General features: G+C 70.0%; 7 protein-coding genes across 9 annotated transcripts in view; 4 read left to right on the forward strand and 3 right to left on the reverse strand.

The window, feature by feature from the left end:
• GATA5 (GATA binding protein 5) overlaps nt 1-7197 on the forward strand; it is a gene marked incomplete at both ends in the record, with an annotated part of 7383 nt that extends 186 nt beyond the window's left edge. Inside the window, 6 exons of the mRNA XM_084248221.1 lie at nt 1-301; nt 1498-1673; nt 5687-5812; nt 6357-6444; nt 6647-6774; nt 7042-7197. The exon at nt 1-301 is cut by the window's left edge and continues 186 nt beyond it. Of these exons, the coding sequence (XP_084104347.1) occupies nt 1-301; nt 1498-1673; nt 5687-5812; nt 6357-6444; nt 6647-6774; nt 7042-7197 (975 nt within the window). The remainder of the gene's footprint in view (nt 302-1497; nt 1674-5686; nt 5813-6356; nt 6445-6646; nt 6775-7041) is intronic.
• Nucleotides 7198-30547: 23350 nt separating this feature from the next.
• On the forward strand, nt 30548-36399 carry RBBP8NL (RBBP8 N-terminal like; the record flags this gene model as incomplete). Its single annotated transcript, XM_084246590.1, has 13 exons — nt 30548-30608; nt 31128-31170; nt 31557-31652; nt 31853-31965; nt 32184-32256; nt 32470-32600; nt 32711-32793; nt 32891-33057; nt 33400-34054; nt 34275-34335; nt 34641-34693; nt 34778-34895; nt 36269-36399. 13 exons carry the CDS (start codon nt 30548-30550, stop codon nt 36397-36399), a joined length of 1785 nt encoding a protein of 594 aa, XP_084102716.1.
• A 1656-nt stretch (nt 36400-38055) lies between these two features.
• CABLES2 (Cdk5 and Abl enzyme substrate 2) lies at nt 38056-44535 on the forward strand (the record flags this gene model as incomplete). Of its 2 annotated transcripts, XM_084246902.1 has the most annotated exons (10): nt 38056-38462; nt 41725-41796; nt 41864-41956; nt 42172-42249; nt 42645-42753; nt 42916-43081; nt 43486-43586; nt 43747-43853; nt 44121-44325; nt 44395-44535. In XM_084246902.1, 10 exons carry the CDS (start codon nt 38056-38058, stop codon nt 44533-44535), a joined length of 1479 nt encoding a protein of 492 aa, XP_084103028.1. The 2 variants fall into 2 exon arrangements, with proteins under 2 accessions (XP_084103028.1, XP_084103029.1); XM_084246903.1 differs by lacking the exon at nt 41725-41796.
• Nucleotides 44536-45905: 1370 nt separating this feature from the next.
• On the reverse strand, nt 45906-46767 carry RPS21 (ribosomal protein S21; the record flags this gene model as incomplete). Of its 2 annotated transcripts, XM_084247115.1 has the most annotated exons (5): nt 46680-46767; nt 46430-46490; nt 46181-46316; nt 46046-46101; nt 45906-45965 (listed from the first exon to the last, which is right to left on the reverse strand). In XM_084247115.1, exons 2-5 carry the CDS (start codon nt 46477-46479, stop codon nt 45956-45958), a joined length of 252 nt encoding a protein of 83 aa, XP_084103241.1. In that variant the 5' UTR covers nt 46480-46490; nt 46680-46767. The 2 variants fall into 2 exon arrangements, with proteins under 2 accessions (XP_084103241.1, XP_084103242.1); XM_084247116.1 differs by lacking the exon at nt 45906-45965 and having other exon boundaries at nt 46042-46101.
• An 11516-nt stretch (nt 46768-58283) lies between these two features.
• LAMA5 (laminin subunit alpha 5) lies at nt 58284-93546 on the forward strand (the record flags this gene model as incomplete). Its single annotated transcript, XM_084247117.1, has 80 exons — nt 58284-58550; nt 61555-61707; nt 67668-67785; nt 68200-68318; nt 68407-68577; nt 68650-68747; nt 70467-70582; nt 70862-70980; nt 71060-71150; nt 71337-71471; nt 71575-71637; nt 73855-73995; nt 74067-74204; nt 74284-74418; nt 74489-74623; nt 74699-74836; nt 74997-75049; nt 75189-75294; nt 75376-75428; nt 75507-75612; nt 75886-75985; nt 76138-76294; nt 76403-76541; nt 76645-76787; nt 76860-76966; nt 77057-77210; nt 77531-77691; nt 77771-77879; nt 78383-78480; nt 78549-78750; nt 78903-79029; nt 79104-79243; nt 79768-79883; nt 79958-80169; nt 80425-80629; nt 80753-80897; nt 80988-81128; nt 81199-81360; nt 81461-81562; nt 81646-81729; nt 82235-82465; nt 82747-82860; nt 83020-83147; nt 83310-83390; nt 83473-83687; nt 83985-84085; nt 84186-84366; nt 84449-84598; nt 84852-85003; nt 85073-85183; nt 85317-85428; nt 85525-85695; nt 85845-86041; nt 86121-86237; nt 86353-86507; nt 86708-86849; nt 86927-87029; nt 87440-87550; nt 88168-88347; nt 88434-88582; nt 88657-88827; nt 88913-89049; nt 89125-89278; nt 89499-89632; nt 89706-89868; nt 90122-90244; nt 90326-90477; nt 90550-90682; nt 90779-90922; nt 90993-91123; nt 91197-91376; nt 91453-91588; nt 91672-91802; nt 91891-92083; nt 92152-92310; nt 92401-92560; nt 92642-92775; nt 92850-92943; nt 93050-93169; nt 93297-93546. The coding sequence occupies 80 exons, from the start codon at nt 58284-58286 to the stop codon at nt 93449-93451; spliced, it is 11064 nt and encodes a 3687-aa protein (XP_084103243.1). The 3' UTR covers nt 93452-93546.
• A 150-nt stretch (nt 93547-93696) lies between these two features.
• On the reverse strand, nt 93697-97974 carry ADRM1 (ADRM1 26S proteasome ubiquitin receptor). The gene is made up of 10 exons (XM_084247307.1): nt 97919-97974; nt 97179-97392; nt 96644-96760; nt 95514-95637; nt 95227-95313; nt 94825-94906; nt 94412-94644; nt 94127-94284; nt 93942-94044; nt 93697-93851 (listed from the first exon to the last, which is right to left on the reverse strand). Exons 2-10 carry the CDS (start codon nt 97389-97391, stop codon nt 93748-93750), a joined length of 1221 nt encoding a protein of 406 aa, XP_084103433.1. The 5' UTR covers nt 97392; nt 97919-97974; the 3' UTR covers nt 93697-93747.
• A 6271-nt stretch (nt 97975-104245) lies between these two features.
• OSBPL2 (oxysterol binding protein like 2) lies at nt 104246-113136 on the reverse strand (the record flags this gene model as incomplete). The annotated part of the gene is made up of 11 exons (XM_084246785.1): nt 113071-113136; nt 111833-111967; nt 111191-111288; nt 109205-109387; nt 108630-108737; nt 108362-108451; nt 107636-107759; nt 106828-106956; nt 106044-106167; nt 105619-105709; nt 104246-104348 (listed from the first exon to the last, which is right to left on the reverse strand). The coding sequence occupies exons 1-11, from the start codon at nt 113125-113127 to the stop codon at nt 104246-104248; spliced, it is 1242 nt and encodes a 413-aa protein (XP_084102911.1). The 5' UTR covers nt 113128-113136.
• Nucleotides 113137-131806: the final 18670 nt, after the last annotated feature.

Below are 131806 nucleotides of genomic sequence, written 5' to 3' on the forward strand. Positions count from 1 at the left end.
TTCGGCCCCGGCAGCCCGCAGCCCCCCGCCGCCCCGCCGGGCGCCCCCGCCTTCCCCGGCGCGCGCGGGGCCCCGGGCGCGGGGCGGGACGCCGGCGCCTACCCGGGCGCGCTGCTCGCCCCGGACCCGTTCCCCGCCGCGCTCGGGCGGCCCGCGGGCGCCCCGTACCCCGCCGCCCGCCCCGCCTACGTGAGCGCCGAGGCGGCCCCGTCCTGGGCCGCGGGCGCCTTCGAGGGCAGCGTCCTGCACGGCCTCCAGGGCGCCGGCCCCGCCGGCCCGCCCCGCCGCGGAGCCTCGCTGGGTGAGTGCGGGGCGCTGGGTGGGTGCGGGGCGCTGGGTGGGTGCGGGGCGCTGGGTGGGTGCGGGGCGCTGGGTGGGTGCGGGGCGCAGGGGCCCAGACCCCCGTGGGGATACCCCGCAGGGCTGTCTGGGCCAGAGCCGCCCGCAGCCCCTCCGGCCGGTTCTTTGTTTCCCGCCTAGTAAGCAGGGGGGGCGGTTCCTCGCACAACCCCACCCGGACCCGCAGCTCGAGCGGGCGTGTCAGCTTGATGAAAAGTTTTGGAAATTACTTTTATAAAGTTCAAGACGCAGCGCGCTGCCGCTGAGGGGGAGGGTCACCTGCTCCGAGGCCTGGTTTCAACTCCCCTGGGGTCTGAGCTTGGCTAATGGGACTCCAGGCCCCGGAGGGACTGCTCCCCGCTTCCTGAGTAGTTGGGGCCTCGGGGACCCCTTTCTCACCCCGCCGCACCCAGCAGAAAGCCAAGGCCCTGCTTTTGTGTTTGCCGCCCGGGCCCCTGCCCCCAAGCCGGCCCTCCCTGAGGAGGAGGCCCCGCGGCGGCTCAGGAGCGCGTGGTCTGGGCCCTGCAGCCCCTGGACGCAGGAAGCGGGTCCTGGCCGGTCCACCGGGGGCAGCTCCACCAGGCCGGAGCGATGACCGAGTCCAGCCCCACCCCCACTGGCGCCTCTGCTGCCTGCGGGTTGCTGCTGGTGCCTGGCCAGACCCGAGGGGGTCGGGGGGCCCCTGCACCCCAGATGCGCCACCCGAGTGGGCAGCACAGGCCCAGCCGCGAAGGCTGGCCGGGAGGATGGTGGTGGCGACACAGTAGGAGGGACCCCAGGTCCCCAAAGGTGCTGGCCCGAGGTCAGCCTGCCACCCCACCCCCACCCCCTGCTTGGCAGAGGACGGGGCCGGCAGGGTGGGGTGGGTGGACAGCGCTGGACCGTGTCCCCTGGCTCGCTCGCTCCCCTGGCCAGTGTAGGCGCCCTCCCCGCTGGGCCAGAAGAGTGAGCGAGAGCCGGGCCCAGCAGAGGGGTGGGTCCCACTGCCTGCCACGGGGTCCCCTGTGAGGGCTGCCTAGGCGTCTCCCCCACCAGCCCGGCCTACTGTGTAGAAACTGAAAATAAAGACGAGATGAGCTCCCATAAGCGGCTTGCAGAGCAGGGGTGTGGTGGGGGGCCGGGGGGGGCGGCCCGGCCCACGCGCTGCCTCGCCCGCAGTGTCCGGCTTTCTGGAGGAGCTCCCCGGCGAAGGCCGCGAGTGCGTCAACTGCGGGGCCCTGTCCACACCGCTGTGGCGCCGGGACGGCACCGGCCACTACCTGTGCAACGCCTGCGGCCTCTACCACAAGATGAACGGGGTCAACCGGCCCCTGGTGCGGCCACAGAAGCGCCTGGTGAGTGGGCGGGCGGGGGACAGGCGCCCAGGACTGGCCGGTGGGGACAGCTCCCGCCTGCTCTGGTCCCGGGCAGGAAGGGACAAGGACAGGCCGCGCAGTGCCCAGCTTGGAGTCCGCTGCGTCTGCGGGGGCAGGAGGCCGGGACCTGGCTGGCGGGGGCGCCGGGACTGGCCTGGCCCGGCGGCGGGGGCCAGGGCATGGCGGAGGCCCTGTGCGGGGCTGGCACGGCCGCGTTTTCCCTTTGGGTTCCTCTCGCGCGGGGCCGGGCCGGAGCCCGCTCTGCAGAGGGCAGAGTCCCTGGCGGCGCCCTGGCTCTTTGTTCCGCGCGGGGCTCCGGCAGACGCTCGCGTCTCGTTGATTCGTGAATGAGGCTGGACGTGCCGGGCCAGGGCCGGGCAGGGCTGCCTCTCTGGGCTGCGGGGCCCTGCCTGAGCCCGCCTGACCACAGCGGGGCCGGCGGTGGCTCTGAGCAGGACGCGGGGCGGGAGCAGCCTGGGCTACAGCTGACGGGGGCGCCGAGCCACGGCCGGCAGCTCCTGGGCCGGCCCTGGGAGGCCCCAGCCGGGCCGCGGGAGTCAGGCTGCTTCCCTTGCTTTGATCTGACCTGGAGTTGGGGCTCAGCCAGGCCCCTGGCCTCTGCGCTCCAGCCAGGCCCCGCCTGTCAGAGGAAGGGACCCTCAGAGTCCACATCTCCCTTCAGCCGCGCCTCTGCCGGGACGCACCCCCTCCTGGGAGGCTGTACCTGCCTGGCGCCTGGTGTCACCCTCGCTGATGGGGACACAGGCCACGAGGGGAGGGGTCCCGGGGCCGCCTCCCAGCCCTCCCACTTCGGGTAGTAGCTGGGCCTCCTGGCGCGCCCCTCAGGCAGGCCGGTCTGGCAGGCCCCAAACTGGTGGACGAAGAGCAACTGGTGCCCTCCTCGCCCTGCCCCACCCCCGCAGGGCTCACCCCGGCAGGGGCACCACTGTGAGCGCCTCCCCTCAGCGCTGGCAGCGGGTCAGACTGCAGCACCCCCGCTCTGAGCGCAGACCCCAGGCTCAGAACCCTGAGCCCCCACTCACGCTGGGACCCGCCCGGCCGCCATGGGCCCGCTCGTCTCCCCAGGCCCAGGCTGGCGTCAGGGTGGCCGGGGCTCCCAGCAGGCTGTCAGGCTCAGCCGCTGTGGACGGCTGCCCCTGCCCTCGAGGCCCCCCACCCCCGCACCCCTCGCCTCGCTGTGGAACTAAATCCCAAGATTCTCAGAAACTCCTGAGACCAGAGTGGGGTCCACCTGGCTCCAGGCCTGGGGGGCTCGGGGAAGGACCCCCAGCTGGCCCCCTGGCCTCATACTCTTGAATGTGTGGCCAGAACCAGCACCCCACAAGGGCCGGGGCCCTGGAGGAGATCGTGCAGCCCTGTTAGGGGACGGCAGCCCCAGCAGCTGTACCCCACCATGTCAGGCTCAGGTGCTGCCCCTCCACCCTGGCCTCCTGCCAGTGTAGACAGCAAGCCGGGTACTTGAAGGGCTCCCCGGGTCCCCACGTGCCGGCTCGTCTGCCCGCCCCATACCTGGCACAGCCCGCCCTGACCTGGGGCCGCAGGACGGGGGTGGACGAGCCCATGTCCACGGCACCTTCCAGAGCTGGGTGGACCAGCCGACGTCGGCTGCGCTGGCTGCCGAGCGCTGACCCCCAGCCTCTCCTCCCCACCCCGGCCCTGCCTACTCGGGGCAGGCAGCAGCCGGGAGGGTGCCCCACTGTGCCCCCCAATTTCTTAATTTTTATTTAATTTCCGATCTGTTGTTTCCTTTCTGGCTGAAGCAGCATCGCGGAGCCCTGCTTCAGGCGCGTGCTGTGCCCTCCCCACGAGGTCTGTGCTCACTGGGCTCCGGCCTGCTGGTGCTGTCCTGCCCGAGGGCTGGCGGCCTGGGTGCTGGGGTGAGGGCCGCGGGCGGCCTGAGCAGAGGATCCCGGGCATGGGGTGGGGTGTGAGCTCCAGGGGCGCCTGCAGCAGGCACCTGGCTCTCCCAGGGGCTTCAGGAAGGGGTGGGCTGCAGGGCTGCGAGGCCCCCGGGCCCCGATGGGGGCAGGGCTGGACAGAACTGCGGGGGGGGGGCACCCAGAAGGCAATTGGAAGGGAGGGGGCAGGGGAGCCTCGAGTCAAGTCCAGTAAAAGCAGCTGCCTCTGGAAAAGGGCGGGGGGGTGGGCACAGTCACCTCGGGAGGCTTCAGGGGGCCTAGCTGACTTGGGGACCAGGGGTTGCCCCGGCTGCTGCCGCCACCTCCCCCCACCGTGCTGGGTGCCACCGGCTCACTCCTGCTGTGAACGCCCCCCGGGCTGCTCCAGGGAGACCCCTGGACATCTCTGAGGGGCTGGCGGGAGGCTGTGAGCCTGAGCGCACACTCCCTGCACCCCCCCCCCGGCCTGTCCCCCCTTGTCTTTGGCCCTTCTGTCCTGGAGCCCGGGCAGAGTCCTGGGGCCCAGCCTAAGGCTGGGCAATTTTTTTTAATTTATCTTTGCGTAGAAGAGCTGGGGTGCAGACCAGAGGTGCAGGGGTGAGAGACTCCCCAGGGACAGAGTGGGGAGCAGAACAGGAGGACTGACTGAAATCCACCGCTGAGGGGGCAGCGGGGAGACAGCAGGGGGTAGGAGACATTCTCTGGAGCCTGCGGCCCAGGGAGGGGTCGGTGGGCCCGCTGGGAAGGTTGGGGAGAGCTGGGGAGAGCAGGGAGCACCCAGACAGCCCCCATGCTCTCGGGCCATTCACGGGGGCGGGGCTGTGCCCGGCCAGCTGCCCACTGCCCAGGGGGGCGGCAAGGCTGGCCATCAGGGTGACTGTCGCCGGGAGGGATGGAGCCTGCTGGCAGGTGGGGCGCCGAGGCCACCGCTGTCTGCTCACCCCCACTCCAGGACCGTCTGTGGTGGCTGGCGTGGCTGCCTTCCCGTGCCCTCAGCCGGGCGTCGGCTGCGAAGGGCACACTCGTCTGGGGACGACTTTGAATGTGGGGTCCTGGTGAGCTCCTGGGGTGCCCGCGGCACACACTGACCCGGAGTGTCCCGGTGCCGGGGGCCAGCTAGGACCCGTGTCCCTGTGGCCGAGTGAGGGGCCAGGGACTCGGCCCAGGTGGGGCTGTGCAAAAGCAGGACAGGGCAGGCGGCCAGGGGCGCTGGAGAGCGAGCGCTGAGGCATGGAGGGACAGGCCTGGGGGCGGGCGGCCCAGGAGGGTGCTGGCAGCAGGTGGCCATGGGACTCGGGCCGCACAGAGCACCTGGGGCACCCAGGCTGTGGCGGGCAGAACCCACGCCTGAGCTGGTGGGGACCCCGGGCACTCCCCGACCGGCCAGTCATGCAGCCTCCCAGGCCTGCCAGGTCCGGACTCCGGAGCCTCTGACGTGCCGTCCCCGGGCTCCTGGACTTAGAGCTGCCCGGGGCCTCACAGGCCCGCAAGCGGAGCACGGTTTGGGGCCGCTGGTCAGATGTGGGCATGCCCGGCTGGGGGCCAGCCCTGCTGGGAGGCCCGGGGAGGAGGTAGGCTTCTGGAGGGTTCTAGATGTGTCCAGTTACTCTGATGTGGGGCGCAGTGAACAGCAAAGGGGAGATGCGGGCAGTGGGCTGTGGAGAGTGGCCGAGCTGAGCACCTGCCTGAGCCCCACTCTGGGGCCAACAGACCTCTGAGTCCTCAGCCCCTTGGCACCTGGGGTGGGGCCGGGGAAGGCCCAGTGTGGCAGCTCCACAGAGGCCACAGGAAAACAGCTGCCTCCCTGCTGGGCTCTTCACCTGGGGTGCAGCCACTGTCACCCCCTTTTACTGATGGGGAAGCTGAGGCCCCGAGGCCTGGCCCAGGGCCCAGAGGCTGCGAGAGGAAGCGTCCAGAGTCCCCAGAGCCGACCTCCCGCCACGGGCCCCAACCCCACTGGGCCAGCCCCGGTGCTGCCCCGGCTGTGTCCAGTCCCGACTGGCCCCTTCTCGGCCGCGGCTGTGCAGAGCCCAGCGAGGCCCAGCCCGGGCTCACCCCGGCCTCCGTCCACAGTCCTCCTCCCGCCGCGCCGGCCTCTGCTGCACCAACTGCCACACGACCAACACCACGCTCTGGCGGCGCAGCGCGGACGGCGAGCCGGTGTGCAACGCCTGCGGCCTCTACATGAAGCTGCACGGGGTGAGCTGGGGCGGGGCGGGCCGGGCCAGGCCGGGCCTGGTGGGGGGACAAAGCCTGGGTGGGGCGATGGGGAGGGGTGGGGCTCGGGGCAGGGCGGGGCTCGTGGGGCAGAGGCTGGCGGGGTGCACTGATGGGGGTCAGGGCTGGCCAGGGCAGGGTCGGGCTGGCTGTCCTCTTAGATGCCACGTGGCCAACCACGATGCCACATGGGCTGGGGCGGGAGAGCAAGGCTGCCCCGGGCACGCGTGCTCCCCACATGGCCCCCATGAGTGCCCTGCGCTGTCACTGCTGGACGCACAGTCCTGCTGGGCGCGCAGTCCAGTGGGACACACGGTCCTGCGGGACGCATGGGGTCCCGCACAGCTGCGCCCCCTCGGCCCCTGTCCTGGCGGAGGCCTCGGGCTCCTGGCACTGAGTGGGCTGCGCCTCCCGCGCCTCCTGGAGGGAGAAACAAGCCAGGTGGCAGCTCACCAGGAGTGCAGGTGGCCACGCAGGAGACCCCGGGAGCCGGGCGGGGCCACCCACGCACCCCTGCCCGCCGCAGGTCCCGCGGCCGCTGACCATGAAGAAGGAGAGCATCCAGACGAGGAAGCGGAAGCCAAAGAGCGTGAGCAGCACCAAGGGCCCCTCAGGTGCGTGGGGGCCCAGCCCCCGCCCTGGGCCCCCCTGTGGGGCCCAGGGTCCCCCGTGGAGTCAGCGCAGTGTCTCAGATCCCACCACCAGAGAGCGCCATGCTGGGCCGGCGTGTGGTGGTGGCTCTGCTTGGGGGAGAGCGGGTGGCAGGTGCTGGCCCAGGGAGGGAGCCGCACGGCCCCTAACGCGCATCCCCTCCAGGGCCCATGGGTGGCACCGCGGCCTCCACGCCAGCCCCTGGCCCCGACCCCGAGAGCTCGGGGACCACGTTGAAGCCTGAGCCCAGCATGGCCTCACCTTCCTGCTCAGGGTCCAGTGTCGCCTCCCAGGTAAGGAGGCAGGGCACGCAGGGCTGGGGGCACTCAGCCAGGCGCCCCTCGGAGCTGCCTCTGCCCAGCGCTGCGCACGCGTGGGTAGGGAGAGCGGGACTGTGGCCGATGCCGGGAGAGTCCTGGTGACCACGTCCATCCTCATGAGGGGACCCCATCCCATCCGAAAGGTCCCCCCAGGGCAGTCTTCCTCCCCTGCAGGCTCCCCATCCTGAGGGAGGCCCCCCAGGGAGGCCAGCATCCTCATGCTTCTCTGTCCCCCCGCAGGCCTCTGGGCAGCTGGACGACCCCCTGGCCCCCGGCCACTTGGAGTTCAAATTTGAGCCTGAGGACTTTGCCTTCCCCTCCACGGTCCTGGGCCCCCAGGCTGGCCTCGGAAGGGCCCTGCGCCAGGAAGCCTGGTGTGCGCTGGCCTTGGCTTAGGCCCCTGGCACCCACAGGACCCACTTCACTGCCCGCTTTGCTCCAGCACAGAGACCTCCAGGCACCCCCGCCAGAGACACTGGAGCCCGCAGGACCTCGAGGCACCAGGTGTCGCTCAGCACGGCGGCAGGCGGGTCCAGGGTGGGCGGCAGGCCCAAGGGAGGGCTCCACCCCCGAGTGGCCAGGGCCCCCAGTGCTGTGCCAGGCCCCAACGCGCCTGGCCGCTGCTGCCCGGGTGGCCCGCTCCAGTCCTGCCCCTGCTCAGTGCCCAGTCTGCGGCGCCCTCAGGCCGTGCCCCGGTGGGCTGTGCTGTGGCCGCGGCCTGGGCTGAGAGGAGCAGGTGCGTGCTCCCCCCACCTGCAGCCGGAGCGCTGCCCAACCTGTGTATTTATTTGGACTGTTTCCCCAGGGGCAGTACAGGACCTGGGCCTGACGGGATCTGTGTGTCATGAACATTTCTGACCCACAGAGCAAGGCCTCCGGGCCCGCTTCTGCCCCACATGGAGGCTCACGGAGAGGCGGCCGCATGTCCTGGCTTGCCCGGGACAGTCCTGGTTTAGTTGTTGTCCCGGCAGGATCACTAACGACACCCCCTTTCACTCGCAAAAGCCAACCCTTCACAGTTGGTTCTGTCAGCTGGCGGGAGGCAACAGGGAGTGGAGGGGAGTGGGGCACATCCTGCAAAGAAAGAGCCACTCTCACCTCTGTCAATTGCCACCTTTCGCCACAATCCTGGCACTGAGTGGGCTGCGCCTCCTGCGCCTCCTGGAGGGAAACAAGCCAGGTGGCAGCTCACCGGCGGGGCTGGCCCGGGAGTGCAGGTGGCCGCTCAGGAGACCCCAGGAGCCGGGCGGGGCCACCCATGCACCCCTGCCCGCCCCAGGTCCCGCGGCCGCTGATTTTTCCAGAAAAAACAGAAATTGGATTTATTTTTTCATGTGACGTTTCCCAATTGAAAGTTCCTTTCTCGTGGCTCCCTATTTGATTAAAAAATCTTTTCAACATTGTGAGCCAAATAAAAAAGCTGGGACCAAGCACCCTGTCTGAAGCTTCCCTTGGGCATCTGAGAGCAGCCGTGCCTGGAGGAAGTCGCTCCTCGGCTCCCCCGGCTCACTTCCCACAGGGCGTTGTCTCTTTTTCTTTTATAAAGGTTTGTTTTATTTATGCACACGAGAACTGGGGTGCAGGCCAGATGTGTGGGGTGGGAGGACTCCCCAGAGACAGAGTGGGGAGCAGAACAGGCAGATCCACTGAGACACACTGCTGAGGGGGCAGCGGGCGAGTCAGCAGAGGTCTGCTGCGCCCTGAGGGTTGTTCCCTGGCTGGGGATCAAACTCGCGCTGCAGCGGCTGCGGACAGCTTCATAGGTTGTGTCTTAACCCCTTGCGCCACCAGGGAGGCCTCCTTTTTTCTTTTTTCTTTTTTTTTAAAAGATTTATCTATTGATTGATTGATTGATTGATACATACATGCACACAAGCACTGGGCACAGTCAGAAGCGCGGGAGGGTGAGAGAATTCACCAGAGCCAGAGCCAGAGTGGGGAGCAGAGCAGGCAGAAGGACCGAAGGACACTGCTGAGGGGAGCAGCGGGCGGCAGGAGAGGTCTGCGCGCCATGCGGGACCCTCCTCCGGTGGCCGGGGAGCAGCCGGGGATCGAACCGGCGCTGCAGAGGCTGCGGGCAGCTTCGCCACCCAGCGCTCAACCGCGGCGCCACCCGGGAGGCCCTCCTTTTTTCTTTTAAAACAAATGGCATGGAAATAAGACAGGCTTACAGAAAATCTGCACGACCAAGGCCTTGAGTGTTCTGTCCTCTCCCGGTGTCCTGGGGTTCCCTGGACCCGGGCTGCCCGCCAGGTGACCGCTGGTGCAGAGGACGGCCCTTGGGGCGAGGTTCTCCTGAAACACGTCCCTGGAGGCGAGGCTACTGCCGAGCTGCCCGGGGCCCTCAGGCGTCAGCAGGACTGGAGGAGGCTCCTGGACACTCTGACCGCACGGGGGAGCTGGGACTGGGGTGATGTCTGGGCCTGTGTCCCCAGGCAGTCTTAGGCCTCTGGTTGGGGGCAGGGGGCACAAGGCCCTAGCCGGCCCCCGGGGTGGGGCACTGCCTCTCACCAGCTGGGTCCACAGGAGTCACCAGCTCCATGCCACGGTCCCCACCTGGGAAGGGGGCTCCCAAGTGCCCACGGCGTAGACGCCCAGATCTTCATGACCCCAAGGGCCAGTTGAATGCGGAGCCCCAGGGCCTGCGGGCAGTCAGCGACCGGGCTAGGCGGGGAACCCGTGGGCTCGCCAGCGCCGGGCCCTGCGCAAACACGCTGGGCTGCACGTGGCTGGGCCAGACAGCGGAGGACACCCTGTGGGTCCAGGCTGGCCAGTGCGACGTAGCCAGCACTTTGAGCACGTGGACGGGCAGGGGAGACGGGCCCAGAGCAGCGCCCGTGGGTGGCCACCCTCCAAGCCCATAGGTGGGGTAAAAGCTCGCCTAGCTGGGGAGGGCAGTGCCCCCTTCCTCCTTGTCCAGTCTCAGACCCGGGAGGCCCCGAGTTGAGAGGCAGTGACCACCAGGCCTTTCCGAGCCTGACCCACCTAGGACAAGGGTGGCTCCACCTGCCAGGGGCCTCTCGAAGGCCACCCAGTCCCTTCTCAGAGGAGACCGGCCAGCCAGAAGGTGGTGGCGGGCTGGGGTGGCCGGGGCAGCGCAGTCTACCTCGGAGCCCCGCCCCCACCCGCTGTCCCCACCTGGAGTGGCGGGCCCCTCAGGCCTCGGGGGCAGCCCGGGCCTGCACGTCCCCAGGACATGGAGGCGCCAACCACAGGGGCTTCCTGGAGGCGTCCAGGGGTGGACAGGGCAGACAGCGTCCCCGAGATGGAGAGGAAGCGGTACGGACGCCCGTCCCTAGAGGGGCCACCCAGAAGCGGGAATCAGCAGAGAGGGAGGGCAGACTTCCGCCCTCGCTTTGTCGTCGGGACGGCCAGGATGCGGGAGCGGCGGCCGGCTCGGCAGGGGCCGGGCGCTAAATTTAAGCCTTTCTCCCTGATGGCCTCTGCGGCGCCGGAAGCTGTCAGGACCCAAGCCTTAATATAGCCGCCGGCACCCCCTTCCTGCCCCTCCTCCTCCGGCCAGCCCACCCCCCACTCCGCCCAACTGGTCACGAGCAACCCCTGAGCCCACGGCCGCCGGACAGGCGGCGGGACGGGCTCAAGCTCCGAGCCCGAGTGGATGCCGGGGCTGAGAGGGCGAGGCGCAGCCCTGGCCCTGGGTGGTCCCCTCCCTGCTGCAAGTGTCCCCCCGGAAGGGAGAGGGCCCTGGCCAGGACGTGGAAAACCTGAGCGCCCAGGCCCACGGGTGGGACCCGCACAGTCAGAGACCCTCTCCCCCGGCCAGGCCGCGCGGTGGCTAGGGGTGAGCTCAGACCCAGGGGCCCAGCCGTCCTGTTTCTCCGGTCAGGGGCAATTGTTGCTGCCCAGGCCAGGTGCGCGTTTACCCCCTAGGCCCCTTGGGGGCATCACCTGGCGCTGCCCTGCCCAGGTTACCCCCAGAGCTGCCGCCGCGTCCAGCACAAGAACTGGCTGGGCTCGGGCCTCCCCTTGAGCTGCATAGAGGACAGAGCCACCGTGGGGGCCGGGGTACGGGCCGGGGCCGGGGTGCGGTCTGGGGTCTCACTGAAAAGCAAAGTGCTAGTGAAGAGGGAAGTTGCTCTCTGGGGGACCCACAGGGCACCAGCTTTTATTTGACCAAATAAGGGCCCCTCTGGAGAGGAGCGGGGGCCCCTCACCCCCGCCACCAGCACCCCGGCTGCCAGGCAGGGAGCCGTTGTGACAGCCCCTGCGTCTCCTCTGCCACACGCCGGACACTTGGTGACGGCTCAGGGGCTGCGGGTCCCAAGGTGTGGGTTGCCCTGGCCTGGAGGGGGTGCAGGGGCAAGGCATGGGGGTCCGATGGAGGAAGGGGCCAGTGGTAGCCCCTGCCAGCCTCTCCCAGTGGGGTGGACCCTCCCTCAGCTCCCTACTTCTGGAGGGGCATCCTTTTCAGGGCTCTCGACTCTGGGGTCCACCTCTGCCCCTCCCAGAGTGGAGGTAGGTGAGATCCAGGTGCTCCCCGTGGGGCCAGCCCAGCATGCCCCAGGGAGGCTCTCTCACATGGTACCCTCGCCCCCCATGCCCCTCAACAGTGCCCACCTGCCTGCCAGGTGGGACCCCCGGAGTAGGCTCCGGGCTCCGCTTTCACTTGGCCTGACCAGGCGTGTAGTCGGTGCTCTCAGAGGAGGGTCCTGGCCCCCATGGGCACCTCCACTGACCCATGAGAGAGGCCAGAGGGGTGCCCCTGGGTGCGATGTCACAGGCAGACCCCGGAGTGCCCTGTCCTTTGCCCCACGTGCACCTCGGCTCCAAAGAGGAGGAGACTGGTTCGGCCGCAACCCGGGGGTGCAGGGGCCAGGCGCCTCTTGGGCAGCCCCAGGCCCGCGCGGCCGCCAAGCTGTCGGCACGGGTGGCTCCAGCCGCCTTATTTATTATCTGATAAGGGGCTCTCAGCCCCAAGCAGGACAGCATCTGGCCGCGGGAGGCGGGGGACGGGAGGCCGGGCCTCCAGGCTGGGCTCCAGGGCAGACACGGAGGAATCTGGACGCTTCCTTCCCCCCAACCGCCTTCCTCTCTGCTGCGGAGCTGGAGGCCAGCACCAGGAGCACCCACGGCCTCCCGCCGGCGACCTGCACCCCCTTTCTGCCAGACTCTGCTCCCCCACCCCTGGGAGCCCCAGGCCTCCTCCCCACCCCACTGCTGCTGGAGCACACCCTCCCTCGCCCCCCTGCCGCTGCTTGGCCAGAGCACGGACTTTCCATGATGCAAATCGGGGCCTGCTCCCGGCTTCTAAACACTCCGCGCCCATGGCCACAGCGCCCCCACGCTGCCCAGGGCTCCCCTCTCCTGGTGCCTGTGTCCACGCTCAGGGACGGGCCTGGCCAGCATCCAGGCCCATCAGGCTCTGGGCCTCCGTGCGCTCTCTTCCCTGGCACGCCTCTCCCTGGCCGGGCGCACAGGCAAGGCCCTGGGCAGCTCGAGGTCAAAGCCCGCAGCATCCACCCGGTGGGGCCACCACAGGGCTGTCCAGGCACAGTGGAGCAGCCCAGGTGCCCCAGGGCCCGCAGCCCTGCTCTGCCACAGTGCCCAGACCTCCCTGATCCCACTGCCTACCCAGAAGGCGGATGTGAAGCTGCCCGGGTCATGGGGCCCCCACGCCGCGTCACTGCCCCGCACACCATGGGCCCCAGGGAGGAGGCGGCATGGGGGCTGGAGCTCCCGGACAGACAGGGACCCGCGGGGCGCTGGGAGCCACAGCACCTCCTTGCAGGGGGCCTGGGCCGGGCCCTTGGCGGTGGGGAGTCAGCATGGATGGGGCCCTGCTGGGCGTCCTCTGGGCTGCCTGACCCCTGAAGCCCGTCCGTCCAGGTCACTCCGGGGGCCCCAGTTCCGGGGACAGGAGCGGAGGGGGCACCCCTGGGCAAGCTGGGCTCTCTGGGGCTGGTGTGAGGGCATTCTCGGGTCCTGGTGAGGTGGGTCCCCAGGAGTGCCTCCTGGGGAGGGTGTGCGGGGTGATCCATGGAGCCCGGGAGAGGAGGCAGCCTGTGAGCTCCCAGCTGCAAGCCCAGGGGGCCAGAGCCTCAGGGCCGCTCAGGGCTCGTCCAGGCCCGCGGCATGGACACTGGGCCCCTCGCGCGAGGCGACTGTGTGTACAGGGAGGCCACGGCAGGGCCCCGGTCAAGGGCCGTCTGCCCAGGGGCCTGCCCAGCAGCCGGCCTCCGGAGAAGCCAGGGCCAGTTCACGCACTGCCCCCAGCCCTGTCCTGCCAGGCAGGGGGCAGGCTGGGGGGAGCGGCCCTGGGGAGCAGGATGGGGCAGGCGCATGGGCCTCACTGGAAGGTCGAGGACGCTGGCGGGGCTGGGGCTGCTGGATTCAGCTCCCAGGAATTTGGAAATGACGTGGGCAGGGACGGGGCGGGCAGGGACGGGGCCACGGCCCGGAGCTGCACCTCTGGCCCACGCCGGGCTCCTGGTCCTCTCGTGCGTAGGCCAGGCCGAGCCGTTCAGCAGGAACTCTTCGGGGTCTCGCCCCTCTCGAGGAGGCCCTGGTGTCTCTGTGGTCTCGTCTGTGGAGAAGCTCCGAGCGTGGCTGGGGGCGGCCCTGGTCCTGGCCTCGGACGGGTGCGCGGCCAGGGCAGCTCCAGCACCGCAGGCCTAGGAGGCACCTGGAGGCGCACGGCCTCCGCCCCTTGCCAGGTTACCGTGGGGCCCGCGTCCCCTTGCCCAGGGCTTGTCTGGAACAGGCGTCCTCCCGCCCTCGATGCCCCCTGGGCAAGGCCTGGCCTCCCTGTCCACGACCGAGGCGAGGTAGCCGGGCACGTGGCCTTGGCCAGGGCAGCTTCTCCAGGGTTGCTGAGGGTCAGTGCCACCCTCCGAGCCGGCGGGTGAGGACTGGACACCAGTGGGGCCCAACCGGGCCCCTCACGCTGGTGGGTAGGGGAGCTCGTGTGTGTGCTATGGGCGAGGGCCCCCACACCATTGGGGCTGCCAGCGGAGAGCCCTCCAACCTCCAACCTCCCCCAGAGATGCCCTCATCTCTGACCTGTGACCCCAGCGAGAGCTCAGAGGTCACCCAAGGGCACTGGTTAGCTTGAGGCCAGCAAAACGTGCCCTCCAGCCCCCAGGGCCCAAGTGCTGCCTGGCCCCAGGGCTTGGAGGGTGTGGGAGGGCCAGGAGTGGGGTACACTCCTCAGCTCGAGCCTGGCGTCCACTGGCCCGGCCCCGGGGGCGGCCGAGGGGCTGTGAGTCAGACCTGCAGCATGACAGTGCCCACGAGTGCCCACACAGGGGAGGGTAGGTCTGACTGGGAGGAGCTGCTGCAGGGTCCCCGCTGACGGCTGCCTCCTTCCAGAAGGGTCCAGGTAAGGAGCAGCGGCCCCTCACAAGCCTCTCTGAGCCCCTCAGAGCAGCCCGGGGCCTGCGTCCAGGGCCTGTGTCCGTGCCTGCCACCCGGCGGTCCGGGCAGTGCCATGGGTTTTCTGAAGTTTTTAAACCAAACACAGAAAATCCTTAGTTCCCAGCAGCTCCTTCCCTGGGACGCCCAGGGCGGCCGGGAGGCCCCACCTGCCCCACCTGCCCGCTCTCCGGGCACTCAGGCCCGCCAGCCCCCAGCCTCCTGCTGTTTTCCCTGGGTCTGGAAAGCGGGGCCAGCGCGGTGGTCAGTTCCCTCGGTTTCCTGCCGCCGCACGCCGAGCGCCTGCAGGAGCTCACAGCCACTTCCAGATAAACCTCCCTTGTTTATTTTATGAATGAGAGGGGAAATCATATACTCAAGTGAGCACATCCCTGCGCTCGGGGCCAAGAGACACTTAGGGGCCGCCGGGATCGCGGTCCTTGCAGAGCTCTGCGCCCCGCACAGGGCCGCGGGGGCCGCCCACTCTCCTGCACCCCCAAACGCTCGCCAGGCGGAGGTCCGGGGATGCTCGCGTGGGGTTGGGGCCGCCGGCGGGGGTGGGGTGCTGGGTGCCCGAGACTGCTGGCTGTGAGGCCGCCTTCCCCTCCTCCTCTCTGCGTCCTTGAAGGTTTCACAGGGACCCTCAGCATTTCTGCCCCCAGAGCAAACGCAGGCCCAGCTCACACCTGCTGCCCAGCCCTGTCACCCACCAGAGACTGCCAGGGGCACCCCAACGCCTGGCAGCAGCCCCTCCCAGCCCCTCTCTGCGAGCCCTACAAGGGAGGTGCAGGCCTCGGGGTCCGGCAGTGTGCCTACTAGCCATCCCGGCCACCTGCCGGCCCCACGCCCTGGCTGCCCGCCATGTACCCACTCTGCACTGCCCGCCAGCCCCTGGCCGCCGTTCCGGGCCCTCCAAGGTGCGCCCGCCACACGGGCCCAGGGAGCCGCTGGGGGTGCTGATGGGCAGGTGGGGCTGCGACCTCCTGGGGACCTGCGCCCAGTGCTTCGGAGAGGGGGCTGGGCCCAGGACCCTCCCTCTGCCTGGAGGAGCTGGTGGGGTCGGACAATGGGCTCTAAAAATACCCAGGAGGCAGGGTTTCCCAGGAGCGCCTGCAAGCTCGGTCCCGGAAGTTATAAATACTAAGTGATGTTAATTCAGAGTCGTTAGTCATCTGGGGACAGCCACGTCCTCTGTGGGGACAAGGGATGTTTTTCCAGATTCATAATTTATTGCTCTTTACAGTTAAATCCAGCGACAGGCAAAAAAAGGAACAATGAGAAAAGCAGGGGCTCTCCTGGGGGGGCTTGGACCCCGCTGTCGCAGCCCCGCTGTCCCAGGTCTGCCCAGGGCCTCCGTGCCCTCCTCCTTGCGCTGGAGCGGCCGCCAGGTTCCCCCTGACTCTGTGACTCGGAGGAGCCCCGACTTGGCCCCAGGCTCCCCACCTCTCCCAGGGGCCGTTGCCACAGGGGCCACCCCAGGGCCCGGCTCCAGGACACGTGGGCAGCTTGAGAGAGACCGTCCAGGGGAGGCCACGTCCTGCCCCGCAGCGAATGCTGTGTGGCCTCTGGCAGGTCACAGGCCTCTCGGAGCTGTTTCCTCTTTGAAAAGCAGCGGCCTAGCAGGTTAACTCCCGCAGGCACAGCCTGGTGACTGCCCAGGAGGGGCTGGGCTGTGCTGGGCTTCGCCGTGGGGAGAGGCTCCGGGATTTCCGAGCCCCAGGAAATACCCGGGGCCTGGAATCTTGGCCGTCTGTGCCTCTGCTCCACCTGGAAACGCCGGGGTCTCTCGCTCCTCCTGGCCCCTGCCTCTGACTGTCCCAGAATCGCGGGGTCACAGCACAAGAAGGCCACCGTCCCCGTGAGACCCCAGAGCCTCCTCTGCAGCATAGGGAGGCTGGGGCCCTGTCGCTTCCCTCGGTGAGGCTGGGAGGCCTTTGGGGAGCCTGGGGTGAGCCATGGCCCCTTCCACCTGGGGGAGAATACCTGGGCTGACCCCCCAAGCTGGACACGCCCACTCCAATCCCACCAGCAGATCCCCAGCCCGTACCCACCTGCCTGCAGTCAGCACAGGGCGGCACTGGCCAGCGGGGTCCCGTGGGCTTCGCACACCCACTCCTGGCCCCAGTGCTCTGTGCCCAGGTGGTGCGGGCAGAGCTTCAGCGCCCTGCGAGGGCCCCTGTCCCGGCCCAGGCCTGGTGGGCTCCCTGTTGCTCTGGGCTGGAAGGAGACCGGCAAGGAGCTGCTGACGGCAGTGTCCAGCTCCTGTAGGCTCCCCCGGGAGGGGGATGGGCCGCTGTCCCGGGATGGAGACCTCCGGACTCTGGGGTCAGGCCCCGGGGCACCCTGGGACGAGAGGGGGTGTCAGTGGGCAGCTGCTCTTCCTGGGAACCCCAAGGCTCCTGCAGCCTCTGTGTCCACCCTGCACGCTGGCGCCTGCGCAATCAAGCCCCTCAGTCCCAGGGGGGCAGGGAGCCGCGTAGTGGTCTCAGGGACTCAGAGCCTCCTGCCAGCTTGGGTTGCCCCAGCTGTCCAGCCGGGAGTGGGGCTGCTGGTCCAGCCACGTGGGCCCAGCCCCCCAAATCAGGGGACTGCTGCTGCCCAGCGCCCAGCGGGTCTGCCCCCAGGCAGTGGCCGCTCCCTCTGGTGTCATCTGCACGGGCTGAGTCCCCACGCGTGGCCTTTGGCCCCGAGACCAGGCTGCGGTGAGCACAGGGCGGGACGGTCCAGAGCAGCGGGTGTCAGGGGGGCGGCCGCGTCCCAGCACCCTGGGTGGGGCAGCCAGGTCAATGGCCCAGAGCACCTGCCACATTCCGGGTGCGTGGGGATCCCAGGGCAAAGGTCCCAGAAGAGGAAAAACAGCCATAACCCAAGGCGCCGCCCCCAGAGGGGGGTTCAGGCTTCAGCCGGCGCCCAGGGGTGGGGGGAGCAGGCGCTCCAGGACGAAGGTCTCCGGGGCCACCCGGGGCCAGGGGCTGAGCCTTTGTGGCCCCTGTGGGTTTCTGGAGAGCTGAGCGCTTTGGCGCGGCCCTACTGCAAACTTGACGCAGGCGGCCAGGCTCGGGCGCAGAGACGCTGCAGCCAAACGGGTGGAGGGGCACGCGGGGCCTGCTGGGAAGAGGACTCGCCGCCACAAATCATTATGACGAGGACACAGGTGGACATTCACTGGGGACACTGGACAGCACTGGGCACTCACAAGGCCTGCGGACGTGAGGACGCATGAGGGCCTGAGGCGGGGTGCAGTGCAGCGACCGGAGGACGGCGCAGCGCCGGCAGAGGGATAAAGCAGAGATGGGAACCGCGAAGGCCTCAAGCCCGGCCTATCTGGAGTGACTCAGACGCGCGCTCACCCGGCCTTTGTCCAGCTGCTGGCCAGGCCTGCTCACAGCCGCCACCCACCATCTGCGGGTCTAGCCCCGGTGGCCCCCGAGGGATGGGAGCAGAGCACGGGGGCCACATCCCAGCCCTGCAAGCCAGCAGAGCTGCCAGGCAGGCTGCTTGAATTCAAGGGGGGCCGCAGAGACCCCCCCGAAGGTGCTCAGGAAGGTGTAGAGAGCCAGGGGTGGGAGTGAGACCCACCAGGACTGGGGCACTGGTCAGTGCCGGGAAAGAGCTCCAAGCCCTGGCCCCTTCACCCCCACCTCCCTGGTGGGCCAGAGTGTGTGTGCTGGGATGGGGGTGGAGGGTGGGCCTTGGCCAGCTGGCTGGGGCCCTGTAGACTGCTCCAAGCTCCACCAGTGGGACTCCCCTGTCCAGAGAATGGCCCTGATCCGCTGGGCCGGCACCTACCTCGCCATGGGGGCCTGGGGGACAGGGCCCCACCAGGGGCAGCCCCACCTGTGATGGACTGGAGGGACCCAGCACAGGCACCTGGGACACACCCTCTCTGGGGGACCCTCCCAGGGCGCTCTGCACAGAAGGCACCTCACCAGCTCTGCCTCCTGGGGACCCAGAACAGATTGCCAGGATGCTGGGACAAAGCCAGGGGACAGGTGTCCCAGCCCAGAGCCGCCCGCCCAGCCTCGCCAGCTGCGGCCCCAGCAGACTCAGGCCCCCATGGAGGGACGGGCATGGGTCCCAGGAGAGGGCGTGTCCCTGGGCCGAAGCGGGGGCTGAACCCAGCCGGGCCCTGGGCCGACAGCCTCACCGGCGAGGGGTCCACGAGCCTCCCAGAGAAGCAGAGTGGCGCCGTGCGGCGCCGTGGCCGTGCTCGGGCCTCGGTGTTTCTGAGTGACCCCCCGCGCCTCCCTCAGCCCTGACTCCTGGGTTCTAAGCCCCCGGCTGCAGCTGGCCTGTGGGGACCTGGGTGGGCCCGAAGCCCCCTGGGCATGGGACCCCTCCAGCTCGCAGTCCCGCAGCGCCTGCCGGTGACACCAGGGGACACGGAGGCGGAGGGCCCAGGCGGAGGGCTGCTGGCGAGGGGACGCATCGGCCCGGCCGCAGCGCCCAGCACAGCCAGAGCCGCAGGCGGGGCAGCCTTGGCCTCCGGGACGGTTCTCTGGCGCCAGCCGGGCAGTCGCGGGCTCTGAGGCCGGGCAGCTGGCCGGGCGCCCAGCAGCTCACTGGTGCGCCTCTGCGGCCATGGCAGGAGCTCCCGATGGCCTCACGGGGCGGGCGTGGTCCTGAGGGGACCCCATGCCTGCCACTGAGCTCGCGGTCCCCGCCCGCCCTCTGCCGCTGCGCTCAGGAGGCCCGCGGCGGGGCTTTGATCCCCACGGAGAGCTGGGCCCCCGCAGCGGGTCGGTCCTGACACTGACAATTGTTTATCTGTTCTAAAATAGCTGGGAGCCGTGTCAGACATGCGGCATGTTAGAAAAATGTTTATGAAGTGTTATCAGCGTTTATGTAACTGCGCGGACCGCGCGGACCACACAGGCCCGGCCCAGGCTCCACCCCCGGTGCCCACGGCCCCCGCCCGGGGGCGGCCCCACGGCTCACCTGCCCCGGCCTCCCCTCCTGAGGACCTCCACCCACCTCACCTTATGACAAAGGCCGAGGCCTCCCGGGGAGCCTGGGGTCAGTGTCAGGCTGTCACTACTGTGGCCTGTGTCCATCCCGGCCAGGCAGTGACCCACATGGCGCAGCAGACCCCTCCTGTCTCCCCACGGCCCCCGCAGTGTGTCTCAGAGGATCCGCCTGCTCTCATCCCCACTCCGTCTCTGGCGAGTCCTCTCACCCCCACACCTCTGGCCTGCACCCCAGTTCTTCTACACAGGAAAAAAAGCCTCTAAATCAAAGGCCAAAGGGGGACCCGCCTCCGCAGGGAGCTTTGCTGAAGCTCGGGGGGGCCTCTCTCGCCGGCCCCTTGCAGTGGGCGCTGGCCCAGCTGTCTCCCAGCTGCCAGCGGTCATCCCACGATGGGCCTTTCTCGGGAACTGGCCCTGGGTCTCTGTTCTACAGCAGAGCTGAGGCCGTGGGGTGTGAGCTCAGACCAGGGGGTGGGGAGCCAGCTGGGGGGACCGAAAGGCCCCCCAATTAACTCAGCTTCCCCACTGCTTACCAGTCAGGCGTCAGCTCGCCTGCACCCACTGGTCCCCGGTGCCCGCCCGTGTGCCTCCCCCTGACCAGGAGCCTGCGGTGGCCAAAGAACTTCCCTCGGGGCGGAGCCGGGGAAAGCACGTCCCCGAGCGTCCCAGCCGTGCCCGGTGCCAGGACTTACTGGAGCGCCCCCGCCTCCAACGCGGGCTGGGAACCCCCCTGGACCTGCGGCCGTCAGGCAGCCCCAGTGCCCCATGCTGCAGCCTCGCTTTCCAAACCCTCCCCAGGGAGGCGGCTCCTGTTGGCCCCAAGGTGCAGAGACGCCCCCTCCGCCCAGCCCCCAGGACGCGGTCGCAGACGCTTCCTCTCCCTCCCGAGTTCTCATCATTTAACTTTTTTTTTTAAAGATAGATTTATTTATTTATTTGTTTATTTATTTATACAAGCACTGGGCACAGTCAGAAGCGCGGGAGGGTGAGAGGATTCACCAGAGCCAGAGCGGGGAGCAGAGCAGGCAGAAGGACCGAAGGACACTGCTGAGGGGAGCAGCGGGCAGCAGGAGAGGTCTGTGTCATGTGGGACCCTCGCCAGCGGCTGGGGATAGAACTGGTGCTGCAGAGGCTGCGGGCAACTTCGCAGCCGAGTGCTCAACCGCTGCGCCACCAGGGGAGGCCCTCATTTAACATTTTTTAGGTCATAAAATTCTGACTTGTTAAATTTCCCTCTTGCTTCTCATAAACACCGCGCTGGCATTTCTAAAGCCAGAGCACATTGTCCTATCGTTATGGCATGTGCGGGACCTGGTGCCTGGTGGGGGCTCCCCACCAGCCTCCCCTGGGGCCCTTGCCAGCCCCACCTGACACAGGAGCCGGCAGGCCGTGGTGTCCTCTGGGGTCAGCAAGCAGCCAGCCCGGGGGTCCTCGTCATGGACACCCCCTCCCACCTGTAGTCTCCACACCAGTCCCCAAGGGCCCTGCCACCGGCCGGCAGCAAGTGCCAGCCTCCTGCGGTCAGGCCAGCGGGTGGTGGGGCTGGCGGACTCCCGGCGGCCTCCTGGCATCCATGTGGCCAGGGGCCAGTGGCTCCGCCGCAGCCCCTCCTAAGCCCCGTCCTGCCGGGCCTGCAGGTAGCTGGGCCAAGGCCCTCCAAGTGGCAACATGAGAGCAGCCTCTGGAGTGCACATGGAGCCCTGGGCCCCCGGGGCCCCAGGGCCCCACCTGCCCCCTCTGGACCCCACCTCCAGGGCACAGACCTGCCCGCAGCCCCGCCAGAGAAGGGAGCCGAGGCCACAGAGTGGGAGCCCCCGGGGTATCTGCCATGTCTGCCCCAGTTCCCGCTGCTCCCCCAGAACCCATCTGTGGGCCCCCGAGGCCAGAGTCAGGCCAGGACGCGGCTGCAGGAAATCCCAGGCCCAGGCTCTTCCGCACCGGCCTCCTGCTCCCTGAGTTAGCTGTCTGCGCAAGGTCGGCGCACCCCCAGTTTGGAGGAGAACGTTCTAGGGCGCCACCCCGCCGAGCCCCAGGGCGCCCCCACCCAGAGGTGGCTCTCCCTGCTGTCCCCGGAGTCTTGGCTTTCACCTGGAATCGCTAAATATCTGACGATTTCCGGTTAAGACAAAACAACTGAGCAGCCTGTTGGAGACGAAGGGTTGACTCTCCCCGCCTGTCGCCCCCACCCTGCGCTCCGGACCACTCCGTGTTCGCGTCTCGTGGCTGAAAACACGACTGAGGCAAAGACGGACGACCCGCCAGGGGAGACAGACGCCCTGACCCTCCCGCACGCCCAGGCCCCGCGCGCCTGGACGCCCGCCACGGAGCCCCGTGCTGGGCCGGAGGACACGCCTCGCACCCCACAGAGGCTGGAAACCACCCGCGCCCAGGCAACCGCGGGCTGAGCCGCAAATCACAGAGCGGCGTGAACACCACGCGTCCCGGAGATGGCGGGTCAGAGGAGAAACCGCGAGAGGACTTTGAAGATATTTTGAACTAAATGATAATGACGCAACTTAGCAAAAGAAAGCAGTCTCGGCGGCCGGCGGGAGCGCCACACCGGAAGGGCAGAAGCACCTCGGGCGCGGCGCGAGGGCCGCTCTGGAAACGGACGGAGCCGGTGCGATCCCACGTCAGCGTGAGACACGAAGCTGCCGTCCGCACGAGGGGACCGACCCTGGAAACCAGGAATCGACAGGGAAAATCGATGGAACCAAAAATCGGCTCGCAGGAAGGGCCGGCGAGATCGCCAGGCCTCCGGGCAGCGGGGAGAGGGCACAGGCCACCGGTGTCGGGAATGAAAGAGCAGGTGTTGCCGCAGCCCCGGGCGTGAAACCGCAGGGGCCGTGAACAGCCGCCTCAGCCCACGGCCTGCAGGTGCTCAGTGCCTGAGAGACGCCGCCTGCCACCCCGCTGGGCACGCTCTGCACTGGCCAGTCCGCCGCGAGGTGACCGGTGACTTTCTGAAGCAGGGAGCACGGCTTGGAAGGCTCACGGGGACCCCGCCGGGCAGCACGAGTGACTCGCGTCCATTCTCTCCAGCCCCCTGGGAGGGAGGAGCGGAGGGAACGGGAGCACCCCCACTTGTCGGCACGGCCGCGAGGCCCGACCCCCAGAACTTGCGGCAGGAAAACCGCAGGCCCGTGTCTCTTAGGGCATGGACACAGAAGTCCTCATCACAACATGAACAAGTCATGTCCAGAAGGTGCTGGACTCCTGCGCCGCGGTGAAGCAGGACTTGGTTCCAGTTGCTCAGAAACAGAGCCCCATGGTGTGAGTCCCGGCCACCCCTTTCCCTGCGGACACCCATGTCCTTCCCTGGGGGATTTCCTTACGTCACTTCAAGGGGGGATGGTGCCTGCGGGGTGACTCCATGGGTCCTCCCATCCATGCACCCCTCTAGGAGCTGTTTGTGGGGCACACCCCATCCCAGGTGGCAGGTCTGGGGGAAACCTGGACCCCAGAGCCTGTGAGGGGAGGCGCTGCGGGGGAGGGTGCCCAGAGCCAGCAGTGAGTGGGCAGAGCTGGCTGCTGAGGCTCCCACTGCGGCATGGAGGCCCGGCCAGCGTGACCAGACACCTCGGCTCTGAGAGGAGGCGCGGGGGGCAGGGGCAGTGATCGGCTTCACGACCAACGGATGGTGAAAACTGCCTGAGCCACCAGCAGCATCCAGGCTCCCCTCTGCTGACCCCCAGACACCAGGCGGGGCCTGGAGAGGACCAGTCCACCCCCACCTGTCTGTCCAACCACCTGCCCACCTGCAGGTGCATTTCTCTCTCTCCGCATCCGCCCGCCCTTCCCTCCTGCCCACACCGGCCGGCCGTCTGCCTGTACCCTCTACCACCTGGCTGCCCCAGCTGAGGCAGCCGCCCATGCGGGGCTGGGGCCTTGGGACATCCCACCAGCGAGTGGGCCGGGTGCAGATGACTCCAGCCTCGCTCCCAGAAGCGCTGGGCCGGCAGCTCCAGAGGCGGGAGGCCCTCAGTTGCGGCCGGGGGCTGGGGGCAACAGCTTGTGCTTATGGGGTTTCCTACAGGGGCCATGAAGACGCAGGGAAAGTAGCAGAGATGCCACGCAGACCCGGAGCCGTGCCGGACGCCGCTGGCCTGCAGCCAGAGATGGTTCAGAAGCCCAGTTGGTGCTGCTCAGAGAAAAGCCTGGCGGAGCCGATGCCCAAGCAGAGGTCTCTGGGGGGGCGCAAGGGGACCATAAACGGGGACTTTGGCCTGCGTGGGATGCCGGATACTGCGCAAGGCGGGCCATCCTCGAGTTATCAAAACGCCATTTTAGAAAGCAGGTGCCAGCTGGGGCCACGCGGAGGGGTTGGGGCGCAGGCCCTCCTGCCTGCCAGGTCGGGCCACACTCGCTACACCCCTGGCCCGCCTGCCAGGCCGCGCAGCCCTCTGCCATCAGGAAGCCCCCAGCCTGCATGCAGGGAGGGCAGGGCAGGGGCCCATTCACCACCAAGGCAGCCTCACCCCCGCGCCCCGCCTCTGCAGGGCCGCATTAATAGGTGACCCATTTATCTGCGGGCCTGGGCTGCAGGGCCGCCCAGTCCTCCACCCTTGCCCCCCCAAAACTATCAATCCAGTAACACAAACAGCATTCCGCAAGCCAGGGGCCTTTGAAGCCTTATCTCCACCCCTCCCAGCTCAGCGCTAAAAGCCCAGGCGAGGGCCTCAGCTGGGGGGGGGGGGTTTGCCCTGGCAGCAGGCGCAGGGGCTGGGCCCCGCCCGGGATGCCGTCCCCACCTCACGGGTGTGGGGGGGCTGCCTGGCTGAGGACTGCGGCAGGGGGGTTTCCGCTGCCCGGCTCAGCCTTCGGAGACCAGGCTGCCCACTGCCTCTGCTCTACGGCTGCTGGACCGCAGCTCTGTGCTGGACGCGCCCCCGCGAGCCGCCAGCCTGGGCCTCCAGCAGCGCGGGGTGGTGGTGGGTGGATCAAGGAGTTGGACGGAGGCATCGATGAGTGGACGAACGTGTGCAAGGCGGAGGACCCCCACGTCCTGCAGAGCAGGGGCCTTTGCGTGTGTCTGTGGGGAGCGCACTGAAGGGGCACTGCCCTGCCAGAGCCAGCGCGAGTGCTCACCCCAGGGCCAGTGCACCCGGGTCAGGGCTGCATGGGTGCCGGGGAGTGTCCCTTGGACAGCCGCACCGACAGGGCGAACAAATGAGTGGACAGCTAGCTGGGTGGACAGCCGAGCTCTGACGGGCACCCCGCCCTCCCTGTCCTCCCCTGTCCCCTGCCCTCCCACCCTCTCCCACAGCTCTGAGGCCTTTGCAGAGCCCCCTGACACTGCTGGCTGGCCAGGGGAGGGCCAGTGGCCAAGGGCACCACCCGCACAGGGACCTGCCTCCAGCCCCGGCAGCCTCAGCTCTCTAATCGCCCCCCATCCAGGCACACAGGGAGGGGCACCCCCAGACATCTGGGGGGCCCTGGCTCAGCTGTGCCATCCCACATGCCTGCAGCTGGATTGGACTTTCAGGTTAGCTGAGCTGATCGGTCCTCCTGGGCATGTCCTTGGCGGGTGATGGGGGAAACTGAGGCCCGAACCAGGTCCCCCAGAGAGCAGGGGTAGCTGAACTCATGGCCAGGGCTCCCCACACCCATCCAGCCACCAGGGGAGATGCCCGCTGAGCACACAGGGCACAGGCGGCTGCTTCTCCACCTCACAGTGGGGCTATGCGCTTGGGGGCGGCCTGTGGTCCCCAGACCTCGGGCACAGCCTTGAGCGCACAGAGCGTCCGTCATGGCGTCTGGAGTGGAGGGGCAATCCTTGGTGAACCCCGGGTCCCCTCTGCACCGCCCCGGGGAGGCTGGCCTGGATGCTGAATGGCCGCGCCCGCAAGAGGTGCGGGTGCCAGAGGGAGGCCTAAGCCCGGGGCTGGTGGCGCTGGATGGCCGGGAGCCCCACACTGCCCACAGGCAGTGAGCCTGACCCCCGGCCCCAGCCGGACCCCCAGAGCCTACCTTCAGGTCTGACCGGCATCTGGAGTGAGGTGGGTGACCCTCAGCCTGAGGGGCCCCCCAGCAGGGCACACACTGCCAGCCACCCCTCCCGCCTGTCAGGGGGCCCAGCCACATGCAGGAGTGCCCCGCATATGTGCACACGGTGCTGTGGCTGGTGGGTGGGTCCACGCGTGGACACAGCGTGTCAGGCCTGCCTCCCCTGCATCCCTCCCTCCTGTGCACCCCACACACCCACAGACACACACCCAGCGGAGCACAGCCCCTCCCCAAGGGCCAGCCAGTGGGTGCGAGTGGGGCCAGGAGTGCCTCTGGGGATCCCCTTGGGCAGCTGACTTGGAGCCCCAGCCTCCTGCTCCATGTTGGAGCCCCTGGGGTTTACTCGGTGCCCTTGGGGGGCCGAGTCTCAGACCCTCCATGCTCCTGCACAGAATGAAGACCAGCTGGGGGAAGCAGGAGGAGCAGGGGCCAGGGATGCAGGGCCGGGGTGCAGGACTGGGTGATGGACCGGGGGGGGGGGGGGGGGGGGCGCGGGCAGGGTGCAGGGTCTGGGGGCGGCAGCTGGAGGCGCCCTCCCCAGGTGGCTCTCCTCTCCTGCGACCAACACAGCAAACTCGGTCGCTCGTCGCTCGTCGGCGCCTGGGTCCAGCACAGCCCACAGTGCCCTACCTGGCCCCCCACCGGCCTGTAGCTCTGGTCCAGGCCCAGCAGGCTACTCCGGCACAGCCCAGACCCCTGCTGCGGGCTCAGCAGGGCCAGGCCAGTGCTCTTTGCCCCAAATTTACACAAGAGGAGCCCTGGGCGGAGGGCCCTGCACCTGCCCTGCATGGCGCCCTGCGTGCTGGCGAGCAGGAGGGGCCCCCCGGGGCGTCCTGCCCCTGCCTGGGTCCCACTCCCTCCCCTCCCCGCGCCCCCACTCCTGGCGCCAGGCCCCCAGCTCTGTGTCTGAGGCCCCCTGTGTCTGAGGCCTGGGTTTTCCTTGTTAACTGGCCGGGCTGGCCACAGGCGCAGGCCGCTGATAATTATGGAGAAACAATCCGTCGTCTATGTGGGCTCAGACCCGACCCGTTCTGCCACTTCTGCAGGCTGGCAGAACCGGGTGGGCGGCCCTGGGCCGTCTCTGCCTCCTCTCTGCGCCTGGCCAGGAGGCCGGGAAACCTGTCAGGCCGGTCCGACCAAGATCCCAGCTTGCTGCCCGTGCAAGTCGCACACTCCTGCTTCCAGCGAGCGCGCGGCTCCCGGAGGCCGAGGTCGACGTGGGCGCCGAGGGCCATGTGAGTGCGGGGCCCGGGCTGCTGCCCCGGGAGGGCGCGGGCACTGCACAGGGCTTGGCACCAAGCGGGGTCCAACGCCTGGCTGCGGGGGGAGGGCAGCAGGGCTGGCGTGGGGGGCACAGCCCCTCTCTGGGGCATGGGACGGGGCCAAGGAAGAGGGGCTCAGTGGGCGTCCTGGTGCAGAGGCTAGAGAGGAGAGGCCAGGTGGAAGCTGGTGCGGCACACCAGGAAGCCATCATCGGGTGAGGGTCTGGGGCAGGGGGAGTGGGCAGCCACCCTGGGGCGCTCGTCCTGGACCTGCTCCCCTGCCTGGATCCTCAGGGGCAGGGGCTGCCCTGTGGTCAGGGGACCGCACAGTGCAGCCACCCCAGCTCAGCCCCGGGCTCGGGGGACACCCCGTGCCCTCGGCTAGTGTCCGGGGGCAATGACAACGGCTCCTGGTGGCCCGTGGGCTCGGCCTCCCCCACCGGGCCTCAGGCCTCTGGGAGGCTGGCCCAGGCCAGCCCCTCGGCTGGAGTCGGGTTGCAGGGCCCCCGCTGTTACCTGAGCGCCAGTCACCCCAGCGCGGGAGGGAGCCTGCCTGTTACCTGTGCACGTGTGCACATGCAGGGGCGGGCATGTATGTGCAGGGCGCACATGTGCATGTGTGTGTGCACCCGCGTCTGCTTGTGCACGTGTGTCCTGCTGCGTGCTGGCGTGTGCATGTCCATGTACCCTCTCGGGGCCCTGGGGCATGTGGGGGCAGGGCCACGCGGCTGTGTGTGGGGTGCACACATGTGTCTCAGGTGCACACCCATGTCTTGGGTGCTGTCAGGAAGCCGTGCCCTGTTGGGGGTGGACTCCATGCATATCCACCCGTGCCGCGGCCGCGTGTCCAGCAGATGTTAGAACCGGCCAGCAGCAGCCCTCCCTGAATCCAGCTCAGCCAGACTGAACCAGGAGGCAGCCGAGGCCGGCGTGGCCCCTCTGTGCTGGGGACACGGGCGCCCTGACTGGCAGCTACTCCAACCTCAGCTTCCTCGTTTCTCACCGGGCGACCCTCGCCCCCCATAGTCAGCAAGAGGCTGCTGGGCCATGGGCTGCTGGCCACAGCCAGGCCCATGATGACTCCCAGGCTGGCCCCAACCCTGCCGGCCCCCCACAGGCCAGGAGCCCCCATAGCCCAGGGCGGACTCTGCCGGGTGGCCTTGTCATGCCCCCTCCACATGTCCTGTGACGGGGATGCTGAGGCCGGCCAGGACTCGGCCACGGCTGCCTGGGAGAGGCTTAGCCCAGTGCCGCAGAGGCCCCCGGGCAGGTGGAGACCCTCAGCTTCGAGGTCCGAGTTGGAGCCTAGAAAGGGCCCGTTCGCCTACGCTCATCCCGCCTGCGGCGCCTGCGTGCACGCAGAAGCATCCAGGGCTCTGGTGGTCAGCCTGGCCGCACGGCCGGCAGGAGGCAGGCCCTGGGACAGGAGACCTGGCTGTCTGTGGCGCCCTTGGCGGCTGCCCCATACGGGGCACGGGTGCAGCGAAGGCGCCTGAAACACGGCCACTCGGTGGTAGGTGGACAGCTGGACAGACATCAGAGAGGTCGTGGGTCGGGCTGAGGGTCGGCTGGAGCAAGCGTGGCCCCACCGGGGAAGGGCAGCGCCAGGTGGCAGCTATGGCCCAAGACCGGCGCCACTGCAACTTCGATGCCTGCAGCGGCCTGGGGGCAGGGGGAGTGGGCAGCCACCCTGGGGCACTCGTCCCGTACCTGCTCCCCCGTCTGGATCCTCGGGGGCAGGGGCTGCCCTGAGTTCAGGGTACCGGATGGTGCCGCTCAGCCCTAGGCACCGGGGACAACCTGTGCCTGCCAATGGGCCACCCCGGACATGGCCGCCGAGGCAGGGCGGGCTCAGTGGCCACGGCGCGAGCAGGCGTGTGCCGCCCCGTTGGGACCCAGGTCTGCCCTGGACGCAGGCACATCCTCCTGCAGAGGGGCCCTGCGGCCTTGTCCAGAGGAGCGCGTGGCCCACCGGGGCCCATGAGGGGGGCGCGAGGGGTGTAGGCCAAGGGCGTCATTGCGTGCTGCGGCCAACAGCGCCCCGCCAGCCCCACGCTGAAGGAGGCTGACCTGGACGGCCTCACCAGAGGTGTCATTCAGACACAGGTCACCTGGACACACGTCACCTGACAGGTGTTACTTGAATGGAGCCTCAAAGGACATCATGTGGGGGGTGGCATTACCCCAGATGGAGGGACGGGGCTCCGGGAGGCCGGCGGCTGGCCCAAGGCCTCTCAGGGGTGCAGGCGGGTCTCGGGTCAGGTCCAGGGCCATGACATCTCCAGCCTCTGCCCAGCCTGACCGCTCCCCACGGAGAGCGCGGGGTGGGGCCCTCAGTGTGACCTCCGCCCGGCAGAGGCCTCCCCTGCATCCCTTGGCCAGGCCACCCCAGGCGTCCAGGGCCCACAGAGCAGCGCGTAGCTCTTGGCCCCCAGCCACCTCGCCCCAGCCCGTGCCCAGCTCCCCTGGCGCTCCTGGCAAACACAGAGCAGGTCCCCTGGGGAGCATTTACAACCCGGTGCATTCCCCGCCCACCCCTCCTCCCCACCCTCCTGGTCTCCAGGGGTGCAGGCTGCGGAGCCTCCAGGGACGCTGCCTCTGGCCACCTGGCCTCAACCAAACCCATCTTGTCATGTGCCGTCCCACCCCCCGCCCGGGCCAGCTGCCGGGCACCCCTCTGAGAAATGAGGAGCCCCGCAGGGGGCTCCCATGCAGCCTCCAGGCAGGGCATGGGGCGTGTCCTCCTGTCTGTCGGGCCCAAAGAGGCTGGGCACAGAGGACCCCGGGTGCAGGGGCTGGAGGGACAGGCCGGCAGAGGGCACCCCGGTCTGCAGCCCACACTCCATCGTGCCTCAGGGATTGGTCCAGACCGCACCTGCCTGCTTGGGCCAGAGCCAGCGCAGGCCCAGGGCCCGCCGGGCAGCCGTGGTGACCGCTGGAAGGGCGGTGGCCCAGGAATCTGCCGTCAGGCGGGTCTGGGTGGAATTTCAGGCTTGGGCTGGCTCCTCCGGGCCCCGCTGGCCGGGCCTGAGCCCACCCTGGCCCCAGCTCCTAGTCTGACCAGATAAGGGGGTCAGAGCCGGCACGGTGGCTGGGAGTGCCCGGCCACACGGGCACCCGCTGGTCGCGCAACCACCCCTAGCAGCGGCCACCCAGGGTCACGCCCAGCTCCCCGGGCCCCACCTGGGGGGTTGGCGTTTACTTTGTCTCTTCGCCCACGTGGACCCCACCAAGGGGAGGCCACCCCGAAGAGCCCCTCTCCCCAGAACCGCCACCAAGTGGGCATGCACCCGACCAGCGCCCCAGGCGGCCTGGAGTCCAGGCAGGTCTGCAAAACGAGTTTAGGGCTCCCCACACCACGCCCCAGCTGGCCCCGCGTGCGCCTCGCCAGCACCCGAGGCAGCTGCGCCCTGAGTGCCGCCCTGCAGGAGAGACCTGTCCCCGGCTACCTCCCTCCCGTGGGCGGGGACCCGCGCAGGCTCGGCTCCAGTGCAGGAGCCGCCGGGGCATCTTCAGGCCCCGCCACTGACCTGAGGCTGTGCCCTGGCCTCAGCCCTGGCAGGCTCCCGCCTCAGCTATGCAGGGGGCCGGGGCCCAGGAAGGCGGCCCTGGGGGCGCAGCGGGGGGAGACCGAGGGCTGTGAAGGGCAGGCTGCAGGGGAGGGCGCGCTGCAGGAACTAGGGGTCCTGGGGGGTGGCCGGGAGCAGGGGCACTTGGGGCCGGGCAGTGCCCAGCGGTGCCCGGTGTGCCTGGCGCTGCCTCCCAGCTGGGAGCAGCGAGACCCAGTGGGATGAGGGCCAGCTGCAGGGCAGCTGGGTGTTTCCACCTGGCTCCTGGGGAGACAGCCCCGGCACCCCAAAATCCCCCAGGGGGCTTTGGGCTACAGGCTGCTGGGGCCTGGACCATCTGCCCTCGGACTGCCCGGGAACAGGGGTGTGGGAGCAGCTCCTGTCACCGCCCAGGAGCTGGGGCGGGCGGGACCCCGGGTGGCGTCCCCAGGACCGCCCGGCCCTAGGCCGCAGAGGGTGGAGCTCTGAGCCCCGAGCCTGCCACAGCGCCTGGACACCCCAGCCCCCTCGCCGACAGGCCTCCCTCCTGCGGCAGGCAGGCAGCAGCGGGGCCGTAGAGGGGCCGCCGGCCATGGACAGCTTCCTGGAGGCGCTCAACAGGCTAAAGGACACGCACGAGGCCGAGGTGCTGGGTGAGCAACCCCCCTCCAGCCGGCCCCCGATGTCTCCTCCACATCCCTCTGACAGGCGCCCTGACCCGGCCCGGCCCCTCTAGACGCCCACCCGCACCCCCCCAGCCCCCCCTCCCGACCAGGAGCAGCGCCCTCTGCTGTCCATGCTCCCACTCTGGCCTCGCTGCCCCGTCCGCCCGAGCGCCCAAAGGCCCGAGGCTTCCTGGGGACCCAGAGGGCCCAGGCCAGACGCAGAGGGCGAGGACACCTGCCGGGTCCCCCAAGAGCCCGCTTTACTGCAGCACCGGGCCCCCCGCCAGCCCCTCCTGGGACACGTGCGGGGGGCCCTCCAGGCTAACATCAGAACCCGGCCTGGGAGAGCGACGCAGTCCAGCCGGGGCCCCAGGCGGCCAGGACGGACCCGGCCGGGGCGGCCTCTGGATGCAGTGAGGGGAGCCGGGCTGGAAGGGGGCACAGGGGTGCAGGCTCCCTGCTGCGGGGGGCGGCGGGCTGGGCTGACCGCCCCTTCCCGGCCCCCAGGCCTGCAGAACAAGCTCCTGGAGCTGAACTCAGAGAGGTGCCGGTGAGTCGGGGCCGCCTGCCCGCGGCCCAGCGTGCGGGACATGGGAGGGAAGCCGGGCTCGGGGGTGGCGTGGGTCCAGCCTGCTGTCGCGCCTGGAGGAACCGGCAGCGCGGGGCGTGACCCCAGCCTGCCCGGGCGCCCCCGGAACTGGCAATGGGAACACTGCTTGGGAGGGCTGGGGCTGGGGGTGCTCCCTGCTCCCCGCACAGAGAGGGGACTCTGGGATCCCAGGCACAGGCGGTGGACAGTCCCCAGGGGTCAGGGGCAACTCCCATTTGGGGTACGGGGTCAAGCAGTCACAACTACCACCCTCAGGGCCCTGCTGGTGGGCGCGGGGGGCGGGCCACGGCCCCGGGAGCGCAGGGCCCACCCGGCTGTGCCCGCAGGGACGCCCAGAGGGTGGGTGAGCTCTGCGCCAAGAACCAGCAGCTCAGGGAGCAGCAGAAGGTGCTGAAGGAGAACCTGCGTGTGCTGGAAAACAGGTGAGGCCTGGCCGCCCGCCCCACCCGGGGGCACCCACAGGGCTCACAGGTAGAGCCTGGGGCACACCGGTCCCCAGATGGGGCTCCCGGAGCAGGGGCAGCTGCGCCCCCAGGGCCCTCCCAAACTGTGGGCACGGGCGGGGCGCGGGGTGCAGCTGGGGGGCACGAGGGCGCAGCCCGCTCAGCACACACCCCCCCAGGCTGCGGGCCGGCCTGTGCGACCGCTGCCTGGTCACCCAGGAGCTAGCCAGGAAGAAGCAGCAGGAGTTCGAGACCTCGCTCCTCCAGAGCCTGCGGCACCTCTTCGTCCTCAGTGAGCTGGGCCCCCGCGGGGCACAGGGGGACCAGCGGGACACCCCACGGCCGGTCACTCAGTCACAAGGGTTCTGCGAGGGGGGACAGCCCCGGGCCCAGGGAAGCGCCACACTGGGGCCCGTCACTTCTCACCCTTCCAGCTGTGCGGCGGGTGCTGGGGGGCCGGGGGGGGCAGGCCCAGGGGCCAGGGGGCCGCTAACCAGAGCCCCTTCGCAGCCAACGAGATGAACCGGCTGCAGGAGGAGAACGGGGCCTTGAAGGAGGAGGTGAAGCGACTTCGGGGCGCGGGGTGAGCGGTCGGGGTGTGGGGTGAGCGGTCGGGGTGTGGGGTGAGCGGTCGCCGCCACAGACACCTGCACTAGGGGGCAGGCACCGGGGCTGGGGGGTTGTGGGCATCTCCACAGCAGACCTCGTGGCCGAGAGCTCAGGAGCCCCAGGGAGCAGCCGGGGACCCCAGCACTGCCACCCTCACCCCGTTTTTGCCTCCATCTCTCCGAGACAGGCCCAACCCCCCGGGTAGGGAGCGTGTCCCGAACCCCCCCTCGCCCCTGCTGCTCCCCTCCCCGGGCGCCTGGAAGGGCGTCACCGAGAAGCTGCCGGGAGGCCAGGAGGAGGCTCAGGACCACCCCCCAGGTGCAGGCCCTTGGGGGGCGACGGGGCCAGGAGAGGCCTGGGGTCTGAGGAGCCCCTCCGGGCTGAGCCCCCCATAAGCACCTCCCACACCCCTGCCTCTCCTCCTGCAGAAGAGTCGGCGCTGCCCGGGGCGTCTCCCGCAGCCAGGACCTCCCCCAGCGCGGGCCTGCCTGAGCCTCGGGCTGCGGATGCGGTGAGGGCAGCGGAGAGCCTGGAGGAGCGCGGGCGGCCGGGGCAGGGGCAGCCGCCGGTGCGGGCGTGGGGGGCACCACTGACCCGTGTCCCCACAGAGCCCCCAGCGCATCTCCAACCAGCTGCACGGGACCGTCGCCCTGGTCCGGCCCGGCTCCTGGGCCTGCCCCGCCGACCGGGGCTCCAGCGATGGGACGCCCCCACTGCCGCCCGCCAGGAGCACCCCCTCTTCGCCCCGCCTCGAGCACAGCCTCCCCCTGGACAGGTGGGGCCGCACACGCCTCGGGCAGCCTCAGTGCTTCAGGTCTGGCTGGCCTCCACTGGCCAGGCTTGCGGGAAGGGCCAGTCCCCCCAGGAGCCCCCCAGCCCCTGGGTCCCACCCTGGGACCTTCCCGCACAGTCCCCGGGCAGCCAGAGGGTGGCCCCTGGGGCGGAGGGAGATGCTTGCCTGCGAGGGGCTGGGTGCCGGGCCTCCTCGCAGTCCCAGGCCCAGGACTGCCCTCAGGGCTTGGCCTGCAGAGTGGGGGGCCTGCCTGCCCTCGACACCTTAGCTCCCTAGGCCTGGGTGCTTCCCTGGGAAGTGGGTGACAAGAGCTTCCCCCCACAGCTTCCTGCGGGCCTCCCAGTCCCCCGCTGGGGCCTCCGAATCCCTGAAGCGCTCCGTCCAGGCCAACCACCTCTGCCTCCTGAATTGCCACCTGTCCCTGAAGCTTCGGAGCCCCCACAGCAGCCCTGGGGCCCCAGCCTCAGCCCCCAGGGGTCCCCGGGGCCTGGGCCTGAAGGCCAGGGAGACGGAGGCCTGGGAGGAGCCCACAGGCCCCCAGGTGGACAGGCGAGACCCACGGCTAGAGGGGCCGCTGCACCTGCTCCTGGCCCAGCAGCTGCGGGAGCAGCTGGGCAGCGCCAGGCTGAGGGGCCCGCCCACACCAGGAGGGACGCCGCCCTCCCCGCCCACTGGCTCCGACTCAGAGGGCCCCGAGGGGCAGGGGGCCAGGATAGGCCTGCGCAGCCCCAGGGGAGAAGAGGCCACAGGGGACTATATCCCAGACAAGCCCCTGGACCTCTCGGAGTGGGGCCGGGGCCGGGATGCCCCCAAGCCGACTGTCAGGCCGGGGTCGCGCAGCACCCCCGCAGCTCATGCTCCCAGCCCCAAGCCCCTCCTGGGAGCCGAGCCACCCGCCCTGACGCGCAGCCCCTGGGCACTCAGCGGTGGCGCCCAGGGAGCCAGGGCGCCGGAGCCGGAGGAGCCGCCCGCTGCCAAGGTGAGGGCCAGCCCTGGCCATGGGCCCCGCCCCAGCCCACCAGCCCCACGCAGGCCAGCAGCCAGCTGGGCGCTCTGCCCTCTGCCCACAGGCCGGGGCTCAGGAGGGAGGGGCTGGGGCCAGCCAGAGGAGACTGCTGGGCGGTGGCCCCGGCGGGGCAGGCGGGGTTGAGGGGGGCAGGCCTCCGCAGCGCACTCAGCCGCTTACTTGCTCCTCCCAGGACCCCACACATGCCCTCCCGGCGCCCCGCCCCAGCCTGCCTTCCCCAGGTGGGCCTGGAGGTGAGACCAGAAGGAGGCCAAGGCCGTCCCCCCACCCCCAGGGCCCCGAGGCTGATGGCCCCCCAGGTGAGGACGGGCCCCAGGAAGGGCACCCCAGTGGGGGAGGTGGCCCTGGGGAGGGGGGCCGCCTCCTGCAGATGCGGGGTGGGCTGGGGCCAGGAGGCGCTTCCGGAGCTGAGCACGGCCTGAGCCAGCGGGGGCGCTGCAGGCCCCGCAGTCTCCCCTCCTGCCGGGCTTGCTGGACTCTGACCACCAGCCTGGCCTGACCTGCCTCCCCCCCACCCCCCACACACCGTGTTCTGCAGAGCCCTGTGAAGCCGATGGCCAGTGGCTGGACTCCTACACTTCGGACAGTGAGGTGGGTCCCGGGCGGGCCACGCTGCCAGGTGCCGAGGCGGGGGGTGGGGGGAACCTCACTCTGACCCCATTGCCTTCTGCCCAGGTGGGCCTGAGCCCCCCGCGGAGCCTGCTAGGGGAGGAGCCCAGGTGCTTCTGTGGCCAGGAGCGTGGGCCGGGCCAGCAGCGGAAGAGGAAGTGGGCCTCAGAGCCCTGGACTGCAGGTATTGGGGGGGAGGGAGGGGTCGGTGCAGCACCCAGGCCCCACCCCGCCTTTCTGCCCGCTTGAGGACTGGAACCCAGAAACCAGGTCCCAAAGGGAGCCGGGGTAACCTCGCCAGGCCCATCGACCTAAGCCCGGTTTTGCACCTGCACACCCCCAAGAGGGCCAGGCCCAGACACCTGAGCTTCACGGCATGAAGCTGGGGCCTCTCCATCACCTGCGAGGGGCGTCCTGGCCACAGCAGCCCTGCGCCCTGCGTGCCACCCCCACCTCTCTCCCGGTCCCACCCAGGAAGGTGCAGCAACGGAGGTGTGGCGTGCCCCCTCCCTGCTGGGGGATCTAAGGGAAGCGCCCAGCTGTGCAAAGCTTGACCTGGGACAGCATCCCTGGTCCCACAGGAGCAGCGAACCCGGGCGGGAGACGGTGCCTCCCCACTTCCGGCCGCGGACACCAGGGTGTGGGCGGGCCCCTCAGCCTGACGCTGCCCAGCTGCTCCCGCAGCTCAGGCCAGGCCCGCAGGTGCCTGGGAACCTCTGCTCCCCGAGCTGACAGTGGGTGCCACCTGATGTGGCCCAGGGCACGGTGGGCAGGGGCCCCCACACTGCCCAGTGGCCAGGAGGCACCCCCTTGTTAGCTCGGGAGCCACGAGGGGTGGGCACACCTGTCCTAGGTGCCACGTCCTCCTGGGTGGCCTGAGAAGCTATCCTGGGAATGTGGTCAGCTGGGGGCAGGTTGCCTCCCTTCCCGTCACCGAGCCCAGCCCCTCAGCCCCCTGGCCGGGCAGGGCTCCCCAGCAGGTGTGCGCGCACGGTAGTCAGGGGCCAGCGGCCAGCCTGCCACGTGCCAGGACACCGTCCACCCTGTATCTGGTGCCCTGAGAGGCGGCATTTGGTGTTTCCTGGGTGGGGAAACTGAGTCGCAGACGGGAGAGGTACCTTGCCCGCGATTCCTGCCGGTACAGGGGTCAGGATTCCAACCGGAAGCAGAGCTGGTCCTGGGGCCCCTCACGGTCGTTTCCTGCCAGCGTCCCAGGGTCAGACGCCCTCCCCAGAGGCCCAGCCCCAGGCACCCGTGGAGGTACCACCAGCGTCTCAGGCCTCTGAGAGGGTCTCCCCCAAGCCCAGGCTGTCATGAATGCCCGGCCCGCTGCCAGGCAGAGAGCAGGATGGGACAGGCGTCCTGGGGCCCGCGGCTGGCAGAGGGCTCGCCCTTCCACCAACTCCCCACGCTCACCCTGCACTCGGGCCACCTGCTCCGGTGTCCACCGCTGTCCGGAGAAAGCTGACCCCACCAGGCGGGCCCACCAGGCCTGGGTGAGGACACGCTGCCCGGCTCTGCGCCGCCCCCTGACCGACCCCGGCATGCTTCCCGCAGCCTCCGAGAAGCCGCGCCCCGGGAGGAGGAACCCCAGGGAGCCCCCAGCAGGGGACCGGGGGCCCAGGAGCCCAAGGGAGCCTGTGGACGGCAGCCACTCACTGGACAGCAGCAGCTGCGAGGAGGCCTAGCGGGCCAGTGGGACCCCACGTCCAAGCCAGCAGCAGCCTCAGAGGGGTCAGGAAGGCCGAGGGGGCCTCCGATGGCCTCCGGACCCTCCCGCTCCATGTATCTCTGCAGTGGCCGCTGCCCAGCCGCCCCCTCACCCCAGCACCTGCTTCCTGTTGCGGACTGGGGGTCCGGAAGGCGGGGTACCCGCCGTGCACAGGCAGCGCCCTCGGCCCCTGGCGGCCCAACTCCTGGGCCCGCTTCCTTCCCTGACAGGTGCAGAGGCCGGGCGGCGGTCTCGGGCGCCCCCTCGTGGATCCCACAAACTGGTGCAGGTCGGTGAGGGCTCAAGGAGGCTGCGGTGGCGCCCTCAGCGGGGACCCCCGGGGCGCAGGAGAATGAAGGTGTAAAGAAGGTTGGCATGTGCGACTGGCAGCGCCGGTCAGCCTGCCCGCACCCATGGGACACATGACTTCAGGGGCTCCTGATTGCATCCAGAGACGGAGGTCGCTCCCTGGGGGCTGGCGTGTGACACTCTGGGGGGCAAGATCAGAGACGGGCCCCAGCCCAGAGCCGCCCTCCCCACCACCGAGCCCCAGGTCCTGCTTTCACCACTGCCCACTGGACAGCCAGGCCTCCGCCTCGCACCGGGGCACTCTGCTCCCCAGGGCGCTGACACTCTGGGGGGTCTCAGAGCGCCTCCCAGGAGGGGCGTCCCGCACCCACGCGCGGGGCCTGGGGACAGGCCTGGGGACCGAGCTCGAAGCCGCTCCCAGGAGCCATGAGGCCTGGAAGCCGCTCCCAGGTCGGGGGCGGCAGGCGGGGCTGAGGGGCCAGAGGGCCCGAGCGCGGGGGGAAGCCCGGGGCGTGCGCGGCCAAGTCTCCCGGTTGGGAAAAGCTGCTTTTTCCGAAATCAAATCAAATAAAACCCGAATCCCATTCACACCCGGTTCCAGGCCAGGGCTGGCGCGGGATACGCGCGGCCTGCGGGGCCAATTTGGAAGCGCAGAGGGAAAAGCGGGGCCTGGGCACTGGGTGAGCCTGTGGGGGCACGAGGGCGAGGGGTGACGGCCACAGGGGTGCGGGTCATCGGGGACCCCGGGGGCCGCCAGCTGCCTTCATGCATTCACACCCGGTCCTCCCGCCGCCCGGAAGCCGCGGAGGGCCTGGGGGACACCAGCACCGCCCTGGGTGGGCTCCCCACGCGCCCCCGGCCCGACCGCAGCCCATCCCGCACCCCTGGGGCCGCGGGCCCAAGGCAGCCCCGAAGGCGGCGCGCGGGGGCGCGACCCGCCCGAGACGCAGAGGCCGCCGGCTCCGGGGCGGGACGCGAGGACCGGAGCGGCCCTGCGGGCTGGGAGGGAGCGCGGGGCCCGGGCTCCCCGGCCCGTCTCGCCCTCGCCGGTGGGGCAGGCCAGGCGCGCGGCGCCCCGGCTCCCGCGCGGGGACGCGAACCCGCGCGCAGGCCGGGCCCGGCCCCGGGGCCCGCTCCCTCGGGCGCGCCGCAACGGCCGCGGGGCCCGGGCGCCCCCCGGAGCCGGCCAATGGGCGCGCGCGCCGGCCCGGCATTTGCATGCGGGCGCGCCGCGGCCAATGAGCGGCGGGCGCGGGCGCGTGCGCGCGGCGGGCGGCGGCGGCGGGCGGGCGGGCGGGCGGGCGGGCGGCGCGCTCAGTCGAGGATGGCCGCGGCCGCGGCGGGCGGAGCCCCGGGCCCTGCCCCCGGCCCCGGCCCCGGCCCCGGCCCCGCGCCCGCCCGCGCCCCGCCGCCCGCGCCGCGGAGGCGCGGGGACTCGCGGCGCCGCCAGGCCGCGCTCTTCTTCCTCAGCAACATCTCGCTGGACGGGCGGCCCCCGAGCGCCGGCCCCGGCGGCGAGAAGCCCCCGCCGCCGCCGCCCGCCGAGGCCCGCGCGCCGCCCGCGCCGCCCGCGCCCGCCCGCGGGGCCCCCCCGCCGCCGCCCGCGCCCCCCGCGCCGCCCGCGCCCGCCGGCCCGCCCGCCCGCGCCGCGCCGCCCCAGGGCCTGCTCGGCCCCGCGCCCGCCGGCCTCGGGCTCGGCCTCGGGCTCGGCCTGGACGGGCAGCGCCAGAGGTGAGTGGGCGCGGGCGGCGGGCGGGCGGCGGGCGGGCGGCGGGCGGGCGGCGGGGCCCCTCGCGCTCTGCCCGCCCCCGAGGCCGGGGTGCCGGCCCCTCGGTCGGCGCCGGCCGGGCGGGGCCCCTCTGGGCAGGACACGCCCCCTGCCCAGCGCTTTCCAGCCAGGCCCTGGGCTCGGGCAGCCGGCACCACCCCTCAGCACCCCTCAGCACCCCTCAGCATCCCTCAGCACCCGCGCTTCCCCAGGGGCTTCGGTGCCAGGGCCTCCCCGCGCCCTGGCCTCAGGCCCCGGCCCACCCACCTGGACGCCCGGTCTTGCTCCCGTTATCTCCAGGCCCGCCGGCCCCTGTCCCCTTGGCGCCCAGCAGCCCTGCCTCATTCCACTTCCAGGCGCCCCAAGCTCTGCCCCCCAGTCTGTTGCCCCCACCCCCCACCCCAGAGCACTGGCCAGGGTCACCTTGCCTCCTGGGCCCTTCATGACCTTGGGGCGCCTCCACCCGCCTGCCGCCTCGGCCTGGGGTGACTTGGGCCCCGAGCCAGGATGGACAGCACCTCATGGTCCCCCCTCAAGGCCACAGCGCCTGGCCACCCGCCGCCTGAGGCCTACCCTGCAGGGGGGGGGTGCAGGGGCTCTGAGCCGGAGTCCCATGGGATCCCCGGGTTCCAGAGGGGACGGGTCTTGCCTGGAGGGCATCCAGGCCGCACTGCCCAAGGCCTACCATGCCCCCAGCCTGGGCAGGCTGAGGTGCTGGGTGTTGGCTGGGGTCCAAAGCAAGGCGCCTTGTCAAGCCCTCCAGGGCGCACCCCGAGTCCAGCCATCCCACCAGCTCTGTGGGCTGCCCCGCCGAGGCCCGCCCTCTGCACACACCGCACGGCCCGGCCCCTCAGCCAGTGGGGCACAGGGCTCTGTTGGCACCAAATGCAGTCCCACGGCCCAGCCCGACCCCCTGCGGGCCTGAGCTGGAGAAGGCGCAGCAGGACGGGGCACCAGCTCCCTGGGCTGCGCTTGGGCCTCCTGCTCCAGCTCGAGCACCCAGGTTGGAGCCTGGAGGTGGTGACCCCAGAGGCCTCGGAGCCAGCCCCGGCCCACGTTGGGCCACCCATGGGACGCGGGTGTTTCTGCTTTGCCAGGCTGGGACTCGGCCGATGGGGTCAGGCCAGGCCCCCACTTGCACCCCCTGGCTGCGGAGCTCTAGATGCCTGCAGGGGGGCCACAGAGGGCACTTGGGGCTCCCGGCTCCCCTTACAAAGCAGAGGAAGGTGGCACCGCATTGGCAGCCGTGTCTCCCACGGACTCCCCTTCCCACCAGCGCCTGTCAGCGTGGCCCTGCCGTGTGCAGCGCCGAGAGCGGACTCGCACTGGGTGCAGAGACCGGGGTAGCCTCCGCCCCCCTTAACATGGGGTGGCTGGAGAGCGGGTTACCTCTGCCGCGCTCGGGACGGGCTTGGGGAAGTCTGACAGAGCCAGGAGGCAGAGTCGGGAGCCGGCAGAGGCCAGTGCCAGGCCGCGAGGGCCAGGTGGGCTCTGGGGAGTGGGGTGCTGGCACTGCAGGGCCTCCAGCCTGAGGTCCCCCCATGCAGGTGCTCCGGGGAGCCTCGGGCGTCGCCCGGGCAATTACCCGAGGAAATAAGCCTGAGAGCCGGGCAGCTCCGGGCAGAGCTGGACTCCCTCTGCCCGTCCCCACCGAGGCTGCGCTGGCGCCAGAGCCGCCTTCCTTGGGCTCCGGGACGTCCCCTCTCGCTGTTCACCCTGCCCGACCCCTCGCCCCAGCCGGCCCCCTCTGGCCGGCCTGGCTTTGCTCACTTCAAACAGAAAACAAACAAAAAAAGAAACAATTCTAGTTGCTTCCACAGCTCCTGTTTTTTTTTTTTTAAGATTGATTTATTTATGCACACAAGAGCCGGGGTGCAGGCCAGAGGTGCGGGGGTGAGAGGACTCACCGGAGACAGCGGGGAGCAGAACAGGCAGACTGACCGAAGCCCACTGCGGAGGGGAGCAGCGGGCGGACAGGAGGGGTCTGCAGGCCATGTGGGCATCTCCCTGGCCGGGGATTGAACCGGCACTGCAGCGGCTGCGGACAGCTTCATAGGTTGTGTCTTAACAACCCCTTGCGGCACCGGGGAGGCCCCAAGCTCCAGTTTCCTTTGTCGTGTGGAGAACTCACTGAGCAAGCAGGAAAGGACTCGGGTCAAGGATAGTCTCAGAACTCCCGCCCCCGGCTGTGTTCCAGGCAGCTGCCGGGCCTCTCTGCTACCAGCGCGGGCGCAGTGTGGGGCTACACCCTGCAGGCAGGGCCTGGGCAGCACGGTCCGGGGGCTCTTTGTACCTCCTCCAGACGCATGGCCAGCGGGGCTGCCGGGCCAGAGCGTGGCGGGCCAGGGCTTGACCAGCAGCAGCCGGAAGCCGGAGGGCCAGGGCTGGGCTTCCCCTGTGGCCTCCCTGCAGGCGTGCTGCACGCAGCGTGCCTATGCACGCCCCTTTTTATAAGACAGGTCTACTGAGCCCCGTCACCTCTCCAGACGTCACTGTCTCCTGGACACCCACTCTGAGGCCTTCCTACAGGCAGGATTGTGGCGTGTGCAGGGGCAGCTGCGCCGTGCGCCCCAGGCCACAAACCCAGGCGTTCCCGGGGGATGGCTGCTGTGCGGCCAGGCTGAGGCCCCACTCCCAGAAGCCTCTGGCCCAGGCCCGCCCACAGCGGGCCCAGCCTGCTCGACGGCATCTTCAGAGGTCCACTGAGTCTGGCGTCTGCCAGGCTGTGCTTATGAGGCCTGGAAAGTTCCAGAGGCCCGGTGGGAGGGTGTGGGTGCGGCCGAGTCAGGGGAGTGCCCTGGAGGACCGGCCCCGAAGCCCTCTATGGCTGCCCGGGGCCAGCACGCTCCCTGCGGAGATGGCGTGTACGGCTTGGGGGTGGGCCATGCTGAGTGAGGACACGGGGCCTGCCCGCAGCACCGCAGGCTGGCTCCTGTGGGGACCTGCTGTCCACACCCCCCTGCGCCGGGCCGTGCTGGAGCCGCCGGGTCCCCGCTATGGCGGGCTCCCCGGAATATTGGCGGAGGCCGGGGTCCACGGGCCGTGGGGGAGGACGCGCTCCTCCGCTGGGAACACGGCCCGGGAGGCAGTGGGCGCAGCACAGGGAGGAAGAACGGAATGAGAATGTTCTGGTCTTGGGACAGCCCTGCTGGGCCGGGGCGCGAGGAGGCTCTGGGACAAGGGTCCCCTTGGGAGCGCACCCCAACTCCCCCATGTCCTTCACAGAAGACGCGTCGCCTCCCAGCGCTGCTCCCTGGAGCTCCTGGAAGACCCTGTGGGCTGCGCCTCTGTCCAAAGGTGAGTCAGGCCCAGCCCTGGCCCGCGCGCCCGGGGCAGGACAGGAGTGACGCCCTTGTCCTTGCAGGACCAAACCCATCTCTGGGTCCCCTCGGCACAAGGGCCTGAAGAAGACCCACTTCATCAAGAACATGCGGCAGTACGACACGAGGAGCAGCCGGTGGGCATCCCCCCGCCCCCCGCTCCCGTGGCTGCCCCTCCAAAGGACCCCAGGCCCTCCCCCCCCACCCGTGGCTCCGCGTCTTCCCCGGCGCCTCTCCACACCCCCCATGGCAGTGCCCTGCCCAGCCAGAAAAGAGCAGGAGCTGGGGTGGCCAGACCACTGTCGTGCCCCGATCTCACCCGTGCCCCCCGCCCTGGCCCATGTGCCCCCAGGATCGTGCTGATCTGCGCGAAGCGCTCGCTGTGCGCGGCCTTCTCGGTCCTGCCCTACGGCGACGGCCTGCGGGTCAGGTGAGCTCGGGCGTCGGGGGGCCCAACAGGGGCGCCTCCTGTCCATTCAGCAGAGGCTCCTGTGGAAGCTTCTGGGCCCGATGCCCCCAGGGCCTGGTTCTTGGGAGGACAGGCTTGGCCCCGCCTTTGCTGAGCTGCCTGAATGCAGTGGGGCGCGCCCGGGTCCCACACGGGCAGTCTCGGCGGGACTCTGGCGAGGAGGCGGCCACCGGTGGGGAAGCCTGTGGCTGCGGCCAGCTGTGGGGACGCCCGCTGGCGGGGCCTGCACCCAGCCGGTCGAGTGTGACGGCAGAGGGCGCGGGCTGGGGGGACCGCGGGGCGCAGGGGTCAGCGGCCACCGCCCCTGGGCCGGGCAGGAAGCAAGAGGAGACCCCTCCCCCGTCCTGCGCCCGCAGTGACCTCAGGGTGGACAGCCAGAAGCAGAGGCACCCGTCTGGGGGCGTCGCTGTGCCCTCCGAGATGGTCTTCGAGCTGGAAGGCGTGGAGCTGGGGGCCGACGGGAAGGTAATGGCGCTCTGCCCGGGGTACGGGGCGCACCGAGGGCGGGGGCGGACGGCCCGGAGCTGCTCATCCTGAGCACATCAGCTGGATGGCCCGGCAGGGCGGGGTGGGGGGAGAGGGCGCGGGCAGGACCACCAACCAGCGGCGGGCGTGGCTGCCTCGCAGGTGGTGTCCTATGCCAGGTTCCTGTACCCAACCAATGCCCTGGTGGTGCACAAGCCGGACGGCCACGGCCCGCCCGCCCCGCCCCGGCCCAGCGCCCCCCGCACCCTGCCGGGCTCCAGACACAAGCCTGCCTCCGCCAAAACTGTGCCAGCGAGCTCAGAACTAGGTAGCCCCACACCCTGCCGGGCACGGGACCGGGTGGGCCCTCAGGCCCTAGCTGGGCCGGTGACCACTCTGGCCTGGCCAGGGACACTGAGTGGCCTCCACTGAGGAGCCCCACTTGAGTCTGAGGGCAGACAGCCTGGGCCTGGGGGGCTGCGGTGTGGAGGGGGGACTCCCTGAAAGCAGCGGGGAAGCCAGCCACAGGTGGCTCCAGGGAAGGGGCCTCCTCCCATCCTCAGCGGGGAGGGGCTGCAGGGCCGGGGCCCTTGGACCCGGAGCCCCAGGCCTGTGTTCTACACCCTGCCCTCGGCCCCTGCTGCTCTCCGGGCACCATAGAGCGCGGGTGGGCCTGGGCGGGCAGAGCCAGTCGACCGGGGCTGGCGGAGCAGCACTGCTGTCTGCTTGCAGGGAGCGACGGGGACACCCTGGAGTACAACCCCAACCTCCTGGACGACCCGCAGTGGCCCTGCGGCAAGCACAAGAGGGTGCTCATCTTCGCGTCCTACATGGTAGGGAGCGCCCGCCAGACGCCCTCCCACAGCGGCCTGGGCTCCGGAGCCAGCGGCCAGTCACCAAGAGCAGCGCCGGCCACCCCTGAGGCCCGCGCACCGCTCCCACGGCATGCACGGCCCCAGGCTGCCGCGCCCACCCTGCACCCTTCTCTTGCAGACCACGGTCATTGAGTACGTGAAGCCCTCGGACCTCAAGAAGGACATGAACGAGACCTTCCGCGAGAAGTTCCCGCACATCAAGCTGACGCTGAGCAAGATCAGGAGGTAAGGAAGGGTGAGCCACCCCTCCGCCACAGGCCCTGGACCCGGTGCCCGCGTGGCCCCTCCCAGCCCATTCTGCACAGGTCAGTAGCAGCAGCGCTGCCTCCCCCGCGGCCCCATCACTGGAGCGGGGTCTGAGGCCTGCTGGGGGTGCAGAGGCCCAGCGAGGGGCAGGTGAGGCCCGACCCCTCTGCTGCCGCCCTCCTGGCCCCACCCTGCGTGTGCTGGAGGCGGGCCCAGCCCCAGCTCTGGCTTCCCGTGAACCCGCAGCCTGAAGCGGGAGATGCGCAACCTGTCGGAGGAGTGCAGCCTGGAGCCCGCGGCCGTGTCCCTGGCCTACGTCTACTTCGAGAAGCTGGTCCTGCAGGGCAAGCTCAACAAGCAGAACCGCAAGCTATGCGCGGGCGCCTGTGTGCTGCTGGGCGCCAAGATCAGCGGCGACCTCCGCAAGAGCGAGGTGAAGCAGCTCATCGATGTGAGTAGTAGCCGCCACCCCCTGGGCCAGGCCACCGCCCCCGCGCCCGCTGACCCCTCTCTCCTGCAGAAGCTGGAGGAGCGATTCCGATTCAACCGGCGGGACCTGATTGGCTTCGAGTTCACGGTGCTGGTGGCCCTGGAGCTCGCGCTGTATCTGCCCGAGAGCCAGGTGCTACCGCACTACCGGCGCCTCACGCAGCAGTCCTAGCGTGCCCTGCGCCTCCGGAGGATGCTGCTTCCAGCCTAGCGCGCCGGGGCGCCAAGAGAGCCGGGTTCCACGTGAGCAAGTGCGGTTTTGGGGTCAGGGCCGCTGGCACCTCAGTATGGCATAAGCCTGGGGCAGGCCTGGAGCCTGAACTCCCCAGCCTGCCCCACTGGCCCAGGGCCGTCTGGGCAGCCACAGTGCTGAGTTGCAGAGTCAGCGTGGGGAAGCCTGGTGCCTGGCCCCGGGGCACTCAGATCTGTTCCTCCCAGTGCCACTGTGAGTCCTGCTCCTGCGCTGCCTCTCTCTGGACCACAGGCTGCACCTCAGGACAGTCATGGGGCTCCTGGCTCCATGCCAAGCAATATGCTGACCAAGAAAAACCACGTATTTAGTGTAGCTTGGGGTTTGGTTCTGCGCGGGAGCCTGGAAAGTGACTTGAAACCACAGACCCCAGTAGGGAGGCTGTGGGCCCACCCCGCCCAAGCAGGGGTCTGTTCTGGCTGGCCCGGCACCCTGCGCCCCCAGTGGCCCGCACACACAGGTCTTGGCCAAGCGTGTCCGCAGGCCTGCCCGTGTGGATCCCATGCCCAGGGCTCCAGCCTGCCAACCATCAGCGTCACTGGACAGAGAACCTGGACTTGTTTTCATGGATCGTGACCTCTGAAGGGACCACGCTGCACCCCTGCTGCGGTGACCAGAGACCCAGGGCAAGGCCCTGCATGCCAACCACGTGGGTGGTGCTTCAGCAGAGGCTGCTGCTACCCACCAGGGCGCCTGACCACCAGCACCCCGGCCCGAGCCCCCAGGGGTGCAGGCCCTGCTGCTCACTCTGCCCATTATCACGGAGCCCATCCTCTCCCACGTGGTCCCTCTAACCCAGCACAGGGACAGGATGGATGCTGTCCCTGCTTGCAGCAGGGTGTTCTGGTTTACAGCTTAGCCCAAGGACAAGGTGCCCCCTGGGAGCTCACCTGCTTTAGAGCTGATAGATGTGCTAATTTAAGTTTATTTATGTAGGAAGGTTTTGTTATTTGCCAAACTGGGGCTACCTTTTTGGTTTGAAGCCCCTCCCCCATCTCCTCTGTAGGCCCTCAAGAGCTACCCTGGGGGGTCACCACTGAAGCCAAATTTCAACCCACCCTTCCTACTCCAGCACAACCCAGACCCTGAGGTGGGGCTGCCCCCTCAGCACCTGGCGCCAGGGTGGGGCGTGAGCTGTGCCACAGTCTGTTCCAAACGGTGTTACTGTATTTGTGCTTGAAAGTAAAACTTGGGTTTTGCAAGTTCGTAGGTTGTGTCTTTGCAGCTGACCCCCCCACACACACACACACACACACACACGTGTGCCCCAACCCTGCAGACCAGGCGCCGAGGCTCGGACAAGCTTTTTATTGTTTATTTATGACAAACAACCCCTCATCAGTCAAAAGTTCCTGGGAAGAAAAAGAGCCGGGTTAGAGCCTCGTCCACGCGGGAGCGCGCGCCCCTCCGCGCCCGCCCGCCGCCCCCTTACTTGGACACGATGCCGTCCCCCTTGGCCAGCCGGAGAATGGAGTCGTCGGACTCGCCCTGGAGAAGCGCGTGGCGGTCAGGCCGGGGTCCCCTCGGGCGCCCGCGCCCCCGCCCCGCGAGCCGGACGGGCACTCACCATGCGGCGGATGGCCCCGCAGATGGCGTAGGTCTTGAACTGGCCGTTGAACCTGCCCGTCACCTTGTCCACCTCGGCCACGTTCATCTGGATGGACGCGTGGTCCTTGGCGCCGATAATGCGGTTGCTGGCGGAGCTGCGGGGGCGCGCGGTGAGCGGGGCGGGGGGGCCGGGGCGCGGGGCGGGGGGGGCGCGGGGGCGGGGGGCGCGGGGGGCGCGGGGGCCGGGGCCGGGGGCGCGGGCGCTCACCATTTCCGCGGCACGTAGAGGTCCACGAACTCGCCGGCGTCGTTCTGCATGGTGAGGGCGTCTGCGGAGCCCCGCGCGCGTGAGGCCCCGCCGCCGCCGGCCCGCCGCCCGCCGCCCCCCGCCCGCCCGCGCCGGCCCGCCGCCCGCCGCCCCCCGCCCGCCCGCGCCGGCCCGCCGCCCGGCCCGCGCCGCCCGCCCCCCGCCCCCCGCCCCCCGCCCCCCGCCCGCCCGCGCCGGCCCGCGCCGCCACCTGGTGCCTCCTCGTCGAGCGCGAGCGCAGAGAGGAAGCGCGGAGCGCCGGGGCCGCGGTGTGGGCGCGCGGGGCGGGGTCCGGGCGAGCGCTTCCGGGTCGCGGCGCCTGCGCGCCCCGCCCGGGCGTGACGCGCTTCCGCCCCGCGCCGGCCCCGCCCCCGCGCCGGCCCCGCCTCTCCGTCGGGCGGGGGCGGGGGCGGGGCGGGGCGCGTCTGTCCGGCCCGGCCCGGCCGGCCGTGCGCGCGCTGCCCCGAGGGGGGCCCGAGCCGCGGCCCCCGGGACCGAGGGCGTCAGCGACGGCCGCCCCGCGCCGCAGCCGGCGCTTCCCGGGCGGCCCCCGCGGTGCCGCAGCCCGGGACGCCGCGCGTGGGGCGGTCGGGACGTGCCCGCGGCCGGGGACGGGGGTCCCCGGCGCGTCCCCGCGAGTCGCCCGCCCGACCCCCCGCCCCGGCCCCCGCGCGGGGCCTCGCCCGAAGGGAGCCGCGCCGCCCCGAGCCGCTGCCCCCGCGCCTTGGGGGCCGAGGACCCCGACGCCCGCGGGGGGGCCGGGGCGGGCGGGCGGACCGGGCTCTGAGGAAGCCGGACGGGCCGGGGTGGGCGGGCCCGCGGCCGGCCGCGCGTGGGGGGTGCGCAGCCCCTCGCCCTCGGGGACCTGCGGCCTCCCCGGCGCCGCCTCGGTCCCGGTTCCCTGCAGCGCGCCAGGGAGAGCAGGAGGGGGGGGGGGCTCCCCTGTTCGGGCGCCAGCGCCCCCCCTCGAGCAACCCAGAGTCGGGGACACCCAACCGCCGCGACGTTTCTGGTCAAGACAAAAGCCCATCCCGGGACGCCGGGGCTCGGGGCAGCCGGCGCGGCTCAGCCTCCCGGTGGCGCTGCCGCCCGGACAAGAGCCCGTCGTCGGGGGAAGCCGCGCCGGGCAGCCTGAGGCCAGCGTGGGCGCCCACGGGGGTGCGCGGGTCGCTGAGGGCGCGCTGCGCCTCCCCGCGCGGACCCGCCGGGAGCCCATTCAGACGCCGGGACGCGGCCCTGCGAGCGGGCATGAAACAGCCCTCTGGGAGGCGCGTGAGGGAGTCACGCTTTGACGATGACAGAGCCTGCGCCGGCTCTGGGGGCCGAACAGCCGGAGTGCAACAGGGGGGTCCCCAGGAAAGGGGGAGGTTCCCTGCCCCACCCAAGGGAGGGCGGAGCTGAGCAGGGAGAGGAGAAGCTGCAGAAGAGACTGAGGAAGGAGCAGGATGGAGCCAGGAGACCTGGAGGAGGCGCGTGGAGCCTAGAGACACGTGAAGAAACTGCGCTTGTCTTTTGGTCGTGGACGGGGTGACACAGATGTGGGTGAGACCCGTGGGGGAGGTGACCATGGCAGCTTTTATCTGGATGTTGATTTTGCTCTTTTCCTTCCGGGCTTGTCCGGTTATTTGTGACCCTTTTCTGTGGGTCCCCACTGGAAGATGCTTTAGACTTGTGGCAGGCTTTGGGGCCTTGCTCTGGGCCGATCCCATATGGATGGACTTTTACCCACAAGGGGACGGGTCACTTTGGGTGCTTCACTTAGAAACTAGACTCTTTGCCTTACCTGTGTTGTTTCCTAGTTTTATTAAAGTTCCTTCCCATTAAAGTCTCCTATGTTGTGTGTTGACGCGGCGGATGGCAGAGCCCATGTGGAATAGGCAGGTTTGCGGGGCTTGGGCTGTCCTATAACAAGAGCACCTTGGGAGTCAGGCGACAGGGGGACAGGCCCCAACCCGCAGCTCCACTGCAGGGCCCCGAGCCCCGCGGCAAGTGCGGCGTGTGGGCCCAGGGCAGGCCGGCCAGCCGCGCGGGGAGGGGCCGCTTTCTTGCCACAGGACAAGCAGCCGCAGCAGACCCTCGCTGGCCCTTACCCCAGAGCTAACTCAGAATGGGCCGCGGACCCAGGGGAGCCCTAAACCTGACAACCCGGAGAAAACGCAGGGCTCACGCTGAGGTCGCCAGGCTCAGCCGTGATTCCCTGATACGAGGCCAAGGCCCCAGCGGCGGAGTGAAGCTCACGAGGGCCATGAACCGAGTGCGGAGGACCCTGCAGAGGCAGCCTGAAGCAGCCACCCTGTGGCTCGGCGGCCCCTCCCCAGGCCCGGCCGGCCCGGCCAGCCTTGAGGCCTGGTGTCCCGCTGGGGACCGTCCCTACACCCGCCAGCCAGGCCTGTCCTGAAGACGCCCCCAGGGAGCTGGCCACAGGCCATGCATCAGGCCCAGGAAGGTGGACGCCCCAATTCCACTCTCGAGGGCCCCAAGACTGGGCAGCAGCAGGGTTAGGGTTAGAGTTCAGATTTTTTTTTAGTTTTATTTTTGCGTAGAGCTGGGGTGCAGGCCAGAGGAGCAGGAGTGCGCGGGCTCCTCAGAGACAGAGTGGGGAGCAGAGCAGGCGGACCCACTGAGACACACGGCTGGGGGAGCGGCGGGGAGACGGGAGAGGTGGCTCCGCGTGAGATTCTCCCTGGCCCGCCGGGATCAAACCCGCGCTGCGGAGGCTGCGGACAGCTCCACGGCACTGCGCTCAACCCGCTGCGCCCCGGGGAGGCCCCGAATGGTATCTTTTCTATGTGTATTTTACCACAATAAAAATAGTTTCAAGGGCTTCAGGACGCACATGCCCGCCTTAGGGTGGGGCGCGGGGAGCCCTGGGACCCCACCCTGGCCGGGTGGAATCAGCTCCTCTTTCAGAACCGCCGCTGCTTCCCCGCGGGCCACCTGCACTTTTCCCAGCGACCCCGGGGGGGCGGCCAAGAGCTGGGCCTGGCGCTGCAGGGGAGGGCCCGCTGGCCCGCAGGCTCCCTGGACAGCCCGCCTGTCCCTTCTTGCTGAGCTTCCTGGGGGGTCTCTAGGTTAGGAAAGCACCAGAGGCCGGGCGGGGAGAGGGAGGGCCGGGAGCAGCCGGCACCCTGCACGTCAGCACTGCGCGGTTTGCAGAGCGCGAGACAGGTGTGGGCCCCTCGGTCCTCACCCCGTCGCCCCCATCGCCACCCCACTCCACGGCACCCTCTCTGCTGTCTCACTGGCCCTGCGCTGGGGGCCCCAGAAGCTCACTGTCCCCCGCCAGGCGCGTGCGGCCCCTGTAGGGCTGCCCGGCCGGTGACTGCACCTGCGAGCGGAGCCCTCCGCGCTCCCGACCGCCCTCAGGCCCGCCTCGCAGCCAGGTGGGCTGAGGCCCCGCACCCTTCCGGGAGAGCCCCTCCCCTCCTGGGGAAGCTGCTTCTGGGCCAGGAGCGGCTCAGGCAGACCCAGTGCGCCGCGGGGCGGGAACCGTGAGGACCAGGATGTCCTTCGGCCCGGCCTGGCGCGGTGAGCCCGCAGCCAGAGCCTCCCCGCGCCTGGCCTCTGCCTCCCCGCGAGAGAGCAGCAGAGCCCTGCCCGGCCCGGCGGTGGAGGCCTCCCCCCCGCCGTGGGGCTCACCTCAGGCCCAGCTGCCGGCCGGGCCCGTCCACCACTCGGCGCGCTGTTTACAGCTTTCATTCGGCTTCATCGGACTTTCTCGTTCCGCGAGAACCCGAGAACCCGCACGCGGCCGGGGCACGAGCCCCAGGTCTGCCCCCTGCCGTCCTCCGTCTGCCCCTTGGCGCGGCCGGCCCCTCCCCACCCGTGTCCAGAGGCCGCGCACGCTTGGGGCCTGGCGGGGCCTGAGCGGGACGAGCGGAGCCTCGAGGGCAGGCACGCCCGGGCGCCCATCTCCTGCCGCCGGGGCCGCAGCGGGCATCAGCCAAGTGACCCGGAGGGAGGAACTTGCGACCTGGCGTGCCGGGCGCCCGGCTGGCTCGTGCCATGGACACAGCGGCCACGTGGGCTGGAGGCCAGGGCGCCGCGGCCGAGCCGGCCGGAGTTCAGGCTCCGAGGAGAAAGCGGGGAGTGCGGCGGGGCCGGCCGCGGAGCGGCCCCGACACCCAGCACGACCTCCGCCCTGGGCGGCCCGGCCCCCGCGAGCCAGTGGGCCCTTGGCCGGCCCCCCCCCACATCCTTGGGAGCAGGAAGCCGAGGCTGGGGGAGTCGCTCCTCAGGTCACCGAGTCAGGAGCTGGGGCCGAGGACCTGGCCTCAGGCTGGGAGTGGCAGGTAAGACGTGGGCCCCCAGGCCCTGGGCCGCTGTGGGGAGGAGAGGGCACCCCCAGCCCCACCCTATACCCAGTTCCCGGGGTGCTCGTGGGGCTCCAGCGGAGCCACGTGCAGGGTAGAGGCTGGAAAGTCCCTTCCTGTCCCTCATTTCCAGTCCCGAAAGGCCCAGGGGTTGGGGGGCTGGGCGGTCAGCGCTGCCACAGGGGGCCCCCCAGGCGAAGGTCTGCTTTGAAAGGTGCCGCCCAGCGGGGGTCCTGGCCTGGGCTTGTCCCGGTCTGCTCTGGGCAACTTCCCACTTGCCCGCCGGGGCCCTGAGGCCCAGCATGTCTGGCCACTCTGAGGAGCAGCCCGAGGGGCGGGGCCGGCCGGGTGCTGCTGTCCCTGCACCAAGCGGTAGGCTGGGGCGCCCTGGGCCCCGGGGTGCCCGACCCAGGGAGTGAGCGCTGGGCCTGGGAGGGAGGGTCTCGGCGGTGGGCCCCCCATGGCGCCCCAGGACCTGGGCCCTGCCAGGAGCGGGGGCTCCCGGGGAGGCTGCAACTGCCTGGTCTCAGCTTCTGGGGGCCTAGCCTTCCTGAGGGGGGTGCGCCACCCACCACCGGGGTCAGCCAGTGAGGGCCTCTCTGAGGAGGGACTGGTCATGGAGTGACCGGCCCTGGTGGCGCCACCCCGCACCGGGTCCCTGGCAGCACAGGTGGGGCAGGGCCAGGCAGGTGGGCTGGTGCCAGGGCTGGGGAATTCCAGGAGCCGGCCGCCCTCTCCCTGCGGCTCCTGCACATTCCTCGCCCTGGGTGGGCAGGCCTGGGGCTCCGTGCTGTCCTGGCAGAGATGCAGCTCTGGGGGGGCCGCCCCCGCCTCCCGGGGGCCCAGATGGCTCTGCCGGCTCCGGCTCCGGGGCCCAGGGGTCTAGCCGAGGTGTCCGGGCTCTGCTGGCCTGGTGGGAAGCGCATGGGCGCCCCAGCCACAGGCCTTCCCAGGTGGGGAGCACCTCGCAGGTGAGGGGGCGGCGCCAGCCCCAGGCTCTAGCAGTGACAGCCCCCCCCAGGGGAGGCACGGCGTGAGGAGCGGCCGCTGAAGGCGGCAGGCCCACGGAGCCGGGGCCTCTGGCGGGGAGGGCGCGGGCAGCGGAGGCGGCTCTGGGCGGGAGAGGCCCCCCGGGCAGGGGCTGTTTACATTCCCGCAGGAAGTTTCCCCAGAGGAGCCACAGATCACACGTTTCCTAGATGTCGAAACTGGAGGCAAACAGGCCTGGAGCCGCGTCCACCCACCACCCGCCTCCCCTGGGGCTCTGGGGTCCGGCTGGAGCCTCCTCCCGCTCCCGCCCGCCCGCTCAGCCCGCCCGCCGGCGCCGCATGGGGCCCCAGGGCCAGCCCGAGCCCAGGGCTCTTCATGAAATCGGGGTGACAGTAGATGGCGGGGGCGGCGGGCTACTCGCCTTGGAAGCACTGGTGACCCCAAGGGAAGCCCCACCTATGGGCCCTCCAAGGCACCGCCTGCGGCCTGGACGCACAGGGGCCAGGCGGGACGGCGGGAGGCCATGACTCAGCCTGGCGGATGGCCCCCTGGGGCGCATCCTGGGTTCCTGGCCCTAAACACCAGCCCACGCCTCTGGGGCGAGCGGCGGGCACGTGTCTGGGCCACGTGGCCCCGCCCGCCCCGCCCGGTGCTGGTGCCACCTCACCCCAGGGCAGCGCCCACCGTCCTCTGGGCTTGGCTGCGGCGCCGGCCGAGGAGACCAGGCCATCTGCAGGGCAGCTGGGACACAGTGGCCGCTAGGAGGGCCTCGGGCAGCAGGAGGGGCCCCCAGTCTGGGTTCCAAGCCTTCGCCCCACTGAGCTTCGTCCACCTGGGGCCTCCAGGACAGTGGGAAGGCCGAGGGGGCACTGGGCCCAGCACCTGCTCGGCACAAGGCTTGGCACAGGAAAGTCAAACAGAGCAGAACAGGGGCCTCCCCGGGGGCCTCAGGGTCGACCCTCAGGCTGTCACCGCAGCAGCCTGAGCCCATCCCCGGCCAGGGAGTGACCCGCAGGGCGCGGCAGGCCTCTCCTGACTCCCCGCTGCTCCCTCAGCAGTGGATTCCAGTAGATCCTCCTGTTCTGCTCCCCGCTCTGTCTCTGGGGAGTCCTCTCACCACCACCCCCGCACTTCTGGCCTGCACCCCAGTTCTTGTATGCATAAATAAATAAAACAAATCTTTTTTTTTTTTTTTTGGTGGACCCTCGCCGGCGGCCGGGGATTGAACCAGCGCTGCAGAGGCTGCGGGCAGCCTCACAGCCCAGCGCTCCACCGCTGCGCCCCCGGGGAGACCCAAAATAAATCTTTTTTTAAAGAAGGGTAGAAGGGCCTCCCTGGTGGCGCAAGGGGTTAAGCACCGCACTGTGAAGCTGTCCGCAGCCTCTGCAGCACGAGCTGCCCACACGGCGCAGCAGACCCCTCCCGTCTCCCCGCTGCTCCCCCCAGCAGTGGATTCTAGTGGATCTGCCTGTTCTGCTCCCCGCTCTGTCTCTGGTGGATCCTCTCACTCCCCACACCTCTGGCCCGTACCCCAGCTCTTGTGTGCATCAATAAATACATCTTTTAAAAATAAGCAAATAAAAATAAAAAATAAAAGTGGGCAGAATAAGTAAAACCAGGACAGTGTTGTTAAGTGGGTGGAGGACGGCGGGGTCTGGAGGGCCACAGGGGCTGGTGCGGGGGGGGCGGAGAGAAGGGGGGGTGCTGGCGTGGCGGGGGTCCCGGAGCAGGCGTGGCTCCTGCAAGGGCCTGGGTGTTGCTGGGCACTTAGTGCTCAGTGAGGAGGCCAGGGAGGGGCACGCAGGGCCCGGAGGCTGGGCCTTGGGGTCTGGAGGCTTGGGGAGGCTTGAGCTTTGGGGGAGAGCCTGGGGGCCCAGCAGATGCCACAGACACCGGCCTTGGAAGAGCGGCCTGAGGGGTCAGGCAGGCGGACAGGACAGGCCCAGGGCGGTCCCGCCAGCTCCTCCAGTGCCAAGGTCCCTGCCAGGCTGCCCCTTCACCTGGCCAGAGGCCACAACCCTGCCGCTGCCCCCTCAGGATCTTGGCTGCCCCAGCTTGGGGGCGCTCTGGGGGCTGCCCTGGGGCTGAGCCTGGCTGGTCTGGGGCCGTGGAGGGGGAGAGGAGAGAAGGCCGGGGAGGGAGCAGCGTGGTTGGAAACCCGGCAAGGGGAAGGCAGAGGGAAGCGAAGAGGTCAGGGCCGTGGTGGGGAGGGTCCCGGCCACCCCACAGGAGTGGGGGCAGAGTGCCCGGGCCTGGCCAGGCCAGTGCAGCCTGGAGGGAAGGGCCGAGGCCAGGCCTAGTGGGCGGGGAGGGTGGGGACCTGGGGCACCAGGGGGTGAGCTGCCCAGCCCAGCAGGGGCCCACCTCTGCCCGCTGTGACCCCCCCACAGGGCCCTGACCAGATGTCCCCTGGCTGACAAGGGGTCTGGCTAGCCTGGCTTTAAGGGGTGTGTGCCCAGGGGCTGGGGTCTTGGGAGTGCTGGAAGCTCGGGAAGCTGAGGACTCGCCCAGGGCACCCTCCCAGGCCCTACCCTCGGGGATCAGATTCCTCCAGACTGGGCTGCGGGCCTCCAGGCCATATAAGGATGGGTGTGGGCACCTTCTGAGCCTCCCTCCCCCTGCCCCATGGGAGCCAGAGCTTGGCCAGGCCCCCTAGGACAGAGGGGGGACGGGCTGCTGGCCCAGGCCTCTGTGGAAAGGGAGGAGGGGGCAGGCCAGGCCCCCGGGGCTGGGACTAGGGTCCCTTGAGTCACCTGCCCTGCCTCTGTGCTGGGGACCCCTGCCCCGCGCCCCCAGGCTGCCCAGCCTGGAGTGTGGAGGACAGGCGAGGGTGGGGGGCACTCGGGCCAAAGGTCAGCAAGGCTGGGAAATGATCTGCAGAAATGGCCGGTGTGGACGCTGCCCCCAGGCCGGCCAGGTGTCTCCTTCTGGGGTCACCCAATGTGCTCCCCGCAGGTCTGGGACCAGGAGACCGAATCCCTCCGTCTCACACCCCAGCAGGAGCTGGGGGCCCCGCACACCCTTTCCAGGCGGGAGACAGTTGAGGGTCCCACCCTGAGGGCTCGGGCTCCTCTCGCTGAGCCCAGGGCAGCCTTCTCCCTCGGGCGGGTGCCGGGGCCGGCGGGGCCTCTGAAAGGCTGGGTCTGGGCCAGGCCTGGCGAGGACCAGTCACTGGTCCCTCCTGCCGGCCACTCCCCCCCAAGGAGCCACTTCCCCGGGGTCCCCTCCTCCCCGCCCCCATCCCCAGCAGGGGCCGCTTCTTCCTGCACCCCCACAGGGGCTGCTTCTCAGGGGATCCCCTCTCTGCAGGGCTGGGCATCTGGGCACGGGACGAGGGATGCTGCTTGGACGCCGAGGCTTTCTCTATGTGCTCGACGCCCGTGCCCTGCGCCAGGCTGGGCCAGGGTGGGCCGCAGAGGCCTTCCCTCCGCCGCGGGGCCCGAGCGCCTGGTGCTGAGGCCTGGGAGTGAAGGCACCGGGGCCCCTCGAAGGCGGGAGCCTGCTGGGAGATAACGTGGCCAGATGCCCGCTGGGCCCAGACTTGGAGGGCACCCACCTGACCCGCTGAGTGGTGGGCTCAAGGGGGCCTGGCATCAGCAGCCGCCTTGGTGGCCGGGTGGCCGGGAGGGCAGTGACAGGAGGCCCCAGGGGCGCCCCGGCCAGTGGCTGTCCCGCCGGCCTGCCCCAGCCCGCCAGGAGAAGGGCCGGCCCCTTCCAGCTCAGGTGGGCGTCAGGAGTCTGGAGGCCCCAGGGGGGTCGGCGGGGCAGCAGGTCCTCCTGCCCTCGAGGGTGGAGGTGCCGAGGCCGTGGAAGGGGCATCCCAGGGGGACCCGGATGCTGGGCTGCTGCCCAGGCTCCCTGCACCAGCATGTGGCCCACGGAGAGCCCTGAGCCCCGTGTTCCGAGCCGCGGGTTTGCGGGGCTGTTACGGGGCTGTTACAGGGCTGGGCCTGCCTGTCCAGGAGCAGCTGAGAAGTGAGCTGAGAGGGGGCCCTTTGTGGGGGGAGTCCTGGACTTGGGGCTACCCAGCCTCCTCGCCTGACACCCACACATGGTGTCCCTCCCACCCACGCAGGCTGCGGGGGGCCGGGCTGTGTGGGTGTGGGGGGCTGGGCTTGGGGTCGGGCCACAGCAGGCAGGTGCCCCTGCAGCTCCCAAGTCAGAAGCTGCAGGTGGGGGTCGTTGGCCAGGCAGCTCTTGGGCCCAAACCCGCAGTCCCTGATCTGGGTCTAGCAGACCAGGGTCGCCCTGGAACCCCAAGCCCGGAGGCCGGGAGCCCAGGACTGCTGGGGCCACTGCTGGCCGCAAAGGCACCTCTCCCTCCGCGGCCGGGTCACCTCCACCCTCCTCAGGCCAAGCCACCTGGCCCATGGGCCAGCCCAGCAGGGAAGGGGTTCTCCTGCCGGGGTGGGGCGCTGCTCTGCACCTCCTGCCAGAGCTCGGTCCTGGTCCCCATTCCCTGTCCCCCGTGAGCCCCAGCAGCCCTCCCCCAGCTGCCACTCTGGACTTAGCTGGGGCCCGGGGGCTCTGCCCAGCTGAGGCCCACAGAGCGCAGGCGTGCCCGCCTCCTCCCAAGGCCTGGCTGCGCCGGCCTGCTGGTGCCCAGGGCCCCTGCCCTGGGTGGCGCGAGGGTCTCGGCAGCTGCCTGGTCAGGCACGGTGGGGAGCGGGGCTACCGGAGGCCCCGCACAGCCAGCTGTGGGCCGGCCGTGAGGACGCTGACGGTGACGTGGCCTGAGTGTAGGGGGTGGGCGGCGGCAGCTGCTTCCCAGGGAGGCCCCTGTGACGGGCGCTGAGTCAGGCGCCGCCGGCCTGGCCGGCTGGTCCCCACAGCTGTCGGCTACCGGGCCCGGCTGGGACCCTGGGGCGCTGCTGTGTGGGGCAGGTCCCAGGTGAGGGGGCTGTCCGAGGGCAGGTGCGCCTGGCCAAGGCCTGGGAACCTGCTGGCCCTCAGGAAACCTGTCTGGCCCCCTGTGACCCTGGGGCTGGCAAGGAGGGTCCCGAGTCTGGGGTCCTCCAACAGGGCACCAGAGATGGCAGGGCACAGGCAGGGCGCAGGGTGGGCACCTCACTAGGCCACTTTCCACCCTCTCCGCCCTCCTGCCCAGGCTACCGGTTGCCGGGCAGCTGGCTGGGGAAGCCTGGCTAACCCGCTGGCTCAGCGCATTCTTGGGCAGCTCGGCTCACTCGCGGCTCACTCGCTCACTCCTGAGTGGCTCCCCTCACGCTGCCCGCTGATCCCCCCTGAAGATGGGGAGCACCCTGGGGGTCCCCAGCCCTCAGCACTTAGGTCCCCCCCAGACAAGGGGGCTCAGGGGCCAGAGGCCATTGCTGTGATGTGCCTGATGGGGGGGCTGCTGCCCCACTTTCTGTTTGTCCCCTAAGCCGGCAGGTGGACACCCCACCTCGGGCTAAGGGCATCTTCGCTGCCTCCCTGTGTGCAGCGCCACAGAAGCAATGAGGAGGGGAGGGAGAGTGGAGAGGAGGCCGGTTGCCCCACCGCCTGCTTCCCCGCGAGGGGGGGAGAGGGAGAGAGCGAGAACAGGGGGCGCAGGCCCGGGACTCTGCATGGAGGGGGTGATGTGGGAGGGAGGGAGCTGGGAGCGGCTGCCCCCCCACTCCCTGCCCCGGGGCTGTCCAGGGGTCCGGCTGGCAGAGGTGGGGCTCCGAGACTGGGGGAGACCTCGGCCCTCTGGCTTCCCTTGAGCCGGGGGCGGGGGCGGGACGCGGCTGCGGCCACCCAAATGCAGAACAGCTGGGACCAGCCCGCCGGCCTCGGCTCGGCCTCGAGGGCCATTTCCCCATCACGGCGCGCCCAGCGCAGGGAGGGAGTCAGAGGAAGCCGCAGTGCGGGAAACGCAGGCACCCCAGGAATGAGGCAGGCCCCGACGGGCCGGCGCGGGCAGGTGCCACCAGCTCCCTGGAAGCCGCCCTGGCCCTGCCCCCCCGCCCCCCGCCCCCCCACGTCCCTGCTTTGAAACAGTGTGAGGCAAACCCGGGCAGGCAGGAGCCCAGCCGGTCGGGCCTGTCTGGTTGCCCTGGGGGGGAACCTGGGGTTCCACTGGGGTCTCCCTGTCCCTCTGCAGGGGGATTCCCGCGCCGGCGAGGGGCCGCGGGAGGGAGGGGCCGGCACCGGCCGGGGTGGGGCGGGGGGTGGTGGGGCGCCCGTTCTCTGGGGTCACCCCTCGAGCCCCGCGAGGGGAGGTGGTCCCCAGGTCGCAGCGCGGGTTGGGGGGTGGGCCGGGCCGCGGCTGGGGGAACGGGGCGGGAGCGGCGCCGCCGGCCCGGGACGAGCGCGGGGCGCGGGGTGCCCCGGGGCCCGCAGGTGTCCCTCCCGGAGCCCGCGGCGGGGCCCGAAGGGTTAAGGGCGCCCCGCCCCCGCCCGCCCGCCCGCCGCTCCCGCCTCCTGGGGCGCGGGGCGCGGGCCCGGGCGGCGGGGCGGGGCCTGGCTCCGCGGGCGGAGCGCCCGGCGCCCAGTGTCCCGGCTCCCGCCGCGGCGTCCGGGCCGGCGAGATGGCGCGGGCGCGGGCGCGGGCCTGCGCGGGGGGCGCGCGGCTGCTGCTGGCCGGGCTGGCGCTGCTGGGCGCGGCGCGGGCGGCGGGCGGCGGCCGGAGCCTGCACCCGCCCTACTTCAACCTGGCGGAGGGCGCGCGCGTCCGCGCCTCGGCCACCTGCGGCGAGGAGGCCCCGGCGCGCGGCCCCCCGCGCCCCACCGAGGACCTGTACTGCAAGCTGGTGGGCGGGCCCGCGGCCGGCGGCGACCCCAACCAGACCATCCAGGTGCGCGGGCAGGTGCGCGGGCGGCTCGGCCCGGGCCGCGGCCGGGGGGGGGGGGCTGGGGGGGCGCGGCCCGGCCCGGCCCGGCCCGAACCGGCCCGGCCCTGGCGGCCCCGGCCCCGCCGGCCGCGCCGCCTCCGGGACGGGCTGGAACCTGCCGGCGGCGGCCGGGCCGGGCCGGGCCGGGCCGCCCCGGGGCTCGCAGCGGCCGCGAGGCTGGAGGCTCCCCCCGGGTCTGGGCGCGGGGCCCCCCGGGGAAGTCCGCGCGGGGACCCCGCCGGCGCCGGCGGGCCGGGCGGGCCGGGGCGGCGGCTCCGCGAGCTCCGGACTCGGCTTCGGTCCCGCGAGCGCCCGCGGCAGCCCCGGGGCGGTGCGAGGCCGCTGTAACCTGAGCTGCGCCTCCGGGGACTCGCCGGCACCTTCCTGGGGGAGGCGGGGGGAGGGGCGGGTGGCCGGGCCGCTGGCGGGGGAGGGGCCGCGGCCGGGGGCCTGGACTCCCCGCTGCACCCCGCTCCCGCCGGGCTGCCCCCTCCGCTGGGGGACCGGCCCAGGAAGGTGCCCGCACCTGCCCAAGCCCGGCAGCCAGAGCACCCCGCAAGTGTTTGGGGGCCCTGGTAGATTCTGGAGGAGCAGCTTGGGGGTTCTCCGGAGCCGTCCCGGAGCACCTGGAGGAGGCCCCACCTCCCTGCCGCACTGCTCAGCCGGCCCCACCCGGGCGCAGAGGGGCGCAGAGGGGCGCAGAGGGGCACCCCGAGCCCCGCCCTCCTCACGGCCCACCTCTTGGCCTGGCCCCTGGGGAGCTGCGGCCAGTTCCGCCCCCCCCAGAGCCTGAAGGCGGCCCCTGGGAGCCCGTGGCCTGGGGTGCGCGCCCCTCTTCTGCCGCCCCTTGGCTGGGCTGAGCCCCAGCCCCGGCCTGTGAGTGGGCACGTGCGGGCCTGCCCTCCTGAGGGGAGCGTGGACGCACAGCGACCTCCGGCCAGCGCAGCCCGTGGCCTTGCCCCCGAGGCAGCGGCCCTGAGTGAGGCCCAGCCGCCCGCCGGGGTCGCTCAAGAGCAGAAGTGGGTACACTCAGCCGCTAGCACCCCACTTCTGAGGCCGTGGGCAGCAGAGAGACCGGCTGGCCAGCCGACACAGCAGAACAGCGCATGGCTCGTGGGGTCCCTGCACCCGTGGCGCTGGCATAGGAGCTGCGGGGGGGGAGGTGGGCCCCAACGTCTCTGTCGCAAGAGCCCAGTGCCCACATGGGGGGGCATGAGACGCGGGCACAAGGGCGAGGGGGGACAGGAGCCAGCCCATCCCGTCCACTGGGCAACACAGGAGGAATTCCGGGCTGGCGGGCTGCAGGGGAAGTGGGGGGCTCAGCTGCCACCCGTGACTCATGGGAGGGAAGTGCTCATCATGCCCCCACCCCCCTCTGCCGTGGCCCCCAGGCAGCCTTGGCGCCTGCTCCCCCAGCCCATCCCCGTGAGCCAGAGAGGACAGAGGCATGGGGGGGGACACCCTCTGCCCGGGGGCTCCTCTGTGTTGCCTCTCCCTGAGTTGGGGGGACCTGAGCAGAGGCTTCCCTGGGCCCCATGGACCAGCCCTGTGCTGCGCGGTCCTGGGAGGGGCCTGACCACAGCGGCCTCTCTGGAGGGCCCACCGGCACCTGGCCCCCGGGCCTGACAGCGCTCCCCGCCCGCGTGCACCTTGGTGCTCGGGACCCTCGGGGCGCCTGCAGGTTGGGGGAGCCCCCGCTTCATTTGAGATCGCCCCTGAGCTGGGCGGTACCGCCTGACAGGTCACTTGTCTGGGTGGCTCTTGCTCCAACCCCCCGCATGGCTGCCCCGGACGCGGTCAGACAGGTAGGGCCCTCCATGCGGCTCTGGCCCCTGGAGGCCGCCTGGAGAATCACCAGTGGCCAGACAAGACAGCTCAGGTCTCCCGGGACCCACACGGGGCCAGCTCTGCCTCGGGCCAGCCCTCGGGGCCTGCTGGGGAGGGGACACCACCCGAGAGTGAGGGCAGGTCAGCTCAGCTCGGCCTCTGGCCCTTCCCTCCAGCACACGAGGAAGGTGAGGTGGCCAGGTGGGGGGCAGGGGCTCCCTCACACTCCCACCTCGGGGCAGGGCGGGGCGGGGCCAACTTTCCCAGACGGCCTCTCCAGGACCCCAGGGGCCTCTCCAGGACCCCAGGGTGCCTCTGTGGGCCGCAGCCTCGCCTTCTCGGGGTGGGAAAGGGTGCGCTGCTCGGCCAGGCCCGGCTCTGCTCCCCCCACCCCAGGCTGCCAGCACCTGCTCCTCCCCCGCGGGGCAGCCAGCCATGCCTCTGTCCCCCAAGGGGCCGGCCCCAGGCAGGTGGCTGGACCAGGGCAGAGGCAGCTGCCCTGTCCCACATGAGACCCGCTAATCCCGCTCGGCCCAGGCAGGTGCCCGTGTCCCTGCTCCTAGCGTGGGGACGCTGAGGCGGCCTGAGGCTCAGCAGCCGCCGTGACTTGGCCTGATCCCAGGGCTCGGGAGCGGCAGAGCCGGGAGGCCTGGACCTCACCTGCCAGCGCCCCCGGCCTCCACTCCGGGCTGGTCCTGGGCCTGAGTCTGCCTCTGGAGCCTCTAACTTGTGACAGCCTGGGGGGCGGGGGCCGGCTGTCCTGGTCCCCTCTGGCTGAGCCCCCCAGCCCTCCCAAAGCCCCCCACTTGCCATCCACGGGCCCCTTGTCCCCTGAGCCCGGCCACGTGAGCCCAGCTGCCTTCCCCTTGGCTCCTGTCGCCTTTGCACAGGCGGCCTCTGCCTGCACGCCCTTGCCGGGCAGGCCCCGGGCGCCCCCTCCTCAGAGCGCCCTCCCGATCGCTCCCCCAGGAGCTTCCGCTTCCTCCACCGCTGGGGCCACGGCCGAGCGGGGACTGCATTGGGGCGCACTCCGTGTCTGTTGAGAGGACGGGGCGCATGAGTCTGCGGGTGGAGCGGGAGGGGGGCCGCGGGGGCCTTGGGACCCGGCCGTGGCGTGGCACTGACCGCCCCTCCCCCACAGGGCCAGTACTGCGACATCTGCACGGCCTCGAGTGGCACCCGGGCCCACCCGGTGAGCAATGCGGTGGACGGCACGGAGCGCTGGTGGCAGAGCCCCCCGCTGTCCCGCGGCCTGGAGTACAATGAGGTCAACGTCACCCTGGACCTGGGCCAGGTACGTCCCCGCGTGCCCCGTCCGGCTCTGGGTCCTGGGCTGAGGGCGGCTCCAACCAGTTGCAGGCTGGGGGGGGGGGGCACGGGCACGGCAGCTGGGGACCTTCTGCTCCTGGGGGGGGGGGTTGGGGGGTGCTGGGGGGAGTCCTGGTGTTTACCCTGAGAAATTCCTCTGCGGGGGCCTGCGGGAGGGGCCTGGAATGTGGAGGAGGCCTGGCGAGTGGACATTCCTGGGATACCTGTGCTGCGGGCCAGGGCCAGGCTCAGGTGCGCCACCCAGCCCGGCAGGCCTTCCGGGTCAGGGCTGGCCAGGGTGGGCCGTCCTCCTCTAGCCCCTTTCGCTCCCGTGCAAGCCGGTGGCGTTGGCCTTGGCCCTTTGGCCGATGAGGTGGGCCGCGACCCTCCTCCTGGGCCTGGCCTGGGCAGGCAGGGAGCCCAGCAGCAGCCTCGGCCTGTCTGGGAGCCTCCACCCCCGCTCATGGCCCAGGCGCGGGAGAGGTGGGTGGGCATCCCCAGATCCTGGCCCCACGGCGTCCAGGGTCCACCCTCCCGCCCGCCCGGAGACTGCAGGCGGGTCCAGTGGTAGTGGCCAGGGATGTGGAGAGGGCTTGACTCCTGGCTGGGGCTGGAATTTCGAGGGGGCAGTGGATGAGCTGTCAGGGAGAAGCCACCTGAGCGCCCCATCCCCAGCAGCCCTTGGGACCCCGGAGCCCCTCTGTCTGGGGCCAGCATGGTGGCCTTGGGAGGACAGGTGTGGCAGCAGGGCTTCCTCCGAGGCAGCAGTGCCCCGCCCCCACCCCCAGCACCCGCCTGTCAGGCAGGCCTGGTCCGCCTGGGGGAGGGGCGAGGGCCCTAGCCAGCACACAATGGCCTGGTCTCCACGGCAACCTCAGAGGGGCAGCAGAGCGGTGGGCATGCTGCCTGCCCTGTGCCCAGTGGGCACAGGAGGGGCCCGGGGATGCTCCGCCCCCCGAGCTCTGTGGCCCCTGAGCCAGGCTGGACCGGGAGGCAGGCAGCGCGCCTGCTCCATGGCTGTTTCCGGCGGGGCGCTGCCCGTCCGGCTTGTCCGGCCTCAGTTTCCCCAGTTCCAGAATGACTGGGACAGACTGACCCCCCCACCCCCCGCCAGTCACCTCCCTCCCTGCCTTTCCTGTCTCTCTCCCCCACCCTTAGCCACCACCTGCCCATCTACGATGCCCCCCTTCTTGGCCTGCAGATGAACCCACCGAGGCTCCTGGGGAGCGGGGGTGTGCGGAGCCTGCCCGGCAGGGTGTTGGGGCCGGGTGGGGTGGGCAGACACGGGTGGGGGTATTTCTCGAGCTGCTGGACTTTCCCACGTTGGCCCTTCCCGCTAAGCCCCGAGCGAGCGGAGGCGGGCCTGGGGCCTGCTGGCTGGGGTCAGGGATGAACCTGCCAGAGATGCCCGACCAGGCCAAGAGGGGCCTCGCCTGGGTCGGAGGGCAGCTCTGCGGAGGGGAGGTGGACAGACCTGGCCCGGGCGGTGGCCTGGAGGGTCACCTGGGCTGTGTCTGGCCTTTGCTGTGACTCCGGGGCCTGTGCCCACAGGCCCCCCAGGTCTGGTGAGGGAGCAGGCCGAGCCGCGGCCCTGCAGAGCTGCCAGCAGCTCCCTGGAGGGCAGGTGGGTGGGAGTGCCCGGCGGTCAGCACCAAGTCAGCACGGCTCTGGGCCAGCCCTGAGGGGGCTCTCCGCTTTGGGGCTGGACAGTCCCAGCTGGGGCCCGGGCCTTGGGCAGGAAGCAGGAGCGGGCGGCAGGGGCGGGGCCTGGGCACTCCCCGGGCTTTTGTTCTGGGATCTGGGGCGGATGCCCAGGGCTGGGTGGGGGTGCTGGCACGGGAGGCCATCCTGCCCGGGAGCAACTGCCTGTGGGGGTCCTGCACCTTCTCTCTGAGGGGTGCCTCAGGCTGCTGTCTCCCCACCCAGGGCGGGCCACGGGCCCTCGTCTCTTGTCTTGTAGGGGAGGAAGCGCGGGCCCAGCAGCGCGGCCTGGCTGGAGGGCATGGGCGGCCTCGGCTCCGGCCCTGCGTCCACAGGCCCCGCGGCGGGGTTGAACCTCGCCGGGTGCCGGCCGCTGTGGCCCTCCCCAGGGCGGGAAGGCTCCGTGGCTGGTGAGGGCGGGTGCCCCTGGGTCCCTCTGCCCTCACCCCCTGGCCTGGTTGTTAAAGGGGCGCAGCCCGTGTTGCACCCGTCCTGCCCTGTGGCCTTGGGCTGGGCTGGGCGTACCCCCTGTGCCCGGCTGTGAGGGAGGGGCTCTCCCCAGCCACACGCACGCCTGCCTGGCTGGGTGGAGGCGGCACGGGCGGGCCCCTGGGCATCTGGGGCCATCACCCCCCCATAAGGGCGAGGGGCCCGACACAGGGTGTGCACGGTCAGGACCCCACCCAGGCCAGTCCTCGGGCTGGCCTGCTGGCCTCCCTGGCAGCCGCCTGGTCCTGCATGCCCACTGGCCGCTCTCAAGCCGGGCCGGGCACTCGGCCATGTGGCCGGCGCCCCAGGAGGGTCAGCAGTCGTCGGAGGGAAGCAGCAGGAAGTGTGGCAGGGCTGGCCGGCTCTGGTTACGGAGCGAGGGACAGGTGCAGGGGCGGGGCCGGACGTGGCCCTCTTGGGGGCTCTGGGCCGAGGGGGTCCTGGTGGCCCTGCAGCCAGCACACCCTCCCCCGCCAGGCCCCTCTCCCCCAGGATGGGGCCCACGCTCGCAGCGGTGGCTGCCGGACGCCTCCCCTCCGCGCTGGCTCCGCGCAGACACGCCCCACCGCCTCGCACTGGGCCCGGCTGCGGGTTGCCCCCAGATGCTCCTGTTTGCATCTGTTTGTACACAAACCCCCAGCACCGGCCCCCAGCACGCTGCGCACTGGAGACTAAATTGTTTGGGTCTCCGGGTCCCCTGGGGTAAACTCCACTTCCTGTGGCTGACCATCTGGCTGACCTGGCCAGGCGGGGGCCCAGGACGGCCCTTGGGGTAGTCTCTGACTCCCCCACCCAGTGCCACTGCGGGGCTTGGAGCCTCCGGCTAGGGCCCTGCCCCCCTCCCTGCTCTGGCCTCTGCAGTCCCCGCGGGGAGCCCCGGCGAGGCTGTCAGATGACGGTGCTGGGGGGCACGGCGCGGGAGGGCAGGTGGCTTCGGCACTCAGGGCCCGGAGGCCAGCCCAGGAGCTAGGGGCGGGGATCCGGGAGGTCGGGCGCCCCAGTGCCAGCTCCGAGGGGATGGGTCAGGCGCTGGCCTGGAAGCTGGTGCAGGAAGGGCTTCCTGCCTCGGCCCCGGCGGGGACCCGGTCTGTCCTGGGGAACTGGCACCGGGCCTGGCTTCCTGTAGGGCCTGGCTGAGTCACCGACTGCCATGGCAACGCCCCGGAGGTGGGGGCGTCCTGACCCTGGCCCTGCGGTCCAGCCGCAGCCTCCCCTGGGTGACGTGCTGCCAAGTCCAGGTGGCCACCGGCCACTGGCAGCGCCCGGTCCCTCTTTGCCCAGGGCCGGGGGACCCCTGGGGTTCACAGTGCCGTGTTCTCTCTCTGACCCTCCTGTGCCACCCAGACCACAGCCCCGACCCGCCGCCCGCACCTCTGCCCTGGACGATGTGTGTCCCTGCAGGTGGCCACGGCCTGCTCCCCGAGGGTCCTCCCGCCGCCTGGCCCCCGCGAGGGCCGAGGCCACCAGGGGCCGCGCTCACCACCCCCACGCCGTGCCCGGCTGTGGCCCCAGCAGACCCCCGCGGGAGCCCTGGCCCTGCGGGCGGGCGGGGGTGGGGCGCTGCTGTCCTGGAGACGTGCCTACCCCGAAATAGCCAGATTTTTAAAAATAACTCAGGAGGCTTTTGTTTGGCTTTTGCTTTAAAAGACGTTTTTTTCTTCTGCCCGGAGCCGCGCGGCCGCGGGAAAGGTCAGCGGCGTTGGCGCGTCCACTGCTGGCCGGCAGCGCTGTGGCTCCGGAGCCGCCGCCAGACCCGGGGCGCGGGGCAAAGCCAGGCGGGCTGGCCTTTTGGGCAGGCCCGGGCAGGGGCAGGGTCCCCGCCACGTCCTCCGCTCGGTGTCGGTGTCAGTGTCTGTGCTGCCTCCGGGGGGTGCGGGGGGCACAGCTCCCCCTCAGGGAAATGTGGGGGCGGCCCAGAGGGCTGGGCACTGTAACCTCCGGGGCCTTCTATGGGGTCCTGCTGCCCGCCCCTGGAGCAGACCCCCCAGCAGTTCAGTCCTGTCTCCCGTGCCCAGCCCCCCCAACCCCCACGCAGGGCCGGGGTCCCCAGGGGGGCTCCTGGAACGCTCAGGGCTGGCAGCAGGCCGCTCTGGGTGCGGGGCTGGTCCCCCAGAGGCTCGGACCTCTCCCCCGTGGGTGGGACGGAGCGGAGGATGACCTCAGAGCCTGGCAGCCGCACATAGGCCTGCTCCCCCGCTCTCGGAGAGGCAGCGCGTCCCACGTGGGCCTGCTTCCGCGTGCCGGCCGTCAGGAAGGGCAAGACGCAGAGCGGGCGTGTCTTGGGGCTCTCAGACCTTCCCCCCACCCTTCTTAGCAGCCGGCACCTCCGGGGCCCAGGGTCCATGGTGGTCTCCAGGAGGGTCAGGGTGACTGGACTCTGGCCGTCCTGGGGACCCCCGCTGTGCCCCCGGAGCCCCTAGGCTCTGGGGTGGACAGGCCGGCTGGCCCAGTGGGGGCCAAGCAACAGACGGCCAACCTGCGCCCCCGGCGGGCAGGGGCGGGGCCGGGAGCCAGTGGCCAGGGTGTGCTGGGACCCACAAGGGCGTGGGCAGGTGCAGGTCCAGCTGGGGGTGCCGCAGACCCCTCCCCAGTGCCCATGTGGAGTGTCCACAGCGCCCCCACTGTCTGTTTGGCTGCCCCACAGGTGTGTGTGCCTGTGGGGTATGGAGACTGCTTGAGGGTCCCCCTCTGGGGCTCTGGAGCCCCACCTTGTCCTTAGGAGTCCCCAGCTGGCAGGTGCTCTGCCCAAGCCACGCATCCCTGGCAGCTCCAGAGCCCTCTCCTGGGGGCCCTGGCTCTGGGGCCTCTCCTCGTGCACCACCCCACAAGCTGGAGAGGGGCACGTTTGGCCCCCACGGCACAGCTGCATGGCCCTTCCAGTCTCCCCGGCAGCTGCTACTGGGGGGCTGGTGCCGTGAGCTCTGGCTGAGGCTGGTATGGGCGGTGCAGCTGGGGGGACTTCCCTGAGGAGGTGTCTGAGGTGCCGTGGGGGCTGTGTCAGGTGGGGCTGCGGACGGTGAGCCCAGGGGTGCAGGGCACAGGGACGCCCAGCATGCTGACCTCTGGCCAGGGAATCAGGCGGGAGGGACGGGCATCTCCCCGGGAGCGAGGCCAAGACCCAGGCGGGAGCTGGGGAGATGGGCCTGGTGGGGGGAGAAAACCACTCACTTTAGGGGCAGCCTCCCCGATGCAGCCCCGGGGGACCCCAGCGCAGCTCCTGAGCTGGGGTCTCCCCGGAAGCTGGGCTCTCCTTGAGGCCTCTGGTTGTGGGTGGGGCTGGGCTGCAGTGGCTCTGCGGCGCCCTCCCGGGGGCGCCAGGGCCATGGACTGGCCAGCAGGCGAAAGGGATGGTCCCTGGGTTGGCTGAGAATGATGGGAGTGACCGGGGTGAGCTGGGACAAGGGCCCTGCCCAGGAGGGGTTCCCAGCACCCAGCAACCAGGCTCGTGGGAGCTGTGGGCAGCCCGGCCACCTGCACAGGCCCCGCGGCTCTGGGGCCTGTCTTTGCCGCTGCCCGCGCCTCCGGGCTCCTGCCCCCCCCCCCGGGCCAGTCTGCAGCTCAGCGCAAGACAGCGTGGCTCTGAGCAGGGGAGGGGACAGTTCTGGGCCCTGAGCCCCAGGCCCCCCAGGCCCAGGAGGGGAGCCCCATGGGCCTTAGCAGCCTCGCAGGCAAAGCCCCAGTGGGCACTGGGGAGAAGCAGCTGCGGAGCGGGGAGCCTGCGGGCAGCCAGGGAGGACTCACGCGTTCTGCCCCCAGGTGTTCCACGTGGCCTACGTGCTCATCAAGTTCGCCAACTCCCCCCGGCCGGACCTCTGGGTGCTGGAACGCTCCACGGACTTCGGGCACACCTACCAGCCCTGGCAGTTCTTCGCCTGTGAGTCCCGGAGCCGTCCTGGCGGGCTTGGCCATGGTGGCCGCCACATTCCCGCCTGGCTCTGCTGCGGGCCTGCCCCCCGGGCCTCTGGGGCCAGAAACGGGAGCGCGTCCCCGCAGGCCTGGGGTCGCCCGTGCCCTGGCTTCTCTGGGCTGGTGGCCGCGGAGGGTCCGGCAGCCCCTTTGGCGCCCACACTGGCCGGCCGGCGTGGCCATGCCCCCAACCAGCCGTGCGGGGGGCGCTCAGATGGGCAGGCCCTGGACACATGCCGTCCAGTTCCGTGGGCGGGGGGGCCGGGGGGAGCGGTGCTGCCGAGCAGACTGCCGGGCGGAGGCGGACCCCCGACCACCGCGGGCCCTGGCCTGGGGAGCCGAGATCGCCCTCGCCTGCGCCCTGACGCCCGGCGCCCCGCAGCCTCCAGGAGGGACTGCCTCGAGCGCTTCGGGCCGCGCACGCTGGCGCGCATCGCGAGGGACGACGACGTCATCTGCAGCACCGAGTACTCGCGCATCGTGCCCCTGGAGAACGGGGAGGTGCGCTGCGGCGGGCGGGCGGGCGGGGCCTGGGGGCCGGGGGCGCCTGGCTGGGCCCTCGGCTGGCCTGACGGTGCCCATCTGCCAGATCGTGGTGTCCCTGGTCAACGGGCGCCCGGGGGCCGCGAACTTCTCCTACTCGCCGCTGCTGCGCGACTTCACCAAGGCCACCAACATCCGCCTGCGCTTCCTGCGCACCAACACGCTGCTGGGCCACCTCATGGGCAAGGCGCTGCGGGACCCCACGGTCACCCGCAGGGTGAGTGCGCGGGCGGGGCCGGGGCCGGGGCGTGGGGGGCGGGGCGGGCGGCCGCGCTGACCCCCCCTGCAGTACTATTACAGCATCAAGGACATCAGCATCGGCGGCCGCTGCGTCTGCCACGGCCACGCGGATGTCTGTGACGCCAAGGACCCCGCGGACCCCTTCCGGTGAGCCTGCCACTCCGGGCCCTGTCTCCGCCCCGTGCCTCACTTTCCCCCGCGTGCACAGCGAGGTGGAGGGGCAGTGCCACAGGCAGCCTCCCGGGGCGCCCTGTGTCTGGCTCAGGCCCTGTGCTGCCTGCCCGGGCGGGGTCTTATCCCGCCCCCGTGGGGGTTCCTGGGAGGGAAGCCAAGGAGAGGGGCCGTCGGCCCCCGGGGGCAGGTGCAGCCCTCCAGGACACAGTGACACTGCGGGCCCCCCGCTTCGCCCGAGACCCTGTCTGATGTGGCCTGTGCTCACGCCGGGGCAGCGAGCTCCCAGGCCCAGCCAGTTCGCCGCTGGGCACCCAGGTTGGCTGACCCAGCTGCTGGTGCCCGCTGTGAGCCTGTGCCCAGCGTGGGTCAGGGCCTGAGCCCCCAAGGGCCCCGGGGCCAGTGAGGGTCCTGAACCCCCACTGCCGGGCACCCTTCCCTGGCCTCGTGGTGCCCCTTCTGCTGCGTGTGAGGTCCACGTCCGCACTGATTGTGGCGGGGCGGAGGCGGCTCTTCCCCCTCATCTTCAAAGCCGCCCTGGGAGGGAACCCCAGACCTCTCCAGATGGGGACACGGTCTGAAGAGAGGAGGGGTCCGCGCCACAGCGCCCCGGGGCCCAGCCCCCGCCAGCCCAGAGCGTGCCCAACCCTCGCTGCGCGCACGGCTCCCGCCGGCTCAGGAACCGCCAACTGCTCTGGGAAATCAAGTGCCAAGAGGGAGTGCGTGGCGCTGGGCGGGGTGCCCGCCAGCAGCCGGGTTGGCCTTGGGGAGAGGCTGGCGCGCCCAGGCATGTGTGGCCGGGCCCTCACCTGGCTCCCTGCGCCTGGGCGTGGACTGACGGGCTCACCCCTTGGGGCGTCCCAGCGCCTCCCCAGAACCAAAGCCGCCATACAGCGTGTCCCCGGGCAGCGGCCCCATGTTTCCTGAGCCCACTGCCTACACCTCTGCTGCCCGGCCCCGCGGGCCCCCCAGCGCCCGGCCGGCCAGCCCCTGCCATCCCTGCGTGCTTTTCTCGTCCGGCTCGGCCAAGCCCCTTCCCTGGCTTGTGGGCCGCCTCGTCTGGCCGCGCCCAGTCACCTGCACGCTGTGCTGGCTCCTCCGTGTGGGGTTGTCAGACATTTGCGGCCCGGAGCAGGGGACGGGAGGCCTGTCATGGCCGGTCGTCCAGTCCGCTCTCCAGGGGGGCCCTCCAGCCGCCTGGGGTCTGAGGGGACGGCCTGGTGGCTGGCAGCCGGGCGACACGGCTCCTGGTGCGGCAGCCGGGCACTGGCCCGGGACGGAGGGCCCCGCTGGGCTGCGCTGTGACCCCCGCTCCCCCCTAGGCCGGAGCGGGGGCGGGGCCCTGGCAGGTGTTCTGAGCGGCGGTGGCTGGGCCTCAGCCTTCGCCCGTGCCAGCTGTCCCCCTGCCCGCCGAGCCAACGGGAGCTGCTGTCCAGGACAGCAGGCGGGGCGCCAGCCTCCACGGTGTCCACTCCTGGCGGGAGGAGGAAATGGTCTTGGCCTCTTGCCCCTTGGGAAGCACCCTGGACACACAGGGTATCTGGCTGGGCTCAGGGCCGTGTGCTGGGCGAGCCCGGCCTCGGGGTAGGCTGGGAGTGGGGCTTGGCCTGCATGCTGGCCACCCTGAGGCCCTGGGGCTCTGGGCCAGCCCCCTATGCCCGGCACCCCGTGGGTCTGAGCCCACTCTGCCCGCAGGCTGCAGTGCGCCTGCCAGCACAACACGTGCGGGGGCTCCTGCGACCGGTGCTGCCCCGGCTTCAACCAGCAGCCCTGGCGGCCGGCCACCGCCGACAGTGCCAACGAGTGCCAGCGTGAGTGCCCGCCACGCGCGTCCCTGCGCACACACTGTGCATGCTCACCCACTCCCCGCACACTCCTGCACGTGCGCATGCTGGTCCGCTTCCGTGCATACGGGCACATGCGCGTGCACACAAACATGCTTACCCACGGTGCACACAGGGGCACGTGTTCACACACACGTACACGTGTGCACATGCGGGCAGCGCCTCCCTCCCAGGGCAGGCCTCACCTGGGGTCCCAGTGGTTTGTGGGGGGGCCTGGAGGGGCTCCTGACAGCTGAGCCCCCGCAGCCTGCAACTGCCACGGCCACGCGCACGACTGCTACTACGACCCCGAGGTGGCCCGCCAGGGCACCAGCCGCAACCGTGACCACGTCTTCAGGGGCGGCGGCGTGTGCATCGATTGCCAGGTAGGCGGGCCCGGCCCGGCGTGTGGTGGGCGGCTGTGGGGGGCTGGGGGGCCCGGACTCAGCAGCCCTGCACCCCCAGCACCACACCACTGGCGTCAACTGTGAGCGCTGCCTGCCCGGCTTCTACCGGGACCCGGACCACCCCCTGCACTCACCCCACGCCTGCCGCCGTGAGTGGGGGGCGCCCTCAGCAGGGAGTCGCGGGGGAAGGGCCTGCCCCAGGGGTCTCCTGCTCAGGGGGTGGGGGGCCGGGCCCTCGCCTCTCCCAGGTGGCCTGGCTCTCAGCGCGTCACCCTCCCCTGGGGCCCCGTGGCTCTGGGCTTGGGGGTCCCCTGACCTCCCACCCTTCTGCCCAGGCTGCAGCTGTGAGTCCAACTTCACAGACGGGACGTGTGAGGACCTGACCGGACGCTGCTACTGCCGCCCCAACTTCACGGGGGAGCGGTGCGACGCGTGTGCTGAGGGCTTTGCCGGCTTCCCCCACTGCCTCCGTGAGCGGGGCAGGGCGGGGTCGGGTCTGGGGCGGGGGGCCAGGGCGGGGTCTGGGGCGGGGCCCCTAGCGGAGCCCCAGACTGACTCCTGCTTCCCCCACAGCGGTGTCCTCCGTCTCCCCCGACGACACCGGCGAGCAGGTGCTGCCTGCAGGACAGATCGTGAGTGAGTATCTCCAGGCCCCGACCCTGCGGGCGGTGGGGCAGGGCATGAGGACCCCCTGGGAGGGTTCTTTGGTCGCCTCGATTTGGGTTCTTCCCTGCAAGTAACAGCCACAGCAAACCTTCAAAGGCATGGGTGGCAGGCAGGCGTAAGGCCGCAGAGAGGAGTGGCCAGACGCCCCTTCCCGCCGCCTGGCCGCCGGGTGCGCGGCCCTCGGTGGGCGCACGTGTGGGCTGTGTGGTCACCTGGTGCGCGTGAACCGTCGTCCTGCCCAGTCCTGACGGACGCCGCTCTTGTCCCGCCCACCCCACGGCTGGCGTCCGGGCCTCCCGCAGCGCGGAGAGACCATGACAACGACCGCCCCACCGCGGCCCCCCTCTCGCCGCGGTTCCAGGGCACTGATCTCCGCGTTGGGGGACATTTTGGCCTTGGGCTGCCAGTCGCCCCCGGGATAGAAAGTGGGCGGCCATCATGAGCCACAAGCAGCGTGGACACGGCTGGCCAGGTGGCCACTGTCAGGGCTGAGCCCTGCCCCGCAGGCCCTTCCCAGTGTCCGGGCTGGGGGCGCGCTGCCCCGCACTGCAGGTGGGAGTGGCCGGGGGTGGCGGTCAGGTGGCTGCACTCCCGTGTCCTGGGCTGCGTCTCTGGGTCCTCACCAGCCCAAGGAGGGGGCTTTGCTCCCCTCCTGGCCCACCCCTCCCGTGTGGTTGCGGGCATCTGCCTGCTCCCCTGGGCTCCCCGCGACTGTGCTCTGTGCCTGAGGCTCTTCTTGGGCCGGCGTTTGTTTTTTAAAAGACTAATCTATTTATGCACACAAGAACTGGGGTGCAGGCCAGAAGTAGGGGGGTGAGAGGACTCCCCAGAGACAGAGTGGGGAGCAGGACAGGTGGATCCACTGAGACACACGGCTGGGGTTGCAGACCGGAGGGGTCTGCTGCACCGTGTGGGTCACTCCCTGGCCGGGGATGGAACTCGTGCTGCAGTGGCTGTGGACACTTCATGGTGCCAATGCTTAAGCCCTTGTGCCCCCGGGAGGCCCCTTATGCGGGCCTTGGTCACCTGCTGCCCTGGGGAACAGTCCCGAAACCCAGCTACCCCGTCCGCTGGCTCCCCGACAGCTTCCTTTTTGGCTCTGGCACGTTTACCTTTTCATGGGTGCCGTAAACCAGGGGTCGGCAACCTTTCCTGAAACGGCCAGATGGCAGGTGTCCTGGGCCTGAGGGCCAGCCAGCCCCGGCGGCGCCACTGTAGCTCGGGCGGCCGGGGCCAGATGTCGATGACCGCCTGGCCGTGCCCCACGAAGACTTTACAGACAGGCGGAGGAGCCGGGACGGGCGTCTGCTGGGCCCTGGTGTCAGGTCCTGGGGCCCCTGCCCGCGTGGTGGCGCCGGCTGGAGCCCTGCTGGGGGGCACCGTCTTGTTTCGGTTTTGTCGTCCGCCTGGTGAAGTACCCGGGGAAGGAGCCTTCCTTCCCTGCGCTCCGGATCAATTTGAAAGTCCCGGGAAGCCTCTCGTTTCTTGGCAGTTTCCTAGAACGAACTTAGGAACATCACCGCGTCCTCGTGGCCGCTGTCGAGAGGCGTCCGGCGTGGAGGGCGCCTCCCCGGGCCTGCGGTGGCGGCGCCTGTCGGTTTTCATCTCAGCTTGCCCCGGTGGTGGTGGTTTATATTTTCTCAGCAAATTTTTGACTTACTTTGGGTTTTACACGCTTTGGCATGAAGCTGCAGGCCGCGTTCTCTTGGGACGTAAAGCGCCTGCGTCTCACTATGGCCCGGTTTTCTGGAGCCCCTGTGTTTCCTTCTGGGGCACTTTTTACCTTTTATTTATTTATTTTTTTTAAAGATTTATTTATTTATGCACACAAGAGCTGGGGTACAGGCCAGAAATGCTGGGGGTGAGAGGATGCAGCAGAGACAGAGCGGGGAGCAGAACAGGCAGACTGACGAAATGCACTGCTGAGGGGAGCAGCGGGGAGACAGGAGAGGTCTGCTGCGCCCTGTGGGTAGCTCCCTGGCCGGGGATCCAACTCGTGCTGCAGAGGCTGCGGACGGCTTCGTAGTGCGGTGCTTAAGCCCTTAAGCCAGCAGGGAGGCCCGCATTTTATCTTTCAGATTGGCGCGAGTGTGCTGTCCCGGGAGCGGGCGTGTGTCTGCAGAGGGCGGTTTTCCCGGGAGGGCTGGGTCTGCAGGCCTCTCAGACGTCCCCTCCCGCCACCCCCAGGCTGTGACTGCAGTGCCGCGGGGACCCAGGGCAACGCCTGCCGCAAGGACCCGCGGGTGGGGCGCTGCGTGTGCAAACCCAACTTCCAGGGCGCCCACTGCGAGCTCTGCGCCCCTGGCTTCTACGGCCCCGGCTGCCAGCGTGAGTCCAGCCCCGCCGCCCGCCCGCGCTGACCCCGGGGCCTGCCCCTCACCGTGTGGCCCCTCCCGCAGCTTGCCAGTGCTCCAGCCCCGGTGTGGCGGACGGCGCCTGCGACCCCGACTCCGGTCAGTGCACCTGCCGGGCGGGCTTCGAAGGAGCCGCGTGTGACCGCTGCGCGCCCGGCTACTTCCACTTCCCTCTCTGCCAGCGTGAGTGGGGCTCCCCGTGGGCTCGGGCGAGGGGGCGGCCACCTGCCCAGCTCAGGCCCCGCCTACCCCTGCCCCGCAGTGTGTGGCTGCAGCCCCACCGGGACCCTGCCCGAGGGCTGCGACGAGGCGGGCCGCTGCCACTGCCGGCCCGAGTTCCAAGGCGACCGCTGCGACCGCTGCCGGCCCGGCCACCACGGCTACCCCGACTGCCACGGTGAGCAGAGGCCGGCGGGGGGTGTGGGGGGAGCGGGCCGCGGGGCCGGCCTGACCCCGTGTCCCCGCAGCCTGCGCCTGTGACCCCCGGGGCGCGCTGGACCAGCTCTGCGGCGCGGGTGGGGTGTGTCGCTGCCGCCCCGGCTTCGCGGGCCCCGCCTGCCAGGAGTGCAGCTCCGGCCACCACGGCTTCCCTGACTGTGCCCGTGAGTGCCGCCCGGCGGGAGGGGGGTGCGCCCGAGCAGACGCCCCGCCCGAGCCCACACCCGCCCTCCCCACAGCCTGCCGCTGCTCCCCCGAGGGCTCCCTGCACACGGCCTGTGACCCCCGCAGCGGCCAGTGCAGCTGCCGGCCGCGTGTGACCGGGCTGCGGTGCGACGCATGCGTGCCGGGCGCCTACGACTTCCCGACCTGCGAGGGTGAGGCGGGCGCTGCTGTGCGAGCGTCCCGGGGCCGGGTGGGGGGGCGGGCGCGCATGTGGCCACGCCGGGCTGGGGCGGGCGTGTGCCCGCTGAGCCTGAGGGACGTGGCAGCTGGGGACACTCACGAGGAGTGACGTGGCTTGGTGTTTCCCCACAGCTGGCTCCTGCCACCCCGCTGGCCTGGCTCCCACCGGCCCGGCCCTGCCCGAGGTGAGCCCAGATTGTGCACGGGGGCCCTGGCTTTCCCTGCCGCCCGTGTCCTGGCCATCACGGCGGTGTCCCCAGCCCCGTCCCCACTCTGGGGCAGGGAATTTGGGCCGGGCCCTCTCTGACCGCAGCCCCCCTGCAGGCGCAGGCCCCCTGCGTGTGCCGGGCTCACGTGCACGGGCCCAGCTGTGACCGCTGTAAGCCGGGCTTCTGGGGCCTGAGCTCCAGCAACCCTGAGGGCTGCTCACGTAAGTGTGTCCTCGCGGGGGCGGGCGGTAGGGGGGTGCCCTGGGCCCAGACCCTCAGGCCCACTCTGCGCCCGCCCCCAGGCTGCAGCTGTGACCCCAGGGGCACGCTGGGTGGAGCTGCCCATTGCCAGCCGGTGAGTCCAGGGCTGGGTGTTGGGAGCTGGGCAGCCCTCGGGCTCCCCTGCCTAGTCCCACCTCTTCCTTCCTCCCAGGCCAGCGGCCAGTGCTTCTGCAAGCCCCACGTGTGTGGGCGGACCTGTGCGGCCTGCAAGGACAGTTTTTTCGGGCTGGACCAGGCCGACTACTTTGGCTGCCGCAGTGAGTGCCCAGCTCAGGCCCGCGGGGTGGGTGTTGGAGGCCAGGGCGCGGCTCTCATGGAGCAATTTGGGCTGCCTGGCCAACCCTTGCGGGCGGTGGTGGGCAGCTCTGCCCTCATCCTGCACGTGGGCAGCATCTCTCAGACCCCCCAGTGCCCTCACCCCCAGCCTGGACTCAGCCCCGTCAGAGCCCCAGGAGGCTGTGAGGCCAGAGAGGGCCCTGAGCTGTGGGCAGTGTCTGACACCCGCCCCCTCCCTCCCCCCACCCCCGCAGGCTGCAGGTGTGACGTCGGCGGTGCACTGGGCCAGGGCTGCGAGCCACGGACGGGCGCCTGCCGCTGCCGCCCCAACACCCAGGGCCCCACCTGCAGCGAGTGGGTGTCCCCCTCCGAGGGGCTGTGGGCGGGGCTGGGGGACACACTTGTCCACTGGCTGCTCCCCGGAACTCTGGTGGGCGGGCGGTTCAGGGCCGGCCCTGGCTGGTCCAGAGGGGAGGCAGGCTGCTCCTGACCCCTGCCGCCGCCAGGCCGGCGCGGGACCACTACCTGCCTGACCTGCACCACCTGCGCCTGGAGCTGGAGGAGGCTGCTACACCCCAGGGCCACCCCGTGCGCTTCGGCTTCAACCCCCTGGAGTTTGAGAACTTCAGCTGGCGGGGCTACGCGCAGATGACCCCCATCCAGGTGGGGCGGGGCAGGGCTACGCGCAGATGACCCTGTCTAGGTGGGGGGGGGCCGGCGGGGCGCAGGGCCAGCAGGGGCGGGAGGGGGTCTGATTGCTCCGCTGTACAGCCCAGGATCGTGGCCAGGCTGAACATCACCGCCCCCGACCTGTTCCGGCTGGTCTTCCGCTTCGCCAACCGCGGGCCCACCAGCGTGAGCGGCTGGGTCTCCGTGCGGGAGGACGGCGCGTTTGCCACCTGCACCAACTGTGAGTCACCCGGCGGGCCGTCCCCGAGCGCGCCCCACCTGCTCTCCCCCGGCAGGTGCGGCCCCGGCCGGCCAGCCTGGGCCACCGTCTGTGTCACACGCAGGCACAGAGCAGAGCCAGCCCATGACCTTCCCGCCCAGCGCGGACCCTGCTTTCGTCACCGTGCCCCAGAGAGGCTTCGGGGAGCCCTTCGTGCTGAACCCAGGGGCCTGGGTCTTGCTCGTGGAGGCCGAGGGGGTGCTCTTGGTGAGTGGGGCCACCTGGTGGGGGGCAGGGCCTGGGCTGCTGGCTGCGGCACTCACCTCCTGGCTTCCCTAGGACTACATGGTCCTGCTGCCCAGCGCCTACTACGAGGCTGCCCTGTTGCAGCTGCCCGTGACGGAGGCCTGCACCTACCGGCCCACCGCCCAGCGCCCCGGGGAGAAGTGAGGGCTGGCCTGGCTGGTGGGTGGGGGTGGGGGCAGCCCTCTGGCCCCCCCACCCCTCGCTGACCCCAGCCTCTGTCCCCCGCCCAGCTGCCTCCTCTATACCCACCTGCCCCTGGACGGCTTCCCCTCAGCCTCTGGGCTGGAGGCCTCGTGTCGCTGGGACAACAGCCTCCCTCAGCCCTGCTCCACGGAGCGGCTCAGCCCGGAACACCCGCCTCTGGCCGCGTGCCTCGGCAGTGACGTGCGTGTCCAATCCCCGGGGGGCGGGTGCATGTCGCAGGCAGGACTCGCGGCAGTGGGGCTGTGCGGGGCCCGCTGAGTGCCGCTGCCTTCCTGGGCTTGGCCTCGGGCTCAGACGCCTGGGGCCGCGTCCTCGTGCCCAGCCAGCTGGCGTGGAGGCGGCAGGCGGTGGTGGGCGGGAGGCCCTGTGGCTGCGGGAGGGGCGGGGAGGGCGCCCTGCGCAGCAGAGGTGGCCATATTCAGGCCTGGGGCGGGGGTGCGGGAGGCCCCGGGGAGCAGGTGGGGCTGTGGGGGTGGGCCCCTGATTGCCCTGCTCCCCAGGTGGATGTCCAGCTGCAGGTGGTGGTGCCACGGCCGGGCCACTATGCCCTGGTGGTGGAGTATGCCAATGAGGATGCCCGCCAGGAGGTGGACATGGCTGTGCATGTGCCCCAGCAGGCCCCCCAGCAGGGGACACTCATCCTCCATCCCTGCCCCTATAGGTGCCTGGGGAGACTTGGGCAGGGTGGGCTGGGGTGAGGGGAGCTCTGCTGCTCCCCACTGACCACACGTTCCCTCCAGCACCCTGTGCCGGGGCGCTGCCCTGGACGCCCAGCACCACCTGATGTCCTTCCACCTGGACACAGAGGCCAGTGTCCGGCTCACAGCCGAGCAGGCGCGCTTTTTCCTGGTGAGGCGCTGGGCCACCCCCCTTCATCCAGGACCGCGGGGTGGCTCTGGGGAGAGACTCAAAGCGGGAGGGTGAGATGGGGCACAGGCCCATCCTGGGGCTCCCCCCCGTGGGCACACATGATGAGGAACCGTGCCGTTCCTGGGGCGGCTGCCCTGGGTGCTGGAGGGGCAGAGCTGCGGCCTTGGCCAGGGGCCTCGGGCCGTGGGGACATCCTGGGCAGCAGGAGGGTCTGGCGGGGGCGGAGCTGCGGCTCCTCGTGGGGCGGGTGTGGGGGGGGTCGGCCTCCGCTTGCTCCTCCCAGCGGGAGCGCCAGAGCCAGGCGCCCGCTGCCGTGGTCACCACCTCGGCGCCATGACGGAGCAGGGCTCAGACCCCACGGAGCTGCCCCGGGGAAGGGCCCGCAGCCCCGCGCCGTCCAGCCGGCCACACCCGGCCTGCCCCGTGGCCGCCTCTGGCCTGAGGAGGTTGCACCGCGGCCCTCACGCCCCCACCCCCCGCAGCACGGCGTCACCCTGGTCCCCCTGGAGGCCTTCAGCTCCGAGTTCCTGGAACCGCGGGTCCGCTGCATCAGCAGACATGGCACCTTCGGCCCCAGCAGGTAGTGGGTGTGGGGGGCCGGAGGGGCGCCCTGGCCGGGACGCAGGACTCACCCCGCGCTCCCCCCAGTGCCGGCTGCCTGCCCTCCCGCTTCCCGAAGCCGCCCCGGCCCATCCTGCTCAGGGACTGCCAGGTGCTGCCCCTGCCGCCCGGCCTCCCGCTGACCCACTCCCAGCAACTCACACCCGGCGAAGCCCCCTCTGGGCCCCAGCCCCGGCCCCCCACCGCTGTGGATCCCGATGTGGAGCCCACCCTGCTGCGCCACCCCCAGGTGCGGGCCCAGGGCGGGCGGGGCGGGCGGGGTGGGGCCGGGGCAGGGCCAGGCCGGGGGCCTCCTCCAGCTGTCTGCTTGTCGGACGGTCTGGCCCAGGGAGGCTGGGTGCTCTGGCCCCAGCCAGCGGCTCATGGACGCCTCTCCCGCAGGGCACGGTGGTCTTCACCGCACAGGTGCCCGCCCTGGGCCGCTACGCCGTCCTGCTGCATGGCTACCAGCCAGCGCACCCCACCTTCACCGTGGAGGTTTTGGTCAACGGGGGCCGCATCTGGCAGGGTGAGTGTGGGAGCCTGGCCAGGCTGTGGGGCCGGGCGTGGCCGTGGGCCTGACCCTGCCCGCCTCCTCCCCAGGCCACGCCAACGCCAGCTTCTGCCCACACGGCTACGGCTGTCGTACCCTGGTGGTCTGCGAGGGCCAGACGGTCCTGGACGTGACGGACAGCGAGCTGACTGTGACAGTGCGCGTGCCTGAGGGCCGGTGGCTCTGGCTGGTGAGTTCGTGTCTATGTGGACACCCTGGGTGCCCGGCACCCCTCACGCTGCTGGCCTCCACACATCGCCACTCGGCCGGAGTGTGCCCAGTCCATGCCAGGCACCATGTTTCTGCCGCCCCGGCCCCCCAGGTGGAGCTCCAGAGGGCGGTCAGGCCCAGATGTGACTGCCTGTCCCCGGGGCCCCTGCTGGTCAGGGTGGCCTTCCTGGAGGAGGCGGGGCCTGGCAGCAGGGAGAAGGCCTGCAAAGGCGTGTCGAGCAGGGACAGGGCCCAGGAGGCCGGGCATCACCTCCCCACTCTCCAGCATCCGTTTAGATGCAGAGCCTGGCCACCCTCTGGGCAGTCCGGGTGGGGTCAGCGCCTGCCAGCCTCACCCAACTCAGGCCCAGGTGATGCCGCCACCACTGTCCTAGCTGCCCAGCTGGACCCGTGGCAGAAGCCCCTGGGGATGATGTCCTGCGGTCAGGCTCTGGCCTCAGGCCTCCACTGGGCCCACGAGGTGACCAGGTCCTGGTGCCCCAGGAGTACGTGCTCGTGGTCCCCGAGGATGCCTACAGCCCCAGCTACCTGCGGGAGGTGCCCCTGGACAAGTCCTACGACTTCATCAGCCATTGCGCTGCCCACAGCTACCACATCAGGTAGGCCGGGCTCTGGACAGGCAGGGCGGGGGTCCAGGCCAGGAGCTGGCCTCACCACCTGCCCGCGTCCCCAGCCCCAGCAGCGTGTCTGCGTTCTGCCGTGAGGCCGCCGCTTCGCTCTCCCTGTTCTACAACAACGGGGCCCGGCCCTGCAGCTGCCACGAAGCCGGTGCCATGGCACCCACTTGCGAGCCCTTCGGGGGCCAGTGTCCCTGTCGTGCCCACGTCATCGGCCGAGACTGCTCACGCTGCGCCACTGGCTACTGGGGCTTCCCCAGCTGCAGACGTGAGCCCCTCGCCCGTATCCGCCAGGCCGGGTTGGTGGGTGGCCCTCTGGGGAGCCCAGGGCAGTGGTCAGGAGAAGCTGCCCGCCAGCCGCCGACTGTGGGGCGTGGAGTGACCGTGGACCTTCTGGGGGTCCTGTGGGCCATGCCCATGTTGGGGTTGCTGGGTGGGCCTGGACCAGGCTGAGGGCCGCACCTCCAGGGCTGCGGGAAGGGCCCCTGCCGTGGAGGACGCAGCCCGTGCTTGCTGCCCACAGCCTGCGACTGTGGCGGCCGCCTGTGCGACGAGACCTCGGGCCTGTGCATCTGCCCGCCGCGCACCCTGCCCCCTGACTGCCTTGTCTGTCGGCCTCTCACCTTCGGCTGCCACCCCCTGGTCGGCTGTGAGGAGTGCAACTGCTCGGGGCCCGGCGTCCAGGAGCTCACGGACCCTACCTGTGACGTGGACAGCGGCCAGTGCAAGTAAGAGGAGTGGGGTGGCCGGGGGTGGAGCCCTTTGGTGCCCCGGGGCCAGTGGGGTGCTCTCCCTCAGCATGAGGGGAAGGGAGGGGAGGGTAGCCCGCGGCCCCTAACCCTGGCTGGCAGGTGCAGACCCCACGTGGCCGGCCGCCGCTGTGACACCTGCGCCCCCGGCTTCCACGGCTTCCCCACCTGCCGGCCCTGTGACTGCCACGAGCCCGGCTCCTTGCCTGGCGTGTGCGACCCCCTGACGGGCCAGTGCCGCTGCAAGGTGAGGGCCGCCTCCTCGGCCGAGGCCCATGCTCCCCGCGCGAGCTCCGGGCCACTGGCTGGGACTGACCCGCCCGCCCTGCTGTCCCAGGAGAACGTGCAGGGCCTGCGGTGCGACCAGTGCCGCCTCGGAACCTTCTCCCTGGACGCCGCCAACCCCCGAGGCTGTACCCGCTGCTTCTGCTTCGGGGCCACGGAGCGCTGCCGCAGCGCCGACCACACCCGCTGGGAGGTGAGCGCCCGCCCGGAGGAGGGGCCCGCGCTCCCTGCGGCCCTGTGTGAGCAGCCCCCTGTGCCCGCAGTTCGTGGACATGGAGGGCTGGACGCTGCTGAGCGGTGACCGGCAGCGGGTGCCGCACGAGCTGCGGGTGGAGGCGGAGCTGCTGTACGCGGACCTGCGGCGCCTGCCCGAGGCCTCCCCCGAGCTGTACTGGCAGGCCCCGCCCTCCTACCTGGGCGACCGGGTGAGTGGGGCGGCGGGACGCCCACGGGGCGGGGTGGCGGGCGCCCGGGGTGGCGGGCGGCGTGGACCGGGCGGCTGTCGCCTCTCTGTCCCGCCCGCAGGTGTCCTCCTACGGCGGGATGCTCCGCTACGAGTTACACTCCGAGACCCAGCGGGGAGACGTCTTCATCCCCACGGAGAGCAGGCCCGACGTGGTGCTGCAGGTGCCAGCGGGGCCGGCGGGCGGGCTGGTGGGCGGGCGGGCGGGCGTGTGTGGCAGGCCCCTCACCGCCTGCTGCCTCCCCAGGGCAACCAGATGAGCATCACCTTCCTGGAGCCCGAGTACCCCACGCCCGGCCGGGCCCACCACGGGCAGCTGCAGCTGGTGGAGGTGATGAGAGCCGGCCCTGCTGCCCGGCCCCGCCCGGCGCGACCCAGCACAGAAAGGGGATCCCAGCGGGGGTGGGGGATGTGAGCTCTGGGGCTGCAGGCTCCCGGGTGCGGCGTCGCCCATTTCTCCTTGGCCCAAGGTCATTTTCTTGCCACTTGGGGGGCGCCCCGCTTTCCTCCGCTGTCACCCACATCAGATCCGGGAGCAGCCGCTCCCCTGCCTGCTCGCGGCCCCCGTCTTTGCTGCCCTCCCGAGCCCCTCCAGGTGGGCCACGCGCTCGGCCGCGCCCTGGCGGTCAGCGTTCCGAGTCCCGGTTAAGCAAATGCTCGTCTCCGACGCCCGGAGCGGCTGTTCCTGAAAGCGGAAGCCTTTTGCTTTCAGCGCCAACACGCCTGGAGTTGGCGTCTGTGGGGGGGGGAGGGGCCCCCATCAGCCGGGCCCGTCCACGCGGGACGTCCGTCCTGCCCGGCGTGTGGCCCCGCTGAGGCCAGTCCTGTGCCCGCAGGGCAACTTCCGGCACACCGAGAGCCACAGCCCCGTGTCCCGCGAGGAGCTCATGATGGTGCTGGCCGGCCTGGAGCAGCTGCACATCCGGGCCCTCTTCGCGCAGATCTCCTCGGCCGTCTCCCTGCGCAGGGTGGCGCTCGAGGTGGCCGGCGAGGTGGGCAGGGGGCCTCCAGCCAGCAACGTGGAGCTCTGCATGTGCCCCGCCAGCTACCGCGGCGCCTCCTGCCAGGTGAGGGGGGCGGCCCCCCAGCATCCCCGCCCTCCTCCCAGCTGCGCGGCCTGCCCTCTGTCCACCCGCTGCCCTGTCCAGCCGCCTGGTCGTGGTGGCTAACCACCTACGCCCGCCCCGCCGTGGAACCGGCCGCCGCCAGCCCTGGGGAGGCGGCCTGTGGCTGGACCCCCATGGACTGCCTGTGTCAGGCTTGCGCAGCTCCTCAGGCAGTGACGGGTGCCAGTTGGGCACGGGCCCTGGGGTGTGCCCCCACCCCTTCTGACCACTGATTCCCCTAGGAATGCGCCCCGGGCCATTACCGGGACATCAAGGGCCTCTTCCTGGGCCGCTGCGTCCCCTGCCAGTGCCACGGCCACTCAGACCGCTGCCTCCCCGGCTCAGGCATCTGCGTGGTAAGCGGTCGGGCAGGGAGGTGTCGCGCTGGCCAGATGCCAGGGGAGACCAGGGCCTCTGGCCCGGGTGTGGGATGTGGCCGCTGGCAAGGGCTGGGGGCGGGGCCTGGCCTGCGGGGGCCGGGCTCACCGCCTGCGGACCGCCGTGCTCCGCCCCAGGGCTGCCAGCACCACACGGAGGGCGACCGCTGTGAGCGCTGCGGGCCCGGCTTCGTGCGCGCTGGGCCCGAGGACCCCGCAGCCCCCTGCGTCAGCTGTCCCTGCCCCCTCTCGGTGCCGTCCAACAAGTAAGCTGCCCGACCGCGCGTCTGCTGTCTGGGGGGGGGGGTCAGTGCTCGCCTCTGCAGGGTGGCCCGTGCGCTGGCATCGTGGCTCCTGGCCCCGCCCCGTGAGCACGCAGGTGCCACAGGTGGGGGTGCAGGGGGCTCACGACTGCCGCGTCCTTACAGCTTCGCCGTGGGCTGCGTCCTGCGAGGGGGCCGCACGCAGTGTCTCTGCAAACCCGGCTACGCGGGGGCCTCCTGCGAACGGTGAGGCGGAGTGGGGCGTGGGGGATGGGGGCGTCGGGGTGGGGGCGTGGGTCAGACGAGCCGCTGACACCGCCCCCCGCAGGTGTGCGCCCGGCTTCTTCGGGAACCCGATGGTGCTGGGCAGCTCGTGCCAGCCCTGCGACTGCAGCGGCAACGGCGACCCCAACATGCTCTTCAGCGACTGCGACCCCCTGACGGGAGCCTGCCGGGGCTGCCTGCGCCACACCACCGGGCCCCGCTGCGAGACCTGCGCCCCCGGCTTCCATGGCAATGCCCTGCTGCCCGGCAACTGCACCCGTAGGCGGGGAGGGGTCGGGGCAGCCCCCCATCAGCAGCCCCCACTACCCCGGCCAAGCCCAGCACACACGGGGACTGGCTTCCGCTGAGGCTGCCCCAGCCGGGCGCTGGCAGATGGTGCCCGCTGAGCCTGGGCTGCAGGGGAGCGGGCAGCAGTGTGGCTGGCAGGGGGCTGGGATGGAGGGGGAGGTGGTGGAAGTGGGGTGCGGGGGGCCCAATGGGGCGGGATGGAGATCTGCACGTAGGACCTGGGGGCAGAAGAGGCCGGCGGGGTCAGCGCCACCGTCCCTGTTGCAGGGTGCGACTGCTCGCTGTGCGGGTCGGAGGGCTGTGACCCCCACACTGGGCGCTGCCTGTGCAAGGCCGGCGTGAAGGGCCAGCACTGTGACCGCTGTCAGGTGGGGCAGCCTGGGTGCCCGTGGGCAGGCGGGCCTTGGTTGGGAGGGGCCTGGCGGCCCAGGCCAGGCAGCCTGTGAACACGGCCCTCTCCCCCCGCAGGAAGGACACTTCGGCTTCGAGAGCTGCGGGGGCTGCCAGCCATGCGCCTGTGGGCCAGCCGCTGAGAGCACCGAGTGCCACCCCCAGAGTGGGCAGTGCCGCTGCCGGCCAGGCACAGGGGGGCTCCAGTGCCGCGAGTGTGCTCCCGGCCACTGGGGGCTCCCCGAGCAGGGCTGCCAGCGTGAGTGCGGGCGGGTGGGTGGGGCCCCGGGGCAGGCAGCCCTCGCCCTTAGCTGGCCACTCAGCCTGCTCCTCCTCGCTAGGCTGCCGGTGCCAGGGGGGCCACTGTGACCGGCACACGGGCCGCTGCACGTGCCCCCCCGGGCTCAGCGGGGAGCGCTGTGATGCCTGCAGCCAGCAGCACCAGGTGCCCGTGCCGGGAGCGCCCGGGGGCCACGGCGTCCACTGCGAAGGTGCACCCCCATCCCTGGGGATCCCTCCGTGACCTTGAGCTCTTAGAGTCCCGTGACCCCCCCTTTCCCTCCGCTCCCGAGGGGCCCCACACTGTCTGCACGCTGACCCCAGGGCTCGTGCCGACTTCACTTCCCACTCCTGATCCCTGGGCTCCCCGAGCCCTGCCCCTTGGGTCTCCCCAGCCTCACTCTGACCCCCGGCCCCCTGCTGGCCTCAGTCTGAAGGCCCCAGGCTGACCGTGCCCCCCTGCAGTGTGCGACCACTGCGTGGTGCTGCTGCTGGACGAGCTGCAGCGCGCCGGCGCCCTCCTCCCCGCCATCCGCGAGCAGCTGCGCGGCGTCAACGCCAGCTCCGTGGCCTGGGCCCGGCTGCAGCGGCTGGAGGCCTCCATGGCGGACCTGCAGGTACAGCCCCTCCCGGAAGCCCTGCCCGCTGCCCCAGGCGGGCCCCTGCTTACCGCCCCCTCCCCACAGAGCCAGCTCCGCAGCCCCCCCGGGCCCCCCCACCATACCCAGCAGCAGCTGGAGGAGCTGGAGCAGCAGAGCGGGAGCCTCGGGCAGGACGCACAGCGGCTGGATGGCCAGGCAGGACCCCGCCCCAGGCGCCCCGGCCCCTCCCCGTCCCGCCTCCCCCGTCGCCCCTCCCAGGACCCCCGCCTGGACGCAGGCCCCAGCCCCCACAGGGGGACTCTGGGCTGATGAGGCGCTGCGTCCACAGGCCACAGGGGCCAGAGCGCAGGCCGGGCGGCTGCTGGACAGCACCGAGGCCACGCTGGGGCGGGTGCAGACGCTGCTGGCGGGCATCCAGGCTGTGGACCGCACCCTGGCAGGTGGGCGCTGGCCTGCGGAGCACGCGGAAAGGTGCTCAGACCACCGGGCGGCGGGCGGGCAGCAGCCGGCTGGGCCCTCACGCCCCTCCCCCACAGAGCTCGCGTCTCAGACAGACCGGCTGGCCCCGGCCAACGCCTCGGCCCCGTCCGGCGAGCAGCTGCGGCGTGCGCTGGCGGAGGTGGAGCGGCTGCTGGCGGAGATGCGGGCACGTGACATGGGGGCCGCGCGGGCGGCCTCTGAGGCCGAGCTGGGCGAGGCCCAGAGATGTGAGTGGCGGGTCCGGCGGGGCGGCGGGGCGGCTGGAGTCCCGGCTGAGGTCAGCACAGAGCGGCGCCACTAGCCCTGGGGAGGCGCTGGGGGCCGGCGGGCACCGGGGTCGCTGCCCGACTGACCCTCCCCAACCACCTCTGGCCAGCCCTGGCCCGCGTGCAGGAGCAGCTGACCAGTCGCTGGGAGGGAAACCAGGCGCTGGCCGCACGCACCCAAGAGCAGCTGGCGCGGCACGAGGCAGGCCTCATGGACCTGCGGGAGGCCCTAAACCGGGCGGTGGCCACTACCCGGGAGGCCGAGGAGCTCAATAGCCGTAACCAGGAGCGCCTGGAGGAGGCCCTGGTGAGACCCCACCCCGCCCGCGGCCCCCGGGACCCCCCCCCTCCTGCTCCTCCTAAGCCGCCCCACCCCCGCCCACCAGCAACGCAGGCAAGAGCTGGCCCGGGACAACGCCACCCTGAGGGCCACGCTGCAGGCCGCCAGCGACACAGTGGCCCAGCTCTCTGAGCTCGTGCTGGGCATGGACCAGGCCAGGGAGGTAAGTGGACGCCCAGGAGGCTGGGGGTCAGGCCCAGTGGCGGGCGGAGTGCCCTGAGGACCCAGACCAGGGGCGGGAGGCCCAGGACAGTCCACCAAAGCCCGCCCGCCCCCAGGAGTACGAGCGCCTAGCCGCCAGCCTGGACGGGGCCCGGACGCCACTGCTGGAGAGGATGCGGGCCTTTTCCCCGGCCAGCGGCAAGGTGGACCTGGTGGAGGCTGCCGAGGCCCACGCGAGGCGGCTGGACCAGCTGGCGCTCAACCTGTCCAGGTGTGGACCCCAGGAGGGGGCCGAGGGAGCGGCCAGGCCGGAGGGCCCAGATGCGCCGGAGAGCAGGGACGGCCCAGCCGAGGGCCTCAGGACAAGGGTGGGGAGGCCGGGGCCCAGGTGGCCTGGCCCCAGCACCGTGGGGGGAGGGCTGCGTCCCAGGCCCCACCTGCACCCCTCAAGCCACCCCGGCTTCCCCGCAGCATCATCCGCGGAGTCAACCAGGACCGCTTCATCCAGCGGGCCATCGAGGCCGCTGACGCCTACAGCAGCATCCTGCGGGCCGTGCAGGCCGCTGAGGGCGCCGCACGCCAGGCACTGCAGCAGGCCAGACAGGCCTGGATGGTGAGGCCAAGCCCTGCCACCCCCGTGGGAGCCCCTGCTCCCGACAGCTGGTGTGAACCGCCCCGTCCCCTCTGCAGACCGTGGTGCAGGGGGGCCTGGTGCCCCAAGCCCAGGAGACGCTGGCCAACAGCAGTGCCCTGGAGGCGGCCGTCCTTGGGGAGCAGCAGAGGCTGGGCCGTGGTGAGTGCAGCTTCGCAGGCCTCGGGCCTGGCACAGGTGGGCCAAGGCTGCTGTCCAGCTCTGCATATGGCCCTGGGGCCTGGCACCGGTCACTGCTCGCTGTGGCCCGTGGTGGCCCCGGGCTGGAGCTGGGGGCTGACACGGACCAGCCAGCAACGGGTTACTGTCCTGGGCCGGGAGCCACGGTGGGGTGGGGGTGGCCGGGCGGACTCTGCGCCAGGCTCTGACCCGAGGATAACTACATTTGTTGTGGGACCTGGAGGCTGCCCAGACTCGGGTTGCTCCAGTGCCTCCCTCTGAGCCACGGGCACTCGTCAGCCTGTCTGTGTGCTGTGGTTGACCCCAGCCAGGAGGCCGACGGGCCCGCAGGGGGGGCTGGGACTCCTCAGCTGAGGCCGCCTCTCCCGCAGCATGGGCAGCCCTGCAGGATGCCGGGACCCAGCTCCGTGATGCACGTGCAAAGCAGGAGCAGCTGGCGGTCCGAGTCCAGGAGGCGCAGGCCATGCTGGCCATGGACACAGGTAGGCCAGGCCCCCCGCCTGCCACCGCCATGTGTGGGGGTCACCGTAGCCAGTGTGGTGAGGGTGGCTCTGCTCCGTCCAGGCCTGGGCCAGAGCAGCTAGGCACCCTCCATCTGGGGGACAGACATCAAGCAAAGTAGCCCCATGGGGCAGGAGGCCCTGGAAGGTGGAGATAGCACAGCAGGGGCAGGGCGAGGCTGCAGGGGTGGCTCCACCCTCAGAGCCAGGGTGCTGGCTCTCGGGAGCACTTCTGGGGTGTCTGGTGTGCACCATGGGAGCAAAGAGGCCAGCGGGACCGAGGCCAGGGTGCGGGGTCTGGGGCAGGGAGCAGACCTCATCTGACCAGGCTTGGGGCTCCCCATGGCCAGCTGCAGCCTGGAACACTCCAGCAAGTCCAGCCTGAGGGCCAGGCTCCCAGGAGAGGGCCCAGAGGTGTCAGGCGGCCCAGCTTCGGGCCGAGACTGGTGTGAAGCAGCTGCTCTGGGGGTCTCATGAGCTCCGCGGGGCCTTGAGGTCCCTGTGGCTGGGTCTGCAGGGGGACCTGGCAGGCCTCGAGACCCTGGGAGGGGAGACCAGAGCGGTCCCACCCCTGCTGACCTGGCCTTCCGTCACCACAGACGAGACGAGCAAGAAGATCGCCCACGCCAAGGCCGTGGCCACTGAAGCCCAGGAAACAGCCGCGCGTGTGCAGGGCCAGCTGCGGGACATGCAGCAGCAGGTGGACCAGTGGCAGGGCCAGTACGGGGGTCTTCGGAGCCAGGACCTGGGCCAGGTGGTGCTTGACGCTGGCCGCTCAGGTCAGTCTCTGGCCTGATGCCCCCAGGGCGGGCGGGCAGGGTGGGGGGGGGGCTGGGCTCTCAGGGCTGTCCCCTCCCCTCTGCAGTGTCCAGCCTGGAAAAGACGCTGCCGCAGCTGCTAGCCAAGCTGAGTGTCCTGGAGCACCGCGGGGCGCACAATGCCAGCCAGGCACTGTCTGCCAGCATCAGCCGTGTGCGGGAGCTCATTGCCCAGGCCCGCGGGGCGGCCAGCAAGGTGGGCACAGGCGTCGTGGAGGTGGGTGTCTGGGAAGCCGGGCGGGGCTGACCAGCCGTGCACCCCCCACGCAGGTCAAGGTGCCCATGAAGTTCAACGGGACCTCAGGGGTGCGGCTGCGTGCCCCGCGGGACCTGGCTGACCTCGCTGCCTACACTGCCCTCAAGTTCTACCTGCAGAGGCCAAAGCCAGCGCCTGGCCAGGTGGCTGGCGACCAGTTTGTGCTGTACTTGGGGAGCCGCCAGGTACTGGGCGGGCTGGGCGGGAGTGGGGGCAGGTGGCAGCACACGCGGTGGAGGGGCAGCTGACCCATGAGACGCCCGCACGCAGGCAGCCGGGGACTACATGGGCGTGGCTCTGCGGGACCAGAGGGTGCACTGGGTGTACCGCCTGGGCGGGGCGGGCCCAGCCACCCTCAGCATCGACGAGGACATCGGAGAGCAGTTCGCAACTGTCAGCATGGACAGGTGGGAGGCCAGCCCACGGTGCCAGCCGGCCAGCCCCCCTGGCCCGGCCGCCCCTCACCCGCCCTCCGTCCTCAGGACCCTGCAGTTCGGCCACATGTCCGTCACGGTGGAGAAGCAGACCATCCACGAGATCAAGGGTGACACCGTGGCCCCGGGGGATGAGGGGCTGCTCAGCCTGCGGCCGGACGACTTCGTCTTCTATGTGGGGGGCTACCCCAGGAACTTCACGGTGAGCTGGTCCAGCGGGTGCGCATGCCTGCCAGACTCTGACCACGCCTGCCCTGCCCTGCCCTGCCCTGATCCCCAGAGCCAGACCCCTGGCCGGCCCTTGGCGCCCACTGGGCAGCCCCGTGCCCTCGCCAGGGAGCAGAGCCTTGGTGTCCAGCTGCAGTCCCGCCCCTGCCCCGCTCGTCCTGGGAGGGAGCTGCCCTGACCAGCTGTGCCCACAGCCCCCCAAGCCCCTCGATTTGCCGTGCTACCGGGGCTGCATTGAGATGGGCACGCTCAATGAGGAGGTCATTAGCCTCTACAACTTCGAGGAGACCTTCCAGCTCGACACGGCGGCGGACAAGCCCTGTGCGCGGTAGGTGCAGCCCTGCGGCCGCCCCCGGCTCCCCGCCGCCGCCCGCGGCTGACCGCCGCCCGCCGCCCTGCAGCTCCAAGTCCACCGGTGACCCCTGGCTGACAGACGGGTCGTACCTGGATGGCTCTGGCTTCGCCCGCATCAGCGTGGAGAGTCAGATGAGCAACGCCAGGCGCTTTGAGCAGGAGCTGCGGCTGGTGTCCTCCCGCGGGATCCTCTTCTTCCTGCAGCACCAGGCACGTGGCCGCGGCCCGGCCCCACGCGCGGCCCCGCCCACCCCGCTCGCCCCGCCCCCGCGGCCCCGGCCCCGCCCGCCCCACTCGTCGCCGCCCCGCCCGCTCCACTAGTCCCGGCCCCGCCCACCCCACTCGCCCCGCCCCCGGTCCCACTCGCGCCGCCCCGCCTGCTCCACTCGCCCCGCCCCTAAGCCCCGCCCGCCCAGCTCGCCCCGCCCCGCGGCCCCGCCCCCTCACCTGCAGCCCCGCGCAGGGCCAGTACCTGTGCCTGGCGGTGCGCGCGGGCCGGCTCCAGCTGCTCTACGACTTCGGCGCGGGCCCGCAGGAGGCCGTCCCCTTGCAGCCGCCGCCGCCCCTGACCGCGGCCAGCAAGGCGGTGAGGCGCGGGGCCGGGGGAGCGGGGGGCCGGGCCGGGCGGGGGCGGGCACGGCGCCCCTGAAGCCCCGTGCGGCCCCAGATCCAGGTGTTCCTGCTGCTGGGGGGCAGCCGCAAGCGCGTGCTGGTGCGCGTGGAGCGGGCCACGGTGTTCAGCGTGGAGCAGGACAACTCGCTGGAGCTGGCCGACGCCTACTACCTGGGGGGCGCGCCGCCCGACCAGCTGCCCGCGAGGTGAGCGCGCCCGCGGGGGGGGGCGGGGGGGCGGGGGTCTGGGGAGGCGGCCCTGACGCTTGACCCCCGCAGCCTGCGGCGGCTCTTCCCCTCGGGCGGCTCGGTGCGCGGCTGCGTCAAGGGCATCAAGACGCTGGGCAAATACGTGGACCTCAAGAGGCTGAACACCACGGGCATCAGCTTCGGCTGCACCGCCGACCTGCTGGTGAGCCCCGCGCCCCCGCCGCGCCCCCGCCGCCCGCCGCGCCCCCGCCGCGCCCCCGCCGCCCGGCCCTCACCTGCCCTCCGCGCCCTCCCGCAGGTGGAGCGCGCCGCGACGTTCCACGGCCACGGCCTCCTGCCCCTGCCGCTCCGCGACGCGCCGCCGCTCTCGGCCCACGTGTACTCGGGCTTCGGCTTCCGCAGCGCGCAGGCCAGCGGCCAGCTCTACTCCCGCGCCGCCCCGGTGCGTGCCGCGGCCGCCCGGCGGGAGGGGCGGCTGCGCCGGCACCCGCTGACCTGGCTGTGCCCCCCAGGAAGGGCCCTGTGAGGTGTCCCTGCAGCAGGGCCGGGTGACGCTCAGGCTCCTGAGGACCGAGGTGAAAACTCGAGGGGGCTTTGCCGACGGTGCCCCCCACTACGTGGCCTTCTACAGCAACGCCACAGGGTGAGCTGGTCCCGGCGCGGGCGGGCGGGCGCCAGTGGTGGGTGCAGGGCTGGAGAAGGCTGCTTCCCCTCAGGGTCTGGCTCTACGTGGATGACCAGCTTCAGCAAATGAAGCCCCACCAGGGGCCGCCGCCCCGGCCCCAGCCCCAGCCGGAGGAGCCCCCTCGACTGCTCCTGGGCGGCTCCGGTGAGTCCGGCACCTCCCGCCACGTCCACAACTTCAGCGGCTGCATCAGCAACGTTTTTGTGCAGCGGTGAGCTGGGATGGGGTGCGGGGGTGGGGCGGCAGCAGGGAGGGGGCACCCCTTGCTGACTGCTGCCGCCCCGCAGGCTCCAGGGGCCTCAGCGCGTGTTCGACCTGCAGCAGAGCATGGGCAGCGGCGTCAACGTGAGCTCTGGCTGCGCCCCCAGCGCTCGGGCCTTGGAGCCGCCCCCTCAAGGACTTCGGGCCACAACAGCTCGGAAGGTGGGCCCGGGGGGTGTGGGGGCACAGCAGGAGGTGGGCAGGAAGGGCCCGCACACACCCATGCGTCCCTTCCACCGCCCCAGGCCTCTCGCCGGAGCCGCCAGCCCACAGACCCGGCCTGCACCTCGCCTGGGCCGCTCAGGGCCATCCCAGAAGCCTACCAGTTTGGCGGCGCCCCGTCCAGTCACCTGGAGTTCGCAGTCCCCAGGCACTGGTAGGGCTGGGTAGGGCAGGGCAGGGCAGGGCAGGGCGGGCTGGGTGGGGGCAGGGGCCGCCCAGACTGACATTCTGCTGGCTTCCAGGGCCCACCTCTCCTTGCTTGTCCGCCCCCGATCCCCTCGAGGGCTGCTGGTCCTCGCCGCCCCCCAGAAAGCCGGCACCCCCTCCCTAGTTCTCTTCCTGAGCCACAGACACTTCGTGGCTCAGGTGGAAGGCCCTGGGCCCCAGCCTCGCGTCCAGAGCCGCCAGCGCGCGCGGGCCGGCCGGTGGCACACGGTGAGTGAGGGCCGGGAGGGGACCCAGGTGGGCCCGGGGCCTCGCCCTGACCGCCCTCCCCGCCCCAGGTGTCCGTGCGATGGGGGGAGAACCAGCTCCAGCTGGCAGTGGACGGGGCCCAGGTCCTGGCCCAGGCCGCGCCCGGCCAGCAGCCCCGAAGAGCAGAGGAAGCCGACCCGCACTCGCTCTTTGTGGGAGGGGCGCCCGCCCGCCGCCCCCCACTCCCGGTGAGGACCGTCTCCCCAGCCCTGCCCCGGCTCGGGTGTCTCCCTCCTCGCGCCCGGGCCTGACCCCACGCCGCCCTTCTGACCCTGCAGGTGGCCCGTGGCCCGGGGTTCAGTGGCTGTGTGAAGAGGCTGAGATTGGATGGGCGGCCCCTGGGGGCCCCCAGGCGGATGGCAGGGGTCACTCCGTGCTTCTCAGCCCCCCTGGAGAAGGGCCTGTTCTTCACAGGCAGCGGGGGTGTCCTCAGTCTAGGTCTGTCTGGTGCTGGGGGCCGGGGTGGGGGGGTGGCGGCGCCCCGGCCTAGTGTCCTCCCCTCACGGCCCCTCCCCGCAGCCCTCCCCGGGGTCACGCTGCCTGCCGTGGGCCTGGAGCTCGAGGTTCAGCCCCAGATGGCCACCGGTCTCCTCCTGCACCTGGGCCAGACCCAGGCACCCCCCTACCTGCAGCTGCAGCTGCAGGACAAGCAGGTAAGCCCGGAGCAGCCCAGGGCAGCCAGCCTCCCGCCTCGGCTGGCAGGCCCTCCTGACCGCCCGCCCCCCAGGTCCTGCTGCGGGTGGACGACGGCGAAGGCGCGCTCTCCACCTGGGTGACACGCCCCGCGGCGCTGTGCGACGGGCAGTGGCACCGGCTGGCAGGTGAGCAGAGTCCCCTGGCCACGCCCGCCCTCCGCGGAGCAGGGGACTGTGCGGGGCGCAGAGGGAGGGGCCCTTGCGGGGCAGCCACGGGAGCCTGTGCCCACAGTGACCAGAGAAGGACGCGAGCTGCATCTGGAGGTGGACGTGCAGCGCAACGGCACGCGGGGCCTCCTGCCCGTGGCCTCCACCCCCGCGCGGGCACCTCTGCACCTTGGGGGCCTGCCAGGTGAGTGTGGCTTCAGCCTGCAGGGGGAGCCACCCCTTGGGGACCCGGCCTGAGGCCCGGCTCTGAGGCACCCGTGGGACACTGGCCCGGCTCCAACCCACCTCCCTCCTCTTCCCCTGCGCCCCAGAGCCCACAGACGACGCGACAGCCTGGACGCACCCTCGGCCTCCCCCCTTCCGCGGCTGCGTGAGGAACTTGGTGGTGAACGGGTCCCCCGTCTCCTGGCCTCACGCCACGAGCATCCAGGGCGCTGTGGGGACCGGCGGCTGCCCGGCCCCATAGCGCAGCTGCCCCAGCCCGCGTCCCAGCCGCGTGTCCAGCGAGGAAGACGGACCTTGTGTCTGGAGCCGGCTCAGAGTCCGCCTTTTGTGACCAGTTTTCCCCTCCTACGCTTTCGGCGTCACTGAATTAAAACTAAAACTGAAAGCGCGGCCTGTGTCCACCCGAGCGCGGGCTCTGACGGAAGGAACGGGGAGGCAGGCGGGGCCCAAGGGGGGCACGCGGGAAGCCAGAGCTGGCAGGTAAGATTTTATTTAGGGGTGCACGGCAGCGGGGACGCAGGGCAGTGGGCCGCAGACCTAGTCCAGGCTCATGTCCTCCTCCTCGTCCTTCTTGTCCTTCCCGCCGCCCTCCTGCTCGGGCCTGGCGCTGTCCTGCATGGCTTTGGCAAACGCTTCCACATCTGCAAGGCACGCCCGGAGTGAGGCGGCCCCCGGGGCCGGCCAGCAGGAGCCAGACCCGAGCTCTGGGGCGGCCCACGGCGGGTACTTACCGCCCTTGTTGGCGGCCTCCACGGCCTCCGCAGGCAAGCCGAACTGGCACATGAGGGGACCCAGCTGCCCCGAGGCCAAGGCTGCACTGAACATGCCCAAGGCCTGCAAGGCAGAACCAGAGACCAAGTCCACGCGAGGCCCACCTGGGCAGGTGGGCGCGGGGCGGGCGCGGGGCGGGGCCTACCTGCTGGAACTGGGGCGAGGTCAGCGTGTTCTGGATCTCCTCCGCCGTCTGGGGCAGCGACTCGCCCGAGGGCAGGTAGGGCAGCAGGCGCTCCTGCACGTCCGCGTTGGCGAGGATGGGCGCCATGATCTCGGGGGTCAGCACACTGGCCAGGTCCACTAGGGTGCAAGCGCAGGCCTCAGGCCTCGAGGGCAGGCAGCACCAGATCCCGGTGGCGAAGCTGGGCATGGCCGGGAGGGGGGCACAGGGCGGGAGCACCCCCAGCCAGGCGCTGCAGGGCGCTACCTTGCTGGCCGCCGCCTGGCCCGGCTGGCACGTTCATGGTGGCCAGGATGCTCTGCAGGTCGCTCAGCTGGATGGGCTGGGTGGGGCTGGCGGCCGTGCTGGCTCCGCTGCCCGAGCTGGGCGCAGGGCTGGGGCTGGTCGCAGAAGCAGCTGCTGGAGCAGAAGGGGCGGGGGTGGCACGCGCGGAAGAGGCAGTGGAAGACGGGGTGACCGCTGCCGACTGGCTCCGAGAGCTGGAAGAGTGAGGGGGCGCTAGAACGGCCAGGCATCCAGAGGCGCCCGGGACACGCCCATCCTGCCCCAAAGGGCCTCGCCGGACACTAGGGAAGAGCCCGGACCCCTGGAGCCACCTGTCCTGCCGCATCTCCGGGGAGGCGAGGATGCCAGAGGGGGCACCACGCGTCCAGGCTCACCTGGACGAAGAGCTGCTCGCCGGAGGACCCCCGCTGCCCAGTAAGCTGGCCAGGCCCGGCCCAGTCAAGGCCCCTAGCCCGCCTAGGAACAAGAAGACCACGGTTCAGCTGGCACGGCCATCTGGAGGGTGACCCTCCTTCCGGTGGAGATACGCACGGGGGGGGGCGGGGGGGGCGGGCTTGGACTGCAATGCCCACCGGCTTAGTCTCCACATCAGGTCCCTTCCCTTCCCCTCCCCCTGGTCGCCCAGCCCAGGACGAGACAGCGTTCTCGGCGTGCACTTGACACCCCACCCACCCCGGGGAGGCGGCCCTAGGCTGGCATCCCCAGGGGGAGCCCAGCCCTGGAAGGAGACGGTGCGGGGACAGTGCAGGGGCAGGCTGGCGCGGCCAGCGCGTTACCTAGGCCTCCGAGGCCGGCGGGCCCGATGAGCTGCATGAGCTGGCTGTGGCTCATGTTCCCCAGCAGGCTCTGGAGACCGCCCTCCCCTGGAAGACAGGCGTGCATGCACGGCTCCCACCATGCCCAGCTGACCCCCACCACGGTGCCTGGCAGCTGCGGCCTGAGGCTCACGAGTGGAGACCAAGTGGGTGGGTCCTGACTGGGAACCTAACCCCCGCTCTGTGAGGGGTCCGAGCCCCACAGCACCTGCTCCGACCCCCCGGCACCCACAGGAGGGCCACGTTACCACCCAGCGCTGAGAGCTCGTGGCCGCCGCCGCCGCTGGCCCCCAGGGCACCAGGCATCGGGGGGTTGTTGAGATACTCGTTGACCTTGCGGCAGTGCTCCTCGTCCTGGTCAGTCTTGGGCTCCTGCGGGTGAGGACACGGCAACAGCCACAGCTGAGAAGCCCACGGCACTGACCTGGTCACCCACTGGCTGCGCCCCTCGCAATGGGGCCCTCAACATGCACAGGAGGCCCCATGGTCCAGGACACGCCGCGTCCCAAGCCGAGTCCTGCGATGCCAGCCCCAGGCTGCCCACGGGGCTGGGGACAGCAGCGAGCACGGCAGGCGGGGGCGGTGGACAGTGGGGGTGAGATTAGGGGCGGCTCATCAGACCCAGAACAATGAGGCAAAGCACCCAACTCAGTCCTCCCAGGCTCACTGCCATGCACCGGGTGCCTGCAGGGCACAGCCAGGCCACAGGGCAAGAGTGGCAGGCGACACTGAGGCCGCAGACCAAGGGCCCCAACTGAATTTGCAAATAAAGTTTTCTTGGGACAGGACAGAGCCTGGGGCTGCCCTCCGCGGTCCACACACCAACACCGCAGAGGCCATGCCAGCCCCCGAAGGGCATGCTCTCCCACTCGGCTCTTGAGCGGGGGGCGGGGCAGAGCTGCGGGGGGCAGGGTCACCAGGACCAAGGCCAAGGCACAGGCATCCCTCCAACCCCAGGCGGTCAGCGCGCACGTCCTCTCACACATTCACATGTGGTTGTTCTTCACACCGTGCCGCACACTACAGAGTCAGGCCTGACAACCCCCAGCAGCTGATGCCAGAATGGCACTGTCCCCCGAGACCCCCACACAGCACTGGGCAACAGCAAGTCTCTGAAAAGCTGGGGGAAGGACGTCCTTTCCATAAAAAAATGCAGGGAGACGCGTGGGGTCACCCCTGCTGCTGCTCTAGGGACCCTGCAACCTTCGGGTGGTCCTGGGAGCCGCGTGCTGGCTGGGGCGCTGACAAGGGCCCGGACACCAGACGGGACCCACCACCTGGTATGTGGAGCAAACTCCCCTGTCAGGGAAACCAGTTTCTGACCTAAATTTCCAGTAACGCAAAAGCAAACAAGGCACAAGCAGCGCCTCCCGCCTACCTGCATCCAGAAGAAGAGGCGCTTGGACCCCGCCTTGAACTTGAGCACGTAGACCCTCCCGCTGGGGCACTGGGGCACGCGCTTGAACTCGCAGTCGTCGGGGAAGATGATCAGGTCCTGCAGAGACACACAGGGCCTGGGCTGTGCCTGAGCCGCGCGCCCACCCCGCAGGGGCACCCCACAAAGGGGGAAGTGGAAATGGCTCAGGGCCCCAAAGAAGGGAGTTTCTCGGCTCTTAAAGAACTTTTGATGTTTGGGGAGCAACGCTCAGGGGGAAGATGTCGACTGGGCAGGCTCCCAAACCTGATCCCACGATCACGCTCTGTGACGCCCCATGACAAAGCAGGGGACTCCCACGCTCCCCCGATCCTGGGCACCCAGTCCTCAAGGGTCCAGGTGGACCCTGCCAGGAGAGGCGATGTGGCCTCCAGGCCAGCAAGAGCCCAGGGAAGCGGCGCGGGCAGCGGCACCGCGCACCCCGGCCGGCCCTGGGTTGAGGGCTGGAGGCCCAAGCCGGGGCTCAGGCAACACTCACATCTTCCACGTTCCCCGACGTCCTGTCCTTCCAGCAGAAGTGGATGAGGGAGTCGTCCGTCTGCTGGATGTACACCAGCCCTTTCCGCTTATCGGGGGTGACGGTGGTGCCCTTCAGCGACATCTTCCCGGCCCGGAACTCCACCAGGTACTTGTTGGAGGCGCCGCGGGAGCCCGGCACCAGGCTGGGGAACAGCGCGCCCGACGTCGTCATCCTGAAAGCGGGGGCAGCGCAGCGCGTCAGCCCGCGGGCCCGGCCCCCGCCCCCCACCCCGCCCCCCCGGGGCCCCGTACCCCCCGGGAGCCCCGCTCCCACCAGGAACCCCCCGGGCCCCCCGCCCCCCGGGGCCCCCCGCCCCCCCCCCGGCCCCCGTTCCCCCCCGGGGCCCGCCCGCCGGAGTCCGCTCCTGGGGCCCGGCCCCCGCCCCCCACCCCGCCCCCCGGGGCCCCGTACCCCCCGGGAGCCCCGCTCCCACCAGGAACCCCCGGGCCCCCCGCCCCCCGGGGCCCCCCGCCCCCCCCCGGCCCCCGTTCCCCCCCGGGGCCCGCCCGCCGGAGTCCGCTCCTGGGGCCCGGCCGGGGCCGCCGCGTCTCAGGTTTCTCAGCAGAGTCTCCCCGCGCCGCCCGGGCCGCGGCCGCGAGAGCCGGAGCCTCCCGGGACGGTGCGGCCCGGCCTGCCCAGCGCGGCCCCCGCCGCCCCCGCCCCCGGGGCCCCCCCACGCCCCCCCGGCGCCCCCGCACCTGGCCCGCGCCGAGACTCGGCCGAGAGGCGCCGCTCGGACTCGCTCTTCCTCCTCGGCGCCTGCCGGGCCCCGCCGGAAGCCGCCTCTTGCCCCGCCCCGCGCGCCGCTCTCGCTGCCGATTGGCCCCCATCAGGCAGGGCCCTGGCCCCGGCCAGCGAGCGATTGGCAGAGGCGCCCGTCCATCAGCCCTCGCCTCCCGCCCCCGCGCCTCGGCTCCCTTCCGGCGGAAGCGCGGGCCAGAGCGGCCCCTATTGTTGCTGTGTCATAGGGGCGCGGCGGCGGCCCCTGGCGGCGGCGCCGGGAATGGCGGCCGGCGCGCCTGCGGGGCGCGGGGCGGGCGCCCCCGAGCGCCAGGCGGGGTCACCTCGGGGCGCCCGGCAGGGGCGCAGGCTCGCTGGGCCGTCCCCGAGGGGGTCGGGTTTACGGCCGCGGCGAGACGCCGGCCCCAGCGTGGGGCAGTCGGGGGCCCGGAGGCCGGCGGCACCCCGGGGGGCTCGCGGGCGGGGCGGGGGCTCGCCGCCCCCCCGCTGGGTCGTGATCCCCAGCGCGGAGCTGGTTCGGGGGGGGGGGGGGGGGGGCGTCGCCCACTTCGGCGAGCGGGGCCCGCTCCGCGCGTCCTGACCGCCCCGAAGCGCCTCACTGCAGGCCGACGCGGTGGACGTCGGCGCCGGCGGGCCTGGGCCTCGGCGCCAGCGGGGGGCTGCGGGGCCGTCACCCCGCGCCGCGCCCCCCCCCCCCCCCGCCGCGCCCCGGCCCCCCCAGCTGCGCCTCCGCTCCCACGCGCGGGGGCCCGCGCCCTGCGTCTCCTGCGCGTGGATCCTTCAGGACACCGCACCCCTGTACCCCGCAAACCGCCCGGATTGCGCCTTCCGCCGTCAGATGGGGCCGGGCCGCCCCCGGACCCCACAGCCCCGCCGTCTCGGGCCACTGCTTGCCTTTGGTTCTTTTAAGCTTTTTAAGCCTGATTTATTTACGTGCGTGTAGAAGAGCTGGGGTGCAGGCCAGAGGTGCGGGGGTGAGAGGCGCACCAGAGACAGTGGGGAGCAGGACAGGCGCTGCCGGAAACCCCTGCTGAGGGGCAGCGGAGGCAGGAGGGGTCTGCCGCGCCGTGTGGGTCGCCCCCTGGCCGGGCTGGCACCGCGGAGGGCTTGCTGGCGCTGTCTCCAACCGCGCGCCCGGGAGGCCCTGTTTGCTTCTCGGTGCCGGCGCCCGGGCGTGGAGCGGGCGCTGAACGCCCTTGCACCGCTGGCTCCCCTCCAGGGCCTGTGCCCCGCCGGGCTCCTCCCCGCGGCTCTGACCGCAGAGGCTGGCCGGTGGGTGACGCCTGCCTCCTGTCCTCTGCTGCTCGGTCGGTGCCTCTCGGCTGTGACCTCTGGCTCCCCGAAGATGCGAGGGTCTGATTTGCATTTATACCAGCTCAAGCACAATAACAAAACTCCCCTTACAGCTATCCCTGTTGTGACCACAAAACCGCGTCCTCTTGGTCGTCACCCCAGAACACGGCCTGAGCACGCCCTGGCCTCCCCCAGGCAGAAAGCAGGCGCAGGAGCCAAGGCTGTGGCTACTAACACCATCTTTAGGACTAATCTTTTAAGTCTGTCTCAAATCGCGTGGCAAACAGAGAGTACCTGCCCCGATCTTCCGTGTGCGGGGGCCGCTGCCCTCAGGCCTGCCTTCACTTCCCCAGGCGGCTTCTCGTTCCTGCAGGTGTCAGGCACGGAGCCGGGCGCAAGCCCCCCCACGGCCGTTTGTCAGGGAAGGCCTTCGCCGTTGGAGGGAAGAGTCGCCAGGTAGACGTGTTCTGGGCCGCGGGCTGGCTCCCACGGGCGCGGCCACCTGCCCACCTGGCCGCCACGGCCCGAGCCCCTGCCACCCCCGTGGCTGTGCCTTGTCTCCGCCTTGTCTCCACCTGCTGGGTTCGGGGTTCACTGTCTTCGTCTTTCGAAAGCCTGACGGCAGCGTGGGTCCGCGTGGATCTGCGCGCCCCTTGGCTGGAGTTGGCTGAGACTTAAGATGTGCATGTTCATGTCTTTCATCACATTGGGGCGTTTTCAGAGATCGTCTTTCCAAATAGCCTCTCCGTTCCCTTCTCGCGCTCTGCCTTGGGGCTCTGGGGTGCGCAGCTGGTCTGTCGGGGGTGCCCTGCAGTTTCCTGACTCCATTTGCTTTTTTCAGTCTTTTTCTCTTTCTGCTGCGCAGACACCACTTCCGCGGCCCCGCCTTCCAGGTCTCCGAGCTTCCTTCGCCGCTCAGATCTGCCTAGGGTTAGGGTTAGGTTTGTTCATTCCAGTCAATTCTATGTTTCAGCGGCAACATTTTTCTTTCACTTCCTTTAGGTTTTGTGTCTCTTCATGGATACTTCCCTTGGTAGATGTTTTTTCCTGACTTCCCTCACACCCTCCGTGGCTATCTGAGCCCCTTTGTTATTTCAGTCTGGCCGGTGGAGGTGCCATTAGGGCTTTTCCGGAGAGTTTCTCAATTTTTTCTTTACTGTTCCTGCTTCTTTGTATGCTTTGTGGAATTTTACTGAACAATGGTATTTAAATTTAATAATGTGGTGACTGGAAATCAGATGCTCCCCCGCCCCGGAAGCTGCTAGAGGTTGGTTTCTCCTTGTTGTTGGGCTTCCTGCTGCTGCAGCCACCCCTGTGCCCAGACTGCCGAGGTGCGAGCTCAGTCCTCTCGGGAGGCCTCCCAGGCCCTTCCTGGGGCATATGTGGTCGCTTTCTAATCTTCCTTTTACAATTATTTTTGAGTGACGGTCTTTAATGTCTGACTCCCACAGGGGAAAAGAGAAAAGTGATGGGGGGCGGTGGGGGGGAGGGCACTGGCCCATTAAATTCCCTGCAGTCACCTCACCTGAGCGGGAGGAGCAGAAAACCATGGGCCAGGTGTGGCCACAATGACCACCCACCTCTTTGTCTGCTCTCGGTGACCAGAGCGGCCACGAGCCATGGGAGCACAGGACCCCTCGCTCCTCGCGCGCTGCGTCCCAGCTGGCCCAGGGACATGCGTGAGGCCGCCTGCAGGGGCAAGGGGCCGGGCGGGGCTGAGAGTGGACATGGACCGAAAGGGACCACAGTCCAGGGTCCAAGACTTGGCTCGGGGTGCAGGCCTTCTGGGGACCCCAGAGCTCCAGGGCCGTGAGAGCAGGCAGACTCCAGCATGCAGCGCTGCAGGCCGGGCCAGGGCCTGGTGCTTCCGCTCGGCCATCTTCCCAGAGACCTCTGCACCCCGGCCCTGCCGTCTCCACGGTCCTGCTGCTCTGGGGCTGGTGTTCCGAGACCTCCGTGGGCAGCCTCCCCACCCACCTGTCCCCGCCACGAGCACCATCCCCTCATGTCCCGTCGCGGGGGGCACGCCTCGCACTGAACATGCTCACTGCCCCGCAGCCAGCTGCTGAAGGACATCTTCCTGCTCTGCGTCCTGGCCACAGTGGGCGCTGCCGCGACAGATGTCGAGCCACCCTGGAAGATGTGTCCTCGGCTCCTGCGGTCAATCCCGGGCCGTTGCTGTCGGCCACCTGGGGCCCAGCCTGCGGCCCCTCCAGAGCGAGGTCCTTGCTGGGAGCCCATGTCTGGAAAGCAGCAAGGCCCATTTTGGTCCTGTCCTTTATCCCTTCCAGAGACATGCAGTATTTTGGAGGGTTCTGTTTAGGGGGCAGCCTGCACGGGGAAAGTGCTGGGGTGCCCACAAGGGCCCAGGGCCTGCCTCTCCACTGCTTCCTTGTGACCGGGGCCACAGCCAGCGCAGTGCCCGACACCTGCGGCTGCTCCATCTGCTAGTGCCGGTGTGCCTGGCGGCCCTGCTTCACTTGGTGCCAGGGCTGAGATGCCTGTCTGGCCAGATGGCTCTAGCACACCCGCAGGCCTCGATGCCCGGGGCAAAATCAAATGCCAACGCCTGGGGCACAAGCACTTTCCTTTGTGCCCCCAAAGTCCATCCCCACGGACAGCAGCATTCAAAAGGCACCCCGTCCTTACACCAAAGCCACCCTGGCCGGAAGGAGTGGTGAGCGGGCACCCGGTCCTCTCCCTGTGGGCCACTTCTCAGTCACGAAAAGCTCCCTTTGAGGGCCAGTCAGCAGGGACAGCGCCGAGGGCCCGCCTCGGGGGCTTCTGAGTGTTGGCCCCGCAGGACCAGAAGTTTCAGTGTTGTCAGTCACAATGAGTGACTTTGCAAAGGCGACATGTCATCCGCCGGGACTTCTGGAGCAGGCGTAGCCGCTGCTTGGTGACAAGCCCTGACCCCGGCCTTGGGGCAGGCGGGCGCGTTACCCAAGGCGCCGAGATGGAGCTGTGAGGATGAAACGGGGCTGGCTGCTGAGAGCCCAAAGGCCAGACAAAGGCTGCAGTGGAGGCTCAGCAGTGGGGAGCGACAGCACCCGAGGACGGTGCCCCGTGGAGGGCAGGGCAGTCTGTGGGTCTTCTCCGTGCACAGCTGCGGGGACCCCAGGCTGCGGGACCAACCCCCACGGATGTAGCTTACAAGCAGGGGAGATAAAGAGCTCACTGTGGCCGCAGTGGTGGCTGCCTCACCCAGAGAGCGTCCAGTGTTTAGATGTAAGGAGAGCACCAGTCACCTGCCAACAGGCTGGCCAGCACTGGCCAGCAGGGACGGTCACCACTGGTCATCAGGAGGCGGGGCCAGAGAGACCCAGTGTTCCCAGCTCTGTGTGAGTTGTTGGGTGACCCCAGGCCCAGGGCCCGCGTCCCGGTCTCAGCAAGGTCTTCAGCTTCTCTTCCTTCCTGTGAGGTCGGCTGTTGGTCCCCTTGCTCTCCTTGGAGGCCAGGAAGGGAGTCTCCTCGGCTCCCTCCACCCCACATCCTCTTTCAGGGTGCCCCGCCCACGAGCTGATTGCGCCATTTTGAATCCTATGGCTGTTTGGACCATTTAGCACCAATCAGCTCATAGCTCGCACCTGATTGGTCCATTCTGTGATCCAGGCACTAGGTATAAAAGGGAGGCTCCTGGGTTTTGAGGAGCCACAGCCAGAGCAGGCCTGTGGTGGTGCAGCAGGTGAGAGGCCACTGCCGGCTCTCACTGCTGAGGCAAGGTTCCGGTTCTAAGACCGCCCTGGCACAACATGGCTGTTCGACGCTGCCGCCTGCCATCTTCCTGGGGCACAGGTCCTGGCCAAACAGTCGGTCGGCACCACCCGCTCTCCGGAGGATGCCTCTGCTCCGATGCTGACTGCAGGCCTTGGATCTGACCCCAACCCCAGCTACCAGTTTCCAAAGTGACAAAATCAAGCTTTCAAAACAAGGATTGCCTTCAGAGTGTTTTAATTACAAATGTGACTTTGCAGCCCAGACACACAGGGCCAGCACCTCTCAGGGGACCCACCGCTCCACCCAGAGAGCTGTGCGCACGGGCGTGGGCAGAGCCTGTGCACACAGCAGGTTGTCTGCGGTGCTGACGCTTCTACAGAAAGAAAACAGTCACTGCTAAAGATGCGGGCTGAGATGGGCGCCGACTCTGGCCAAACACCTCGATGCCTCCGCAGCAGCAGGTGCCCCGAGCCCCTCCCTGGCGTGTGCAGGACTTGGCGGCTTGTTTTACACATGCATGCGGGGACCAACGCCCCAGAGCTGCGCTACGGGTGAAGCAGCTCAGCTGGGACGTGGGCTTGGCCTGCGGGCCGGGGAAGCCCTGGAGACCAGAGGGCACAGGCGGCTGAGGTGGGCTTCCCCAGGGGCCATCGGGGGCCTCCGTCAGCCGCTCAGGGCTCCTGGCTTCATGTGGATAGCATACGGCTGGGGGGCAAAGTAGATCCTGCTCTTCAGCAAAATACTATTCAAGTAGTTCTACCTTAAATATCTTAAAAGCAATCTTTACATTATTGAAGACTGGTAAAAAATACAGAATCTGACAACGTCTCATTTCATTCCACCTGATGCTCTGCAATCTCGCCGTCTCCTGTAGCTCACAAAGGGACCCCTCATCCCGAGAAAACAGCGGGATTATTTCCGAGACCCCTGCTTTCAGGGGCAGAGCCCCACGCACAGCCTCGCCGCGGCGCTGCAGGGAGGCCCGGCCCTTCCCCGCGCGTCCTTCGGGCGGGACAGCCTGCGGGCCCTCGGCTAGGCCGCCCACCGCTCGGAGGGGCTCGCAGACTGTTTTCTTTTCAAACCACTACGAAAACGTGATGGTCCCAAGTGAAGCTTTATGAAGAGGCTGCAACAAGAGGGAGCGTTTGGCAAAGGTCGGTCCCAGCGAGGCCCTCGGCAGGAGGCGGCAGCCCCAGGGTCGTCAGGGGCTGCTCCCAGCGTGGCCTCTGCACAGTTCCGGCCTCTCGGCGTCCGGTCCCAGGCCGCCCGGGGCCTCAGTAGATGTCGGGGCAGCCCGAGAAGTCCCGCTCAAAGTAGCCCCCTGCGTACAGCCAGTCGGGGGCCCCGGTGTAGGGGTTGCTGCCGGGGCGGAACCACCTGCAGGACAGAGAGGGGTCGGGCGCCGTCCCACCCTGGGCCCAGCCAGGCACGCGCCGACGCGGCCTCCGACACGCACCACCAAGAACCAGTACCCGGCCGCCACCTGCTCCCTTTCCAGCACCTGGGGGACCCCACACGCCACTGGCCGGGCGAGAACCAGCCCCGTGACACGGCCGGCCCCGCGGGCCACCGCGGGCGTGTGTGGTGGCAAGGGTGGCCTGCGGGCTCAGGACAGGGGCGGCCCCTCCCAAGCACTGTCCCACCTGCAGTGTGTTTTGAAAATTTGCTACTTAAAAAATCCGCAGCAAAGAAAGGCTGTCCGTTCCCTGGACAAAACTGATGTGAGGATCAAGCTCGCAGAAGCCTAGTACTACAGCGGGGGCCGCACCAGGTCGGCTCAAGGGTGTCACTGGGCCTCGGGACGGGCGCTGCGGAGCAGCTGGGCGGGGAAACCCAACCAACAGCCAAAGCACCCAGTGGTCCTGGAAGCTAAAAGCTTGACATAAATTGTGCTCAACCGGGCCTCCCTGGGGGCGCAGGGTTAAGTCTCAGCACTACGAAGCTTCCGCAGCCACTGCGGCTGAGTGCGATCCCCGGCCCGGGAGCTGCCCACAGGGCGCCGCAGACCTCGCCTGCCTCCCCGCTGCTCCCCTCGGCAGTGTGTCTCAGTGGATCCGCCTGTTCTGCTCCCCACTCTGTCTCCAGTGAATCCTCTCACCCCCACACCTCTGGACTGTACCCCGGCTCTTGTATGTATAAATAGATCTTTAAAAAAAAAATGTGCTCGACTTCCACAGCATTCCAGTTCCCATCGGGCTCCTGGAACACGGTCACTTGAGCAACAAGCAAAACTCAGTCAGTCGTGGCCACTTCAGCAAGAACACAGGCCTCGGCCCTGGCAGGTCTTGTCTACGTGCAAGGCCCGGCTCTCAGCACAGACCCTCCTGCCCTGGTCTGAACCCACCAGGGCGCCCTGGGCTGGGGGGCAGAGCAGGCTGACAGCAATGGCGCCACACACTCTTCTCAGATGCCTCCGGCCCACCCCCCACACCACGCCCCCCACCCGCTTGCTCGGGCTCAGCCTCTCTCAGTGGCCCCTGCCGAGGAGTGCGCTCAGGGCCATGTCCCTGGGCCAGGCTGGCACAGGCCGCTGCCAGCAGGGGCACCCTCATTTTGGGGGTGATGTGACTTATGAGTGTGGGGGGGCGGCAGCATGGCACCTGGAGAGCTTCACTTCCTCAGCCGAGCTCCTCGCTGCCGGGCCTACCTTGTCTGCCACTCAGCATCCTCTTTGGCACGCTCCCTCCGGGCTTCCCTCTGCTTCTCTTCCAGCCGCTCCTTCTCCTGGCTGGCCAGATCTGGGGGCGAGCACACAGGTCAGGAGGCCGCGGGCGCGCAGGTCGAGGCCGCAGAGGGGAGCACTGAGCAGTGCCGGGTGGACCCCCCCAGGTAGAGCCCCACGTGGCGAGTGGCCTGCACCGGGGCGGGGGCGCGTCGGCCCTACGCTCTGGCCTGCCCCAGCCCGCGCCTGCAGCGGGACCCGAGCCAGAGCGGGGCCGGGAGACCTCCCTGTGCCGGGCGAGGCCGCCGCCCGGGGGGAACGCGTCACCGGCGCTGCAAGGCAGCGGCAGGCCAGGCGCATGTCCCCTCAGGCGGCCGCTCTATGCCACGGCACCAGCAGGGGGTGCCTACCCATGTCGCCATTCTCCATGCCCCGGATGTCGGGGCGCAGGCGGCAGTCCGTGGGGGCCAGAGTCTTCTCCATGCTGGTCTCCAGCTCATTGAGGCTGACAGCGAAACTGGTGAAGTTGTACATCTGGGGACGGGCAGGAGGGGTCCACAGGGCGTCCTGCCCGCCACCCAGCACAGCCATAGATGCCCCCAAGCCCGCAGGTGGCAGCATCCGGGTCGCCCAGAGGCTTCCTATCGCGGTCACCCAGGGCGGGGAGCGCCTGCTGCCCCACTCAAGCTGGGGCCTCTAGCCTGGGCCCAGGGTCCCCAGGGCGCCTGCCTCCCGACCAGGCCTCTGGAGGCCGCAACCCAGGGCAGGAAGCGCCCGCAACCTGATCCTGCCCCCAGATGCCCCCCCGGCACCCCACTGCTTGCCAGCCACGGTGCCCAGGGCACACAGCTGCAGAAGTGCCCTTGGAGCCCGCCCCTCCGTGCCCTACACCCTCCTTCCCTCACCCCGGGCCATGCGGCCCTTGCACCAGTCTGCTGAGGGCTTCTCCAACACAGGCCACTGTGGCCCTGCAGCCTGACCCCTGACCTCCCTTCAGACCCCCAGGGCCTCCCACCCCTGGCACCAAGGCCCCCCCTCAGGTCTCCAGCTCTGCTCCTGGCAACAGGGCTCAGGTCTAACAGGCAGGGAGCACTTCCTGACGTGGGAGGGCGTGTGGGGCTGGTCAGCTGAGGCCTGGCTCCAGGATAGGCCCAGACTTGGGGAGGGGTGGGTGTCAGGGTGGGGGGCACAGACCTGGGCAGAGTTGGGGGGCCGGGTGTTGACCCTCCAGAGTAGCTTGCTGCCTGGAATGACTTGCACGGTCTCCTGAGCCTCAGGCATGGCATCCACCACGTCGCCCTCAGTCTTCTGGGAGCCGCCATCCTGAAACGCAGGAGCCCTCAGACCAGGCACCACCAGGCAGCCCAAAACGGCGCCTCACACGTCCGGAGTCCGCTCCACCCTCGGGTGGGCCTGCCGCCTGCCTCCAGGCCCTGCAGTCTCTGTGGGGGGCTCTCTGGCGTGGCCCCCGAGAGCAGGCAGCTGGCCAGCAGCAGGCCCCCTGTGCGCTGTGCTGGGCTTGCGGTCGGGGCCATGCCAGGGGCCGCGTGCTGCCTCCACATCTGCAGCCCAGCACGGCGGGCCCCATCTGAATGCAGGACATGGGGGTGCTCACAGCCGCCGGCGAGACGGGCCAGCGGCCCGCACAGAGCACAGGAGGACCCGGGCACAAGGACCCTTCAAAGTCAGCTGCGTGGACGAGCGCCCAGAGGCGGCGGCTGCTGGTGGCGCGAGAACCCCTAGGGGCACCCCAAGGTGGCGCCCGCGGCTGTGACAGGGCTCACAACTGAGTGGTGGGTGCTCGCTCGGCCTCTGACTCTAAGCAGACAAAGGGCGGGGAGAGAGGATTTGGCCTTGGAAGTTTCCAGAATGCGGCACATCGGGTGCTGGAGGCCAAGAGAGCAGCCCCAGGCTCCTCCCGCCGCCAGTGTGGGTACAACCCGGCCCTCCACGGCCCGGGCCCTAGGCCAGCGCAGGCCCCAGGCGCCGTCCCAGCCCTCACCGGCTTCGCCTTCTTTGGGGGGTCACCCCGCCGCTCCTGCCGCCTGAAAGACTCGTAGGCAGCGGCGTCAATGCCCCACAGGCACTCTGTCCACTTGCCATAGATCACGAAGAGCTTCTTCCTGCTGGGGTCACCGGGGTTCAACAGCAAGTCAGCACAGCCACATCCCAGACCACCAAAATCCAAACCAGAAGCGCCTCAGCCCTGGGGACAGATATGCAGCAGGCGCCGTCCACACCTCAGGGCGTCTATGGACACCAAGCCGAAGACTTGCACCCCAAGGCCTCTGCTCATGGCCAGAAGGACTGTCAGTGGGGGAGCACCACGGCGGGGGGAGCCCGCCACAGGGGAGCACCACGGCAGGGGGCACCACACAGGGGCGTAGGCAGGGCCGAGGGGGGTGCAGGGGTGGCGGGGGAGGCCGAGGGTGCATGCACACGTGCATGTGACTCGGAAACCCAGGGCTGAGCTGCGCCCGACGCTGCACACGTGTGGGCTGCGCCCATCAGTCTTTTCCCAGACGTGCATGAAGCGCCCTCCTCCCACACCGCTGCCTTCCCGCTGAGCACCCCCTGGAGCCGCCGCTCAGCGGGCAGTCGCCTATCCTATCCTCCCGGGACAGGCCCGCCTCCGCCCTCGGGGCCACCCTGGAGAAACTCCTAGGCACCGGCCCCTGCCCCTCCCAGACCGAGGGCAGTGTCCGGAGGCCCGGCCCGCAGGACTCACTTCCGGTCCTGGATGTGGCCGTCCACCTTGTGCAGCTCCTTCCCGAACAGGCCGCACGGCCTGAAGTGCAGCACACACTTGTCCCCCGTCCTGCGGGAGAGCAGCAGGTCACGGCGGCTGAGAACGGAGCCACACGGCTCAGCTCTGGCGAGGGCAACCACCCTGCTGGGTCCAAGCCCGGGCCCGGGGGCCGGGAGGGCGGGGGCCTGCGAGGGGTCCGCAACCCCACGCACTGTGCAGGGCAGGGCACAGCGCGCCGCGGCGCTACCTGTGGTTCACGACCTCCACCGTGCCGTACTGCTCGATCCACAGCTTCCCGACCAGCACGTTGTGGACACAGCAGGTGGGGTTACTCCAGGTGTAGGCCTCCCCGTGCCTGGGGGGACACAACGGTCTGAGGCCCACACAAGGCAGCGGGGGAGTGCGCAGACCCGGGCAGGATGCCCAGGGCACCTTCCCGGCGGGGGGTAGGCAGCCTGGGAGCGCCCCGGAGCATCTCCTCGGCATGCCTGAACTCCATTCCCTCCCTCTGTAGCGCGACAGAGCTTTCCACGGAGACACCAGGGCCAGCCAGCGGGCGGGAGGCTGGGCTGCAGGGAACGCGGGGGCAGCAGGGGGGGCGCGGGCACCACAGCATGCCCCACCCTGCCCGGCTGAAGTGGAGCCGGAGTGGGCCGGGCCCTGCCCCACGCTGCTGCTGCTGCGGGCCGTGGCACCGCGGCAGGAGGACACGGCAGTGACCACAGCACACGGGGCGGGCTCGACAGCCACAGCCAGTCCCGGCCCAGGCCCGCCCGCCTGACCCTGGGCGGGCCTCTGCGGCCTGAGCGGGGCGGCACTCACTCGAGCAGCTCCAGCGTGATGGTGCCGCGGGGCTCGGCCTCCACGCTCTTGCCCCAAAACTTGAGCTTGGGGTAGATGGAGCCATGCAGCAGGAAGTCCTGGTTGAGGCCCTCCGAGTAGAAGGCGCTGACGGGCGGGTGGTGGCTGACCTGCTCCGAGATGAACCTGAACCCCAGGTCCTCCCTGGGGGCCGGGAGAAAGAGTCACTTTCGCGGCAAAGCCCCACGCGGGAGCTCAACTTCCCTTTCGAGGACGTGGTGGCCCCAGACGTGGCCTGTCCCCCCCCGCCGGGGAGGGACCCTCTGCTGCCACATGAGGCCGAAACCGCCACGAGGCCGTGTCGCTGGGCAGGCCGGCCCACCCCACCACGGGCCACCTCTGGGGCGCGGCTCAGGCCGCACGCGGGCTGGGGGAGACCCCACCCCCGTGCCCCTCAAGCCCTCGGCCAGGCTCAGCCTCGCTCCTGCTCCAGGCCCCACCGGCCGCAGCCCAGCAGCTCCTCCGAGGGGGCTGGAGGCCCACAGCACGCCGGCCCTCGGCCCCCAGGCCCCGGCTTCGCGGCGCGTGCCCGAGGCGCTGCTCGCCAGGAAGCAGGGACTGCAGCGCGCTCTCCTTTGCAATAAAAATGTCAGTTTTTAATTGTTCCGGAACTGTGACTACACCTCCAGTTGTAGTCATTAAAAATTATAGAAGCTAAACCACATAATTACTAACTTAACTGGAATCAGAATTTTCCATCGTTCCAGAGGAAGCAAGTAAAAAAATCAGATTTTAAAAGGTTGCCTGCCTGCCGAGGCATGTAATTTACAAAATGATCACTTGTCTCGGGAGGGGCGTGTTATTCCTGGCTGCTCGGGGTCTGTGGGCGAGCGGCATGGGGGCCGGGCCAGGGTCTGGGAGGGGCGCCCGCCACCCCCCGGCTGTGTGGCCTCAGGGCAAGCCCCGAACTAAGTTCCCCCGGCCTGCGGCGTCTGGGTGCCCACAAAGCCCCCTGAGCCTTCCCAGCGCTTTGGCCACCTAAAGCCTGGCGCTGACACGCACGGGCCGCCCCTCGCGCTCAGGCCCATGGCCCCCGGGCCCTCCCTCCACGGCTCCGGGCTGTGGCGGGCGCCACCCCGCTCTCTTCCTCAGAGGCCACGCGCCCGGGAGCAGCTGCCTGGCACGGGCACGGGCCCCGTCAGGACTCGCCCCCACACAGGGCTGAGGTGGGCCCGGGATGGGGTCAGGCTGAGGTGGCCTCTCGGGATGGGGTCAGGCGAGGATGCTGCTTCTGGCCAGACCCTGAGTTCCCAGTGAGGACCATCCGTCCTAAGGGGTCTGAACCCAGTGCTGACCCCCTCAAAGCCCCTCACCCCTGGGGGGCTGACCACACCAAGCCCCACCATACCATCGTCCACCCTGGAAAGCCCTCCATCCTCCAGAACGCACCCCGCAGCCGGGATCTACAATGCTGGGGACCCTCTCCCTGAGTCCCGGGGTGCCACCCCCCCACTGTCTTATTTGCGCTGCAAGCTGACTCCTGGCAGCTGACGCCCCACATTGCAGCGTGTCCACGGCCACGAGATGCTTCCCTCAGGTACACTGCACATGGGGGGCCACCAGGTGGCTGGGGGGGGCCGCACACGCAGCCCCACACTGGAAAGCCGGCCAGGGGGAGCCTCCCACTGCAGCCCCCCCCTTCTTCTGCTGTGCTCACGTATTGTCTACAATGACCGCACTCTCATGACTAAAAGAAAATGTCCGGAGGGTCGGGACCCACAGGCGGAGGCGCTCTTGCCCTCGAGGCTCCCCGTGCCCTCCCGCTGGCCAGGCGGGGACGCCACGACCTGACCGCTGGTGGACAGCTGGGGTGCTGTGAGCGGGGCCGCGGGAGCCGGGCCTGGGGCGCTGGGGCAGCACGGGGTGGAGGGCCGGACGCGCCCGTGCCCGCTCGGGCTCAGCACCAAGTAGCTTCCCACCCCGGATGGCCAGCGGCCCGGCCCGTACCTGATCAGCTCGTACGTCTCTCCCAGCAGCGGATTGAAGGGCTTGCCGGTCCTCTCCCACTGGGAAGCCACGGCCGACACGGCGAAGGCGGCCACAGACTGCAAGCAGAGGCCAGGGCCGGCGGGCCGGGCGGGGCGGGTCAGTTCCTGCCCGCTGCTCCCTCCGGTGACTTCCCACCATCCTCGTAACACATCGAGGTTACAGAGCTTCCGGAAAACACGCTCACCGCCACTTCCTCAAGGCCACAGAGCAGGAACCCGCTGTTCTGCACACCCCCCCGCACCCACGTCCTGCACCCGCACCCCACACCGGTACCCGCACCCCAAGTGTACCCCATATCTGCACCCACACCCCACACCTGCACCCACACCCCACACCTGCACCTGCACTCCACACCTGCACCCACACTCCACACCTGCACCAGTCTGGGCCCTCCTGCAGCCCTCTGGCAGCCTCGGTCTGTCCGGCTCACACGCACACACTCATGCACACGCGTGTGCCCCTGCACGCTCGCAGCACACAGGCAGGTGCGTGCACAAGAAGACTCCAAGCCAGAGGCTGCCCCAGGTGCAGGCTCCTCCCACAGCCCCGCCGACCCAGGTGGGTGCAGCCCGGGAGGTCAGGAGGGGGACGGGGGCCCACCTGCATACGCTCCAGGGGCTGCGCCTGGCGGGAGGCCCTGTGCAGCAGGTGCACGTGCTCCATGTACTCGGTGATGCGCTGCAGGAAGCTCAAGGGCTCGTTGAAGGCGACAGGCATGGTGATCTTGGACAGCTCCTGCGGCCAGATGCCCAGGTCACGCCCGGAACAAGCCCCAGCCACCCCTCAGGCTGCAGCTTCCTGGGGGCACCCCACGGCGAGCCTTTGCATGGAGGGGAGGCCCCCCACGGGGCAGCCCAGTGGGACGTCCACACCCAGACAGCCCCTGCAACAGCCCCCACGCCCACATGTGCTTCAGGCTGCTCGGGACTGGGGTCCCATGGCAGAGTCCCCCAAATCCATCATGAAGCACCATCATGAGTGCCCCATCACTCCAGATGGCTGGGAGACCCCCACAGCAGGCCCCATGCGGCTCTGCCCACAGGCCCTCCAGGTGCCTGCCTCAGCTAGGCCGGCAGAGCAGCCGGGGAGACCCAGGACGAGCACCCTGGGGTGGGGATCAGAGGCCCAGGGGGAGGGGCAATGGGTGCCAGGAGCCGGCCCCAGGCACCCCGGCAGACACAGCACCCAGGGGCCCCTGGGTGCACAGGCTTAGCGACTGTCCCAAGGAAACCGGGTGCCCCAGGCCCGCAGGTAGGGTGAGGGGCCAGTGGGCGATCGGCAGGAGGAAGAAGAGCGCTCGCTGCGCCCTCAGCCCCGCCTGGACCGGGGCGGCAGGGGCAGGGCAGGCGCCTGAGTCCTCAAACCGATCTCCGAGGAGCGAGAGGACTTCGGACTTGCACTTTTAAGACAAAAGGAACTTTCAGAGCAACCTCTAAACATCAAGGATCAAGAGGACAAAGCAGCCCCTGGGGCACAGCCCCCCCAAGAGGAGCCGCGAGCCCAGAGGACAGGGCGGCAGAGGCACTGGGCCTCAGTGGGCAGTGTGGGAGGGACAGAGCCAGCAGCCAGTCCCGTGGATCTCCCCCAAGCCACCCCTGCTGCTGGGCTGTGTCGGGGGGGCTGGGCTGGGCTGTTGGGGGCTGGGCAGTGTTGGGGTGGGGGCTGGGCTGGCGGGTGGGGGAGGCAGACTCAGGAGAGGGGAGGCTTGATATTGGTCAGCACAGCTGCTGTGGCTCCCGGGAAGGCCTGGAGGGCAGCTGGGGCACCCCTCAGCATGCTGGGCCGCCGCACTCCCCAGCAGGAAGGGGGTGAGCGCCAGCGGCCCTCCGCGCACGCACCAGGCCGATGCACTTCTTCAGGATGCTCCACATGCTGAAGTCGCTCCTGGTGAACATGGGGGCGGGCAGCGCCGTCCTGCGGGAGGTGGGCGGGTGGGGTGAGCCAGGCCAGGCCTGCCGGCTGCTCTGCACACGAGCAGCTGCACCCCCCAGCTCAGGGCACAGCAGCCAGGCGCCACCAAACCCAAGAGGTTTCTAGGGACATTTTGGGGGCCCCACTGGGGATAGTGCGCCACAGCCAGCCACATGGCATAGCGCTGGGACAGCCATGGCCACGGCCCAGGGCAACAAGACCAGGCCAGAGGCCAAGCCCTCTCCAGAGACTATCCCGGGCACCTCCCTTCTTCAGCCAGCAGTGCCAGGGGGCCTCTCAGGCAGGGGCATCGCGTAGCCAGTTCTGAGTTCGCGGCCCCGCGGGCTCCAGCCCATAGAGTGGCGGCGGCTCGCTCCAGCAGACCCTGCCCGGGGGGGGGGGGGGGGGGCAGCAGGAGGCCTGATATCCCGAGTGCCACGTGCCAGGCTCCTGGCGGCCAACACCCCAGGGCACCCCAGCAGGCCAGACTGCGAGGGCACCCCAGGACCGGAGCAGGGCTCTGGGAGGTCCAGACCAAGGCACGGCACCCGCATGGCCACAGGGCAGAGGGTAGGAGCCGAAGGGCGCAGGGGGAGAGGGGCCCGGCAGACACGCCCGACGTGGAGAGGCCGGGAGCCCCTTGCGACCCGCGGCTGGCCCAGGGACAACAGGCAGAGGGGTCGGGGCAAGTGGCCCGGTGCTGGCCGCACCCCAGGAGGAGGGCCCACCACCGCGCCCCCAGGAAAGGGATGCGTGAGCCACCGCTGGCTGGGACAGAGGCTGTGCCCAGGGGGCACTGCGGAGAAGCGGGGGGTGCCGCGGGGCGCTGGGGCCGCAGAGGCCCACTCGGGAGGCAACCTGACCGCTCCTGCCCGGGCCAGAGGGACACGGGCGCCCCACACTTCCCAGCCCTGATGACAGGGCCCCGGGCGCAGGCAGGCTGGGGTGCCTCTGGGGTGGCGGGGGGGGGTGAACCCCACGGCGCATCTCACACCACCGCCCACCACTGTGCCGGGCAGGCTCCCTGCTGAGGCCAGCCGGGCTCGGGCAGAGCAGAGGGCCCAGGAGGGCGCTCACGAGCAGAGGTGGGGGCGGCCGGGCCTCCACTGACCACGCGGCCAGCAGACCACGGGGAGGCCCTCAAGCCGGGGCCACATACCTGTGCTTCTGGAGTCCGTTCTCTTGAGGGGTCCGCTCCCCAACCTTTCCAACCCCATTGCTTCTGCCGGGGTCCACGTGGATCACCCCGGGGACTCTAGGCGTCGCCTCTGAAAATCCCTCAGGAGAGTGGCTGGAGGCAAGGTCTGCAGGAGACGAGGGTGTTCCCGCGGCCGCGGTGGCCTGCAGGGGTGGGCGCGCGGACTCCCCCGACGGCCGGCAGCGGGACACCCCGGCAGGGGCGGGGCAGGTGTGTGGGGCTGCGCGTGTGGTGGCGGCTGCGCGTCCCCCAAGGCCTCAGGCGCCCTCTCCCCGGCTCCAGGCCAGGATCCAGCCCCCGCCCATGTGACCCGCCAGCCCGCAGGCCACACTCACCCGTCAGGGCGTCGAAGAACTCGCCGTCGCCGTCCATGCTGCAGCCCCACGCGGCCGCCGGCCCGGCCGTCACATGGGCGGGGGCTGGATCCTGGCCTGGAGCCGGGGAGAGGGCGCCTGAGGGGGCGGCAGCCACTACGGGGCTGCACGGACCCCGCCAACCACGACGTCTGGGCGGCCCCCGAGGGGGGCGGGGAGCCTTGAGAGCAGCGTCCCGTGGCCCCCCGCCCCTGCACGCCCCATGCCCTGGCGCCCCGAGCGGCACAAACCGCTTGGCCTCAGCTCACACTGCCACGCGGGCACAACCTGGGTGAGAGGGAGACAACTGCTGGCCCCCAAGGCCCGCCCCTGTGAGGGTCCGGAGCCCCTGCCAGCACGCCCTCTGCCTGGGGGGTGGTCCCTGGAGGAGAGCCGGTAGCTACGAACAAAGCGGGGGGCAGCCTGAGGCTCCCTCCCCCTGGTCTTCCCCATTCTCCCATCAGCCCAGGGACACTGGACACTGTAAAGCTTCTGGAAACATCCATATGCGCCTCACACACAGCTGCCAGGTCTGCCTGCCTGACAAGCAGAGACACCACGGTCACACCAACGCCCTTGGACACAGGCCCCCGCAGCCTGCCATGTGCTCTCGCGGCGCTGCGAGGACCCGGCCCGAGGAGAGAGGCGCGTCCAGGACAGCCGCAGACAGCACCGCCGGCCACAGCAAGCCCCTGGGGTGGGCCCCGGAGGCTCCCACCGCAGCCACAGAGCCACAGGCCCAGCAGGGCACTGTCTGTCTTACGAGACTCTGCCTCTTGGCCACGGCCCAGCCTTGCCCACGACCTGCCGCCACCCGAACCAGCATGTGCCTCGGGGAGGGACACGGCCGCCTCTGAAGCAGCCGCAAGGACTCGCGACTAAGAGTCCCTGCCTTTAGCTGCCAACCTCAGGGGCACAAAAGCAGAAGACAGAGGACACACGACACCAGCCCAGGGACACGGGCGACACGGCCAGGCTCTGGTCTGCAGGACGAAAGCCAGCTCTGCCACCAGTCATCACAGAGAGACAGAAAGACAGAGACAGACAGACACCGAGACAGACAGCAAGACAGCACCAGGAAGGGCGAGCCTCGCATGTCATGGCGCTTGCGGCCTTCCTAACGGGCCTCAGGCTAGAGCCCGGGGAGGCAGAGCCCCGCAGGTCAGACCCGGCTTCTTCAAATAACGTGCAGAAAAGAAGCAGAGGCGGGGCCTCCCCATCTCGGCCGGGTCTGTGGTGTGACGCGTGTGGACGCGCCTCGAAACTCACTGCCACTGAATGTGCCATTTATTGAATGTCAACTGTGCCTCGAAAAAGTCACTTTCAAAAAAAAGGTGTTGGTGCCATAACAGCATTTAGGTTTGAGCCGCACAGCACATGGACGGACTCATGAGACGTCTGAGCTTTCTTCAAAACACCCGGGGCGGCGGGTATGTCTCGTCTCTGTAAGAACAGGTGTGACAACCTAGAACACAGCTGCACAGAGTAAAAAAAGCACAACACCATAGGAATAACCTACTTCTGCACTTAAATATCACTTGTGAACTTAATTGTTCAAAACAGTATAAATTATATTTAATAAGATAAAGCCACATTAGCAAGCAACAGCTGGGCAGAAGTTAGGAAGCAGAGGACTTGGCGCCACCAGACACCAAGCAGTTCTGAGAGACATGCACAGAGCACCCCCCACCACCAGCACAGGCTCCTGTGCACAGAGGACAGTGTCCAAGATGGACTACAGGTGGGACCACGGATGACGTCTCCACGGATTAAAACAGAGGTGATACAAGCATCTTCTCCACTAAATATAAGAAGATGAAGTTAGAACTCAGAAACACAAGCTGGAACTCTCACAAAATTGTGCCAATTAACTAACATTCTCTTAAACAATGAATGAATCAAAAAAGACATCACAAGGAAATTAGAAAACATTTAGAATGAACGACTATGAAAGCAGAGCACACGCGAACATACGGAACACAGCGAGGGCAGCAGAAGGGAAACCTACCACACTCACACTAAAGCCAGAACGCTCTCAAATCAACCACCTTGGTCTCTAACTGGACAAAGAGAAAAAGAACAAATACCAAAGCTAGAAGAAAGAAGGAAATTATAAAAGGTAGAGCAGAGGTAAATAGGAAATAGAGAAAAATCAGTGAAACCAAAAGTTGGTTCTTTGAAAAGATCAACAAAATTGACAACCTTCAGCTAGACGGACGGAAATCAGAAACGAAGCGGGGACATGACTAGCAACCCTACAAACGTAGAAAGGGGTGCCAGAGAGTGCGACGGACAGGTGAGCACTAACACAGGATCACCCAGGAGACACGGACACCGTCCTAGAGACAAAACCTACCAAGACTAAATCACGAAGAAAAGAGACTGCGAATAGACCAGTGACAAGACATCAAATCAGTGGTCAAACTACTCTTTTTTTTTAATAATTTATTTTATATAATTCTTACATCATTTTTCATCAAACTACTCTTGCTCAAGGAAAAATCCCTGAACCTAGGCCTCCCCGGTGGCGCAGCAGGTTGAGGGCAGGCCGTGAACCTGTCGGCTGTCTCTGCCGCGCGGGTTCGATCCCCGGCTGGCCAGGGAGAAACCCGCAGGGCGCAGCAGACCTCTCCTGACTCCTGCTGCTCCCCTCAGCAGGGTATTTCCAGTCAGTCTGCCTGTTCTGCTCCCCGCTCTGTCTCTGGGGGATCCTCTCACACACACGCCCACCCCACATCTCTGGCCTGTGCCCCAGCTCTTGCATGCATAAATAAACTCTTTAAAAAAAAAAAAGAAAAGGAAAGAAAAAGAAAAAGAAAAATCCCTGAACCTGATGGCTTCCCCAGTGAATTCTACCAAACAGTTAAAAGATAAAAACTACACCAACTCTCTTCAGATTGTCCCAAAAAAATGAAAAAGAAAGAACACCTTCTAACTCATACTGTGAGGGCAGCAGGATCCTGATACCAAAGCCAAAGACACAACAACAACAAAAAAAGGCAGAGTAATCTCTCTTCTGTTTTTTTTTTTTAAGATTTATTTATTTATGCGTACAAGAACTGGGGCACAGGCCAGAGGTGTGGGGTTGGGGGGTGAGAGGACTCCCCAGGGACAGAGTGGGGAGCAGAACAGGCAGAGCCAGTGAAACGCACTGCTGGGGGGAGCAGCGGGGACACAGGAGGGGTCTGCTGCGCCCTGTGGGCAGCTCCCTGGCCGGGGATCGAACTCGTGCTGCAGAGGCTGCGGACAGCTGCATAGTGCGGTGCCCAACCCCTTGCACCCCCGGGGAGACCCTAATCTCTCTTCTGAAGCCAGAAGCAAAATTCTCAACAAAATGCCAGCAAATCCCACACACTTGGCAGCACAGAAGGAAGCCGCGTGCCGTGACCAGGTGTGGCCTGTTCCTGGAGTGCAAGGGTGGGTGGCCAGGGTGTCGCTGGGTGTGATTCATGCCACAGTAACCGAGTGAAGGGGGAGAAAGTGACAATCTCGAGAAAAATCTGACAAAATCCAGTACGTTCTCATGATGAAGTTCCTGAGACAGGGGCGGAAGCGGGGACTCGCCATTTTCTCACGATCCTCCACCAGGGTCCCAAGCCGCTCCAATTCAGAGGAAGCTTCTCCTCTGACAGCGCAAAGGGGAAAAAATTCCCCACTCACATCCCCGGGGAAAGCCAGCAACAAGCCCGCGAGAGCGATGAAATACCTGGATGCCGCAAAGGCGACACGTGCCGAGCCCTCGGGGAGGGCCACGGTCAGGGGTGAACACTGAGGCCTTCCTCGCAGGCCGGGCAGGGCCCTGCTTTTGCTGAGTCTATTCAGCATGACGCTAGATGGCCTGGCCAGAGGCATTAGGTTAGAAAAATAAACTACAGGTGCCCAAGCCAGAAGGAAATAAATGAAATTTTCTTTGATTGCAGACGACATCACCTTATATGTAGAAAATTGTAAAGATTCCATATTTTAAAAAAACCTGTTAGAGCTGATAAAAGCCAGTGAAGTAGCTGCACACAGAGTGAGCACACAAACCTCAGCACCTGCAAACACTGACAACGAACAACCTAAAAGGAAATCGCAACAATTCCATTTACAATGGCGCTAAAAGGAGTAAAGGACTTAAGGGTTAACTTAATAAGGGGAGAAAGACTTCTGTGGGGGCCTCCCTGGTGGCGCAAGGGGTTACCATGCAGCTGTCCGCAGCCTCTGCAACAGTTCGATCCCCGGCCAGGGAGCGACCCACATGGCGCGGCAGACCCCTCCTGTCTCCCCGCTGCTCCCCTCAGCAGTGCACTTTGGTCAATCGGCCTGTTCTGTCCCCCGCTCTATCTCTGGGGAGTCCTCTCACCCCCGCACCTCTGGCCTGTACCCCAGTTCTTATATGCATAAATAAAGGTAAATCTTTAAAAAAAAAAAAAAGGAAAGACTTCTGTAGTGAAAACTCTACAGGATGACAGAAAGCAATCGAGACAAGGGCGGCGGCACCCCATAGAGGGGTCGGAAGCGCACGCTCCAGCTGTGAGCGCCGCCCACGCGCTGACAGGCAATGCAACCCCTGGGCAAACCCCAAGGTCATTCCTCATCAACAGGAAGACTCTTCCTAAAACGCACATGGAGCACAAGAGGCCCGGAGAGCCTGAACTGACTTGAAAAAGAGGAACAGCTGCAGGCGTCACACTTCCCAGCTGCGACCCGACGCGACCAGAGCAGCGCGGTGCCGGCGCACAGGCCGGCTCATCTTCGCAGAGGAGAGTCCAGACCCAACCCGGCACACGTCTGGCCACATGAAGTCCTGCAAGGGGCCTCCCCAAGAGGCGCCCTTCAAGCCTGAAGGAAGATGAAGCCCCACTCCCCTGTGACTGGGAAGACCCGTAGCAGAAGCCCAGGGCAACCCCTCTCGGGCCACGGGGACCTCTCCAAAGGCCGCGTGCGCCTGTATCTCCAGCCCCCGCCTGTGGTGCCAGGGCACTGGACTGCTGGTTGCTCATCCAAGCACCCCAAGTGTCAGGGGCCAGGGGAAGGAATCAGAGCGGCCTCCGGACATGGGTCCCTTCTGCGTGGGCGGTGTCCTGTCCTGGCAGGGGGGACTTGCGGCTCCATCAGGCACCAAGAGGCACCAGCGGGCCTGCCCCAGCTCCGCAGGTCTGCAGCGGGGCACTCGACCACTGCGCCCCTGAAGCTCCCAGCCTGGCAGCTGCAGATGCCAACTCTGCAGGAGCGGGGCCACGTCACATGGGCCTGCACTGGGCCCGGAGTGAGTCCATGCGAGAGAAAGTCCCTAGACTCGACGCAGGAAAGCGGGGTCCAGTCAGGCTGTGCAGACCCCTCCACCCCTCCAGGCGCCTGCAGCCCCAGGTCAGAGCTCGACCTCACCTCCTGCTGGGGCCACCCGCAGGACTCTCGCCCCCAGGCCGCCCGCTCCACTCCCTCATGTGCTTGTCACTCTGCAGGGAGTGGCCAAAAGCAGACCTGGACGGGCCCAGCCCGCAGGAGGCGGCCGAACCCTGCCCCCCCGCAGTGTGTTTTAATCAACCCAACACAGACCCCAGAGCGTGGGCTGCAGCCCCGGGGCCCCCGCCCGCCTGCGTGCCCACCCCGCCTCCACCAGAGCCCGCGCAGCCGCCCTCGCCGGCGTCCGCCCCTCCGGCCTGCCCTGGCACTCCGGGCACTGGCCCGCCCGACTCCGTGTGCTGGCATGAACCCGGGGTGGGCGCCCACGCCCAGGTGTGGGAAACCCACCAATATCCAAACCTTCCCCCGAAGGAGAAAAAGGAAAGCCGCAGGACCCACGCCGGCTCCCGGTCCCCCAGAGAGGCGGCGCGGGCTCTTCACCAGGACCTCAGGGGGCCCGAGCCAGACCGGGCCAGGACCCCACGGTGCGTCCCAGGTGGGGGGCACGACAGCCACTTTGTAATCTCAGGGGCCGCTGAGCCTCCTCTGGACCTCAGGGTCTGACAGCACAGGAGGGGGCCGCAGAGTGCAGGGGGTCCTGAGAAGACCCTTCTCACACCCGCACCCCCATGCACCCCGGCTGGGACAAGCCGCCTCTGAGAGCTGCCAAGCCCAGCGGGGGACGCTGGTAAAGGCCTGAGCCCAGAGGGCAGGCGGGTCTGCCCCCGGCAAGCACCCTCCTCCCCGCTGCCGCCCGTGCCCGGCGCTCCTGAGCAGACGGCGTGGCTCCCAGCGGCCGTCCGCAGCCCCAGGCCGGGCTCACTCATGCCAAGGCTGCACGGGGTCTCCCCGACACCGAGCACACAGGCTCGGCCAGGCGCCCCGCACGTGCGGGCAGCTCCCCCACGGCCCTTCGAGGGTCCGTGGCCCGGAGCCCCAGGGGCCAGAGGGACCCGGCGACGCACCTTGGCGCCTGACAATTGACCCTGTGACGGAAGGGGGTGTCTCAAGCTCACGACACACCCGAGGGGCCGTGTGACCCCATTTAGAAGGAGGGCTGCAGGGGGCCTCCGCTCAGCACCCCGGGCTGGGCCCTGCCGGCCTGCGGTTCGGGCCGAGACAGCTACCCCGGGGCTCGCAGTAGCAGGCTCGGGACAGGCAGGAGCTGCAGCATGGGCTGTGGGGCGCCCGCCGTGAGCAGGACCCGAGGCTGCCGCCTCGAGGGGTCGGTCTTGTTCCAGCGGCAACTTCCTTTTCCTTTTCCGCGGAAGGCGGCAATCGGCCCTCAGGTGCGGCACGTCTGGGGACTGAGCCTCGTCCTTGCCAACCAGCGTGAAACTCAGAAGGCGTGTGACAGGCGGGGCGTGTGAGCAGGCCCGAGGCGCCCCTGCGCCTCAGGCCCACCGTTCGGGGACCCCGGCACAGCCTCCCCAAGAGCGCAACTCAGGGCTTTGCCAGTGGCAGCTGGGCCCGGGCAGCGCATCAGCGGCCCAGCCCGGCCACACTCAGTGGGGACAGAGGCCTCTGGGCCCTGCCAAAGCCTGGCCTCTCTCCCTGCACTACACACGCCCTCCCGATGACCCTCCGAGGGCACAGTCCCGCCGGCGCAGGGCGCTTTCCTCCCACCGAGCCAGACCACGCAGGCCCAAGAGCCCCAGCCTGGGCCCCATGCAGCCCCAGAACCGCACTCTCGAGCGGGGGACAGCAGCACCCCGCGCCAGGCCAGACTCCTAGGGAAGGCCTGGGCTCCCCGACACTGAGGAAGCAAAGGCAAGAGACAGCAGACCTCTGCCCAAGACAGAAGAGCGCAGGACCGGCTCACCCCCGCAAGGAGCCCCGTCATAGGGAGGCGGGCGGCACAGTTATAAGGGGGAGGGTGGCAGGAGCAAGTCCCAACTCAGGGCATTTCCCAGGGGTGCCCAGGGTTAGAGAACTGGGCACAAACCAGATGCTGCGGCAGCCCCACTCGGGCAAAGTGCCCCGCGGGAGGCTGCCCCTCGAGACGGGCAGGGCCGGCCTGCCCGGGGCAGCTCTGAAGGGCTGACTTCTAGTCCCAGACTCAGCAGCTGCCCTCCAGGCCGCGCCCGCCCCGCCAGCCCCAGCCACCTGCTGAGACCAAGCCCGAGCCAGCCGGGACCGCAGGGGCCTGGGTGCCGCCTGGGGACGACGCGCACGAGAAGAGACAAACACTCGGACTCAGAAGGAAAACCTGCAGCTCCCCACGCTCCGGGGAGCCGCCAGCACACTGGGGTGTTCTCAAGAAACATGCTTAGGGGGGCCTCCCTGGGGCGTGGGGGTCAGTCTCAGCACCATGAGGCTATCTGCAGCCCCTGCAGCCTGCGGCCATCCCCGGCCAGGGAGTGACCCCGCGGGCGCGGCCGTCCTCTCCTGCCTCCCGCTGCCCCCGCAGCAGTGGATTCCAGTGGATCTGCCACTGCTCCCCACTCTGTCTCTGGGGAATCCTCTCACCCCTGCACCTTGGCCTACACCCCAGTTACTGCATAAATAAATAAAATAAATATTTTTTAAAAGAAACACGCCACAGACATTGCAATGCTGTGGCGACTTAACCCCCAGCTCCATGATGTCACCAAGTGCCCGAGACCAAGGTCCAGGGCTTCTCTGGCGCCCCACTTGCTGGGACTGTGTGTGGCGGCTGGGAGGACAGCACGGTGGGGGAGAGCAGGGTGCTCCCGGGGCCCGCGGCCTCAGTGCCAGTCGGCCACCTGGGGCAGGAGCGGTTATGAACAGGGAGAAGCAAGCCCTGGCCAGGGTCAGCTTCCGGCGATGACACCGCCAGCCGGGCTGCCGGCAGCAAGGGCAGGGGAGCCCCGGGGAGCCTCTCCTTCCACCTGCTGCTCCCTGGGCCCGGGCGGAGGCTCTCCAGGGCTGGCGGGGCGGGAGGCCCACTGTCTGGCACGGAGGCCCTGAGAAGGGCTGTGGAGCCCAACTGACCACCGCTGGGACCGCAGGTGGACGGAGCGCGGGACGCGAGAGTGGGGCTAGCTCCAGAGCTGGTCCCAGAGCCGCAGTCCCGGGCGGGCATGGCCTCATGCTGGCAGGGCCGCTTGGGAGACGCGGCCCCGGTCCCAGGAAACTCTGCAGTCTCACTCCAGCCGCAGGAAGGACGCTGAGGGGAGGCAGGGCCGCCTCCCACCCGGGCTATCACCCCGCACCCAGCACCCCGCGCCTGGTACCCAGTGCCAGGCCACTCCGCGCCCGGCACCCCATGCCTGGCACGCGGCGCCAGGCCACCCAGCGCCAGGCCACCTGGCATCCGGCACCCCGCGCCCAGCACCCCATGCCCGGCACCCCGCGCCAGGCCACCCCGCTCCCGGCACCCCGCGCCAGGCCACCCCGCTCCCGGCACCCCGCGCCAGGCGGGCGAGCGCTCGGACCCCGCCGGGCGCGCACAGGGCCCGGGCGGGGCTTCGGGGCGCAGCGCGTCCCCTGGGCCGAGCCGCCTCGGAGGCGGAGCCGCGCCCTGAGCCCCGCGGGCGCCGGCCGAGCCCTCGAGCCCCCGCGCCGGCCCTGCGGCGGGGCCGCGCTGCCCACCCGGGCCCGCCGCGCCGCGGCTCGCCGACCCGGGCGCAGCCTCCGGGACGCGGGCCCGCGGCGCCCGGCCCGGCCCGGCCCTTCGCGCGCCCCCGCGCCCGCAGGTGTCCTCGGCCCGGCCGCGCGGCGGGTCGGGGCGCGGGGCTCCGCTTCCCGCCGGCCCGGCCCGGCCCCGCCCGGCCGCCCGCCGCCAGGCCCGCCCGCCAGCCCGAGGCCGGGCGCCGCTCCCGCGCCCCGCGCCGCGCGCTCACCTGGACCGCGAGTCCCTCCCGCACCGGCCGCGCCCGCCGCCCGCTCCGCCCCCGCCCCGCAGGCCAGCGACCCACTGACACCGAGGCGGAAGTGCAGCCGGCCGCTCTGCCGATTGACGGCCGCGTTCGCCACTCGCTGCGCCCGGCGCCGTCGCGTCGCCCGCCGCCTGGCCAATCAGCGCCCGGCCCGAGGGGCGCACCGGGAGGCGGGACTATGCTAATAACGTCGCCGGAGCGACTACACCCGCGGCCCCGCAGGAGCCCCGCCCACACGGAGGAGTGACGACGCGGGCAGCCTACCACAGCGGCGAGGGGCGGGGTTATGCAGATATAGACCCGAAAGGGGCGGGCGGGCGGGAGGAAGGGGCGTGGCTGCCGGGACGCGTTTACAAACAGGCGTCAGGTGGCCTGGGCGGGGCGCGCGGACCAGGTGACCCCCCCCCCCCCGCCCGGGGACGGCCTGGGCGTGCCCCCAAGACCCGCCTCAGCTCCCCGCCGTCGCCCCTCCTCGCCCGCGCTCGCTGATCCCCGGCGCCCGGCGCCCCTCGCCTCCGCCGCGGGCCCCGCCGAGCGCTGGGCTCGGGGAGCCGGAGCCGGCGCCAGGGGCCGCCTCGCGTCCCGCGGGCCGTGTGCCGGGGCAGGTGTCCGCCTCTGAGCCCAGGCTTCCCCGCGCCTCCCCTGCGAGCAGTGGGAGACAACTCAGCTGCCTCGGGGCTGCCCCAGGACAGGCGGGTGACCTGGTCACTGAGGGTCCTCCCTGGAACTTTGGGGTCTGAGAACTCAGACCAGAGGGGAGACTACGGTCAACCACTGCCCCTTCTGCCACAAACGCCCCCAGAACTGTGCTAGGTGATGAAAGGTGAAAGTCTGGCCTACCGGTGGGCAGCTTGGGCCTGGGGGGTGGGGGCAGGACTGGGAACAATGCCCCCGGAAAGCAGGAGCAGACCCCCAAGTCAGCCAGGCCCTGAGCCCCGCTAGGCGCACCTCAGGATACACACCACTGCATCGCCTCCTCTGCTCAGGCCCCACTGAGGTGGGACCAAGGGAGTGGGGGGCCTCCAGCACCCCCAGAGGCACTGGCACCACCAGGGATCTCTGGCCGCCTGTCCCAGGTGGGCCTCTGCCCCCCCTTCAGCTAAGTGGACACTGGCACACAGGTCATCCTAGGGGACCGCCTCAGGGGAAGGGGCAGGCCTTGGTGGCCACTGTGGCTCCTGCGAAGCCTGTGCCCCTTGAATGCCAGTGGGGGGAGTGGATGAGCCTTCAGTGGCAGGTGTGGGGCCCAGAAAACCAGCCGTCCCCCAAGTCGGGCTGGCACGGCTTGCGGTGGGCCCGCTGTCAGCTGGCGCCCAGACGTGCAGAGACTGAGAAGGAGCTCTCCCAGCCTCTGCTGAAGAGGGAAACCGGAGGGAGGCGGGCCGGGCTCAGAAACAAAGGCGTTGCCATGGTTACCCCCAAGAAACAGACTCCAGCTGGAGAGAGGGAAGGGTGCGGTGTGCAGGCCCCAAGCCTGGACAAGGACAAGGCTGGTTGCCATGGAGATGCTCTGAAGCTTCCCTCGTGGGTCTGACCCGAGTCCAGCGCCCGTCCTGGAAACCACCCCCTCCCCCCCCACACCGACGACCCTGAGACTCTGACCCTGGGCACCTCACCCCCATCACGGGCTCGGGCTCCTACAGCATCAGGGGCTCGAGCCTTAGGAGAGGCCGGTGTCCAGCGGACCCTCCAGGACTGAGCTTGGCCTCCCCCCCGGTCTCGGGTGCACGGCCCGGTATGCGGGCCCACCTTCCTCAGCAGGTGCCGTACACTGGGCTCCAGGCGCTGCTGCTTCCTCCTCCTGAGCCGCTGGGCCGGACTGGTGGTCAGGCGGGCAGAGCCTTGGGCCACTTGGGGGCAGCTTCCATGGTCTTCCCCGGTGGAGCGGCCGGGCAAAGGCCGGAAGGCAGGAACCGAAGACCAGGCCCAGGGGTCACATGCGACGGAGTGAACAGTGACGCCCGTGTGCAGTGGGTGTCCTGCCATCACCCCACTTCACAGAGGGGCAGGCCGAGCCTCCGCGGCTGCTGGGGACCGGCCACACTGCAGCCTGGCCGGCTTGGGGCTCGTGAGGAAGGAGACTGCTCCCCGGCTGGGCTGTGCCTGAATGGGGTCCTGGGCCCTGGGTAGGGCTTTCGGGCTGACCGATGACCTGCCCGTGGGGCTGTCCTGGTGTCCCCTGGCTGGGGGGGGCGCGGGATCCTGGACTGGGTCAGGGAGCAGCCACCCCCACCCTGAGCACGCGGCCCACCTGCTCCATCCCCGTGTGCACGCTGGAGTGTGAGAAGTGTTGTCTAGGGGTAAGTTTGGGGGCACGTGTGACCCCTGAACTGCTCTGAGGCCGCGCCAACCCCACGGTCATGCCCACCCCCACCAGGATGACTGCAGCCTCCCCCTCCCAGCCCCTCCCGGGAGAGTCGGTGGGTCTGGCGGCCTGAGCCCCGCTGACAGCCGTGCCGCTCCTGGGCTGCCCGCTGGCCTGGGGGTGCCTGGGCTGGCGCGTGGGGGCTGGGGGCCCCGGCCTGTGGGACACACGTCCTCGTCCCCAGCTGGCACACTCCCTGCTTGGTCCTCCTCCTTCCACCTCATCTGGAGAGGGCAGAATGAACGCTGTTGCTCCCCTCCAGATGGGGAAACCGAGGCTCAGGCACAGGGCTGCTCGCCTCCAGCCCCCGGAGCGCAGGGCGCTGCCCCTGCCCGGACCTCACGGTCACTGCCCTGACGGGCCCTGGCTGGGACTGGTCCCTCATCTGGGCCGCTCCGGCGCCGCGGCCCCATCAGCTGGCGAGAAGGCGACGCCCGGCCTGGCTGACCAGCGCTGCCCCGGGGCCCGGCCCCCGCCCTCCCAGGTCCCGGGGAGGGCGCCCCCCACGCCCCTGCTCGGCGCCGGGCGCCCGCTGTCTGGCCGCCGGAGGGTGGCTGACCACAGAGGCCGGCCCTCACGTGGCCCACGCCCAGCTCCCCATGCAACTCTCGAGTCTCCTGTGCAACGTGACAGCGCCTTCCCGTCCCGGAGGAGAGTATTTTTAGTTTTGAACCCACCACGTGAAGAGAGACAAGTTATCAATAGCAGCGCAAAGGGCTTTTGCTTTTTTTCCCGGTGGCTCTGGGACCTGAGCCGCCTGCAGCGCTCGGCGCCCGAGAAAGCAGGTTCCTCGTGGACGCTCACCCGCGCCGCCCTCCCAGCCCCGCCTCGCCCCTCCCGGGTGCTCCAGCCGCCCCCACCCTCCGGCCCCTGCCCGGGCGGGCGGGGGAGGGGGTGCTGGGCACAGGGCAGAGAGGGCCGGAGGCCCTGCCCCAGAGCAGGCACCGATGAGGGGCCCTGGAGGTGGGGCCCCCACTTCCCCACTCCCAGGGGCCCCTGGCTTCGGCGGCGGCGGCCCTAGGGTGCCGGCCCCAGCCGACCCGAGTCCAGAGAAGTGGCTCTGCGAGGGGTCCCCAAACCAGGTGCCACGGGGCCCCCAGGCCTTTCAGGCTGCCCTTGGGCGTCTCTGGAGGAAAGCGCCCCGGCCGGGGGGTTGGGAAAGCTGTGTGAGCCAGGGGCGGGCACCTCTCCAGCGCGGCTCACAGCCCTGCCCCCGGGGGCGCCGGGGCGGGGGGCTCTGGAGACCGAGGGCCCGGGACTTCCGCCGCCCCGTCCTTGGAGCGCCTGCGGGGGCCTGGAGCGCCACCTGCGCGCCGGGGGACACGTGGGCCGTCTGGCCGTCTGGCCCTCAGGCCCCGCTAGCACGGCGTCTGCGAGGAAGCCCAAAATAACAGAGGCTCCAGCCAAGGAGACACGTGCGCTCCCCCCGGCGCCGGCAGTCCAGGCGGTCCCGGCGGGCCCAGCAGCAGGGGACGCGGCCCCCTCCGGCGCCAGCTCGGGCCTCAGCCTCCGCACTTGGGGGCTCAAGGCGGCTGCTGCGGCTCCAGCCGTCACGCGCGTCTCGGATCGGATCAGGAGGGCGGAGAGGGGAGCGGGAGGGCAGGGAGCTGCCCGGGGCGGTCGGCCCCTCTGAGGCCGCCCCTGAAGACGCCCCAGGGGCTCCAGCACGCCTCCCGGGCCAGACGCCCCGCTCCGGGGGCCAGAGCAGGCCGCGTGCACAGCGGAACAGGCGTGGGTGGGGGGCGTGTGTGGTCGCTGGTCCTAGGACCCGCCTGCTGGCCTCGGAGGAGACCCCCCCGGGCCCCCCAAAGCCCGTGCCCAGGGCTGCCTCTGGCCCCAGCTCTCTCCGGGGAGGCCCAGACACACAGGCCTCTCGCGAGGCGTGGGCTCCGGAGTGGCCAGGCCAGAGGGGCAGCGTCCTCGGCGGGGGCCTCCGGCTCAGCCCAGCCCGTGTCCCGGCGCCCCATGCTGAGGAGCTTCCGGTCCCTGCCACGCCCCGCGGCCCAGGCCGCCTCTTCCCTCGGACCCGCCAGGTTGTCGGCCTGGCCTGGGCAGGGGCAGCCTCGCGCCGCTGGGCCACAGGGGCCGGGCAGGCGGGCTTGGCCCTCCCTCCTCAGCCCCGCGGGGCGCGTGGGGGCGGGAGGCGTGTGCTGCCTCGGCGTGGGCCAGGCAGGAGCGGGAGGGAGACAGCTTAGGCTGGGATAAATTTAACTTTCTGGAGCTGACTGCGGCGGCCGAGGCCCTGGGGGGCCTGTGGTGCCAGGGAGCCGCCAGGCGGGGGCGAGGGGGCACGGTTCACAAGTTCACCGGGCTGGGCCCGGAGGGTCTGCAGGCGCCCGGCCACGGGGGGCTGTCCTGGAGCGCCCAGCCCGGGCCCCAGGCCTCGCTCCCCGCAGTGCACCTGGAAGTGGGGCGGCCGCCTGGAGCCGCGCTGTCCGGGCGCAGAGCACAGGGCCCGCCAGGCAGGCCGGGGCTGCGGCCACGGGGCGGCCGCGGGAGGCAGCAGGGGCGCGGGCTGGTTTGTGCCGGACGCCATCCCGAGGGCCCCCCGGAGGCAAAGCCGGCCTGACCTCCCCAGCTGCCCAGGGGGCTTGGTGAGCGCCCCGATCGGCAGCAGGTCCTGTGGGTCCAGGCCCGCAGTTACTTGGCAGAGGGGCCTTCAGCCCTCTGCTCCCCCAGGGCTCCCTTAGCTGCACCGAAGACGGGCTCTGGGAGGGGTGGGCCGGGGGCACGGCTGGGCCTTTGTCCACCTCGGCGCCTCCCACTGTTTCTGGCCCACCTGGCAGCTCGCGCCCGGGCCTGGGAGCAGAGGTGTCGCCAAGGGGCAGACAGGTGGGGCCGGGCACGAGGCCCATGGCTCTCCGGCTGTGAGCCATGCGGGCAACAGGAGGTGCCACGCCGGGGAGAGGCTGCCCTGCCGAAGGAGACCTGCCTTCCGCACGCTCGGACGCACGCCCTGGGCCCAGGCTTCTGTGCTGCCCTCCGACAGCGGGGACCGGGCCAGCCTCTCCCTCCGGTGTGCCCGTCAGACCACCCTTCCAGATGGCACACGGGTGAGTCACTCAAGGGCAGACTCAGAGAGCCCCGGGCATCCCTCGGGCTCCAGCCACTGGTGCTCCCGGGGCCGCGGGAAGGTGGCCCCAGCGGGCTGCCCAGTTGTTCCCTCGGTGCCACCGACCGCACAGCATCCAGCTGGGAAAGCGCGAGGATGGGGCCACTGACGGGTACCCTGACCGCGCAGCGGGAGTGTCCTGAGCGAAGCCCCCCAGCCCCAGGACAAGCCCCAGCCCTGCTTCCCATGACGTGCCCGGTGCAGGGACAGGACACAGGGCGGCCCCCTTGGCCCCGTCTCCGTCAGAAGCCCCTGCGCGCACCTGGCCCAGACATGCACACCCGGCCCCGCCTGCCCCTCGACGGCCGTCCAGCTTACGCAGCGCCAGCTCTGAGTCAGGCGGCGCCTCGTTATTTTCCTGACAGACTGTTTCCCACGGGGCCACCCTGAGCCCAGGGGACTCGGGGCGTAAACAGAGGCACTGCCCCAAAGCACACCCCTGGAGGCCGCCCTGGGGCTCCCGCGGGATCCACGCCACGGGCCCGGGGCTGGGCCCACAGACGCTGGCGGTGCCCACGCCTGGGCCTGGGGCAGCGGCTGGGAGCAGCACAGGCCACAGGGGGAAGCCTGGAGCGACCCAGGCCCTGGGTGGCTGTGGGGCAGGGCAGACGGAGGCTGTCAGCCTCCAGCCTCACCCCAGGGCCGTGCAGGGTGGTCAGACCCCCAGGGCGCCTGGTGTGCCCAGCCCAGGGCCGGGAGGCAGGGTGGGCTGGAGTTGGGGGGAGGCCCTGGGGCTCCCTCCGCCTCTTGCTTGCTACCCCGCCCCGGGCTGCCCCCGCCTCCCCCGCCCAGGCCCATGACCCTCGGGGTCCATGTGGACCAGCCAGGATCACCCCCACTGCCCTGGGGCTCTCTGTGACCTCTGCTGCCTCTGACCTCCGAGACGTTGCATGTGGTCCCCTTAGACAAGCTGCCCCTCCGCCAGGCCCAGGAGGGGCCCCAGCCCAACTAGGCAGGAGGGGCTGAAGGGGGGCTGAGCTGTTTCCTGGGGGTGCTGACCCCAGCCCGACACAGCAGTGGCCCCTGAAGAGGCGCCAGCTTCTGCCTGCCTGCCGCGCCCCTCCTTCGGGCTCCACTGACCCTCTCACACCCACCCTTTGCCCTGCACCCCTGCAGCCAGGCGCAGGTGCACGGATGCTAGAGCAGAGGCTGGGGCGTCAGGCACCACCCACGAGCTGCCAGCGCCGGGCCTGCTGGCTCCAGGATGATGCCTGGGCATCTTCGACTTGGCTGGTGACAGCGTCGTGGGGGCAGCACAGAGGCCACTGAGGGACACCAGGGGAGCTGCCAGGGAGATTAGGGCTTTCCTGCCCCCACTACCCTCCAAAGCAGTGGGGCTCAAATAATACTGCCTCCGCCCCCGCTGCAGGCTCAGCACGGCCAGGCTAGCCATGATTGGCCAAGCCATCCCAGCGGGGCTCATGCTGGAACTCTGCTGCATTCCCCTCTCCCTTCTGGGGAGAAATGAAGGACAGGACAGCAACCTGGAGCTGCAGGAAAGAGATCAGGGGGACCGTCCTTGCTGGGAACGAGGTGGACACAGGGAAAAAGCAGATGGAATGAAGCTCCTGGATGCAGCCGTGCCTGAAGCCCCACCCTGACAGTTCAGCCAGAGACACAACGGCCTCACCCCTCCCCTTCTGAGGTGGCCTTGTCACTGGCGGTCAAACCACAGCAACTCCCCCCATTCTCCTGCCCACCACCTGGGCCTGCCCGTCCAGCCTGGCCCTGCAGGGGCATCAGTGGCCTCAGGAGCCCTCATCACTCCCGGCCCTGAGCACGTCAGGGCTAACCCGGAGCTGGCTCAGAATGTCACCAGGAAGAAAGACGAGGAACAAAAAAAGAAAGATCTGCATTTTCATATTCAAATGAGTTCTTGCAGGAAGAGAGAAAGCGAGAGCAGATTCTGGGGGGTGACGGTGACAGCCGGACCTCCCGCCCCGTGTGTGCCCTGACGCCACCCTGGGGCCACCGCACCCCCAACCCCCGCTCTCCTCGGTGGACCCGGCCGCGCAGGGGCCGGCCCTGGGGCAGCCGGGTGCGGGCAACAGCCCGGGGGAGCATCCGGTGGCCCGGTGCCCCTGACGCCCAGGGCCCGGTCGCGGAGCCCCTGCTCAGGATTCCAGCCGGGCCTGGGCAGGCCCGACCTCCTAGAGCCCAGGCGGCAACTCGGTCTCAAGGAGCTCCTGTGGGGAAACTGCGCCCCCACCCGTGCTGCCTCCGAGAGAGCCGGGGAGCCGTCCCACCCCAGGGCTGGCTTCCCCAGTCTGGGCGCAAGGCCAGTGAACCCCTGAGGCAGGTGCGGCCACCACTGGCCACCAGGGGCAGTCTGTCCCCCATGAGGCGGCTGCCATCTTGGGCCCAGGCTCTGTCTGCTCTGTCCAGTCCCCCAGAGAGGCCGGCAG

This window comes from Talpa europaea (genome assembly GCF_964194135.1).
Source record: "Talpa europaea genome assembly, chromosome: 11".
Lineage (NCBI taxonomy): Eukaryota > Metazoa > Chordata > Mammalia > Eulipotyphla > Talpidae > Talpa > Talpa europaea.

Excerpts from the sequence above, each read along its gene's own strand:
- ADRM1 (XM_084247307.1), bottom strand. The coding sequence starts at position 97,391 with ATGACGACGTCGGGCGCGCTGTTCCCCAGCCTGGTGCCGGGCTCCCGC. Across the intron at positions 95,314-95,513 it reads CGAGCTCTCAGCGCTGGGTG|GGGAGGGCGGTCTCCAGAGC; the intron begins GTAACGTGGCCC and ends CCTGTCTTCCAG. Across the intron at positions 93,852-93,941 it reads GGAGGCCGCCAACAAGGGCG|ATGTGGAAGCGTTTGCCAAA; the intron begins GTAAGTACCCGC and ends CGTGCCTTGCAG.